The sequence below is a fragment of the Myodes glareolus genome, chromosome X (genome assembly GCF_982192425.1).
Source record: "Myodes glareolus chromosome X, mMyoGla1.1, whole genome shotgun sequence".
Lineage (NCBI taxonomy): Eukaryota > Metazoa > Chordata > Mammalia > Rodentia > Cricetidae > Myodes > Myodes glareolus.
The window spans coordinates 18,721,248-18,865,426 of NC_142053.1; the positions used below are offsets into that span (position 1 = coordinate 18,721,248).

Below are 144,179 nucleotides of genomic sequence, written 5' to 3' on the forward strand. Positions count from 1 at the left end.
TCCACCACCGCCCAGTCTATGGTATGCATTTTCAACACAGATGATTTAAGAAATAAGAAATGAAGAGGGGAGGGTGTTCAGAGAAAGGTGAGCTAAGCTTCTCCCAGTGTGAACGGTGCCTGATTGAGTGAGCATGAAGATTCCGTGTGTCTAACTCTGGCTTTCTCCCTTAGGAGAGGACCTGATAGAGGATAGTGACTTCCTCAAGTGCTCTCCGATTTCATCAATCACTTACAAGACCTGAGGTAAGAGACTTCTTCCCCTGAGAGTCTCTGGGAGCAACATCTGAGATATCTAATCCCTTTGAAGACATGAAGAAGACTTCTGTGGGTCGAAATGAGAACATCACTACCTCTAAGTCCCATCAAGGTCAGTATCACAGTGGACAATACCATCCTCTAGCAATCGCCAGGGACATACTCTTCAAAACACATATTCTTAGAACAGAAACCAGAAAGCTCCTCCAGCCACATGACTATTACACCATTGTGGCTGATATGTGGCTGACAGTAGCCTATAGAATGGCTATAGCTAAATCAGGGGCTGGAGAGAGGGCTTAGCAGTTAAGAACACTGGCTGCTCTTTGAAAAGGACATGGGTTTGGTTCCCGGCATCCACACTGGGTGGCTTACAACTGCCTAAAACTCCAGGTTCAGGGCATTCAACATCTTCTGGTCTCCACAGGCACTGGATATGCACACGGTACACATATATGCAAGCACTCACACATACATGGGCAATACAATTCTCTTGAAAAGTTTGGGCCGGGTGCCATGGCACCTGCCTTTTAATCCCAGAAGCTGAGAGGCAGACACAGGGTTCTGTAAGTTTGAAGTTAGTGTGGCCATATAAGAATTCCAGGCTAGCCAAGGTGGCATAGTAAGACCACTCTGAAAGAAAAGACTACCTAATAACTGTAGCTAAAGTAAAACCAAGTGATGGCAGGGCCTCACCTTTACAAGCGTTTGCATGTATCATGATTAATAAAAACTCAGAGACAGATATTGGGGTTCAGTCTGAAGACCAGAAAAGCAAAACAGCCAGCCACTAGCGTTTACCTCTACATCAGTCTGAAATGGTGATCCTGCCTCCAGGAATCTCAGAATGAGACTGAGACTGAGAGCTGTCTCCTCCTGTTTTATAATCCTCACTAGTTCTGGAATTAAGGGCATGCACCACTACCGCCTGCTTTCTATGGCAACTAGTGCAGCTACTGGGATTAAAGGTGTGAGTCATTGTGGCTGCTGGGATTAAAGGTGTGTGTGATTGCTGCCTGGTCTGTAAGACTGGCCAGTGTGGCTGTTTTACTTTGCTGATCCTCAGGCAAGCTTTATCTATTAAAATACAAATGAAATGCCACTACACTTACACATTTTTATGCAAGGTTTTATACTATGCAAGACCCTTTGGTAGTTTTTATCTCATTTGCTAGTTAACACTGTGGAGTCAGCACAATGACCTCTCAGTCACCATCAGTGGGGATAGTAGATGGGGCAGAAGAAGATTAAGAACAAAATAGACCTGGGGACGATGGCGACATGTCCGCAATCCCATCTCTCGGGAGGCTGACATAGGACAATCGTGCGAGCCCAAGGGTTTGGAGCCAGGCTGAGCAACACAGGAGTACTGTGTCTCAGAAACAAAACAAGATTCAAAAAGGGCAGGGAGACAAAGGCCCTAGAATTAGACAAATTTGATTTATATCATAGATCTGGCACAACTAATCTATGTGACTCTGGGCAAGTTAATTTCCTTCCTCTACCTTTTCATTTTTATTTTATTTAGTAGTATCACAGGTGTGGTGTGTGTGTGTGTGTGTGTGTGAGTGTGTGTTCACGTGTGCATGCCTACACGCAGGTGAGTAAATGTCACAACTTCAGCATGAAGGTCAGAGAACAACTTTTAGGAGGTCTGTTCTCGTCCTTCCCTGTGGCTTCTGGAGACTGTACTTATTGGCAGGCTAGTGTGGTAAGAAATTTTACCAATTAAGCTGGTCCAAGTTACATATCTTTCTAAGCCTCAGTTTCTACCTCCATAAAATAGACCAAAAACGTTCATCCCAAAAACCATGAGGAGGACCAAGAAGTCATGGACTAGACACTCAAACCTATTATTTGTTACTAAATGAATAATTTGTAAGTGATCAAAGAACTTACCCAAGTCCAAGTGCACATAGATCCAGTCAATCTTTTTTAAAAGTGGGGTGGGGACTAAGGGTGGGACAGTGCAGGGCATGGGCATGAGCACATGTCTGTAATCCCAGCACTGAGGCAGCTGAGGCAGGAGAATTGACATGAGTTTGAGCAAGTGCGGACTACTGAGTACCAAGCTATCCAGGGTTCTTAAAAGAACCAAACCCAAAAGGCTACTGAAGAGTGGGGGTAACTTTAATTGCCACCTGACATTTGGAACCCAAATCACCAGTTTCTACGGGTGAGTACAGAAATAAGTGTCAAGCATTTGGTTCAGCAAAGCACAGTAGATGCTCACTCGCATCCGTGTGTGCCTTTACCTTGTATTGGTGTACACACATCTGTCCTATTGTGCAAGCTTGTTTCTGCGCCACGATTCTACACAGAAAAGAGGAAGTCGCAAAAGGTCCAGAAAACTGTGTGGGAGGGTAGAGGACTGGGGAGCAGGAAGTGTCAGCCAAGAACTCTCAGTTCCTTTCTAGGCCTAAAGATCACCTTTGCCCCTTAGCCCCGCCCCAGTTATCTAATCTCCTCATCCCTGTTGATACTCAGGCACAACAAACGGAGGGAGGGCAATTTAGCTTGAAAGCTCTTTACATACATTCTCCACCCATCCACCCTCCTGTTCCCAAGAAAACATTCCAAAGAACAGATCTTAATAAAACAGAGGGTAGAGGGCTGGGAAATTGCCAGGTCAGTCCAAGGCCTACTATTTCTAATGATGGGAAAACTGGGGGAAAAAGCAATCCTGAAGTTCAACAACAGTAATCTAAAAACAGGTAAGACCACATGACACGCTATTTAGGCACTAAGTGGTTATGTATGCGGACTGTATTAAATGAAAAATATAATACTGCAACATAAGGTAGATTCAGACATTGCATCTATGTACGGCTAAAATATATGGACATTAATACGAAGAGAAAACTGTGTAGCGGTTAGAACATTTTCACACTGATTTTGGTTTAGCTACTGTGCACGCCACTGGAACTCCTTTATGACTCTTTGATAATTTCCACACACCCCCAAATCCTGCTTGATCTCTAATTTTTACTGCATAGTGTAACTGGAACATTTTGAAAATGCCAATTTCAAATGAATGGCTCTGCTTTTTACTAGCTGTCAGAGCTTGGACAAATCACTACATCGCAATTGCTTCTTTTTTAAAATGAGGGAGAAGTTGGTTGGATGTTAAGTCTTAGGGGCTTTGAGGTATCATGTGAACCATACTTAGTTTTTCTGCCTGGGAATTCAGCTCAGTCTACTGACCACAAAAGTGTCAATTAACGGACTTTGGAAAGGACAGTGAAGCCACTCTTAGTGATGTGCGCAGTGAGGAAGCAGAGGCAGGTGGATCTCTGTGAGTTCAAGGTCAGTCCGGCTTAGAGAGTGAATCCCAGGACAGCCACTTGTACGTAGAGAGACACTGTCTCAAAAAAAAGAAAGAAAAGAAAATTGCAAAGCGCCACTGGAGAACAGTGTGAGTGACCCTCCTACTATGAAGCAGCACACACATGAAGTCCGCTATGGCAACTGTTCATACTTCCATGACTTTGGAGACCATACCCATAGGTCTCCCTTTCTACCACATTCACAGAATTGGCAGTGACTGGGGTGGAGGGTGAGGAATGTAACTGGAAAGAATTGGGGTCGAGAGAGTTGAAGTGAACCGTTGACACTCTGTACTGTACTATCTCCAAGACTGAAGGAAAACTCGAGCGCGCGTTGTTTTCAGTTAGCATTCACGTAACCTAGCCTTCCAGGGGCCACAGACAAGCTATCCTGAGGGGGCTGGAGGAGTGTGTTCCCTTGCATGATTGGCCTTAACCTCTGTCTCATGACTCTGACCTTCAGTCCAGCCTGTTGCCTCCCTCTCTGCCAGCAACTGCCAAGGCTTTGGACCTCTGGCTCACATTCCGAACTGCACGCTCTCTCTAGAGAGAGCCTTTCTCCTCTTCCTGTAAGATCTAGTTTCCAGTAAGGCTGCCTCAGTGTGTGTAAGGCTGCTTCAGTGTGTAAGAAGTTAGGGGAAGAAGGTTCAAATGTCTTGGTGGCGGTGGTGCTGGCAGAGAGTCATCTGTTGAGAGTCTGTTTGCTCTGACTTCTGGCTTCTACACAAGAAGACAAGCCTGGGGCAGGGGCCGGCTGTGAGAAGGCCCACAGTGCTTTGCCACCGCCCCTTGTGAACAGACTCTACCTTGTCCTGTTTGTGAAGGCGGCTTTCTCTTTCCCAGTAGCTGAGGGAAGCGCTGGCTCTCTGGGAAGTTCCAGCAGTTTTTTCTTTAAGAAAGATTCCAGCAAGTGAATGACTCTTATTTGCAATTCTCTTCCCCCTCCCCCCCCCCCCGCTGAAAAACAAGCCTGTTTGTTAGAGAGTTACCCACAATTATTATTCTTTGCCTGAAAAACTTGACCTCCTGTCTCCAACTGCAAAAGCTCTCAGCCACTATTTGCATTATAAATGCTTGCTCTCTAAGCCTCTCGCTTTTCCTAGCAGATCACCAGGTGTAGCTCCCCTACTACTCGAGGTCCACAAGAATATTGTTAAGGCCCTGGGGGTGTGGGAGCCACAGAAGTCTTGTAGAAACTCCTATCAGGGCAGGGTCGGGAGGTAGAATTACTTATTTCAAAGCTATGTATTATTAGCATTAATAACAGTTGTTTTGGGCCCAGTGCCCCATGCCTCTCTGAATGCAAGACCATCCTGGTCGGCCTAGAGAATTCCAGGCTAGTTGGGGAGATATAATGAGACCCTGACTCAAATAATAAGTGTGATGGGGGTGTTTCTCCTGACTTCATACTATTATTGTCAAGAACGAGCGAAGCTATGCAAATGAAGTGTGTAATTCGGTGCCAGCCACACACTGCCTGCTAAAAGCTACTGTTTTATCACTATCAACCACTTCACATGGATTCTGATCTTTTAAATCAACCAATTAGAATTCCAGTGAAAAAGTTATAACCAACTGCCATTACTCTCGTATTACAAACGAAGAAACCGAGACTGAGGGCCACCTTGTCCTGGGGAGACTACACCGGGTCCTGGACCCAGAACTGTTAGGTTCTAAAGCCTACACTCTCCATCACCCCGCAATGGATAAATAACACATTTGGGGCCTTTATAAGCTAGGCAGTGTTACTCCCCTTGCTAGTCTGTTACTAAAATTTGAATGCTTATATAATGACAGCATTTCTCCCTGAACCAATTTCCTCCAAATGTCATTTCCTCCTTCTATAAACAGAACACATCCCTGACTCACATTTGAACAAAGCCATTTCACATTTCAGATTTTCTTTCCCCTGCAGTCAGCCCTGTGGCAATTCCACAGGTCCGGGGCCAAATTCCAGCTCGCAGTGGAGGATGTGTGAATACTGTAGGCTAAGCAAATGGCATGAGAGCAACTGAGAGATCCCCGAGCGCTGCCTTACTCGACCATTTCCCAGCAGGTCGAGGATGAAGACATAAATGAAACATATGGAGATGGGAAAACGCATATGTTAGGCACGCTGGGGCCCATGTTCCTATTAAATATACACGCTGGGTCATTTTAAAATCATGAGAACACCACGAAGCAGGCTACCTAAATATGTCCACAGAACCAGGATTGAAGTCAGTGCTTTGTTTCTCACCTCTTTCTTCTTGAAGGGACCCCCCATCAACAGGATGCTAGCACACACTTCTCCAGAAGAAATCAAAACTGGGGCTGCCTTTCCCCGCACCCACACCAGGCAAAGAAAAGAGAAATAACTGTTAGTTCCAAGGGCCTGAATGGTTTCCATTGACTTAATTATACTAGCAAATTTCATCATCATCCACAAAACTTTGCTGAACATAAACCACACAGAAAGCGCTGTACTGGCCACTAAGAAAAACTCAGACAAGAACTTGCCCTCCAGGCCTGCAAAACTCACAGAAGTCCTATTTCTTTCCTGAAGTCTCTCAGGTGGACTGGTGTTTGGCTATCCCCCCCCCTTCCCACCATGGATTATATAGATTTCGTGGTTCATTTAGCCTTTGGTTTAGGCTGTCAGGCACTGGTTTTAATGTCTCTCTTCCTCTGGTTCTTCAATCTGCTAGAAAAATCCAGGGTTTAGGAGTCAAATCATCCTGACTTTGAATACCGGCTGAGAGGTGGGGGAAGGGAAAAGATCAAGATGCCAAAGCTTTCAGAGCAAGGTGAAAGCCTGGGAGGAAGTCGGGAGAAATGAGTCTAGAATAGCAAGTAAGAGCCAAGCCCTAGGAACCCTTACAGGACAGGCAGAAGTAGGGCTTTGACAGCTTCGCAGCTTTTCCTTGCATTTTCCTCACAACTCCTTCTCAGTTTCATCAGGTGAGGATTCGTCAGATTCCAGCTGGGCTGCCTGATTGCCCCGTGCCAGTATTGGAGCAAGGGGCAACGCTCATTTTACATTTCTTTCAAAAGACTGTTTTGCCAGCCCTTCACAGATGAATAAAAGATACCCTTAGAAAGGGTGTCAGAAGAGCTGGGGTTCAACAATAGGAACTTGAGTCAAGTCCTGTCCCTGAGTCTCAAAGGAAAATGTGAAGGTAGCTTGTCATCCTAGCTATGACATTCTGAGATCTGTCTCTCCCAGTTACAGCTGAAACTAAAGCAACACCTTTCCTGAGAGCAGAAAAATACGTTTAATTTACCCACTAACTCGCGAGAACAGGAAAATACATTGTTTAACCACTAACTCAAAGATAACCTTTACTGTCCTTTTTTCCTTCCTCCTCTGCCTTCGGTCTTCTACAAACTCTCCTTGCAATCTTGGAAGGCTTGAAAGGGTTGGCTGTGAGGCCAGCTTGAGCCTTAGAAGCAGTGCTCCATTTTGTGTTTCGTCCCTCACCCCGTTTGCACACAGAAACCAAGGATACCTATCAGTGGAACACGCTTCTGATATTAGCTGCTCATGTGTGCATGACGACGGACCACGAAGTCCTGGGGAGTGTGGGCGCAAGTTGATTTATAGTCCTCAGCCTCTTTGTTGGCTCCCCAATTACACGGTCTCAAAATAGATCCTCCAACTGACCCTAGAAAAACAACTCGTTTTCCAGGGAAGTCTTTCAGTGGCAGAATTGGAACCGACCTTTGGCAATTCGAGTTTTGCAAATGGAAATTATCAAAAGCTGGACTGTTAACACTGAAATCAGTTTCGGCTTGTGTCTCAAAGTTTCTTAATGATGACTTTTTAGAACAATAGGATTTGATGATTCATGCAATTGGATATATAAATATGGATGGGATGCCTTTCATCCACATAGCTTCTAAACATCCAAAGCAATGCTTAAAGTAGTAAGTTATTCCCTTCGCTGTGAAGGCATCAGGCATCTTTGGAGTAGATAGCTTAGGAGCAGGGGGTGGCAATAAAGGGGGAGCTGAGTTCTGTGGGTGATGAGGTGTAATCTACTTTCAATCTGACCCAAGGCCTCCCTGGAAAACCTTCCCCTGGAATCTCAGGAGACAGTTTCTTCGGCTTTTTGACTTAGTAAGTGTGTAAGTGTGATATGAACATTTTCCCCCTTCCTATTGTTCATTTAGGTATCTCATCTGAAAATGTAGATAGCATGGGATGTCACATGTGATGGGCAAACATAAGGAAGCCTGTGTGTGTGTGCTGTACCAGACTCTTTCACAGTGATCCCGGGCATACAATGTACCTCTCATCTGCCTACTTTGTAATGTGCTTCTTTGCTGTATGATGCTCATGGTAGTGACGTCATGGTGATACCTTGGATTTGGATGTACCCCAGGGTGAAGCTTCTGCCAGCTATCAGGAAAAAAAAAACAGATGAAATATTCAGGATATATAAAGCACTAGATATGTGTTCGCTTCACGCTTTTAGTATTTCTCCATGCCAAAGTGTCATGGTAACAAGAACTATGATGTAACTGGCTTAACACTAAGCACTATTCAGTACCCTTCTCTAGGGATGCATGTTAAATAAATAATAGCATTTACAACACCAGCAGCTACGAGCATGGAGCCCAACAATGTGGATCTTACCAAAGCATCTTGATTCTTCATTTTCTTCCATCTGTATTTTACCTGGTTTTAACTCTATTAAAAATTCCAACATGCCTTAGGGCATTCCTTGATATTTTATGCTTCTTGGCATCCTATGAACCTTCCTTTATATTTCAGGACTGCTTTTAGAATAACGGTGTTTATTCTACTTTATTTAAAGTCAAGGGAAAAATGGGGGAGGGAGGGCCATCTTCTTGCCCCTTAATAATTTTAAGTCTAGACCTTTTCAACACCCCACGAGGCCATCACAAATATTTTCATTTCTTCCACTTTGGTATCCAAGGAGGTTTTTAGTACTTTCTTTCATTTATTCAGCAAATATTCCTTGAAGAATAAACAGTGTGATAAAGGTGCTAATTTTCCTTCATGCACATATTTTGAAACGAGGCCCAATATTAGAGCTAAGCCTTTCTAGAAGGGAGCGCCTTAAGAAGAGTCTAATCTATCCTCATTGCCAGATGGATGCTAAACTCTTGCTTTGAATAATTTCTTATTCAGTGGCTTGAGTTAATTCCATTGCAGGCTTATGGGACAGCTATGCTGATGACCTGTGTTTGGACAGGTGGTTGTAGAAGTGGCATCTTTAAAAATCTCAGAACACAGAGTTAGGACTGGATCAAGACACAAATGAAGGGCATGGGTTAGGAAGCAAGTGTGCCCTCAGATTTACCGACTGAGAAATCAGGAGGCTTAGTAAAAGGAATACTTGCCTCAGAAACAGATAAAGTTGAATCTTGACCTTAGCACTTCGTGCAAATTTGGGCAAATTAGTTATTCTTCTGTGCCTGCTTCCTCGTGTGTCAGGTAGGGATGGTGATGGAAGCTAGCGCCTAAGTTCTTGTATGAATTATGAGAAATACTCCCTGTCAGACCTGTAGCACTGTGCCGCCATTGAGTGCTCCACAAAGGGCAGCATTTGCTGTCTCCTAAGAAGTATGTAAGCCTTACCTACAGCTCAGGCAGATCTTCACCGCTGCCACACACCCTTCCTCTCTGAGCCTTTCATTTCTATTTGCCCTTGATGGTACTGATGACCACTTCTTCCCCTTCTCCTAACTCCACTTTTCCCGCCCCGATGAGCTCGGGTGATGAACATCAGCCCCTCATTTCAGGAACGATCAGGCACTTTCTAAATGCAATGGCTCAAGAGGAGAGCGGCTGAAATTAGAAACAAGGTCCCTCTGGTAAGAACAGAATCTGAAGGGTCAGTTGGAGTTAGGGTTACAGTTGCTGTTGTATTTCGGGGGCCCAGAAAACTGCTATCAACCAAGTGGAAAATATCCACATCCAGAGGTAAGTGTGTAACACAGGTGATAGATTTGGACAAAGGCAAAAGCGTGGGGGCAGGTGGGGCGAGAGACAAGGCCATAAGGAGATATCATTTCCTGTGCATCCAATTCAGGGCAAAAAAAATCAGAGATGACAGAGGAAAGAACGCAAAAGCAGAGCCTGGTCCCAACTGTAGATGTGACAGATGAAGCTAACAGGCAGTTAGGATGGCCAGAAAGTGCCACCATATCTCTGGTCATGGCACAGGACTGAGCTTGTGGCAGCTTCGACGCAAATGTGTCAGAGTCAATAAGTTCTTCTGGATGTTTAATCACTAGGAAGTCAATTTTTTAAAGCTTCACCTTTAATTGGGGAAAAACATAACAATTCTTAGGCGTATCACATGGCTGTGATTTTTCTGAATGTATTTCCTGCTAACACAAGATTAGAGGGAAAGACATTTTTGTAAGAGTCAAAAATGAGCAGGATTCCAGTTTTCCTCTGCTCACAAGGGAATATACACTTTCCAAATCCAGGGAATAAAGGAGAGGCCCTGCCAGGGTTCTTTGCCAGTTCTGAGTCTGTTTTGGCTCCCAAGTAAACTTTGCTCTCCTTAAGCTGGCAGCCTTCAGTTCCAATCTTTTTCTGAGAAATATACAGCATAGTTGGGGCTCTGTTGGGAACCGTTTCAGCCTCAAGGAATGAATCATTAGCTAGAGTCAGCTTGAGATTCATAGACCCTAGAGGGAAGGGCTTCCTTCCTTGTCTCTAGATATCCTTTATAGGCAGGGGAGGTGGTCAGTAAAAGTACAATTGAATGATTCACCTCACTGCATGAAAGTTGAATTTCACAGCAGTCTATCAAAGACGTTAGAGCAAAAGGTTAGATATAGATTAGAACATGCTTAAAAGGCATGTCAGTGCCAGGCATAGTAGCACACAACTATAATCCTAATAGTGAAGAGGCAGAAGCAGGAGGATCACAAGTTCAAGGCCAGCTTGGGCTGCAAAGTGAGCTCCTATGTCAAGAAATAAGAAAGGAGCATATCAATTAATGAAACATAAAGACCTTGTTTGGATTTCTAGTCAAATGTTAAATAATGAGATGACTGGAAATTCTGAACACTAGTTATAACATTAGATAACTTTATGTGCCCTGTAACGTTTTGAAAAATTGTAAATGTCATCATTTTAAAATAAGAGATTCTGAGCCTGAAGAGCACTGTTTGATTTTCCAGAGAACCCGAGTTCAATTCCCAGCATCCAAGTGTCTGTAACTCCAGTCCCAAGGACCCAATGTCTTCTTTCTGGCCTTTGCGAGCACTACACATAGACGGTACACAGACATACATGCAGGGTAAAATCTTCATGCACATAAAAATAAACAGATACTTAAAAATAGATAAGATTTGTTTACATTAAAATCAAGAGACCAGGTAGGACAATGGTAGCACATACCTTTAATCCCAGCACTTAGGAGCAGAAGCAAGTGGATGTCTGTGAGTTCGAGGCCAGCCTGGTCTATAGAGCCAGTTCCAGGACTGCCAGGGTTGTTATACAGAGAAACCCTGTCTCAAAAAACAAACAATAAAAACCAGATTCCCTAGATTAGTTTGAAAACTAGGGAGTTTGGGTCACAGATGAACCCATCTCTCACTCAGCTACCATGGGCTATAATGTAGGCATGTTTACTCTCCGTCTCAACCTCAGGACCAAAGTATCACACTTTTCTTAAAGCCTTCTTTGGTTAACCCAATCACTGCTGATTTCTCATCCATACATCCTCTTAGAATACATTTTAATTATCCAACTAGCTCTTCACACATTATCTGCTTTTGATTCTTTGCAAATGTCTTGTCTTACCTTCCTTTCAGCATCTTGGCTAGCCTAAGGCCTCAAGAGGCTATAAACACTATAGAATGATGCATTGTGTTGCCCTACAGGTAATTCCTAAATTCAAAGTGGTGATATGGAAAAACAAGCTGAAGACAATCTCTAGATTTAAGAGAAAAAAGCAAACCTGGACTGGAGAGATAGCTCAGCAGTTAGAACCTTTTGTTGCTCTTGCCGAGAAGCCAGGTGCAATTCTCAGCACCTACAAGGTGACTCAGCCATATGTAACTCCAGTGACCTCTTCTGATCTCTGTGTGCACCAAATATTCATGTGTTGCACATACATATATGCAGGCAAAACACCTAAACACATGAAATGATGAAATAAGAAAATCTAAAATAAATAAATAAATAAATAAGAAGCAAACCTATAGAGGATTTGAGAGAATAGGAAAATTAACTGCATAGATCTGTCTAGACTTTTTTAAAAAACATTGTAGTATTTGTCATGGTGGATTTTCCCCCCCTAAACACTTGACAGTATGTATCTGACATTGAATCGTCACCCCTAAATTCTTTAGCATTTCTTTTTAAAGAAAAGCGGTACTTTTCTATATGGCTACAACATTATTTTCACAACCAAGAAATTTGAGCTTCTTACAGTGTTCTTATTCAGTTTATATTTGAGTTTCCTGACTGTCTCGATTATAAATGCCCTTTTGTGCTCAGTGCTGAAGACTGAACATTCCTACATATTAGACAAGAGCTCTACCACAAAGCTGTGTCTCCAACTCCATAATGAGAACCTTGAACACTATTCTTAAATCCAGGTCCACAGCAATGTTCATATATTTGGTATGTTTAGCCTCTTGTGATCCAGAATAACTCCCTAATTTTGCAGTCTTTCATTATATTTTATATCAGCCTAGATTTGTATCAGTGTTCTATCATTGCTAGATTTGGGTTTGAACTTTTAAAATTAAGAAATGACAAAGATACTTTCATGTTTTGCCAGATTGATTGTGAAGTTTGTATTTGTGCATGCGTGTGCACAAATGTCCTTTACTAATGTCCTCAACATAGGTGTGTCATATTAATAATCATGGCTACCATCGTGTATCTAGTGCAGAACATTGTATTTGCTGAGAAGCAGATCTTTGGTGCTATAATTGATTTCATGCCCCACAATACTTATTATCTACTGTGTGTGTGTACGTGTTTGTACGCGTGTGTGTCAGATTTGGAGGGACAACAAGTTGTTTTGTGGCAACTGTCATTTGTGTTGACTGCTGAATGATTTGAATGTCTGTTTCATATGTTTAGTGGTCATTTGTGTTGTGTGCCATTTGAAGAGGCCTGTTTATGTCTTTTGACCACGTTTAGGGGGTCATAAATCTTTGTGCATTCTAAGTTATAACATTTTTTTCATTTTTTATTTCTTTCCAAAAGATTTATCTTTGTATTCAAATTATATGTATTTGTATTGTATGTATTGTATTATATGTATTGGTGGGGGAAGGCTGCATGAGTGTAAGTGCTCGTGAAGGCCGGAAGGGTTGGGTCACCTTGGAGCTGAAGTGGAGCTCAGGTCCTCTGTAGGAGCTATTTGTACTCCCATCTACTGAGTCATCCCTCCACATCACATTTCTCTTTCCTCTTTGAAAATTGTATTTCTCATTTCTTATCTTATTTTATCTATTTATTTTGAGACAGGGTTTCACTATGTAACAGCCTTGGCTGTCATGGAACTAGTTCTGTAGACCCAGCTGGCCTCGAACTCATAGACATCTGCCTGCCTCTGCCTCTGCCTCTGCCTCCGCCTTCCAAGTGCTGGGATTAAAGGCATGTACCATCGTTGATTGCCCTGTTCCCTCTCTCATTCTTCACTCTCATGAAACTAACTCATCTATGAATGATGGTAGCCATGACTATTAATATGACACACCTATGTTGAGGACACACATGGCTACTCCAGGGAAATGTTTAGGGTCCAAATTCCAATACTGTCACTTACTGTGTGACATTAGATGAATGATTCTCTTTAGTTTCTTTGTCGGTATGATGGGGACAGTAGTGGTACATGCTTCAGAGGATAGTGGGGGGACTAGTAATAAGTTTTACTACAAGTGGTAAGTGTCATGTTACAGAGTTAAACATGGGTGGCCACTATTAGTTTCTTCCGTTTATAGCTCCCGTATCATTTCAAGATTCAGTGAGCTCATCAAAGTGCTTATCCTAGAAAGAGGTTCTTGCACCTTACCTACTACCTCAACCCTAACCTGCCTTCCTAGGACCATGTGTCAGTATATACATTAGTTATCTATTACCCCCTCCCATCCTTTCCCCCGAAAACTGGGCTTTTCATGTAGTGTTCAAAGGTGGTAAACTCATAGTACAGGAAGATGATTGACAAATGAACTTAAGGATGCTGAAATACGGAATGTGACAATGTAGAGGTAGAGGTGACAAAAGGAAAGAACGTTCGTTGGCCAAGTAGGCAGCTGATTGGCTGGTGTCCAGAACGCATCACCATAGAGCCTCAAATATAAGAAACAAAGTTAGTCGCTGTCCAGCCGGTGTAGTGACTTGGCACGTGAAAGCTAATGCTACCTAGATTGAGGGTCGTCGGGCAGAACGGGGAGTCCCCGAGCCCCGCCCCGCCCCGCCCCCCGGGGTCCCAGCCAGAGCCCAGGCAGAGGCAGAGGCGGCGCCTGCGCCCTGCCGCCCAAGAACCACTAGAGGTTCTCAACTCAGCTCCGAAGATGGCCGACCACGCTTTTGCGGGTACCAGTGGCAACACATCTTTGCGGGGTCTACGAGAACGCTTGGGTGAGTGGGCTGGGAACCTCCCAGGGGGTTAGGAGCCCTCATTGAGCACTGGGGTTACTGTAGTCCCGGGACCAGCAGAGTAGCGTGGCTGGGCAACTTTTTAGTGGGGAGTACGCTCGTCCTATCTGGTCTGTGTCCCCTCATCTCTGAACACCCCGAGTTGGGACAACAAAGATTGGAGGACCGGGGCGTGGAGGCGAAACGGTTGGTCAGTGCTGTCAGTGGCCCAATGGCCACTGCTGGGCGGATGCCATCGAATCCGGCTTGAGCCCCGCCTGCCATCAGGCACCAGTGACACCCGCGCAACTGCAGGAACACGCAAGGATGAGTGGGCGCTGGCGCGTGCTGGACATAGCTGCAGTTGGGGTGGCCCTGCCAAGATAAGGAAGTTTGGGGTTTCCCTGCATCCTAAGATGTTGGTACTTTCCAGGTCAAGGTCAAGGGAGAAGAGAACTGGGACTTAGGGCTTAGAAAGTTGGGAAGAGACTTGTTTCTCTGCAAAGTTGCCCTGCACTAGCACGTGACTTTGTCTCTAGGCTAAACGGAATGAGAATCTGCAATGTTTTCTCCTCAACAGGTCCTATAATCAAAACTTTTTCCGTCGGGGGGAAAAAAAACCTGGCGGGGTATGTTAATCTTACCAATTTTAGCAGTACCTGCTTAATTCAGGAAATTGTGTGAGGAGGTAGTATCTCTTGTTGACTGCTTTTGGCTTGCTAACAGTCTAGTTCCCCAAGATATGCCTGTGAATAAGACGATTTTGATTGCTATTGAAAGCCTAAGGGAATTTTAAATTGTAATTAAAAGGTTAATTCAGGTTGGCTGAGATTCAAAGACCATATATTACTGAAGAACACTTTGAATCAAGTCTCCAAAAAGTGTCGGAAGCAAGTACACTTTTGCCATTCCATAGGAGTCAAATAATATTCCTTGAGCCTCTAGCTTATTTTAAACTCTAGAGAGTTTGCAATCAGCTGCTATATTGTTTATTGACTTTTATAACTCTCTGGTATTAGTTTAAAATAATTGAAATTAGCTAGCATGTATTCCAATATCTTGAAGGAACTGGGGTCTGATAACCCCTAACATTATTTATTAAATGTTGGAAAATAGTTAAAGTTATGGGGCAGTTGTTTACATTTACAGGACCTCAAACTCTAAAGAAAACTTTAAGCTATGCTAAAAGGGGGGGGGGAGAGATTTAATCCTGATCCGTTGTTTACATCCTAGCTGCCTCTTGTACATTCCGTTGAAAACACCACATGTTGAATTTGCACAGCTCACCAGCTTAACTGCCCTGCTGGTTGCAGTATTTTCTGTAGGAGTTAATTTCATCTCCTGCTGGAATCCTGACTGCATGAATTAAAAAGGTGTCCTGAATAAATAATCTCTGTGGGTGCACAGTACAATTTACATGCATGTATTTTACAAATGTGTGTGTGTATTAACACACATTAGATGAATATATATGAACTTAATGGGTTTTCTACACATCGTAGTATGCTTATGCTATATACTGAAGAACTATATTATTTTAACAACCCAATTCCTATTTTCTACACAATTGTTTTAAATTAAAACTGTTCAGCCAGATGAGCAAGAAAAACTTGTAACTAACTTGTCACTTTTCTCTTCTTGTTTTTTTTAAATTCACACTTGGGTTCTCAGTTGAGTATGGCTTACTCACAGACTGGGTCCCATAAATGCAGGCAAAGCTATGGAGGCTGCGAGCCAGATTAGCAGCATTTTAGAGCTGCAGAATCCTTCAAGTTAGTCTAGCAGTCGGAATCCCAGACTCAGAAACCCTGAGCAGCTCCCACAGCTTGGCTGTGTGCTGTACTGGACAACCCAATATTTGTGTTACTATTTAGAATGGTACAGTCGGCTTGGAAATGTGCTCGTAGCCAGTGTGGCTGCTGGGCAGGAAGATTGCAGCAGTTTCTCACCAGCCTTAATCTGTGTGCTTTGATTTGCCAGTTGTTCTCCTGGAATCAATTGCTGCAGACCAAAGAAAGTTTTTAAAATGTTTTCTTTTTTAGAGAACAGTTGAAAAGAATTTGTGTTAGTATGCTGTTCAGAAATAACGTGGCGGCAAAATGGCAGTAGTTTTAATTATGAGTAAGGCGAGAAGAATCTAATCTTTAAATTTAACTACGTCATAGTTTATCCGAACTGTTAGGTTCCCAGGGCTTACAAACAAATCCTTTCTCTTTTTTGAAATGATGATCCCTATGGTAGCAATCGCAGGGTCACTTTCAAGGTTACCCCCTAAAATGAATCCCAGGTAACTTTTCCCCAATGCAGCCAACATCACGGAACCCATTCATTCTGTGAGAGCTAAGGCAATCCCGTTAGCACCTTAATTATTTGAGCTGTCTGTTTTGAACTGTGATAAATCTCTTAAGAGTTAAGAATCAGACCTGTGAGGTGTGACCTGGAGCATATTTCCTGTGCTTTTGCACAAAGGTAAAAACACTTAACCAGGCAGTGGTGGTATATGCCTTGAATTCCAGAATGTGAGAGGGAGAGGCAGGCAGAGATCTACAGAGCAAGTTCCATGGCAACAAAGGTTACACAGAGAAACCCTTCCTTGAAGAAAAAAAAAAACAAGCAAAAAAACAAAAAGCAAAACAAACAAAAACAGTTTTTATTGTTCTCCAGGCTGTTGTCCAGGATTGTGGGGAATTTTAGACGCAGCCATCCTTTCAAGGTTCAGGAATTCTCTAGAATCCATCTTAATGCATATTATCTCTGCCCCTCAATTTAATATTACCTTATTGATGTTTACTTACCGCTTTTCTGCCTGTTGACATAAGGCTATATATTTGGTGCAGTTTATGTATTTGCCTTACGCGTTTTAAAACTAAACATTGGCTGTCCTTGCATCTTCATAATGCATTAGAATAGAGCCTTGGGGGTGCTGAGGGTATGGGGGTGTGGCTTCATGGGGGAAGGGTACATTGCTTAGCATATTAGAGCCCCTGAGTTCAATCCCAGTTACCACAGAGAAAAGAAAAAGAAAATGAGCTACTTTTTAAACAGTTCCAGGTGCTGGAGCGCCACTTCCATAGGGGAGGTTCAGGCTGTTTTGAAAGCCACTTAGGCAACTAGTATATCAACAGCCTAGAAAGTAGCTGATTTGGTCATTTATAAATGTTTTATGGTATTTGGCTCAATCTCTGGGTATCTACTTGTTAGTACATTGCTTCTAGATTTGTGTCTATAAATAATGTTTAGAAGATTTTGATTTTATCTATGTGAATGTTTTGCTTGGTGTATGTAAATACATCTCTGGCATGCAGTGCCTATGAAGGCCAGGAGAAGGCATCAGGGCCCCTGGAAATGTGAATTTAAGACAGATGTCAGATGCCTTGGGTATGTGCTGAAGACTGAGCCTGAGTCCTCTGCAAGAGCACCAGGGGCTCAAATCCACCAAGTCACCTCTCCAGCCCAAATTCTTCATTTCTTCTCTTGACAAATGGTTGAGGGCTGCTGTCCTTGTATTAACTGTTAACATATAAGGCCTTTTCCCTATCTTCCTGTCTTTTAGTTGCCGTCGCTCAAGAACTAGCCGAAGAACGGCGACGTAAACGTGGTATTAATTCTTCTGCAGTTACTTCTAAGAGATCGTCGTGTACACCTGGTATTCTTTCAATGTTTTGATATATCAGTGCTGTAGCTTTAAAAACCGGGTGGTGGTGCAAGCCTTTTATCCCAGCACTTGGGAGACAGAGGCAGGCAGATCTCTGTGTTTGAGGCCAACCTGATCTCAGAGTGAGTTCCAGGACAGCCAAGACTACACAGAGAAATCCTGTCTTAGAAAACATAAATATTTAATAGAATTAGTATCATACTAATGGTTACTTTTTTGGTAGTTTTAGATGGTTCCGTCCTTAAAAATGATATCAAACAACAATTAGCCAAAGAACGCAGAGAAGAGAGAAAACGCCAGCAAGAAGGTAAGCATGCTGGATATTTTCCTTTATGTATAGCTTATATATTTCTGAATTGGTTTTTTACTCACTTTGCTTAATCTGTATGTAAGCTAAATTGTAATTTTATTATGTAAAATATTAAATTACCTCCATTTACTGACCCACACCAAGAAGACCCATGAGGTACCTGTGACCAAATCATTTAATTTTTGAAGGAGTAGGAGGAAAACTGAGGCATGGAACTTTCTTCAACAGTTGTAGAAGCAAGCAGGATAGGATTTCAGTGGAAACGGGACTTAGTATAAATTAAGACTTTCTACAACTTGGGAGCATGCTTTCCAGCTATATGTATTTCTTCTTTGATTTAAATCAATTGACAAAATAAATGCTCAGGTTTATGTAAGTGGGATGCTATAGGTGATCTTTATTGTAATGGCAGAGATAGACAGTAATGTTAGAGAGAATGTTTTTAAAGCTTTATTTATTATGGATACAGTGTTCTGCCTGCATATCTGCCTGCATGCCAGAAGAGGGCACCAAATCCTACTATAGCTGGTTGTGAGCCACCATGTGGTTGCTGGGAATTGAACCCATGACCTTTGGAAGGGCAGCCAGTACTCTCAACCTCTGAGTCATCTCTCCAGCCCCTTGGGAGAATATTTTATAATTGCACAGACATGGATCCTCTGCTTGCAGTTGGAGAAGACCTGAGTATAGTAAAGCATGCCCTTCCATACTGGGTCGACTTCTAAGTCTAGTCATGTAACATCTTCATATCTAATAGCATCTGGAGAGTTGAAGACTTCGAAAGAGGTTTCAGAGTAGATTGAAGCAAAATATAGATTCAGCCCATGTGTCCTTTAACTTGTATTTTAAAACACAGCTTGTTTCTCTGATGCAGTTTGTTTTTAGCTCAAACTAGCAAACTAACCGCATAGAAGAAAATATTTCTTCCTACTTTGGAAGTTTAGTTTGCATAGGCCAAGAGTCATCTGGCTTAGAAATGCCAGCTCTTCACAGTTCAGTGACCACCTTGTAAAAAGTGGTTCTTTAGTGGCCACATGTGTTTACACACATGAATTGTACATGTTCTTTACTAGACCCGGTTATGTTGTCTTAAGAATGATAATGAGACAGATTAGCATTTTTTTTCCTTCTTTGCATTTAATGTGGAAAACTTTTCTTGGCTTTAACCCCATGAAAATGTACTTGTACTATTTCAGCCAACAAGGAAAAACAACTGCTTGAGAAACAACAAAAGGCTAAGCTACAGTATGAAAAGCAATTGGAAGAAAGACACCGCAAACTGAAAGAACAAAAGGAAAAGGACGAGCGACGCCGAGTATCTGCAGAAGAAAAAAGAAAACAGAAACAGGCGGAAGACAAAGTATGCAACTTCCCAGTCTGTCCATTTAGTGCTGGCATCGTGTGCATCTGAAATAGTGTTTAGCCCTTTTCTGTATTTACTGGCCTTGTAGAAAGGAAGGGAGCAACCTCATCTTTTCCTATTTGTTTTCCATTTTCCTTACCCTCAGTCCAAGCGCTTAAACATTAATTTCAAAGAGGAAAGAGGAGGCATGAAGGTCCAGAAACCGAATTCTGTTGGCCTTTAGAGTGCACTTCACAGCGTACCCTGGTTTGGGGTTAGCTCAAAACTACTCTCTACCACCTGCATAAGGACCCCAAACCTACCTCCCCACCTCTCTGACAGGTCCCATCTGGCGAGCTGATTTCTTCCAACTTACCCAGTCTTGTGACTTCCCAAGAGAAAATGAATCATTAGAGACAATTTTGAGAATCAACAAACAAAATAGGAAATAATACAGATTGTGTGTGTGTGTGTGGGGGGGGGGGTCCTTGGTGGACAGAGACAGTCCAAGACAGTGCCTTCTTAGTAAAAGAGGAAGTTGAGAGAGAAAAAACACAGACTGGAACAGAAGCAAATGTCAGGATAGACAGAAAGGGAACCAGAAACACGGCAGGAAAAAAGACGGCAAAAGGGCATCAACTCCAAAGAGCTAGTGGGTGTGAGCCCCAGCCCCAGCCTGGCACATGGACATTGTAAAGTGGGCTAACACGTTTCTCTTTGGCCTAAGAACAGGATAGGCACTGTAGAGAAGCTCTTGTTGTGTGACAGTTGCTGCTAGGGAATAAAAGAAAAACCTCTCTGGGCCTGACGTTAATTTGCTCGCTGGAACATAGTCGGGATATTATAGTACAGGAATGAGAAATCCCCGAGCAAAGAACTCATTTCTAAACTCATACTTATTCTGCCACATTGAGGCATGTGATTTGTGTGACTGTTATCCTGGCCAGTTCAGGCTGCAGCTGAAGTCAAGATAAATACACTGCTTGCCTTAAAAAAAATTCTTACTTAGCACCAGGATTTAAGCTCTTATAGATATGAACATAATAGACAAGAAAAAACTTTGGCATAGATTTAACATAGGCATGTCACCTTTTCCTATTTCTTTCCACAGAAACATAAGGTAATTACAAAATAGACTATAGCATGTGGCTAAAATAAATGACTAAGGGATCACGCAGAAGTGAAAATGGAGGTGGGCAAACATGGTGATGCATAAGTAAGATTAGCATGCATCAAAGTACACCACTCAGTCTCTGTCCATTTGCTGCAGAAGTTTCGCTCTAAGTTTCCTAATGATAGAAGTGAAAAGGGAAGCATGGTCAATTTCTTCTCCCTCCCCAACATGGTCAATTTCTTGATGTAGTATCCACAAAATAAAATACGAGTAATTCAGGGGCAGTACTGGTATTCACTGATGAAATTAAAAAAATGTCTCCCAATTCTTTTAAACTTTTACCTACTTGATAAAGAAATGCAGCGATGGGATTTGTTTTAGAAACAAATAAAATTGTGGTAATATAATAACCATATAAAATGGCTTGGCATTTCTTTTAAACAGGAAAAATTTAAGGCTGTCGTGTCTCGTACAATGGAGAGATGCAATCGTGCTGATCAGCGACAGAAAAGGTGGTCGTGGGAGGGCGGTGCGATCAACACTGACAAGTCTGGTAAATAACAGCTGTAATCTGGGTAGGGGCGGGGTTTCAAGACAGGGTCTCTCTATGTAGTCCTGGCTGTCCTAGGGCTTGCTCTGTAGATCTGGTGGCCTCAAACTCAAGAGATCTGCCTGTATCTGCCTCCCAAGTGCTAAGATTATAGACATGTGCCACCACCACCTGGCAATAGTTACTAAATTTAAGTTCATTGATATCCATTTTAACTGTCAGTTATTGTTAGAAGGCTGTAATCTGCAATAGGATCTACTCCCTATGTCCTATCACCTGACAAAGCAGAAGAGATCTGCTTTTAACTCAGAATACGCTAAACTTTATTTAAATTTGCAATCGGCACAAAAGTGATGAATACAAAGTTTAGCCAATGCTCGTTTTTTGTTATTTTTTTTTAATAAACTAAGTCCAAGGCTGGAGAAATAGGTCAGTCAGTAAAGCCACTTGCCTTGCGAGTTATAAGATCCGAGTTCGCTCCCCAACCCACTTAAGAATAATCCAGGTGGGAAAAAAAAGAATAATCCAGGTGTGGTAGGTATACATGCATATTTCCAGCACTGGAAAGGCAGGGGTTGATTCAGAATAGCTGTTGACATTACTTTCTTATTATTTCTTGAAGGATGTCAAAGAGAAAACTACATGACTTAGTCACATGACTTACAACTCTTGGGCTATGTTCATCACATTGTCAATGCAAGGAATTTTCACATGGCACAATAGTGCTACTTTAACAACAACAATGTATACTTTATGTTACAAGTCTTAAAGAAAAGGAATTCTTGTTTAACTATTCCTTAGTATCCTGAGCTAGAATATTTCAGATAAAATGGGAAGTATTTACACAAAGCCAATTGTTTTCTCTTATTGTTTTGTTGCCTTGTGACATCTATAGCAAATATAAATGGATTTTGCTGTAAAAATAGTTATAATTAAATGATCCATTCATTATTCTTAGACATCATGGATTGTGTTTAAAATTAAAGATTAAATATTCACAATTTAAGAAGATTGGTGGTGTCAATATTAGACATTTTTCCTATCAATTTTTTATTGGTGTTTTTTTGTTTGTTTGTTTGTTTTTTGAGAGAGGGTTTCTCTGTGTAATAGCCTTGCTTGTCCAGGAACTCACTCTGTAGACCAGGCTGGCCTCCAACTCACAGAGATCCACCTGCCTCTGCCTCCTAAGTGCTAGGATTAAAGGTGTGCGCCACCACGCCTGGCTAATGGTTTTCATCATTTTCTAAATAACTTATTTTCACCTCAAATAAGATAATGAGTAAATTTTTAAGTTTGGGGTTGTAAACTACATACTACTTGAAATTAAATAAATTCTTGAAAGTAAGAGTTGAAAGAACTTTAAACCGGTTAATAAGATGAGCGAGCCACCTCTGAAAAAATAAAAAGGAAAGTAAGATTCCTTTGTACTTGATGTTTAGGAAAAATGGAAAGTAAACGAAGCTCTTCTCTGAATAGAAAAGACATACACCCCAGTGTTGATGTGGAGCACGTGGACAGCACGCCTGGTGAGTAGTTAGTGCCAAGGATAGATCTTAAGTACTGGTTTAAAGAAATGTGTTGAGCTTAGTTTTATGTTGCTTAAAAAGCTGTTCAAGAAAACATCCATAAGAGTATCATTATACAAACTGAGCAGATTATATTTAGGAATATATGTGTATGTGCATGTTCCAACAATTAATGAAAAGAGAGATTATGGATCTGAAAGACAAGGAGCGGAGGGGGTATGGGGGAGGGTTTGGAGGGAGGAAAGGGACGGAGGGAATATAAGTATCCTATAGTCTCAAAATAAAAGAAAATTTTAAAAAGTCATTAAAGAAAGTGCAAGCCAAACGACCTCTTCTTGGTCTAAAAGAATGTGCTATGGTAAGAAAAAAAGAATCTTATCTTCCCATAGGTACATAATTCCTGGCCTATGACAGTCTAGAGTAAGCTGAGGAAATAAATTAATGTTAGTATAGATTTGTACTGAAAGACTACTTTTTGATTCATTTCAAATGTCATGAATTTTCATTTGGAAATTATAAAGATTGACACCAATTTAAACAAAACTTTACTCTGCTGCCTTTTTGGTTCTTACTACTGATTTTTACACAAAACTCATAATTACTATTGAAATATTCCTTTAAAGTAAGTTTTATTTTTATATTTACTTGTTGATTGATTGTATATATGAACATATACATGTGCACACAGGTCACAACGTGTGTGTGAAGGTCAGAGGACAATTTGTGGCACTTTAACATGTGGGGGTTCTAGAAACTGAACTCAAGTCCTTCGGCTTAGTGGCAAGTGTCTTTACCCACTAAGCCATCTCAAAGCCCCCTCCCACTCCCGGCTACTTCTTATTTTATAGATCTCACACTGCAGTCCTGGCATAGTCCAGGATGGCCTTGACTTTATAACAACCCTCCTGTCTCGGCCTCTTGAGAACTGACATACTGGCATCAGCTATCATGCCTAGCTTTAAAGTGATTTCTCTTTTTTTTCTTTTTATTTTTTTTTTAATTTTTGAGACAGGGTGGGTTTCTCTGTATAGCCCTGGCTGTCCTGGAACTTACTCTGTAGACCAGGCTGGCCTCAAACTCAGATCCACCTGCCTCTGCCTCTGCCTCCCGAGTGCACCACCACCACCTGGCTTTAAAGTGATTTCTCTCTGACAGCTTTTCTCCCTCTACCGTCTCCCTTTCCTCTTCCTCTTGCTTTTGCTTCATCCTGCCCTAGTTTGCTTCTCTGTTACCTTGATAAAACACCAGCGGACAGCATCTTAGGGAAGACAGGGTTGTTTGCAGCCCATCACTGGAGGAAGCTGATGCAGGAAGTCAGGCACGAGCTGGGAGCAGAAACCACAAAGGAACACTGTTACTGGTGCATTTCCTGCTCGCTTTCTCAGATATGCTTCTTAAGGAAATCAGACCCTGCATCAATCAGCAATCAAGAAAATGCCCCACAGGCATGCCCACAGGCATATGCTGGCGGCAACTACTCAACTGGCGTCCATCTTCCCAAGTGTCTCCAGTTCGTGTCAAGTGGACAGTAGAAACTAAGCAGTATACATAATGATCCATTCTACTACAGGAGGCTTCCCTTAATTGATTTGGGTGAAATTCAATGCAATTTGTGTTAGGGGTCTTTGTAAAGATTTAAACAAAATATTGACCCAAAAAACCACTTTTGACAAGACCATTTTGTTCAGTCCCAGGACCTGGGTTAGATTCTCAGCACCCACGTGGCAGCTCACCACTGTCTGCAAATCCAGTTCTAGAGGATCCAATTTCCTCTGAGGGTGTAACATGAGGGGGCCTGCTTGTTGGGGTTTCTGTCCCACCCTGTACTCCACAGCCGGCAAACCCCAAAGAAAATCACACAGAGAATCTGTATTACTTGTAAACTGATTGGCCCATTAGCTCAGGCTACTTATTAACTCTTGTAGCATATATTAACCCATTGTTCTTATCTATGCTAGCCACACGGCTCAGTACCTCAGCTAGGCAGGTTACATCTTGCTTCTAGGTGGTCTGGGCAGGAGTCTGGAGGCATGGGCTTCCTCCTTCCCAGTATTCTCCTGTTCTCATCACCCCACCTCTACTTCCTGTCTGGTTGACCCACCTATACTTCCTGCCCGGCCAATCAGCATTTATTTAAAACATGATTGACAGAATACAGACAATTCTCCCGCACCATGAGGGCACCAGGCATGCAAGTAAACACTCAGGCACATACAATAAAAATAAGTCTTTTAAAAATGTGGTTGAGATTTTGAAATACGGTGTAATTCAAATAGAAATCTTTTGCTACAAGTATGCACTTTACAGGGACAGCTGATTTGCATTTGTAGTGAACCAATGTGGTTACAGGAACTCTGTTGCTGACATTGCTTCTGTAATACTAAATTTCTGATGGTTCTACTTTCAATGATATATCTCACTGAACAGTTCCTATACTGTGTAAAATGCCTATAATTTCCTATTAAATAGCACTTCTCTATTGTCATACTGTGAACACAGAGTGTTTTTATCTAGTCAAATTACTACCTTTATGTGAACTTTTACTCTGTCCTCATTCACTTATAGGCATGACCAAATATGTTTTCCGCTATGTGACTGCACCAGTGTTTACTAGTGATGGGCTGAAGTCTTCTGCAATACTCTGTAAGTCATCAGTAAAAACGCCACTTCCGGCCAAATTAGAAATAACACCCACAAAGAAAATTGAAACATCTCTCAAGGAAAACATGGAAAGACCAGCAAAGGAGAATGCAGAAATGCCACCTAGGATGAACATGAAAGAACCCACACAGGCAAACATGGACAGACCATCTAAGGCTGATGTGGAAATGGCACTCCGAAACATAGAGGACTTCTCTGCTGCTAAGGTGGACATTTCCCCCAAGGTACTCGCTTGTGGGAGCTCAATGAGTCACCCTGAATCAAATGCGAAAGAATTCCCCCAAATGAATGTGGATGCCTCTTCAAGTGTTGAACCATCCCCCATTGTGAGCGAGGATTCATCCCCCATTCTGAGTACCAGATCATCCTCCTTTCTGAGTGTGGAAATATCGCCTGTTGTGAGCATGGATACCTCACCAGAATTAAGTACGGGCTCGGCAAGTGCTGTGCCCTCGGAAACACACATAGAAACATCTCAGACTTCTCTTAAGACCAGCAGGGAATTAAACCTTGAGGCCAGTATGGAAGCACAGCCTGAGACAAGTGTTGAAGGACCACCCCAGGTGAGTGTGTGAGCACAGCCTAGACAAGGTGAGTGTGAGCACAGCCTAGACAAGGTGAGTGTGAGCACAGCCTAGACAAGATGAGTGTGTGAGCACAGCCTAGACAAGGTGAGTGTGTGCACAGCCTAGACAAGGTAAGTGTGAGCACAGCCTAGACAAGGTGAGTGTGAGCACAGCCTAGACAAGGTGAGTGTGAGCACAGCCTAGAAAGGTGAGTGTGAGCACAGCCTAGACAAGGTGAGTGTGAGCACAGCCTAGACAAGGTGAGTGTGTGAGCACAGCCTAGACAAGGTGAGTGTGAGCACAGCCTAGACAAGGTGAGTGTGAGCACAGCCTAGACAAGATGAGTGTGTGAGCACAGCCTAGACAAGGTGAGTGTGAGCACAGCCTAGACAAGGTGAGTGTGTGAGCACAGCCTAGACAAGGTGAGTGTGTGCACAGCCTAGACAAGGTAAGTGTGAGCACAGCCTAGACAAGATGAGTGTGTGAGCACAGCCTAGACAAGATGAGTGTGTGAGCACAGCCTAGACAAGGTGAGTGTGAGCACAGCCTAGACAAGGTGAGTGTGTGAGCACAGCCTAGACAAGGTGAGTGTGAGCACAGCCTAGACAAGGTGAGTGTGTGAGCACAGCCTAGACAAGGTGAGTGTGAGCACAGCCTAGACAAGGTGAGTGTGAGCACAGCCTAGACAAGATGAGTGTGTGAGCACAGCCTAGACAAGGTGTGAGCACAGCCTAGACAAGATGAGTGTGTGAGCACAGCCTAGACAAGGTGAGTGTGAGCACAGCCTAGACAAGGTGAGTGTGAGCACAGCCTAGACAAGATGAGTGTGTGAGCACAGCCTAGACAAGGTGTGAGCACAGCCTAGACAAGGTGAGTGTGAGCACAGCCTAGACAAGGTGAGTGTGAGCACAGCCTAGACAAGGTGAGTGTGAGCACAGCCTAGACAAGGTGAGTGTGTGAGCACAGCCTAGACAAGGTGAGTGTGAGCACAGCCTAGACAAGGTGAGTGTGAGCACAGCCTAGACAAGATGAGTGTGTGAGCACAGCCTAGACAAGGTGAGTGTGAGCACAGCCTAGACAAGATGAGTGTGTGAGCACAGCCTAGACAAGGTGAGTGTGTGCACAGCCTAGACAAGGTAAGTGTGAGCACAGCCTAGACAAGATGAGTGTGTGCACAGCCTAGACAAGATGAGTGTGTGAGCACAGCCTAGACAAGGTGAGTGTGAGCACAGCCTAGACAAGGTGAGTGTGTGAGCACAGCCTAGACAAAGTGAGTGTGAGCACAGCCTAGACAAGGTGAGTGTGAGCACAGCCTAGACAAGGTGAGTGTGAGCACAGCCTAGACAAGGTGAGTGTGAGCACAGCCTAGACAAGGTGTGAGCACAGCCTAGACAAGGTGAGTGTGAGCACAGCCTAGACAAGGTGAGTGTGAGCACAGCCTAGACAAGGTGAGTGTGAGCACAGCCTAGACAAGGTGAGTGTGTGAGCACAGCCTAGACAAGGTGAGTGTGTGAGCACAGCCTAGACAAGGTGAGTGTGAGCACAGCCTAGACAAGATGAGTGTGTGAGCACAGCCTAGACAAGGTGAGTGTGAGCACAGCCTAGACAAGATGAGTGTGTGAGCACAGCCTAGACAAGGTGAGTGTGTGCACAGCCTAGACAAGGTAAGTGTGAGCACAGCCTAGACAAGATGAGTGTGTGCACAGCCTAGACAAGATGAGTGTGTGAGCACAGCCTAGACAAGGTGAGTGTGAGCACAGCCTAGACAAGGTGAGTGTGTGAGCACAGCCTAGACAAGGTGAGTGTGAGCACAGCCTAGACAAGGTGAGTGTGAGCACAGCCTAGACAAGATGAGTGTGTGAGCACAGCCTAGACAAGGTGTGAGCACAGCCTAGACAAGATGAGTGTGTGAGCACAGCCTAGACAAGGTGAGTGTGAGCACAGCCTAGACAAGGTGAGTGTGAGCACAGCCTAGACAAGATGAGTGTGTGAGCACAGCCTAGACAAGGTGTGAGCACAGCCTAGACAAGGTGAGTGTGAGCACAGCCTAGACAAGGTGAGTGTGAGCACAGCCTAGACAAGGTGAGTGTGAGCACTCCTTGAAGTGATGGTGGGAGTTTCTCAGGCAAGTGGAGGCATGCCTCTCATGACGTGAGAACAGTTCCCAAGGCTAAAGGGACAGACTTCAGAGATTTGTTTAGCAGTTAATGTGAAATACATTGAGGAAAAAGGCTTTTGAGGAATATTCTGGACTGTTCAGTGAGGTCTAGAAATGGAATTAGATTTTGAAATAGAAGATTTTAAAATGTATTTCTGTGATATACTTGCGTTGTGTAACTTCTTGGCCTAGAAAAAAGAAATATATAATGTTTCATGAATTAAAAGAAAATTGGAGGTTTCGGGGACTATGACTCTATAGTATAGTTTAATAATTGCTAGTAAGTTTCTTCTTATCTTATTGACTTGGCATATTCAGAATTCAGAAGTGGACAACGCAAGAAACATAAACCTTACCACCAAGAAACAGCCATCACAAATACCGTATTACAGATGGCCGTCATCTCCTGCACTTGGGTGGCGCTCACCTTTTCCCATGAAGGCTGTGTAAGTAACCCATTTGCAGTTACTTCTGATAGGCATTTTATTGGAACAAGTGTCATATCAGTGTTTCCTAAAGGAAATAATATAGCATGCAAAGTAAACAATTGCAAATGGGAAAAGCGAAGTAGCTTTACTTTCTCTGTTATAAAAATGTTCAGTTTGTAATTACCTTATAGTATCAGTGCATTGCATCGCTCATAATTAAATACTGAAAAGTATTGGGACACATTTGTTACTTTTTCTCAGCAGGCAGAATCAAAAGATCCGACCTCCATCCCCTCTACCAGTCTCATCAAAACTATCAACGAAGACTTCTCTATCGTATAAAATAACCCCAGTTCAGAATATCCTGTATGTGCCAAATGCATTAGGCACAATAACAAAGACAAAAAAACTCACTCAAAAGCGTATGATCAACAGAGGTAAATTCTTTCCATAAGTATTTTAGCAACACAAAAATCTTGACGTACTTGAGAATCATCATAATTTTATTCCCTAGTTGATGGGGCTTTGGGAGTGGTCTTTCTTTTAGATAAAGAGAATTAACCAAGCACTGGTTCATTGAAATGTTGCTTCTCTGCTTGCTTATCCGCCCCTCTGTTTGGAAACTTCGTTTTTTGGAGCCATTGCTAGAAGCTTAAGTTGGATGAGAGGGTTGAGCTTTGATCCTTGTGGGCCCTTCTAGCTCAGATATTGGCTTGTTCTTTGTAGTATGAGGGGGAGTGGGCTGTGTCCTGCTGCCCGGCTAGCTTAACCCCTGAAATAACCACACAGAAATTGTATTAATTTAATTACTGCCTGGTCCATTAGCTCTAGTCTCTTATTGGCTAACTCTCACCCATTTCTACTAATCTGTATGTCACCACGGGGTCATGGCTTACCGGGAAAGCTTCAGCATGTCTGACCTGGCAGCTTCATGGCAGCTCGGCTCTATCTGCTGCTTTTTTCCTCCCAGAATACAGTTCTGTCTTCTCTGCCTATCTAAGTTCTTCCCTATCAGGCCAAGCAGTTTCTTTATTGATTAACCAATGAAAGCAACACAAATACTGAAAGGCCTCCTACACCAGTTCTTAGAGAGTTTATCCAGCTACATGTGCTTGAATAACTTTTCATCAGATGTAGGCCAGGTTCCATGTACATACATGACTTGGGACATGTCCCATTTGTGCTGTACCCATGTTCACACTGTTACTTTGCCGGTAACGTGCATTTTTACACATGTCAGAATTACTTGGCCTCATATGTGCTGAGAATTCTGTTATTAAAAGAAATTCCAGTGAATTATCTGTATCAAATGATCTTTTGATGATGAATTAATCATTCTTAGTGTCGACAAATTTCATTTCTATATAGTTTATCTAAACAACAAAATTAGTTATATAAACTTAATATTATAATATTCCTCCATGTTGAGCCAGCACTCAGGAGGCAGAAGCAAATGGATCATTGTGAGTTCGAGGCCAGCCTGGTCTACAGAGTAAGTTCCAGGACAACAAATAGTGAGAAGGGAGAGACAGAGACAGAGAGATAGATAGATCCATGTAAAATATACCTTATTTTAATGATAGTATTGACTTCTTTTGTTACCTACAGCTATCACTGTATGGTAACCACATGTATATGGGGTTGTCAAAGTTTAGGTAAACAGCAATAGAAATGATGTACAAATTCCACACATATACCAAATATTATTTGATTTGTTGAGTATTTAAAAGTTTTTACTCTTCATTTGGATCAGGCATAAACTTGGCTTCAGCATATTTTAGTCTTTCATCATAGAGCCCCGGATTTACCTGTCTCTAACCAGTTAAGCAAAGTAGAAGTACATCATTGCATTTTGAATATTTCAATATGCATTTGTTTGAGAGACAACATGCTAATATTTTGTTAGGGATGAGCTGGCATTGTGAACAACTCCCCTGATTAGCTTGTGATTAATTTTGGTCTGTGCTCATATGTTTTTAATGTTTGGGAGGGTCTCATTTATTTATTTGTGGTCTTGATAGGAAATGGATTCCCTAATCAACTGTTTCACATGTTTCTTTAAACTAGAATCTGGTAATAAAAGTGTGCCAAGCAGTGAAACGGCCATGAAAGTTTCGATAGAGATACACCATGCTGCTTATGAACAAAAAGGCAAAAAGGAGAATGAAAGAAACCAGCAAGAGACAAACCAAAGGTCAGCACAGAATAACCCTTCTCTCCCTAATCCTTGGTGGGAGTCCGAACTTTTTTTGCCCTCAAATTCTAGGTTTCAAAATGGCAATTAACTGTTTTCTATGGTGAGAAGTCAATCATTGTTTTCTAGTTAAGTAAAGACAGGAAGAAAAGCCAGGCAGTGGTGGCGCACGTCTTTAATCCCAGCACTCAGGAGGCAGAGGCAGGCGGATCTCTGTGAGTTTGAGGTCAGCCTGGTCTATAAGAGCTAATTCTAGGACAGCCAGGGCTACATAGAGAAACCCCGTCTCAAACCTCTCCCCTTTCTAAAAATAGAAAACACTTAGAAAGGTGTTCTAATTGGCTCCGCGGAGTGGTAACATCTCAGCTCCTAGATATTTCTGTTTACCTTCACTGGAATGACAGAGGGGCAGGGGTTGGTGGGGAGACAGATACACTGAGATTCATCTCTATGTCGCCAACATCTCATATAGCCAATTGAATTAGTTCTAGAAGGTTGTTCCTGACAACAGACAAAGAACATCTGAACTTGAAATGTTCTTGCTTGGTCATCTTTAGACCCATTTTGTGTTATGTCTTGTAAACCCCTGTCCACTGCAGACAAAGGATACTGTAGGGCTGACTCTATTTCCAAGTACCAAGTGTTTAAAGCACAGTTGCTTGGGAAAAAGAGGAAGGAGATACTTTGAACAGGAAACAGTTTGAAACCTGGGCATTATTGTTCCTTGTCTTCTGCAAACAGCCGATTTAGCATTTGAAAGCACTGACTCCTGACACACCATTAGACCCTCCTCCAGATTACCTGTCATCATCCCTAGGTGAGATTAGGTGTGTTCACACTTAAGACCTTAAAGAATCTGTCTCTAACATGATTGAAGTGCTTGCTTATGTGCACATATGTAGTCAAGTACTTCTTAGAAATCAATTAGTACGCCCAAAGGTCTCATTTGTAAAGGGTGACTCTTGAATAGCAAGAAAGCTATCTTCCAGAAATGTAATTGTATTACTATATCCAAATAATTTCACCATAAATGCTTCCATAGTCCTGCAAACTATGTATGCTATCAGCTAAGAAAAATACTAACGTTATTTAAATACCCTCAGAATTTCTAGAAAATCAGAAGGTATGGTAGAGAGAGTGGATAAAGTCCCAGTAGAAGAATTCTCACCACAAAAAAATGAGCAGCAAAAAAAAGATCTGACAAGGAGACATTTTGAACCACCGGAAGAACAGAAAGAACAGCTACAGGTTTGTAGCCTTGCCATTGCCACTTCTGCTCAGAGAACCTGCTTAGAAAGTGCAGTTGTGAGCCGGGCGTGGTGACGCATGCCTTTAATCCCAGCACTCGGGAGGCAGAGGCAGGCGGATCTCTGTGAGTTCGGAGCCAGCCTGATCTACAATAGCTAGTTCCAGGACAGGCTCCAAAGCTACAGAGAAAATTTGTCTTGAAAAACCAAAATAAGAAATAAAAGAAAAAGGAAAGAAAGAAAGAGCAGTTGCAATGCAAAACCGCAATCACTTCTTTGCAGCCTCCAAAACCTACAGGGCCATAGCCGATTTCTGTTCCCAGCTTTAGTAGATCATTCCTCAGAACTGGTTACATCTAAATCTCCTTAAATCGCTGTGCATGTTTGTATTGCTTGGCAGGGAACCCTCACAAATGTTCCCATAGCTTTTGAGGAATGTAAGAAAGTTGACCCCTTGCTGTGTTAATACCTCAAAAACATGCGCTTTGAGAGCAGTGCTTCTCAACCTGTGGGTCACAGCCCCTTTGGCAGTCAAAGGGTCCTTTCACGGGGCTTTCATCAAAAAACACAGAGATTTACATTGCAATGCGTAACAGTAGCAAAGTTACAGTTAAGTAGCAATGAAAGTAATGTTCTGGTTGGGGTCACTGCGACATGAGGAACTGTGTTAAAGGGTCGCAGCAGTAGGAAGGTTGAGAACCCCTGATTTAAGGTAAGGCAGGCACATGTTCAGATGGCTGAAACATTTCAGACAACATCGGCCTCAATCTGTGTTTTTGAACAGTCTTTGAAAATAGATAATAAATGTGATAAATGGCCACCAGCCTTGCAACTATTTGATTTTTAAGCTAAAAAACTTGTCATTCAGATATTTTGAAATTAATGATGTTTTTGTACCAATTTTCTAGAAAGGGGACAAGACCGTGATGAAATCCCAGGACAGTACTGAAAGTAGACAGAATGAACAGGAAAGAATTATGTTACAAAATTTGCAAGAAAGATTAGAAAGGAAAAAGGTAATTCTCTGTTTCATGTGCTTTATGTTAATGGTGGGTGCAAGCTAGCAACATATTTCTCTGAAAATCTTCAACCAGGTATGTGTTAGTCCCTAGCTGTCTGCCCACTGTGGTTGTTTATCCTAAGGTGCTGACTTCTATACAGGAAGCTATCTTCTTACTGGTGGTATTTTGTACCTCATGGTTGGCATTGCAGCAATGCCTCAATATATCAAACCCGTAGAATCAACGTTCCTTTTAGCAGGATGACTCCAGACTGACAGAGGTTAGTAGAAGTTAGAGTTTCTTCTAAACTGGGCTGTAGCTGGCACTCCATGTGGTGGGAAGAAGTGGAGGCCTCTTAGAAAGGCCTGTGTTTGGATTGTTTATAAGGTAGGACCCGATTTTCTGCAACCCACATGGTTTATCTAGAAGTCCTTGTCTGCCCTGGATTACTGCCAGGTCTCTCTCACTCTGAGGCAGTCAACAGGCCACAGCTCTCCTCACCTTATGTCGTGGAGAGAATTCTTATCCCACCCTAGAGTACATCCTCCTTCTTCAGCCTTCTGTTGCCTTAGGAACAAGATCTCTTAGAGCCATAGCATCATTGAAGTGTATTACTTTCATTAATGTTTGCTGCAGCCATGGTCTTGGAGTTCTAATTAGTTTGCAGCGATATGTGTTGAGTCTCACTGAAAGTAGTCTGTGTAAAAAGCAGAACACGAAATTACCATTTGAGTATCTCTGTTATGATAGGAAGAGTAATTGCTGCCGTTCACAGTATATTATAGCTGAGACCAGCAACAGAAGAGAACCCCAGCTGCTGCCCCAAGACTTTCATTAAGTCTGGGGTTTGGGGACAATCCCAGGCATTGCCTGCTATATAGTGGGGGTAATCACTTTTTTTTTTTTTTGAAATCTCTTTTACGTTTTCATTTCCCTTTGACTAGAGAGTTGAGGAAATAATGAAGCGGACAAGGAAGACAGATGTGAATACCTCAAAGGTAGTCTCCACCCACCAGCCTGCATACGACTTCCTCTCGCTTCCTGCTCTTGGCATCCCTTCATTTTGACCAGTCTGGTGATAATAAAGTCTGGTTGCAACTTTGCAATTCCCTGGTCCTTAAAAGCCCAGAGCTTGTCTTTCTAGCTCTAGTTTGCTTTCATGTTCTCGTGTGAAATGCTTGCTTGGGTCTTCTTGCCTAAAACAGCGAGGCTGGCTTGTCTTTCTCCTAATTTTTTAGCCAGTTCCTGGAATGTTCTAGATTCTGCTTGTGTTGTTGTTTGAATTCGTAGCGCTCTCCTCTCCCAATCTGTGCCTCGTCATATTGTCATTTGCTGTTGGGGAGATGCTCCCAGTGCTAATGTTGAATTTATCAGCATCTTCAGCTAGCTTAAGCACTTTTTACACGCTTCCTGAACACTTGGACATCTGTCTCTTGTGTCACCTGCCTTCTCTTACTGATTTACAGGAGTTTTTACCTACTCTGAGCAGGAGTCCTTTGGAGGTATGTGTTCCTATCTTTTAATAGCTTTTTGTGAGCCAGTGCTCTTCATTTCAGCAAATGAATTTAGGCCACACCCCTTTCCAGTGACTGCTTTCCGCGTCTGTTTTCTAGTTGCCTCTCCCAACATGTCTTCCAACTATGGCACATGCACTCAAGGCTTGCTTTTCTCTACATTCGGAGCCACTGACATTTGGCTACAAACTGCTCTTTTTACTGGTCTGAGTTATCCCCACAATGTCTGATAGAAATGCCACTTATGAAAACTCTGTTGAGCCACAGCCACAAAGCTCCTTCAGCTCATTGGCCCAGGGCCTTTGACGTCAGCCGCTGCTCATGAGTTCATCTTGCTCTTTGCTGACTCTTCCCACTCTGGCTGCACTAGTATTCTGAGCAGAGGATGAATGGGAGCTGAGGGCTGTAGGCTCTGCACTCTTGGTCCAGGAAAGAGTTCATTCTTGAGTGTCGTCCTAGCTGAAAGACAGAACTAAGGCCACCAGCCCATCAAAGAGACTGATTTTTTTCTACCCTTTATTCAAAATGCCAAAAATTAGCCATTAGTCTAGTCTTTTTTTTTCTTTGAAATACTAAAATAGGATGGTTAAATACATATAATCATGATTTTCTGTGCTAACCATAGGTTTCAGAAATATCTGATAATTGCCCATCTGAAGAGGATGAAGCAGATGATGAAGGTGAAACAGAAAGTGATAAGGACTCCCTGGAGATGTTACCATCAGGTACACTTGTTCCTCATGCTTACACATAGACGCAAACACTGGTCCTATCAAAATGAGGACTGGGTTTAAGCAGTCTCATGAGAACCGAGTCAGACACAGTGACTAGAGCCACAAGCTGCTTCTGAGTCACAGGGGAGCTGCTGACAGTAAGGATATTTGAAGTAAAAGCAGATTCAAAGGCAACCAAGGGCAGGAAGCAAGGCATATGATCCTGACCTTTGACCCTTTACTAGCAAAGAAAATAGGATATTCTTTGAAGAATATCCCCTATGGCCACCTCTGAATTAAGAGTCAGGCAAATTAATGCGCATGCTGGATAACCCCTCAGCTGGCCTGCTCAGTCAGGCTTGACTGGGCCTGGTTCCCCAGAACATTGCCTGCTTGGCCCTTCTTGCCTTAGGCAGGGACATACACACACACACACACACACACACCCTATCACACTAGGATTAGAGGGTTTGATTTCTCTTGTCTTTGTTGTTGAAGTTCCAACTTGAATTCTCTTCTCCCCACTCCAGGAATGAATACGGCACTTAGCAAGCTCAAAAAGTTTCACAAAAATACCAAGAGGAAGCATCAAAAGCTAGTGTTTTTGCAAGCGGGATCTGGCGAGGTTGATTCGGAGAAGAAAGTCTATTTGAATGGGAACATGAAAGCTATCAAACAAAACGACCCAAAAGAATCTACAAGTCAAGCAAAGGGCACTAAGTGAGTCACTTAGCACCTTATTTATCCAGACGAATGTGGGAGACATATGAATGCCATCCTTAGAATCCTGAGCAATATTAATTACTGCTTCATCGCTTAGTTTGTATATACCAAACATTATGTCCAGCACCCTAATTAATCCTAATGGAAACAAAATGGAGCCCACAGCAGTCTTGCTGGGTCAGGATCTTCACCTCCATCTTTTGTTGGTTTGTTTTTCAAGTCAGAGTTTCTCTGTGTGGCCCTGGCTGTCCAGGAACTTACTCTGTAGACCAGGCTGATTTCGAACTCAAGAGAGCTCTGCCTGCCTCTGCCTTCTGAGTGCTGGAACTAAGCACCACCATCTTCTACAGACAAGACAAGCAGAGCACACGAGGCTTTCGGCTTTATTCGCCAAATTCAAACCGAGATTCACGACACCAAATTGCTTGTGTTTACATAGTGAATGAATGTGGTTTCATTTATTGAGGGAATACTCAATATTCAAAACAATGAGGATATGATCTCCTCGCTTTCACTGTTATGCAGAGATTGATAATCCTCTTCTCATTTCACATATGAGTAAGCAGGCTCCAAGGTTAAGTTGAGAGAGTAGGAACTGTTTGTTGAAAAGGAACACTGCCCAGATGATAGCCTAAAACACTCTAAAGCTCTGAGGCCCACTGGAGTCGTTGTCTGCTAAGAGACTTTAAGTTGGTTCTGGTTGAAAGGGGTACCACATTCAACTCTTTCGCCTGTTCTTTAGTTGCTCCTTATCGTCTGTGCCCTTAACTGACTTTAAGAAGGGCAACAGGGATCTGCAGAGATGGTTCAGTTGGGTAAGGACACTTGTGCAAGCATTAGGAACTGAGTTCAAATCCCAACATCATACCAAAAAAGCCAGGCGGTGGTGGCGCACACCTTTAATCCCAGCACTCCAGGAGGCAGAAGCAGGTGAGTTCAAGGCCAGCCTAGTCTACAGAGCGAGTTCTAGGACAGGCTCCAAAGCCACAAAGAAAACCTTTGTTTCAAGAAACAAAAAACAAAACAAAACAAACAAAAAAAGCCAGGTGTGACCATGCACTCACCTATAACCCTAGGGATGGGATTGGGGGCTAGAGACAGGAGGATCTCTAGGGCCTGCAGGCTGCCAGTTTTGCTCCAGGTTCAGGTAGGATACAATTTGAATGCCTGTGTGGTCTGTGATCTACACGGTCCCAGCCTTCTCATTCTAGGATGTGGAAAGTTAGTTTATTATATCCAAGGCACTTCTCAGAAGTTAAATGATAAAAAGCTCCTTTCATGGTTTTGGAAGAACCAGGATTCTAACTACAAAATTTCATTCCAGGACACCTACCAAAAAGCAACCTACCCGAACAGTGAGGAGCAGAAAAACAAGAGACGCCAACCCCACCATCCGATCTGCAGTGAGCGTCACTACCAACCAGGAGTGGGTCTGTGACAACATTATAGACCCTAGTCACACCGCCGAATCACCTGTCCCAAAGACCACCGCTGAGAGCAACAAACACGATTCAAAGGATTCTGTGGCAGCTCGCCAAGGTCCTCAGGTACCGCTGGACCCTAAGAAACAAGGCAAACCTGTGGCTGTTCCTTTGAAGAAGGTTTTCTCAAACCTCAACTTAGCTGGAAGAGCGACTGCCCTTGAAGACCCCTTTGCCTCTGGCTGTTCCTGGATGGCATTTGGAGGAGGCGAAGAAGACAGTGGTGAGTCTGTAGGAATGATCTAGAAGAATTTTCCATTAAGTTATATTTGAGAGAATATATAACTTGATAATTTCCACGCCCTACATCTCCTGCCACATAAAAAAATATTAGTTCTTTTCGAACTCTGGCTTCATCTGCTCCCCTGCTCCCCTGGCTGCTGGACAAATCCAGTGCAGGGCAGAGAGCGGATCTTTACAGTTTGTCGTTCATCCTGTGTTTCCCAAACCAGAGGGTATTGTTTTTCTCTTTAAGAAGTTATAGAGGCTGGGAAGATGGTTGTGGGGCAAGCTTTAGGATTTGACTTTGATTCCTGGCACCCATGTAAAAAGTCAGGTGTAATCTCAGTGCTGGGGAGGCAGAGACAGGGGAATCCCTGAGATCTGCTGGCCAGTCAGTGTAAGCTGAAGCGCTTCCACATTCAGTGAGGCCCTGTGTTTAAAAAAAAAAGATGATGATACTGGACAGCTAACAAGTGACCTCTACACTCAGTGGGACATAAGCATGCATACACACACACACACACACACACACACACACACACGCACACACACACACACACATGCGTGCGCACACCAAAAACTGCCAAAAGCAGAATGGGTTCTTCAGGTGTTGTTGGGGAGAGCATTTTGAGAAGAGCCCCAGAATGTTCAGGGCTTGGTCGAGGGGTCACTTGAAAGGGAGGCTGAGCTGAGTTGCCATGACACCGTAAGCACCTGCTCTACTAATTTTTCTTTTCTTTTCTCCCTGACTAGATACATGAACACCATGGAGCCTGGGTGGGGGGGTGATCTTCTTCCACTCCATATTAAAACTCCTAAGACCAAGACTCAAAAAGTGTCTTCTTCATACTTGAAACTGGCAATGGAATTTAAAATCAAAGAAAGGAAAACAAAGAATCCCATCCAATAGTCACCTCAACACCTACTTAAGAGAATGTTAATAACACCTTATTCTCTAGGGAAAATTTTGAGTAAAGAGGTTACTGTTTTCCTTGGAAAACAATCTTTATTGTCTCTTTCTTGGATTTTCTATCAGTGGGTATATGTCAAGGGATTCCTCACAGATTTTTTCATTAAATGATCATTTTCAGTCCTCCAAAAAATTCTATTAAAGGAATATCTCTATTCCAGGATCTATTTGAAACCCTAAAATAGTTGATTCTGGTTAATGGTGACACTACTTTGCCAGCTAGAAACAATCTGATCTCACAGAGACCATAACAGGAATTCAGAGTGCTCACTAGAGTTGGGTCAGAGTCTTCCTGATAGACATAACCCTGCTTCACTGCCTGTACATACGTACGTACGTACAAAAAATTCAGCTCTCATCTCTGTCCAGTGCTGATACTTCTAAATACCTGAACCAGAAGATGTAAGCTTGAAACCATCGATATCTTTCATGCTCTCATCAGTGCTTCGTCTTGAAGTACCTAGCGGGGTTCGTACAGCAAATGTGCATTGTTTTGTCACAACAGTACTTGGCTGTTGTCTCACTGAGTACAATTAATTCCTTTAAATACTGCATGTTTACAGCTTTTTCCGCCTTGCTTCCCAGGCCTGTCCTTCAGTATACACTGGGGCCTGGGACCTATCAACAATATGTACTTACCTCTTCCGGTGCCAGGCACATGGACATACACACATGTGCATTCACACATGTATGCAGAGGCATTTCAATTGTATTTTAATAAATAAAGACTGCCTGAAGATCTGAGAGTAAAACAGCCACACTGATCAGCCTTACAAACCAGCCAGCAATGACATATACCTTTAATCCCAGTAGCCACACTAGTTGCCATAGAAATTGGGGGGTGCATGCCTTTAATCCCAGAACTAGAGAGGATTATAAGACAGGGGGAGACAGCTCTCAGACAGTCTCCTTCTGAGATTCCAGGAGGCAGGATCACCATTTCAGACTGAGGTCGAGGTAAGAGCCAGTGGCTGGCTGTTTTGCTTTTTGGATCTTAAGGTTGAACCTCAGTTTTTATTAATCGTGCTTCATGTGTATGCACACATAAAGGTGATATGATTTCACATTCCTTGTCCTAACACCGAGTTTCAGTGTTTAATCACAAATTGTTTAAAACAGGTCAATGTTCCTTTGGTCACCAATCTTGAATTCTCAAAAGGAAATAATTATATTATCTGATGCTTGGGCCTTTGCTACCTTTGTTCTGTGTTAGGGCAGGATGCCTTAGGTTTCAAATCTAGTTTTAGATACTTGTTCTTACATGTAGACAGCAAAAGGCAATCATCCTAAAAGATGAGCTTTTGATATTTTTCTATACAAATGTCATGCGCTGCAATACTTTCTGTAAGTATGTGTCATATGAAATAAACGTCTTGAATAAAACCAGCTTTGTTTTTGTTATAGTAATAAAACCACACTGGTGGTGGTATAGAGGTGATATCAAATGTCAAGCAAGCTATGAGTACAGGCCACTGGCAAGTCTAACCAACAATCAGATCTTCATCTTTCCTAGTCATCTGCTTGGTGATGTAGCAGAGTTCCAGGTTTGGAACAGGAAAATCAATCTTCAAAGTCTGATCTTTTTGTTTGTTTTGGTTTTTTTCGAGACAGGGTTTCTCTGTGTAGACTCAACTGTCCTGGAACTTGCTCTGTAGCCTTGGCTGGTCTCGAACTCACAGAGATCTACCTGCCTCTGCCTCCTGAGTGCTGGGAATAAAGGCGTGCGCCGCCACCGCCCAGCAGAACGCTGGTCTTTTTTTCCTGTGTGAGCTGTTATAGCTGAAGCCCACTGGTAAAGTAGGTTTTTTGCTGTTATTTTTTATTGCAGTAAATAATGTAATAAACATGTGTCAATTATATTTTATTTATTTATTTATTTAGAGTCTGGATCTTGCTGTGTTGCCCAGTCTGGTCATGAACTTATGAATTCAAGCTGCCTTCTGGCTCAGCCTCCCATGTAGCTGCAGCTACGAGTCACTTCACCGAGTTAGAGACCACCACTTAACCCAAGTATGTATTTTTTAAAATATTTTTATGGTTTATTTAACTTTATCTTATGTGCATTGCTGTGAAGGCGTCAGATCTTCTGCAACTGAATCTTCAGACAGTTGTGAGCTGCCATGTGGGTGCTGGGAATTGAACCCGGGTCCTCTGGAAGAGCAGTCAGTGCTGTTCACCACTGAGCCATCTCTCCAGCCCTCCCAAGTATGTATTCACAATGTCGTGCAACCATCCCCCACTGTCTTGTTTCTAAGCATTCTCTAGAAAGAAACCCATTCCCTACACCCCTGGCCCTTTGAACCCTTAGATGTAGTATTTTCCTCTGATGAAAACATTTTTTACAACGGTTATGGGGAACATATGTGAGGTCATGTGGATGCACATGTGAGTGTGGACATGTGAGTGGGGGGATTGCACACATGTTTATCTACATGTGGAAGCCAGTGATGAGTTTCACGTGCCACTCCTCAGGAGCCCTTCCCTTTAGGTTTTGAGATAGGAGCTGTCATTGAGGCCCGACAGGCTTACTGATTAGGCTAGCGCACCACGCTCCAGAGATGTGCTGGCTCCACTTCCCTGGCACAGAAGTTACAAGGAGGAGTCTAGCCACATCCCACCGTTTTAGGTGGGAGCCGGGATCAAATTCAGGTCTTACACTTAAGAGACAAGCACTTTACCAACTGAAATACCCATCTTGTTACCCATCTTGTAACTGCCCCCCTTATTTTCTTTATACATCTGAGGCAGTTTTTATGCTCCTATCTATGTACACATTTCTTCATGGCATTACTGTGGCTGCTTATGTCCTGATATGCCTGCGTTTAATTTTTTGGCTTCCATCGTTGTCACCATCATCATCGTGAGTGTGGGAACATGCATGCTATAGTGTGTTCATCGAGATCAGAGAACAACTTTTGGGAGTCAGTTCTCTCCTTTCACCTTTACATGCGATCCAAGAACCAAACTCAGATTATCAGGTTCTCATACCAAGTGCTTTACTGGACCAAGATTCTAACCTTTTTTTTTGGAGACACAGTTTCTCTGTGTAGCCCTCTAGAGACCAGGCTGGCCTTGAATTCAGAGATTCACCTACATCTACCTCCCAAGTGGTGGGATTAAAGGCCTGTGCCATCACCACCTGGTTCCAAGGTCCCAGTGCTAAAATCTGGTTTGTGCAGGTGTTGTAGCACAATGCCTGTAATCCTAGCACTCTAGGACACTCAAGATGGAAGATGGAAATTTCCACTGAACAAATCAGTTAATTCAATCTGTTCGTCATGCTTTACCTAAATTTTGCTTTGCTTTTTTTTTTTTAAAGATCTATTTGTTATGTACACAGTGTTCTGTCTGTCTATATGCTTGCTGGACAGAAGATGGCACTAGATCTCATTACAGATGGCTGTGAGTCACCATGTGGTTGCTGGGAATTGAACTCAGGACCTCTGGAAGAGCAGTCAGTGCTCTTAACTTCTGAGCCATCTCTCAAGCCCAAGTTTTGCTTTTAATCCAGCTAGGCCCTTATTTATTCCCTAGTGTTTGTCATCTGGTGTTGATAAAGTGGCGGCAGCCATTCCCTGCTTATCATTCTAGAGCTTTTATTTTTTACCTTTCTTTCTTTCTTGCGGATGGGGTGGGGTGGGTCTCACAGCAGGCATGTAGGTCAGAGGACAAATCGCAGGACTGACTGCTTCTACCAGGTGGGGTCTGGGAATCCAAGTCAGGCCATCTGGTTTGGTAGCAAAGGCCTTTAGCCAACTGAGCTATCTTTTGGCAACGTTCTAGCATTTTCTATGTATATTTGAATCAGCATAATCTAAACAATCTCATTCCTGATGGCAGCAGGTCATATCAATCCATCTGCTCGAACCACTGTGTTCCGTTCACAGCTCCAAGGTGACAGACTTCCACAGATCACTCTCTGGGTTAGCCTCTTCACAGTCCTTCCTACTATTACGTCTTGTCCCCTAAGGGAAACAGATTCTTGACCACATCTAACAGACTCTTCAGGGCAGCACACTTCCTGTGCTCTTGTTACTATGGCCACATCATGCAGAACGATTCTTTTAACACATGGGTACTGTAAGGAATCCTACAAGGGACTCCAAAGACTGAACCCCCAGCTTAGGAGGCTGCCAGTTTGCAATCTGTGGCCCCATGTTGCCTCCACTCTGAACCTTTTTCCTTATCAATCAGGTGACAGGATTGTTACTGCAATCCTTGAGCATGTTCATTCCCAAACGCCACATACTCTATGGACTCTGTGGCCAAAGCTAGAGTATTAAGACATAAGCTTAGCTAGTACCGAAGGTCAGTGTTCTGTGTGTGGCACTTTCAGTGACTTCCCTAATTAGCCAAAGCAGTAGCCAGGTAGAGATGATTCTGGGCATTTTAGGCAACGTGGCTTTTCGTTAGCATAACTCAGGAGACCAGTTAAGGTTTTCTGGGTCAAGGCTTGGTGGAGCCAAGGCCAGGGAAGAGCAGGTGAAGTGACAGAAGCCGAGTTTAGTGCAGAATGGGAAGTAAAGTTAGGAAGGGACTGAGAACAATTAGAGAGGCCACTGGATTGGACGCCACATAACTCATGCTGGGGAGGGACTCTGGAACTCGGGGAAGGGAAGGAATGCTGGGCAGAACAGCAAGACAAGAGCTCGCAGAGGTGGATGGTGCCGGCATGGAGCAGAGGCAGGACCTTAGAAACCTAGATAGGCTCTCCTCAGTGGTTTCGGGGTATGTCCACAGGCACTCTCTCCGAACAGGGGCACACCCAAAGGGGATGCTCACATTCTTGATGTTCATAAGAGGCCTGGGTTCAATCTACACCAAAATGGAAAAAAAAGCTTGCGGTGAATTCTGACAGGCCTCATCCCTTCTCAGATGGCAAACGCTTCAGTTGATGAAGACCACGCTGACCCCAGTATCTCTCAAAATTCTGATACTCACAGAAGAGAAGGATTTTTTTTATTCTGATAGGGGGCTTGTGAAAGCCCCACTGCCACCCCTGCAACCCGCGGTTAGCGGCCATGTAGCATTAGAGCATCCTATGGGAGGAAGGACTGGGCACAGGAAGTGAGCACAGCTAGCACCCATAACCACTGCCATTGCTGGTGGCCCCTTGGGCCCTCTTAAAATAACCTCTAGGGTAGGGGAAGGGTGGATGGGTAAGAATATGAGCTTCAGGAGTTCCAACTCCAGAGGCACAGTATACCCAGCCAGCCTCTCCCTCTGCTCTCCCCTCTCTCAAGAGGAAACAATTGCCCAAAGCACGAGGCGGGTGCATGCAGGTAGGAAGGGCAGATGGGAAAGACACATGGATCTCAGGCTCTAGAGGGCCGAAGGGAAAGGAATGAAGGAAGTGAGGGGAAAACATGATTCCTTCTCAAATGGCCTCATCTGGGAGTCCCTTCCTGCCTGTGCTATCCTGCCCGTGCAAGCATCGTTGGTTCTTCACTTTTGTGGAATGCAGAAATCTGGGAAACACTTTGAAGCTGTTTTTTTGAAAAAAAAAAAAAAAAAAAAAACTGGACCACGGTGGTGCTACAGGTTTGTACACTGCACTGAACTGAGTATATCCTTGACGCCAGGAACAAGGTCCCCGAGTTTCTGAGGCAGCAGCATATTGCACATGTGAGCTTCCCTTGGGCAGAATAATAATAAAAAGACAGGAGACATATTCTTTCTATGCTGCTTTTATTTTTGTAAGGATACACTGAAACGTTAGATGGAAACAGCTAATGACAGTGTGGAAGTGAGCGGGCGGCATGTACAACCACTGCTACAGCAATATATGAGTATGTATTTTCATTACATGTCTACCTTGATAGCGTCTCTTTATATATGTAATATAATGGAGAATACAGTTAAGTAGGTATCCTGTGTTTCAGAGAAGCAGGAGGTGGAAAACCAGTCCTGCCTGGGGAGGATGATGACCACCCCCAACAGCCCCCGAGACCCAGCTAAACTCTTGAGGGAAAGTCCTAAGAATCACAAGAAAAGGGACTTTGTGGTTTTCTTGAACACAGACAAAGAGCAGACAACTATGTCACAAGGGATTCAACTTGTCACGGTTTTAACATGTCATATTCTTGTTGATGACAGCCCTGTCTGCCTGCTCAGCTGCCCCTCTAGAGTTTTTGTCTCTTCTATAGGATGAATCTCAAAACTGCAGGGACGCCTGAGGAGGCTCAAATATTGTCATGCAAGTTTCCAAACCCATAAACTATTTGTACTATTAATTAAAACAAAATTAAAAAAAAATGAACAAGGACAGGAGGGTTAGTTTTGTTAAGCTTCCAAAAGTAGTCACTGTGACGACGTTCTGAAACAGGCTCGTTTGCTCAGATCTGCTTACACTTTCCAAATCACCTGTGTGTTTCATGCTTTAAAGCAGGAATGCTCAGAAAACACGTCACGTGGGGGAGTCAAATGTTAGTATGGGGGGAAAGTCAGTTGAGAATTACAGCTAAGTTCAAAATGTTAATTCTCTGGAAATTTGTGTTAGTCATGTGACAGCACAAAAGAACAGAAGGAAAGTCAGAGTTTTGATGAAGTTAAACCATGCATTCTGGCTAGTTCTACTGCTCACAGAAGAAGGTGAGCAGGGAGTTGGAGCAGCCGCTACAACTCTTGCGCATCAGTCGTGTGACAGCATAGTGGGTCCCAGATGAGCCCTGGAAGGCATCTCCGTGGGAGTCTTATGGCCTATGCTTCTTGCTTATATCATCAAGTGGCTACATGGTTAGCACTTTTCTGCTCTATGAGAAACATGCAGAAGAGTCAATCTAAGTTTCTGGTTTTTTCCATTGCAGCAACACAGAAATTATTTTTGCTGCAAGGTTGCTCTTTGCTAAATCCTAATATGATCACTGTGTGTCCTTGGTTGAGTAATACTGTAAAATGGGAGAAAAGACAGAAGGAACAACTTTGAAGGTGGAAAGCCACTCTTCCCCTATGGATAGTAACAGAGCGAGTGAGCAAAGGACACAAAGCATGGTTCAAACACCATTTTACAGGACAGGAGCCCCTGTCAAGTTACAGCTTTTTGGCACAGTCGGGGCAATAGACCTGCTCATTATGAAACACAAAGCGCTTGTTGGCCAGATTCACGGAGCACTTTTTGCAGTGGAAGCAGTAGTCGTGCCAGGATTGTCCTTCATAGGCCACCACACTGGAGCCTTTACCAAACCCTGGGGGAAACACAAGAAAACAGAGAGAACAGCTGAATGAAGACAGATGAGGAACCCAGGAGTCAGAGATAAAATGACAACTTGCCCGATCATAGAGTCGACAGGCACACAGTCAGTGTCTGCCCGGCTCTCTGCTCCCCTCTACTCGACCGCGCATTGTCTCCCACCGCGCATTGTCCCCCGCGCCGCCACTGTCCCCCGCGCCGCCGCAACCCTTCTATGGCTGTCAAGGACCTGAAAAGATGCCAGAGCTCAGCCAATGGTTTCCCTGATTTAAAGAACCCCTGTTCCCATGCCACCACCACTATAGCTCTGTGACGCGCACCGACCTCCCAGCATAACCAGTGTCTTTTAAAGTCAGGGCCATGGCATCAAAGTGGCCACCAGGAGGCAAACTTGGGCTGTTTGTGGGGTGTGCACTTACCGGGCCTCGAGGAGCTGCTAAGCTTCGATTTTTTCTATAAAGAACCACCACCCACGAGGGACAAGTCCTCTCTCCACCCGGATGCCTGCCCCGGAGGTTGGCGCTGGGAAACAGGGTGAGAGGCAAGCGTTTCCCGTGGCACACTGGGGGCCTCCTAGCTTTAGAGACTGGGTGGCTCACTCTTGACACAGTCCTTTTCCCTGAGGATGGCAAAAGTCTTCTCAAATGTACATTTCAAGGCTCCCCGGGGAGATGGGAAAATTGGAGGCAAGGGAAAGGGCTCAGGGCACGTGGATCGCGGCCGCGCAAGATGAGGAATGAAGTGATTAGCTTTGCTTCTGATCACAGAAAGATTAAAAATAAATAAAAATGACCCTGCTAGCAGGTCCCTCTGCACTAGCCTTCCACTATGGGGTGGTATAATGCCAGCTTTTAGTTTTCCAGCCTCCCTAGCCCTCCCCATCCCCTCTTTTCACCCCCTCCCTCTCCCAGCTCTCCCACCACTAACCCCTCCCACCCCTTGTGCCTGCCCCACCCCCACCCAATTTCACCCCTGTGCAGTGCTTGCAAACTGGCATGGCTAGTTGGTCAATAGTAGTCAGGAAGTGTTCTGCATTGCAAGGGTTAATCTGGCCTGGGAGATAATCCACACTATTTGAGGGAGGCCTTTGGGGCCACCATTGTAGGGGCATTGTCTGGGGGCCTTTGTGGATGAAACCGACGCCAGGAAATGAGAGATGGTTACCATGCGCAAAAAACTAGCCTGGCAGACTTAGCAAGGACTCTTTAGCCTACCAGTGATGGGGTTCTTGCATCCAGCACACTTCTTGGCCACAAAGTTCTTGTAGCAATCCACGCAGTAATACTGGTCCTCCACAGCGGTGAAACGCTGCCCAGCCAGCTTCTTAGAGCAGGTAACACACACAAAGCACTCGGCATGCCAGGGCTGATCCTGGTAAGTGATTCCTCCAGATGTGATGGCCTAGACCAGGGAGTGTAGCACCGGGATTCAGATTCAACAACCAGGCAACTGTGCTGGGTGCTTTGGTATACAGTATCTCATTTTATCACCATTACAGCCATGGGAGGCAGGTGCTATTATTATTCCCAATTTACAGATGAAGACACCAAGGCCTAGAGAAGGTCAGGCTCTTCAGAAGCCAATGAAGTAGAGGAGGCAGGGCCTCCAGAGCCAGGGCTGCCCGGCTCAGTATGGAGGGGCACACACGCTGATGACCAGAATCAGCTGTGGCGCTGCTTTCTAACCCCAGGCTCCTCATCTGCAAAATGGGCACAATAATTCCAACGTCACAGGGCTATCATGAGGATGGAATGAGATAGTGTGTGTGCAAGTGCGCTGCAGATTGTCCAACACCAGGCAACAACGCTCAGTGCACAATTACCACAACATACCTTGTTGCACTTCACGCAGTGCTTGGCAAACTTGGTCTCATGGCAAGTCACACAGTAGAAGTCCTCCCCTTTAGGGAAGAAGCTTCCGGTCCCAATGACTTGCTTGCAGTTGCTGCAGGTGAAGCAGTCTTTATGCCAGATGGTGCCCTTGTACTCCACGTTCTGGTCTCCTGTAGAGGAAAGCAATCCGATAGCCACACTGACAGGCTCTGCAGGGGGCTGCATCCGCTCAGCTCCCCAGCCTGCCCCCAGAGGCGAGGGGATGCAGGCCCTGCAGTCAGTGGCCTCCCTCAACCTATCCCCGTGTGTTACTTGCAGTCATGCCAACGGAGGGTTCTGCTACAGGTGGGGATGAGGCACCTGAACCCCACCTCCCCCACCTCCACCCTTGCAATAACTTAAGAGTTTCGCTAGGGGGACTACCTAACCCAAAATGCCTGAGGGAGAAAGCATGCACCAGTCACTTAGTACATCCATAGGAGAAAAAGCTACATACTTTTCACTTCCTTCTCTTGCCACAGACTGTTCTTGCCCGTGTTCTTTAGTCTCCGAGTGTGTGCGTGTGTGCGAGCATATATATGTACGCATATATACGTGTATGTATATGAGTACATATATATGCTAAAATCTCAAAAGCAGCTCACAGCAATGTTAGCCCCACCAGAACAAGCAAGCACACACCATGTCTGCCCTCAGGGTAGGAGGGGGCCAGTACCTGCCACAATGGCCTTGAAGCACCCTTTGCACCTGGGGGAGTCCTCCCGAGTGGCGCACTTGTTGCACAGGATCTTGCCATCCTTGGACACAAAGGTCTCGCTGGCCAAGGGGTGAAGGCACTTGGCACAACGGAAGCAGGTGTCATGCCAGTAGCGATTCTTATAATGCACCTCCTGGACATCAAGCAGAGCAGGGTGGCCACGGTGAGGGGTACTGGGGGCAGTGGCAGTAGCCTTACCATCAGACACCAGGTTCTCCAGGGCCGGGGAACTACTCACTCAGATGTCAGCCCCTTCCATGTGGGGATGCCCTGTGCTTTTAGGAGTAACAGAATACTGAAGTGTAGATGAAAGCCTCATAGTTCCCAAAGGACATAAGAGGAGAGGTAGGAGAGCCCTCAGCACAAATCTGAAATCCAAAGCGCTCCAAAATCTGAAGCTTTTGGAGGGTTAATAGATCCCACAACAAGAAGAAGAAAAGCACATCTGGTCTCATGTGCTGGGTCACAGTCACAATGTCAAAGCGCAACATCCTGCATCCCTGGGGAAAACAAGACCCTTCCAGTACGTTTAGCTACAGCACATAAACGTCATTCCACACACAATTACTTTAAAAAAGTAACAATGATAAAAGAAAAGGAGGCCAGAGGCCATGAATTTGAGAGAAAGCATGCAGGAGCTGGGGAATGCCCAAAGGGGCTGGAATGAGAAAAGAGAAAGGGGGAAATGATAGGATTATATTTAATTAAAAAAATAAAAACATTGTATAAAATCACCCTCAAGCTATGAACACAGAAGATAAATAAAATGTGAACAAAATTTTGTGTTTATACTTGGGTATTGTTATCAAGTTCTTTCATTAAATATGTCGAAGAATTATCAAATAAGAAAATCCAAATTCAAACACTTCTCTTGCCAAGCATTTCAGATAAAAGCCATTCAACCTGTACAACTCAAGAGCTGGCAAAGGCCTTAGTGGGCCATCTAGTTCAAGGCCCATATTATTCTATTTTAAGCTAGGGGGCATGAAAAGTACCCTAGGCAGCAGAGAACTTGTCTCAATTACTTAAGGTTGCTGTGACGAAAACTCAAAACAGCGGGCGGCGTTGCTGGCAAGGCTGCAAGAAAACACATGAAGCCCAGCCCGCCCTGTTCCCCCTCAGGGACAATAGTTACCTTGGCATCCGCGCTTATGGGCTTGCGGCATTCCACACAGGTGTTGGCGCAGAACTTGTCGAAGCATTTCAGGCAGCAGTGGTGGCCATCCTTCTGCACATACTTCTTCCCCTGCAGGGGGTCCCTACAGTAGTGACAGTCGAACTTCTCAGACATGGTGCCCACCTTATAGCTGGAGGGACCTGGAGAGGCAAGCAGGGAGAACAAATGAGCGAGGGGAAATACAAGGGTGCCCTGTCACAGAAGGCCCCGGAGGTTCCTACGCACTTGCTGCCATGGAGCTAGGAAAACCCTCCAGTCCTAGCCTAGCTTCCTCTTGAGCTTGGCTAGTTACCAAGTGCCACGACAACTGATACTTCACTATGGCCCCCAGGAAGAAAATGCCTCTGATCTGAACACTAAATGTCGCATGTCAAGGACCAGCGACTCCCTGGGGACATGTCAGAAATCACCATGCTGACTCACAGAGGACACTAAGGAGGACAAGAGGACCAGTACTTATTCTAAGGTTACCACACGGGGATTCTGGGAGGTCCATCTGTTGTTGAACCAGGAATGGAAAGGCGAGCTGGGACAGCAAAAGAAGGAAGACTACTGGGCAAGGCAACCATGAAGTATCTGTCACAGTGAGGTGAAGCTTTGTGACGCAACAAAGTCATATCTTTCTCAGGTCAAGCCAGTAAGGGCTGGGCTGTTCACTGGCGTATTCCCTTCTGGCATGTTTGCTACTCTAAACAGCACAAGTTTCGAGTCGAATCTGGAAAACTGACTTCTGCAAAAGTTCAAACTACTTCCAAGGCCCTCCTCCCTCCATCTCCTTCTCATCAACAAACTCCCTCAGCTGTGACCCTAGATAACCATATAGAACAGGCCTGCCAAGTTCCAGAGCCCCGCTAAGGTCTTCCACAGCCCCTCTGCCAAGTCATTTACTAGAGAATCCTGCCACTAGGAAGGCACCAAATCTGGGGTTCTATTAGTTTCCAATTTCTATACACATGTGCTAATGTTTCCTATCACACTTAAAAAAGGGAATTGTTTACAGGAGTAAACAGATAGCAATTATTTGTGTTAGAAGTACAAGAACTGAAACTATCTGAACCCAAACTATTCATCCACTATGTAATTTTGAGAAAGAATGGAGGAAAGAAACGAGCAGTTCCGCTACTCACCACAGCTCTTCCACCAACTGAATGGCCCAAACTCCTGCTTTGGGTTCCATTCCCAGTTTTTTTTTTTTTTTTTTTAAACACAACCACATGTCCAAGTTGTTTGGATCCTGTTGCCATAGGCAACCAAATAGCAGAGAGTGAGCTAAGGAAACCACACCCTTTGTCTGGGAACCCGCCTGGGCTGCTTGGGCAGAGGCTGATGAACTCTCACTCAGACCTGTCAATCTCTGCAGCCTGTCACTCAACAAGGGAAAGCAGGCCACGGAACACACACAATGCCTGCTGCTTTCCACTGCCACCTCTCAGGCCCCTCATCTCAGATAGCTGACTCAGGAAGTAAATGAGTGACATTTCTGTACCACAACAGTTGCCTGGCACAGTTCTGTCATTGTCAAATCAATAGGGAAGAGTCCCTTGTGTGCCTCGGTTAGATACAAAGTGCATCCAACAAGGAAGCTGGGCCCATCTCCTGGAGTTACTGAGCTACTTTGCAGCATCTGTTCAACTTCCTAAAGCCGACAGGCACCAGCACCCATGGCCGTGACAGCCTGTGGGAAAATCACTCTCTGTTTGTTCTAGCTGGTCTCTCCCATCTCATAGAGACTCTTGTTTTCTTCTCCATGTGGCAATTGTATAACAAAGCTTTCTTGCTAAGAGCTGATTTGAGGAACCAAGTGATTCTTTAGTAAGGATACATGCCACATCAGCCTGGTGGAACAGACCTGCAATCCCTGTTATAACCTCAGAAGACTGATACAGAAAGACCACCGACTCAAGGCTTGTTTGCACTACAGAGTGAGTTCTAAGCTAGCCTATGCAATTTAGCGGAACTGTCATCTCACGATTTTTATTTTAAAAAGTTTTAAAAGGCCGAGGATACAGCTTAGGGGCAGGATCCTTGTCTAACACACACAAGTCCCTGCTTTTAATCCTTGGTACCACAAAATAAATAAAAAGGAAGAATAACTACAAGGACCTCAAATGATCAGTGTCTCCTTAGTACCAGTGGCAAGGAAATGGAATTTGTGCAGCACAACCACCCTGATGGGATTAGCCCTTCAGACCCTATCACCTAGGGCCACATTAGAAAAGCAATCATCCTCTCTTACTGAGTTGCCCTTTTCTTTTTACTATCACTCTTTTAATGTCTAGAAAAGCAGTAGTGAATTCTAAATATTTCTATATCCAAGAACTATATTGACCATGCCTAAAAAGGAACCGCTCTACCTTTTGATATTGCTGTGCTCTAATTTTATGGCTAAAATGTAGGTGCTGGGGCTAGAGAGGTGGCTCAGAGGTTAAGAGCACTGACTGCTGGCTGCTCTTCCTGAGGCCCAGGAGTTCAACCCTCAGTAGCCACATGGTGGCTAATAACCATCTGACGCCCTCTTCTGGAGAGTAGGCATACAAACACACATAACACTGTACACATAATAAATTAATCTTTTACAAAAAATAGGTGCTGATGTCACGCAAAAGGAAAAAATACTAGAAAAGACAGAAAATTCCCTTTCTAGCTATCTAGGAGTTTTGTTTTGGCTTTTCTTTGAGACAAAGTCTAATTTTGTAGCCCAGGGCTGGTCTTGAACTTGTGGTGAACCTTCAAAATTTGACCTCCTAAATGGTGAAATTTTTATAGGCACGAGCCACCATGGCTAGCTGGTGCCTAGAGGTTTTCCAGAGAAGGCCTACAAACACTTATGGTTTATAGTGCCAGAGATGTACCCGCCGAGCCTGCTTGCTTTACACCTTTGCCACTGCTCAGTCCCATAGCTCCAGAACAACCAGCTCAGCTTCTAGGCATGCAAATGACCAAAGAATCCATAGCTCACCAATGAACACAGAAGTATCCAGGAGCGGGGTTCCAACCTTTTGACACTGTGATATGATGTCATCTACAACTGTGTTGGGCCCCGTTTGTAGCTATCCTGAGATGCTGTGGGTAGCAGGCTGGACATGCCTGTACCAAAGTGTATTGAGAATGCCCATCAATGAACGCATGCACCCCCATATCATTCCTTCAACACGAGGTCCTAAAGCATACCACGGAGACACTAGACAACCCAACTCGAAGTCAATGGTACCAACAAGGAAGGCCTTGGGTCTCAGTGCTTTCATGTTTTTGCTTTCCGCTGTACGACTTTTTTGTTCTTTAAAACCAGGAGGAATCAGGATCACCTCAGATTCCCCAGCACAGTATACTTAAGGCCAGACTCTGCATACAGCTGGAGAAAACAGGTTTCAAAAGGACTATTTTAGGATTGATTTTTAACAGTTGGCTTAAGTCATTTCTATGGGTGGAAACACCTATTAATCAAGCTAAAATAGCATGTCTAGGAATGTTGGTTTTATTGCCTAATGCACAAACAAGCTGGAATACTTAAAAGTATGTTAGCAATGTCAAATTTGTGAACCTTAATAATTTTTTAATTTTATGTGCATTGGTGTTTTGCCACGGGTGTTGAGTCCCCTGGAACTGGAGTTACAAACAGTTGTGAGCTGCCATATGGGTGCTGGGAATTAAACCCTGGTCCTCTGGAAGAGCCATCAGTGCTCTTAACAACTGAGCCATCTCTCCAGACCTAGAATAGACAGATTGTTTTTACATATGAGAGCTCTGTCTACAGTTATGTCTGCATGCCAGAAGAGAGATCAGATCCCATTATAGAGAGTTGCTGGGGCTTGACCTCAGCGTTTATCTCTTAAGATGTCATTTTACCTCTTTAGCAATTCGCAAGTGCACACAATGTTCAACCTTTTATACTCTACAAGCTTCCAGACACATCTGCCTTGACCTAGGGTGGTTTTAACACATCATTAAATGAAAATTTTGCTGCATGTGATTACAATGCTGCCTCCCTTATTGCCTCTTCTGTGAAGGACACTGTGTTCCAGGGTAGCTCCTCTGATAAATTTTAATCTCACGTGGCCTTCATTTGTACATGGTAGTGAGGTTTCTGCCACAGAAACTTCTACCACTGTAATAGAAGCCCAAGGACCTAGTCTGGACCTTATGTATAGAAATCTTTCAGTGTGCCCTGCTGGCAGACACTACAGAAAGGTCGCCACTGTTAAGCTTCTAAACCTTCACTGTGTGGACAGGCATTCACAATGGACTCGGATCCAATGAGCTCAGCCTCTAAGCAATATTGATTTTCTTTCTGAGAATTTTTTTTCTTTCATGAACCAAATTCTCTTCTGCTTTCACAGATGAAGGAACCTAATACAATGCAAAATACTATGTCCTGATTTCAAATCTCACCTCCCATTATCCTAGGGTCTCCAAATCTAAATTATACCTCCCAGTCATGTGAATTGTGATCTGATTTTTCTAAGATAGCTTTCATATAAATGTTTTCAAGGGAAGCAACTCTGGATGCTTAGCTTAATCCAGTGAGAAATGTGACTGGGTGATCAAATGCTACCTATCTATCCTAGGTTGGCAGGCTGATTTTATTTCCATGCCTGCTTCAAAAGACACACCATTCTTCCCTTAATAAGGAAGCTTCCTATCAGAAAAAAAAATCTTGATTTATTTCCAGCGTGCCAAGAGGTGACTACAGAAACCTCAATGTCTCAACAACAAAGGATTGAAGGGGTTGGGGGGGGGGGAGCTCAATCAGGAAAATGCCGCTGTGAGAACATAAGGAGCTGACTTTGGATACCCAACGCCCAAATAAAAAGACAGGTACAGTGGCGTGTGCCTGGGGCAGAAGTGACAGGACAATCCCGAAAGCTACAATGACCAGCCAGTCCAGCTCAACTCATCAGCTCCAGGGTCAGTGACAGATCCTGTCTCCAAAACTAGGGTGGAGAGTGACGAAAACCCCAACACTGGCCATGCACGTGCACACACATCTAAGCACTCTCACACAGATGCATACACATAGAAAAGAAAAATGACCTAGCTTCAGATTTAATCATATACCCATCCAACTAACCAAGAAACAAAGTAGGAACTTCCATCTGTCCCTCAAACTAAGCAGTTCAAGTTAACATTTCAGGAGAAAGTGGGTGTCATATCGAGGCGACTTTCTTCTGTGTGCTTTGCTGAACTGCTCTAACAGGGTAAACACTGAACACCACCCAGATGGAAAACACAGCCCAGCTTCTCCCTACTGTTTACGGCTGAGTGCAGCACATCGATACCATAGCAATAAATGCTGGCTTCCAAAAAAAAAAAAAGGGACATATTGCACTCCTGAGGACATTCAACAAATATGGAAGGACGCCTCAGCTGATGAATAGGACACTCGGGTCACAGACATGCTAATACACCCGCAAGTGTCATCAGACATTGGAGAACACACACCTAAATGCCCTCAGGGAGACGGAGCTTATGAGTCATAGCTGAAAAGCAGTCTATCAAATATCATAGAAAAATCAGCAAGGGCTATTTATTTTTGGCTTAAAAATAGAACATGAACACAATGATTCAATGTTACTAGCAATTTCTGTAGAATGCCACATTTGGTAAGACCTCTTTTGGGTCACTGATGTGCAACTAACACCATTTTAGTTTACATCTGGTGTTGGAAAGGTTGGATATGGTATCGTTAAATGAAAATGTCTCTGCTTCTATTCTTTCACCAGACAAAGTCGTCCTACAACCACTCTGTCTGCATGTGGAATTTTATCTTAATGTTGTGCACGCCACATGCAGCATGTCATGCTCTGGCTCTCAGACGGGAAGAAAGTTCGTGACCAGTGGCCATGGAACATGTCTTTTTAATTTTTCCAGCTGGGGGAAAGTGGTAGGCAGTCACTTAGTGATCATTAAGAATACAAAATGTTCCCCTGGCTTCGCCCAGTGTTTGGCTGTGGGTCTCTGCATCTGCTCCCATCAGCTGCTGGATGAAGCCTCTCTGACAACTGGGCTAGGCACCAATCTATGAGTATAGCAGAATATCATTAGGAATAATTTCACTGACTTTTTTGCCAGTCATATTTGATGCTATGAAGCCAGGGGAACCCCACAAAAGATGGGGAGGAAGGAGTCTAGGAATCAGAGAGGTTAAGGACATCACAAGAACATGGCCCACAGAATCAACTAAGAGCTCAGAGGGCCTCACAGAGACTGAAGTGATAATCACGAACCCGGAATGGATCTGAGCTAGGTCCTCTGCATGGATGTGTACCTTATGGATGTGTAGCTTGGTGTATCTGTGGGAATCCTAACAGTGGGAGTGGGGGTATCTGACTCTCTTGAATGTTCTTGGGACCCCTTCCCTCTTAGTGGGCTGCCTCATGCAGCCTTGATATGAAGGCCTGTGCCTAGTCTTATCGTAATTTGTAATGGCGTATGCAGCTGATATCCCTGGAAGGCCCGCTCCCCCGCTTTTTGGAAGGGAAATGGAGGAGTGGATCTGGGACTGAGGGAGGTGGGGGAGGAGGGACCGCGAACAGTGGAGGGAGGGGAAACCGTGGTTGGAAGGCAATGTACGTAAAGAATAAAAATTAAAAATTAAAAAACAGAAGAAAACAGAAAGCCTGGTTTCACCCTCAGCCTAATGCTCTGACTCCCATTCCTCAGTGATTTAAGAAAGCAGTCCATTTCGAGTCCTCGCCTCTTCCCCCAACTCCCAATTCCCATTTCTGGCATCTAAAAAGGCCTGGAGTGTATGGGGGCTACTGGGCAGCGGGCTGGTGGAAAGGAACTAGTAACTACAGGATATATAAAAAAATGATCTGAACTCTCTCAAAACCCTCATCCTGGCCCTTGACTTGAAAGCAAAGGGGTAAAAGGAATTGAACGGATGTTTTAACAGATAAAAATGTTCCATGCTGAATGTACACATTTTTGTCCTTAAAATGTCTTCTGATTGTGAGGATGGACACTGAAAATGAATCCAAATCCAAACAGCTCAACCTTCATTTTGTTCAAATGAAGCCCATTTAAGAGCAACATTGATTTTCCTTCTGTGAGAGCTTCTTTCTTTTCTATGGAGCTAGTGATTCTCTGCTTCTATAGACCAATGACTAAACACAATGCACGCTGTTATTTCCTGATTTGAAAAATCATGTAACAGGTGTAACAATTGCTCTAACAATTGAGGCATTATTTATTTGCACTATTTATTATTTTATTACATTATTACTATTATTAACTAACAACTTAGGTAACATTTTTAGGTATGCCATAAATACCACCTATCAAGCCAATTGTTCTGACCGTTAATTAGTAAGGAAGTCTCCCAGCTGATGCCTAGTCAAGGTCCATCAGGACAACTGGTACAGCTGACTGCTTGGCAGATAATCGCAATCTCAGGCATGTGGCAACCATGTTTGCAAAACTGTCGCTGGGGGTTACAGAGAAATCATCAAACAGCTTTTAAGCACTTAGAAACGAAGCAGGAGCTGCACATCAATGAATTAAAGTGCAAATTCCACTGCTATATATGTGCTTTAAAACACCGAAAAGACCATTTCTTCAAAAAGTATTTCTGTTGTCAAAATATTAACAGGAAATCCCAGGTTTCAAAAAATAAAACTTCAAAAAATAAAAAAAAATAAATATAAAAGACTACTATTAGTAGTAACTTTGTCCCTTAACCTCCAAGTTGGGAGATGGGACCAAGGGTTTGGTTTCTGCCCATCTATCTTACTTCATCAGCTCCAAGAAAGGGAACTGTTATTTGGGCAGAGGGCAAGAGAGCAACAGCCACATTCCTGGCTTTGGGGAGTGATTCGGACAGCAGGCTAACTTCACAGAACAGGACTTTCATCCTCCAGCGCGTATTTCACAGGCGTCTTGTTTAGAGCCAAAAGGCTCCCTAATGGCGACTATAAAGCATGAGGAAAACCCTCGCTCTTGGTCCTTATCTAGGGGATAGGAAACTTTTCCGGTTATGAATAATGAATACCATATTTTCCATAACAAAGAGACCTATAACTGTTTCTTTAGAAAAATTAAGAATATTGTTCAGAAGAAAGAAAGATGTGTCAGGTCCTTCATGGATACTTTAAGTTATAAATAACCCTTCTCCCCTCTCCCTATTCAATTTGCCTTTCACAAACACCTGAAGTTAGACTTCAAGCACTGTAGAGCTGAAGAGCGCCCTTATAAATGACCCAAAATTCCTAAGACTGCCCCCACAAAACAAAGAAAATCAAACTTCCTTCCTCACATCATCTCTTAGTTTCATAAGATATCCTGAAAATGTAAAGCAAAGTTTAAAAAAGTCAAATGTCTAAACTTACTTGAGGAAGAAAACTTTCATCTCTGAAACAGCATGAGAACAAAATAGATATCACCTAGGATTTACTTTTACCATTTACACAACGCTAAAATCATTCAATCCAAAATTATCTTTAGACAAATGACAGATTCATTGCCTCAAACAACTGTCCTTAAGCGAAGAGAAAGAACAGGGAGCTTTTACCTGAGTGTCTTTGAGAAGCCATGGCTCAGAGGCCAAGTTCAGGAGCAGCACCTAGACCGGTCTTCTCTCAACCCCAGATGATAACGCTGTGCCTCATTTGTGAACATACATTTAAGGGGGAGCAGCTCACAAAAATAACCAAGAGCAGATGTCCCACCCCTCCCCTGAGATCACAACCTTAATCCCACTAGAAAATTCTTAACCATTTTAGGTGATCCAAGGGAGAAGAATAGGACCCAGTAAAAATACCACACGCTACATATAAATACCTGTGGGGCTACTCAGCATCCAAATTAGCTTCAGAGCCAGAGAGGCCACATAGAAAGTCATCCCTGTACCGGAATAAAATTTGGACTCAGCTCTGACATAGCTTAATGCTGAGCCAACCTTATTAATTCACTTTATATGCCACAGGAGCTTGCCTTTGGTCCGATAAATCACGCATTTCTGTCCTGCTAATGATGAAAGTAACTATAGGAGATGGACTTAGGCTACCAGTGTAATTTAAAAGAGGTTAGACACTACAATGAGAGAGATTTAGAGCTTTAAGGACATTTAATGTCTTCCTGGCTATGTACCAGCAAACAGGGAATCACTGAAATGAGGAGCGATTGTGGCCACTCTAACCCCAGCATCAGAGAGAATGGTATAGGTCCCGCACGTGCACAACCCTGCTACATCTACAGTGTAAGATGGCCTGTCTTACACTTTTGCTTCCAGGGACAATGATAACACATGAATACAGATATCAACTGTCATGCATTATAGTAGCTCCACAGACCATCATTGGCTGGATACTTGGCGATTGTGAATTGGTTCTAAGAAAAACCTCAAAGTCTGTCTAGGACCTTTCCTTTGCCCTGGCTCCCACTTTACTGGCTTCCTTGCTGTCCCCTGCACCCTCTCATCACAAAGTCTCTCCCAGCTGTTTCTTTTCCCATCTCAAGTCTTCACTCAAGCCACTCAGAGACTGAAGTCACTGACCACCTGCACAGTTCCAACCTGGTCCATCTTGCTCCCATCCTCTCCCGCTACTCTTCCCCAGTGTGATGCTCCTTCAGTTCTAAAGCCCCGCTAACAGCAGTCATCAAAGTAACTTGTCTGCTTATGTTTTGTTTCTCACTCTTCCCTCTGTTCTATGTTGGTGACGCGATCTAGAATACAACAGAGCTCCTGGGAAGCGTTCAAAAGCTATGCATTAGAGGAATATATTAAGACAAGCCAAATGTGTCAATTATTCCTCCAAAACACAGTCCCATCTGGAATCTAAAAGGTGGCTTTGGTGCTGGGTGGTGGCAGTGCATGCCTTTAATCCCAGCACTCACTTGGGAGGCAGAAGCAGTCGGATCTCTGAGTTCGAGACCAGCCTGGTCTACACAGTCAGTTCCAGGGCAGCCAGGGCTCCACAGAGAAATCTTGTTTCAAAAAGAGTGGCTTCGATGAGGGGTACATCCACCCACTGAGACAGTGGGACTGATCTAATGGGAGCTCACCAAGGCCAGCTGTACTGGGAGTGATGGAGCATGTAATGAAAATGGACACTCTGAACGTGGCTGGCAATGAGGGCTGACTGAGAAGCCAAGGACAATGGCACTGGGTTTTGATTCTACTGCATGGACTGGCTTTGTGGGAGCCTAGTCTGTGTGGATGCTCACCTTCCTAGACCTGTATGGAGGGGGGAGGATCTTGGACTTCCCACAGGGCAGGGAACCCTGACTGCTCTTAAGACTAGATAGGGAGGGGGAGGGGGAGATGGGGAGGGAAAAGGAGGCGGGGAAGAGGTGGAAATTTTTAATAAATAAATAAATAAATAAATAATATAAAAAAAGAGTGACTTTGGCTTTGCTATGAACTCTAAGAGAGGTAGCAGAATTTCACTCTGGGACTGACCCTAGGCAAGCTAAACTCAACAACCACTAGTGTGTCTGATTATGTATGCTCCAGGCTGGGGGCTAGGGCAGTGCTTGCTTTGCTTGTCCTCACGCTCCTGCAGCATAGAGCATGCGAATGTGACGTGGACAGATGGGTAAATGAGTTTCCCAGTTTTTTGAACTTTAAGCTTTCAAGGAAAAGTTACTCTCAAAGATAACTAAAATTTCTGCCTACTCTTGGTTATTTAGAGACTGGCATAAAAATAAAACTCAGAATGTTAATTTAAAAAAATAAGCCTAAGAGAATGGTACATGGCACTATGCTCTCTTCCACACCCTCCTAGACATTTCCTTGTTCAGGATGATTAAATTATAACAGACTGACCAGTTACAACAATACCACACCCCTAAAATCAACGTACATTTTTTACTTAGAGGAAATGCTCTTACTTTATTAGATGACTAACCTTTACAAGTCCTAAACTTCATATTTTAATGAGGCATTCCTTTCAGTAGGGTCAGTGTATTTTTAAATGTCCCTATTAACAGTGCTGTGAATAACAAACTTTGTGTATCTATCTAATGCTGCCTTAGAAGACACCAATTCTAGTTTCAAGCCTGACACTGGGACATAGATTTTATAGTGACTTGGCAGCTCATTTAGGTGTTGGTTCATTTTGAAAGGCAAATAGAAATTATGGACATATGGCTTCATGAAGTTGGCAAATATACTTGGGTCTATTTGCCTCAAATATAAGAGAATACACAAAGACAAGAAAACTACTTTGTGATCACTAGTTAGTCGATAATGACAAGTCTGTGTGATCTGGGTGCTCAACCTATTCCTGCACTTATTCCACTTGCAACATACATCAACCATGTAACTCAGCTTTCATAAGGCGCTTTGTAAGACATGACTACTGTCTGTTTGGACACTAGCCTCCAGTGTTAATGTCAACTCTCACAAAATTAGACTGTTTACCAAACTAAAATCATTATGGGCTATTTATTGTCAATGCTCCTGGTTAACTTACAGAACTTGATGGTAAGACCCTGTTGTAGAAGATGCCCAATACCTGAGTCAGAACATGGAGAAATCACACTAGTACTCACCCAGAAGTTTCGTCCCTACTGGCTAGCTTTCATAGTGCTGGAGGGTAGCATGCACACTACCAGAAAAGTAGTCATCAGTCTTGCCCAGCTATGAACTCTGCAAGCTACAGTGACAACTGGCTTGGTAATTAGCCCCACTGGGGCAACAGTGGTATGATGCTATGGGAGAACCCAACCACTTTAGGATTATATTTAAGTCCTACTGCACACGATGAAACCCAAATCTGGCACCATTATTGGGGCTAAGAACCTGTGGTCAGACAGTTCATAGACCACAGGAGAGAACATACTCTGCTATATGGCATAATATTAAGCTGACTTTTGATGGATTATCATTATACCTGCAAACGAGTGCATTTTTGTACCCTCATCAGAGAAGCATCTTTTTTTCCAGTAGATGATGATTATTATAGAAACCCTGCAACTGGTCAAAGTGCGGAGACTAAAACTGAACAATGATCAGCCCTAAATGAGACATCTCACACCGCATCCCCATTTCCCAAGGTTCATAGATCATTGTGAAAGATGGGGCAGAAAGATTCTAAGAGCCAGGGGTCATGGATGACCACCAGGAAACAGTGTTTTCTAGGTGCAGTAGGGCATTTTCACACATGAATTCACAGCAGTCAAGACAGTATGCACAAACCCTTCAGAGACTCTAGTCAGACAAATCCCAGCATAGAGGGAGGGGTGGACACCAAATCCAACCACTAACGGAAGAGCTATTGGCAACTGATAACTGCTGGGAGAGGAAGAGTCAGTTTTCCTTGAGGATGTGGCCCCTGGAAGGTTGACCACGCTTCAGTGGAAGGTCACGCACCTAAGCAGCACAAACTGTATTTAATGGGCTTAAAAAACAGAAAACCAAGAGTAAAGGGGGTTGAATTTGGGAGGAGCTCAGAGAGAGAGGTGAATATAATCAAGACACATTATATGAAATTCTCAAAGAATTAAAAATGAAGAAATAAAAACATCATTTTCCATGAGAAAAAAATAATTTCTCAGTAAGGACAGTTAATAAATTGTCACATCTTGGCTCAACTGTTCAGACACTTCAGTGGTTACTTAGCAGACACCCTAACACTCACTAATTTCACTGACTGATTTTATTATGCATTAACTGCATAATATTTAACAATCTCTTCAATAATCACTGTACTGTTTACAAAGCTGTACTGTTTGCACTGTTGGGAAAGCTGGCTGGCAGATAGTAAACAATTCTCTTTAGCACCTATCCTGTGCTAGCCAGATCAGGATGACTTTTTATTAAGTACTAGGCATCAAATCCCTTCAGTCCCCTCTAGAGAGTGATCGTCTCAAGACCACTGACATCAGAGTTTATCTACTCATCCTTGTCTTCCATCAATCCATGGGTGCATTCTATCTCCTCACTGGGATCTGTTCATCATTCTGTTGCCCCATTTCTCTTACATGACCAACAACTGGATAGCTGTCCTATTGCTATGACTACAAAGTGGTTTGCTAGACAGAAAAAATAGGGTCTTTACTGTGAACTGTTACCTGGATCAATATACAAATTATTTATATGCAAGGCAGAGCATGGTGCTACAGGAAAGACATACAATGTTTACACTACTTATCATTGACAGGAATCTTATCAAGATGGGGCCAGAAACCACTTGGTAAACATCACAGCATCTATGCCGGGACTGATTCCTAAATAGTGAGGACTGTCCTCTTCAGAGAATGGGAAGGGGTCGGTCAAGACAAAGGTAGAATGTTGGTCAAGTCGTGAGAGGAATGAGGCATGCTCCAGAAGCAGGATGAAGTCTGGCTGGCCCACGTTGGGCGCCAATTAAAGAGCGTGGTCAATCAGTAGTTAAAAATTAACCAGACTAGCTTAATATAAAATATTTATCTTTAACAAACAGAAGAAAGGAAAACTTACAAAACCAGGGTTCCAGTGATCCAAGAATGCAGGGTCAAAGAGGAGGCAGCAAGTGCATTTCGATCTTTTATTTGTTTTGTATGGCCCCAGGGGGACACACCCTAAGCAGAATATGATTGGCTGAGGTTCCCCATCATGGGAGAAGGCTGTTCAGAGCAGGATGACGAAGAAGCAGCGATGCAACCAAAGCGAGAAGCAGGAAAGTCAGAGAACACAGGGCTGCTTTTCAGTTGGTGCAAAGGAAGGGTAAGATCTGAGTGATGTGAGCAGTCATAAGGGGAGATCTCAAAGGAAGAATCTAAAGGCTGGGAAGTGGCCTTGAAGGGCACTGTATTTGACCAGGTAATATACATGGCAGGGCTAAATGAATATGGATAGTAGCAATGGGGACAGAAAGACAAGATTAGGTAGAAGGGATGTTAGAGGGCAGGAGAGAGGAGGTATTAGTTGCAGAGGAAGGGATGAAGTCAAAAGCTGACTGCCACTGAAATTCTGGGTGAGCAGGAAAATAGGGGAGACTGTGTGAGGTGGAGCCAGGAGCCAGTGTGAAAGACTGGCACTTCATGCAGCCCTTTACAGTTGAGGATCTTCTGAGATGGCAAGAGCAAACACACTTTAATGGTACCTAGCATTTCAAGTCAAGAAAGACAAAATGTAAGAATTCCCATGCTGCAATATAATCCTAGACTCTACCTCTCAACTACCACTAGGAAGATCACACTTCAAAGTTCAAATGGGTGAAAGCCAAGAGTCACACAGCAAATTCGGTGACCCACTTGGCCCATATATGTCTCAAGAGCTCCTCTTTCACAGCGTGACTTGTGGTCAGTCTTCTATCTTACTCCATTTTCTTTTTACTCAAGAAATTTTCCAAATTACTGAAAATTCATTAAAACAATTAAAACCACTAGTCATGGCCAAAAGCAAGAACCCGATTACAACCTGGAATGGAGTCTTGGTGGTTTCATCTTGAACTTTCATGTATTATTTTATTCTTTCCTACTACCAATAAATTAATCCATCCTAAGTTTCTCCCAGAATAATTCTGTCAGGCTACAAGTCCCTCCACCATTTTTCCTGAGTGAGTCTAAACACCAGATTAAAGCATCTCGTCATGTACTATGATATGATGGGATTCAATGGTGAACAGTCCAGAGTATTTTTTGCCCTGTGTACTCTTGCCAGAAATAAGTCCAGCAGCTTCAGCCATCTCGGGTTCCTGGCAATCTTTAAGGCTGAAGGAACCCTTTGCCAAATGGCATGTCCAATTTTGCAATGCCACTTTTTAAATGTCACAATTCCCAGCATACCCATGAGAGAGCAAACTGAAGGAACACTCCGGGATCACACAAGTGCTGCTTCATAACATAAGAGCCAAATGAAAACCCGGAACTCTGCTTGCCTAGAGGGCCTCGGAGTCGCAGAGAAAAGACAAGAGTGTCCACGGGAAGGGGAAGACCCATGACAAATGCCATACACAAAAAGAAGACTATAAAAACCAAGGCAACTTGAAAATGGCAAGCAAGTCTATTGAAGATAATTTATCTTGCAATTCACCATGGCCTAGGGTTTCTTTATAATACTCACTCACGGATTACGGATGGAAGCGTATGCCATGCTCTGTTTTATCTAACTTTTAGAAATGTCATATCATTATTAGTAATAGTTTATAAAGTTTCTTGTCCCCAGTCTGTCCTTTTCCATGTTTTTAAAGACCTTCACCAAGATACAGAAACTATCAGAACCACATCCGATGGATATTTTTTGTGAGACTCTCGCCAGAAGTCACCATTAGAATAACACTGAACAAATGACTATCAAAGGAAGACCCAATGATAATGATATCAGACTTCACAACAAAAATTAGCTAAGAATTTAGAGAGAAATAAAGAGAAAAGTGGAACAAAGAAATAAGAACCCATAAAAGTTTTAGAAGAAAATATATAATATAAATATAGATCAAGGGAAATAAATGTCTTTATGAATCTGAGACGCTACTGGTAGGGATAAATCTTTGTCATATTTTAGGTGTTAAAATTCTCTCCTAGTCTATTTCTACCAGCGACTTGTGATATATCTGTTTTATTTCCATGTTGCCATGTGCCATGATCAAAACACCCTTTCAATCATCCCAAGTCCTGGCAATCACTGAGTCCACCTGCTACGGGCCTTCCACGCTCCTGAGAGATGTGAGAGGACCAAGTGTCCTGTGGCCTTAGTCTACTGTTCACCCCGCTGATGAATATCCTAAACGGCAAGAAGAATGAGCCAAATAAAGTACCCATGCTTTAGTCTTTCCCTGGTAGTGGGGCTGGCATCAGGGCCTTGAACATGCTGGGGATGCACTCTGCCACTGAGCTACAACCCTATCCTTCATACCTTCATCCTTAGTGCTGACAACTATGATTGACTACTTTGCTTACAAAGAGCCTACAGTTCGTGAGTGTAAAGTATTTAGCCTAGTGACATAATGGATCTTCCTTTTATTAAAAGACTACGGTGAGTATTTTACAATATTCTGCACTCCTCTGTTCAAACTGTAAGTAGAGCACAGCTGTTGAACTGGATTTCAATGTTGAAGAAACTCATGTGTGGTTAAGAAGGTTTGCTCAGGGCTGGAGAGATGGCTCAGAGGTTAAGAGCATTGCCTGCTCTTCCAAAGGTCCTGAGTTCAATTCCCGGCAACCACATGGTGGCTCACAACCATCTGAAATGAGGTCTGGTGCCCTCTTCTGGCGTGCAGGCATACACACAGACAGAATGTTGTATACATACATGCATACATATACATATATATATATATATACACACACACACACATATATATGAAGGTTTGCTCAAAAGAGAATCTGAAGTTAATTCGGTGGAGTCTAAGGATGATGGGAAGAAAGACCAAGAAGTGACGGATGTCACTCGGGAAGACCCTCTTTTATTATGCTGGAGTTAAGTATTTTGATAATGGAGCCACTCTGGGTTTGCGGCAAACTGAAAAATTGCAGAGGGCTAAAGCTCACTTGGCTTTTTCTGTCTTGTTTGCCCTACAAGTGTCTCAATCTAGACTCCACCCAAGAGAGTGGCAGCCCACAGTGACTCATGTTGAGAGCAAACAAGAATAACTTTCTATAGGAAGAGCTTCAATGCCAGGCACTATTTTGTGACAACTAATCTACTGATCTACTGATCTTGGTGTGTGGTCTACCAACAGATTACTGCCCCAGTGGGTAGCTTGTCTGTCCCGACAGTCATATGATGAAAACAGAGATTTTGGAAGGACTGTTCCTCATACCCAGTCAAGATGATTCCAACAAGAGGTCTTACTCATTACAACACAAAGCCTATGAATTAAGTTTGTAGCAAGTGATGATCATGGTCCCTTATTTTTCCTAATTATCAATAGGGACTAATTAGGGTCACTAATCCTGAGCTAGGAAGGAAACATGGTGGATTCTCTCATGCAACAGCAAGAGTCTAGCTGACAAAATCATAAACTCTGGTTAATTCTGCAGTGGTAGTCGACACTGAGCTACGAGATAGAAAGACTAGGCTGAAGGAGGAACAGGGGTCTACCAGAACCGCAGACACTTAAGGACAAGAGTAGTTTCAAATCTCCCTGTGTTCTCTATGGCAGTTAGCAAGTACATTGAAGAGAAGGATGAGAACACAAGAGTCAGCAAATGGGCCTCACAGAAAGGAGGGCAGTAGAGCTGGAGACAGAACTCAGTAGAACACAGGCCTACACATAGGCAAGGCCCTGGGTACAGTTCATTAGGACATCCCAAAAAGGATCTTAGCTAGGTCTATCGTAGCAGAAGCTAGTAAAGGACATACGCTTGGGAAGACTGCCACATTAACCTTAATTTCAGCCCATTTTGTTTCCTAAACTTTTGTTTTACATATGTGAATACCTTTTCTGTATGGATGTTATGTCTATCATGTGCTAGTCTGGTACCTGTGAATGTCAGAATATGCCATCAGAACACAGTTTTGATGTTACAGACAGTTGAGAACCACCATGCGGATGCTTGGAATGAGCCCCAGGTCTTCTGCAAAAACAGAGAACACTCTCAACTCAAGGATTACCTCTCCAGACCCAGTTCATCTTTATTTTCAAGCAGTTTAACAATGAAGAAGAACAAATATGTGAAATGTGTACCTAATGCTCAAAAATCTGGGTTGCTTAACCTAGGAAAAATGAGACAATAATTAACAGTAATTAGTCTATCGCATTCATGAACTTCAAATAGTTGTGTGGACTGCACATAACTTCTCAAATCTCTCCATTCAGGGCTTAATTTTACATGAGATTGGTTCAACAGTTAACATTATCTTGAAGATAAATAATTGTGGTTGTCTCCAAATTTAGTATATGTATACTGATTTTATGAAGTTCAGGTGAGCATAGCACAGTGGCTCACAGAAAGGACTGTGGAGCCACAATGTCTGGAGAAGAGTTCTACCTTTATCACTTTCTGGTTGTATGACATGGGGAAATTTTTATCTAATTTCTCTGTAATTCAACTTGCTTATCTGCAAAATGGAAATAATAATAGTGTCTATAGGATAGGTCTTATGAAGACCTATGTGATATTATTATTATGAAAAATAGAGCACGTCTGTAACTCCGGAGAGTGACTGACACACGGCAATCACTATATATTATTTAGTTAATGACACTGCAAAAAGGTAGCTGTCCCCAAACATCAGTTTCCTGCAGTAGAATTTATTAAGTTCACCAGTTCACAGGAGGTATGTGGAAAGGAGATAAGAGCTCGGGATCTTGGCCAAGAGCCCAGTTTGAAAGACCATGGGCCTGCGAATAACTGGAGAACTTGGAGCAAAGTTGAAAGTCCTCAGGACTGAGAGGAATGGAGGTTGGAACATAACAGCCCAAAGGAGAGGGCTGCGAGCCCAAACATGAGCAAGAATGGTTTTTGAACAAATGAGAGAACACGTGAGAACAGAGCTCCTTGAATTCTCAAGGGAATGGCTAGGTAGATCAAGGGCACCTGCCTGGTCTAGGAGTGAGTAAGAGTTTTTCCTGTATCCTTCCTACAAAAAAAAGAAACCAGTTAACAAAGTGGGTGAGTGAGCCTTTCCCGCCTAGAGTTACCAGACTTCCCAAACACAGCTTCTGAGTATGAACGAATAAGGCAGACTTTGGGTCACACGCATCTCAGAACTTATGTTCATTTCTCAGGACCAACAACAAAAAGAGACTACTCCACAGCCAGGAGCCATCTCCAGTCTGCAAAACTACAATTGCATTCTGTAAGTTAATTTTCAATGAATGCCAGGGATGTAGATATGAAAGACCTATTTTATTAAACCAGGTATAGGACAGGCTCAGAAGATTAGGCGAAAGAGTTGCCTTGGATCACAACTTGGGCAAGGCCTAAGGTCTCAAGTGTTGGAAGTATTTGCCCTATACATGATCAAATATCCACTGAAGTCAATCCCGCGTATCTATGCCAAGACGAATTTTTGGTTCAAATGCAAGAATTTTCTAACCAACCTGTGGACAGGACAGATGAAATGGTAGCAATTGGCCTTCTAGACAGCAATCCACCATGAGCCAGTACTTAGAAAAGAAGGTGACTATGGGGGAAAAGGCTATATTCTCAGGCCTACAGAGATCACCCAAGACTCCTAAAGCTACCCCTTCCCTTCTTTAAACCTGATGACTCAGCTCATCCCAAGAGAACACAAGGAAAGGGACAGGAACAATGCACAGCCCCTGAGAAGTAGTACGATGGGGCAGGGGACAGCTGTGGGGTCAGCTTGGAGGAGAGGGCAGACTGCTCTCAGTGTCTTCCCGAGGCTCCTCTCCAAACTCCCATCACCGCTCTAGAGGCAGAGCTTGGGGAAGACCCACAGTCATAATGTCTCAACCCTTAATTCCCATTAAGAATGCCTTACCTATTTTACCTATACTTCTGCCAATCAGGGATTCATTTGTGTTAATAATATTCCTCTACAAAATAAAAAGATCATCGGTGAATGGTAGTAAAGGTAGTTAAAAGACAGCAAGTCCTCTGGAGTTATCAGTAATAGTATATAAAAATATTTCAGAATGAAAATATTTCTTGGGTGGAAACTCAAGAAGCTGTGCATGATTTTACAGGTCACTGTAATTGCTAAAGCTTCCAAGTTCCAGACTTCATCAAGTTGGTTTTTATCTACTCAAATACACTATACAAAGAACACAGCCTAAGAACCCACCCTGTTAGTGTACTCAATTCAACAGGTCTACGGCGTATCTACACAGCTATACAATCATCCACACTATCTGACTTCGGAGCACGTTCACCACTCCCAGAGTGATCTGGTCTTCTAAGCAGTCCTTCTTTCTCCCCACCACCAGCACCCTCCCCAACCTAGGCTAGCCCCTCACAATGACAAGCCTACTTCCTGCCTCTATGGAGTTGCTTATTTCAGACCATGCCTAGGCTGTATCTCTCCATAGGGAATGGGCTCCTCCAGTGTTTTCTTATGACAAATAGTGCTGTAAGAAAGATGGGGTGTACCAACTAAAGATGTAGTGAGCCAAGAAGAACTGGCTGCACTAAATGGATGGGAAGAGATGAGCCAGGCAGTGGTGCACGCTTCTAAACACAGCACTCAGGAGGCAGAGGCAGGTAGATCTCGTGAGTTTGAGGCCAGCAGGGTCTACAAAGTTCCAGGACAGCTAGGACTACATAGAAAAACCCTGTTTCAAAAAACCAAAAGAAAAAAAAGTAATAGAAAAAAAAAAAAACAAGACAAGCAAATGGAAATTTCAAATGGATCAAGTAGCTCCCAAAGTCTAGTGACATGGCAGATTATTTTGTACATACAGAGAAGATACCATCTAGAAATCTTATGCCAACTATGCTAAGATAACCTTTAGCTAGTAAGCCATCCAGAGAGTAAGTAGCTTTTGATCCCAAGTCTGCATTCTTTACAGTGAATCGAAGGGCCTTGCCTTTGATTCTAAATGAATTTAAAATATCCAACTTAGTAAAACACTTTACTAAGCATGTACACATCACATATCCATGCAGAGCCACACCAGGAGAGATTAGTGACAACTAAGATCTACTTCTCAATTATGAGGGTGCCTTGGTGTTCCTTAAGTCTTTAGGCTGAAAACATCTAAAGTACTTGGCTTCCAAATGTTCGTGTTGTTTTCTTTATCTATTAAAAAAAGGAAAGGAGGCCTCCCAACTGGGGATTAAAATGTGAGCAACCTGAGCTGGGCACAAGCCCTTCTGGGATGAGACTGGAGACATGTCACTGATGCATACTACCAAGAAAGTGCACAACTCTGAGTCACAGGTCTGACCTTAACCTGCATGCTGGGAAAACAGAGTAGCAGCCCTGTTCATTATGTAAGTCTGTCATGGGATCATCAACTATATCTACCTCAAAAACTTTTCAATTCAGCCTGCAATTGTTTCTGCTTCAAAGCCCAAGAGTACCTCGACTCCTAGAGCCTCAACATTCAATCCTTTCTGAAACAGGCACTTGCTTTTTAAAAGGTCACAGAAGAACTAAAAAAAAGATGGAAGGTCTGTGACTATCTGTGGCTGCTTAACCCATTTCTACAAGTGCGCAAGGGAAGGAAATGTCATCAGCCCCTTCACTCCAATTTCACAGCAAATACTACAAAAAATTAACTGTGGGTTCAAAAGAAGGATTGATGTTTATAAATCAGTGGAACCAAAATTGGGATGTTTTTGATCAAACACCTCTTCCTCAAGGCTCAGAGATCTATAAGAGGTAGAAAGGTTTTAAGAGTCAGAGATAGTGGGAGACTCTGAGGGAATTCTTTTAAAAGCACACACACTATTTTTTGCTAGACGCTGATGTGGAGCGTTGTAGCAAACCAGGACTATGAAAATACAGGAAAACCTAATTACTCTTATTTCCCTCCAAAGTAGCTCCCCATTTAATGCCAGAAATACATACTTAAGCTTATATAAATACATACTTACACTTATATAAATTACCATTTTGGATCAGGAACTGTACAGGGAAGACATGAATTCAGGAATGTAAAATAAGGTATTTAATTTCCAATCTCTTTGAACAAGTTCACAAGTCATATAAGCAAGGGCTGACGGTACACACCTATCATCGATGGTACACACCAATCGAGCACTTGGGAGCCAGAGGCAGGACTGTTACCACAATTTCAAGGACAGCTTAGTATATAGAGCAAGTAATAGGCAAGCTCAGACAACCTCCCAAGACTGTCTCAAAAACCAAACAAAAAAAGATCAGTTTAAATTTTAGTACAATTAGATTGAGATAACAAGATTAAACTTAAATTCATTTTAAGTTTTTATTTAATAAAATTAAGAGTAATGAACAATTTTTTTCTGGCTTTAGTGTGTTGTACCTAGAGGAGAGACTCCAGTCCTGAAATCAATTTCTCCGCAAATGTGATGGTCAAACTACCAAGTTATTTACCAGAAAACTAATTTTCTTTCATAGATGAAATGGTGATATTGATATCTGTCCTGCTTTCCCTGTATAATTATTTTAGCGAATGGTATGTGCTCAATATTGTGTATCTACTATCAATACATAAGTTAATTAGGCTTTGTTCTAAGTAGATATTCTCATTTTGCACATGACTCACGTGTATCACATGGCACAAACCCTTGAGGTAGATCATTATGAAAAGACCAAGATCTGAAGGCGTTTATGCTATCTCAGAATGCTGAACACGAGCTTCTCTTTGACCTCACTAGGGAAATGTTGGAGTATGATCCAACCAAGAGGATTACTCTCAGGGAAGCCTTAAAGCACCCTTTCTTTTACCCCCTTAGAAAACACACATAGTATCAGAGTGCTCTGAAAGAGACCTTACAGACTGCATCAGTCCAGTTTGAAATACTAAGTTATTGGGGGCTGGAGAGATGGCTCAGAGGTTAAGAGCATTGCCTGCTCTTCCAAAGGTCCTGAGTTCAGTTTCCAGCAACCACATGGTGGCTCACAACCATCTGTAATGGGGTCTGGTGCCCTCTTCTGGTCTGCAGGCATACACACAGACAGAACATAATAAATAAATAAATATTTTTTTTAAAAAAATACTAAGTTATTTTGTATAGCTTTGCACATTTTTTGGTTTTTTCATTGTTCATATGATTTATTAAATACATGGCCAAGCCAAATAACAAGCATCTTTCAGTAATTATAGAATGACTAATTTGGAACAAACTTTGTGCTTATGAATTTTTTTTTTTAAAAAAAAAGACCAAGAATCTCTGTGATAAGAATTCTCTCCCTCATGCTGGTCCGAACTTTCAAATCCATTGGATTTAGAAAATAGTAATCTAGGTTTTTTCAGTTTCACACAGAGTTGAACTACTTCACTCCTCTTGTACTTAGATAACATCTGAGTCTTTGCAAAAACCCAAGTAGCTGGGAACAAATGTACAGAGGCAAGCTCATGCAATTTTGGTTCTTGCTTTGATGTACAAATCAAAGCACTCTCCTCTACATACTTGCATAGGGTATTTTTAGCTGCTTTAAGTAATTGACATGCTCCAACCTTCATTCTTTACAAAGAATATAACTTGGAGAGACTTCAACAAGTGAAGAAGTGTAACTAAAGTTAGTTGTAAGACTTTTATTTGGGGGAAGAGGCAATAAAAAAAGGAACACTTTTGTTCTCTGTTGTTTAAAAGGACTAGAGCTTTAGCAACGACTTGAAGAAGTGATTAATCCCTCTGTAACACAGCCAGGACGGGGTTTATTTTCTACTGTTATGATGGTAACTTAGAACACACAGAACAACAATATCAAATATCAATTCCCTCCAGAGATGTAACTTTCTAAATGTAGTAATTAGTAATTTGTCAAGATTGTCATTAGGCACACAAACAGACACTCACTACCCAGCAATCTGAACTTCTGCGCCACCTTCTATGTTAAATCCTCAGATGCTAGCAAATGTAAACCAGATCCTCTTTTAATGGAACAGCATTACAGGTGTTACAGATGGCTGAACCAAGACATTAGATTAAGTACCTTGCCTTTGGAGAAGTGGGTGAGGTCAAACTAAGAATAGAAGCCCAAGTATTGTCACCTGTTGTAAACATAAATCCAGAACCCTTTCCATCTTCCTACAAGCCCAAATCACATAGTGTAATCAAGTTTTAAATACTTTAAACATGTCTTATAGTTCATATCATTAATCTTCTCCACTCATTTATAGAAATATCACTGAACTAAGGGCGGTACTGTACATATGAACTACAGAATATAAAATATTTCTATGCAAACTTTTATTGGTAAAAATAAATCTGATTTGAAAGCTTAACGTACATACCTAAATTCTAATGAAATCTTTCATACATTTGACCTATTACAGAAACTAGATATAGCTTAAAACTCAACTCTTACACTATATATAGTAAATCAGTTTTATTATGGGTGATTATGAAGCCATCACAGAACAAGTCAGTCACATTCTGAGATCAAAGGGCAAGTCAGTGGTAGATGAATCAAACATGCTGCAACCTAATAGTCTCTCTCAAGACTGAAGTACACATAATCCCACCATGCCAATGAGTTTTTACAGGCAGCAAAGGGTCATGTGTCTGTTTGAAGCAGTTGGTCAAGTTTATATAGATTTTTATGTATAATTCTTTTAAATTCATGCTCTCCCGACACAACAGAAGCCTATTTTTCAACCCAAGCAACAGCAGACGAAACCAAAGAGGAAAGCAGAGGATTAACCCATATAGGAGGTGGGGGAAAACTACTTAGAAATGCTTTTAAGGGTCTTCCTGCCAGTTCCCTCAAGAGCGCTAGTGAAGACTTCTAGAAGGAAGCATGCCCAGTCAGCCCCATGGGCCAGTTGGGGGACGGAATGAGGGACCTACACAGCTTTGGAAGAATAGAGGGAGAGCTCTCTGCATAAATAGGTATAGAACACCAAGCATCGAAACCTTTCATGTCCACCCTGCATGCTCTGCTCAAACTGTAGCGAGTGTTGCTTTAATAATTTGCACTTAACACTTTGACTTTAAGACCAGGGCTTGAGATTGAATCCAGCACACACCAATTAGCTGCTCTCCTGCCTTCCAAATGCAACAGAGTCGGTGGGAAGGACATCATCTGATGACAACAGCTCTTTTAAGGATGATCCCACCTCTCTACAAGAAGTTTTCTAGCTTCTAACTGGTGAAAATGAAACTTGAAAGCATATCCTGCTTCAATGAGAAGTCAGCAGAGTCCGGGTCACAAAATGAGTTTCAGTTTTAAAATGAGCAAGTGAGGTTTTTTTTTTTCAACTCTATGCCAGAATTCCAGAAAAACTATTATTTTTAAAAGTAAAGTTGAGAAATGTATTCTATTTCATGGCATGCTACGCCAGTTTAGGCACCTTAGTGCAGTGTTCAAAAAGCTAGACTTTGTGTGTATAAAATACCTGAAGTTAACTGCTGAAGAGATCCACTAGCTTTACATTAAACTATAGCCCCAAGTAAAACAGACTGGCCTATAGACACACACAATATAAACAAGCAGAACACACTGTTGTTACTGGCAGACTACGGATGACAAATGTACAAAATGTTCACAATCAAATGTTGGGAGAGGTTTATGGGTATATGGTTCTTGGGATGCAGTTAGTAGAGTGCTTGCCTCCCAGGCACAAGATCCTAGATCCAATGCCCAGCACAGCCTAAAAGAGCAAGTGTTGACACACACCTGTGGACCCAGAACTGGGCAGGGAAGGTAGGAAGACCAGAAGTTCAAGGTCATCCTTAACTCTTAACTGCATAGTAAAGTGAAAGCAAGACTGAGCTATGAGACCCTGGATGTGGGAAAACGGTGAAAACTTGAATGCAAGTCTGCACACGCAGACGGTGGCTTTCAAACGGTATATAAGACCATGGGCGAGTAATGCCATGTGGAATGGAAGGAAGTGAACTGAGTGCCACTGCCTCTAAAGGAAAGGACTCTGCCAAACTCATCTGAAGCTTCTACTGGCACAATTGGGAAATCCTTAAAAATCTCATATTGAACAGCAATGCTGCACATATGCACATTCAAACCTTCCTCCAACCTCTTAACTGTATATCCCTCTTTATGGCTGTTTCAAATTTAAAGCGTATACTCATCCTTTCCCAGATTCCTGACGGCACTAGAAAAGACTAAATATAACAGAAGGGTAAGTGCTCACTGTAACTGGAAACCCAAATGTAACATCAGCTCTCACAGCCAATACCTTAACACCAATGGCTTTAGTGTAATGGCCTTTCTGAAGACCTTTTGTCTTTCCTCTCCCAACAGAAACGCTACACTGACATTGATGGATGACTAATAAGTGCTAGACATTTTTTTTAGGCTGACATTAATAATCTTTACTTACTTTATTTTAAAGTCGATCAGTAAGTGTTCCTTCAGAATGCTAAAATGTAGTATAAAACAGTTGGATGTATCTGTTGTTTTAAGTTTTTTAAAATAATACAATGTTCAAAATATAAGTCAACTATCGGCCCAACCTCTTGGCCCAACACTTCTGTAAATTCCAAAGTTACTCTTAGTACTTATTAAACCCATGGAGTTTAGGTACCATAAACCCAACTACACTGTAGACTTCATAGAAAAAAATGATGCCACACTGGGAAAAAAACTTCCTCATTTGACTTCCTGCCTCAATATCTAACTCTAGCTCCCACCCCCCATACATTATGGTACCTAAGACTAACATTGTGTGCTACTCTCCTCAATACCAACCATCTGATTTCAAATGAAATCATTTACATGAAAAGAACCCTAATTGTATTTCCTAGGCTGGCCTTCTAAGACTCAATAGCACAAAAAACGAAATCATGAAACGTGGTGGGAAAGAGAAGAGTATCTGTGTCTGTATACTTGCTGGGAGAAGTAAAATCCCTAGAATTTGAAAATTGTGCATATGTCACACTCCAGTTAGTACCTCTTCTTAGTCACCACCAAAATAAATACCAAGATTTGAGCCAAGTCTGATAGCATCATTAAAATGTCAAAATTGAAGCCATGGAATAAAATCTGACAGTTTGTTTAGGGTTAAATCATTCAAAAATTTAAGTCAGATGATATGATAAGTCAAATGCAGTAAAAGGTTTAATTATAGCATCCAGGCGATATGAACCAGCGTTCATTGTTGGAATTCTCAACTTTCCTCTCTGAAGAACCTAATAAAATCGATGGTGCAGTGCTATGTTATAATGAGAAAGAAAAGACTGTTTCATGCAACAGAAAGCTACAATGGCGTCAATAATGTGGCTAGAGGAGGGAAAGGGAGTGAAACAAAGACCCTGAGACTTTTCTGTGTGCTACCAGGTAACGCCATCATTAGTAAGTGACATAAAGCCTTTCATTTATTTTATCACTAGACAATGTCTACCAAACCCCTAGCACTAGATAATAAATGATGAAGAGAAACTAAAGAATTACCAGGGTATTGTTCCCTGGGAAATTCCAGTTTCCTGTGAAAAAGATGAGTGCAATCTAAGATGGTAAATATCAATAAAATCCTTTACTCTTTATGATCTGAAGTTTCAGTGGGAGAAATGGGAAACAGGGAGGGGCCAATAGGTCAAGAATCTGTATAGTTTTATAAAGACGCAGTACAGAAGATAGGGCTGGGAACAAACTTTGCGTTTAAAAATACTGGAGCATTTTGTACTGTCTTCCAGTTCAACCTGTTGTGAGCCAATGCAAAGGGTGGAATACATCATCTCCACTTAGTCTGCAGTTGAAGCATTAAAAGGAGCTAAGGACACCATTGTACAGGTGGCTGGAGAGATGGCTCAGCAGTTAAGAGCACTGGTTGTTCTTCCAGAGGACCTGAGTTAAATTCCCAGCACCCACATGGCAGCTCACAACTATCTGTAACTCAGTCCCAGGGAATCTGATGCCCTCCTCTGGCCTTGGCAGGCACAAGATACACATACACACATGCAGGCAAAACAGCACAACCAAGAATAGCCATCACACACAAAAAATTTTAAAAAGGCAAAATGGGTTATAAATTTCCTAGGCAATATACATTAGTAATTGTGTATGTAAATGCTCACCATAGTTCACAAAATCTCTACTGGTTCTAGGAAAGAAACTCATGGAATACTTTCAGCAAATTATTTTTCCAAGTATAGAACTAGTTATATCACACATACAAAATTCATGATTTAAGAGATGCCCACAAAATTCAATGACGACCACAAATAAACACTAAACTACTAAGTTATGTACCATAGCTTTTCTCTTCGGGTAAAGAACAGTTTAAGAAACTATTTAGCCAAGAGTTGGATATCCTCAGTGAGAGATGGTCTATGCCTGGCAAACAGGACAAGAAAATGTAGCTACACTTCTAAATGAATTCTATACAGATCATCCATGTCTCCTTAAATTGGCTTCATTCTTAGTGCTGTTTTAAACAGAGCTGAAATATTACCAATGAAAGAAGTAATGACATAAGTTATAACAATTATCAGCATAGTACACTGGGCTTTCACCATGTGACATAAAGCTGACAGGATAATGATAATGAAGAATGCAGAAGTATCGCTCACTTTTAGTGTTACTGAGGGTTTCTGGCCTCAATCTGTGATTTCCCTAAAAGTTTTACCTCAGACACACTTCTCATATGGCCAGAATGACATTTATAAGATGTACCTACGAACTTGACCTAATACATTTACTGAGTTCATAGTTGATTCTAAGATGTGTGAGTCAAGGTTTCAAAATCAGAAACTAGGGAGTATCCAACATTCATCTCACAAGTGTGGATCTTTCCAAGCATGCATCTGCTGCTGCTTCTCAAGGCTTTGACCTATTAATAGAAGAGGTGATGACAGATAGACAAGGTCTTAAAACAACTTCCACATCTTTGGAGACTTTCTGATATCTTAGATGAAGTTTTTGTTTTTACCAATATGTGCTGGACCTGAGTTAAACTTGATAAATCTGAACTCTATTATTTTATGCTTGCAGAGCAAGGTCAGAAGAACACAGGCTGCTTCCCTTGCTACAGCCCTTGCTGCAAACCTTATTAATCATATTCTGACTCCTGTGTTTGGGTTTTAAGAAAAATTCACATGTGAGTTTGTTCTTAGAGAAGGTGAAAGGACCTAAAACAGACATTTTTTTGTGAGCAGAACACATTATACACTAGACATAAACACAGTAATATACTCTGGCTTTATTTTGGATAAATGATTGCATTTCCCCACACTGGAGTCCTCTGAGGTGCCCTGCAACCATACAAGAGAGACTGGAAAGCACTGTGTGATATCTAAAGCAACTGAGGTCCTACATAGTTTGACTCTAGCTTCCTCTGACAGACACTCTGCCTCTATTCACGTGAGTGAGGTACAGAAGAAATGATGGATTTGAATGTCAGTACCCAAAGATGACTTCTATGGGAATTCTGGTCAAACTAAACCTCTCTTGTGGCATCTATGGTGCAATTTAACACATTTAAACTCTGAGATACAGTCTAAGCATTTATGAACATATAAATTTATAATCCTATAATGAGTAGGAAATAATTTTAAAAATAAAGTATTTTCTGTATAATCAATGTTCCCTTTGACTTAGTATCTTTACAATAAGCTCTCTAATAATATGTTCACAAGAACAGTTCATTCACAATAACTAACAGATACTTTATTTCACCAAAAAGAAAATTACTCTTTGGACACCAGTAGTACTGAATACACATGTGTGCTGTTGAGTGTGATGTGTACTTTGACTAAAGATTGTAAAAATCAAATATTCTCAGGGCTGAAGAGATGGCCAGCAGTTAAAAGCACTGGTTGTTCTTGAGGACCTGCGTTCAATTCCCAGGATTCACATGGCAACTCAGACTGTAACTCTACTTCCAGAGGCTCTCATTCCCTCTTCTGGTTTCTGCGGATACCAAGCAAACACATGTACACGGGCGCGCGCGCACACACACACACAAACACATACCACAGAGGGGAAGCAAACACTCATCCACATAAAACATTCTTTTTAAAAAACACAATTTTTAAATTGAAAAAAAAATCAAGGACTCTAGAGAGACCACCTTTGAGAGTCTGGTTAAAAGTCCTTCTGTAAGTGAAGCGCATTTCTTTCCTCAAGTGAAAATGAATTCCTTTTCAGTAAAAGGCTGGGAAAAGTTAGGAGATGTTACAGAAGGTCAAAATTAAGTCCATTAAATCCCAGACTCAAATTTAGTCACCATAGAGACAGGGGAGATAAATAAACCAGTAACCTTAACAAACATGTTGCACCTTTGCCAGACGGATCAGACTTACCATTATTTGTACTGAAGTATCTTTTAGTCCAAACATAACCAACTGTGAAGACTCCAAAACCAAACAGAACTAGACCCAAAAGAAATATGAATTGCTCATGCAAGCAAAGGGCAAGCAAGAGAGTCAAGAGTTCCCCTCCCTAGCAATGTGCTCTCCATTCCCCTTGAAAACTGCCTGCAACATGAAGCTCCAGAGGCAATGACATGTGGGGAAAATATGTGGTGCCAAAGCCAGAGGAAACCATATCAAAAAAGAAAAACAGGCATGAAGTTACTGACCTAATTAAAAAGCAAACAAGTTCATGTGAAACACAGAGGATGGCAGAAGGGAAGGGGCACTGGCAAGGACCATTAACCGGAAAGTGAATTTTGCAGGCTTCTGCAAAGGAATGGAGATGATAGCCATCGCCCTCTGGTTAGAACATACTGAAGATTCTTCTCCAGGGTATACTGGACCCTTAGACATAAAGACTCACCCCCACCCCCGCCTGGTATGAAGCTCTAAAACACAATATGTGTTCTTGGTCATGGAGGTCACCAAGAACACAGAAGAAGAAAGAGATACAGGAATTTGAGCTAATGGGATAAAAATACACAAGGAAGACTTGTAACACTGGAACTCCGTGTTTAAGTTCTAGCCAGGGCCAAAAGGACATATTTCATGGTCATTTACTTACTGTATGGTAGCAGGAATAACTAATCTATGAGAGCTTGTTTCAATTAGTTACCTATTGTGTGATAAACAGGAATATTCCACGATTCTCAACCCTGAAGTACAAGCTTACATTAAAATAATCAAGCATAAAAAACGGCAATAAAATGGTACTTACATCCATCTACATGACCTTCAGTTCTTGTCCGTACATCCATATCACCTTGTAGTTATAACCATGATATGTGAACGTGTGCATGCACACATACACACATACATACAAACATACATACATACACACACAATTTGCAGCCTGTACCATAGCAAGCTTTTGTTAGCTATATTCTTTTGTATTAATAAGCAAACATCAAAACCTAAATTTTTTTAAGAAATTCATAGCATTCCTCTACAGATCCATCAAAATTTACTTAATCAGAAGTTTTTGTTGAGCCTTAGGCTTGCAATCCCAGTTACTTGAGAATAAGGCAGGCAGATTGCAAGTTCAAGGCCTGCCTGGGCTACAGAGTGAGTGCCAAGACCAGTGTGGGCAATTTGTTGAGACTGTCTCAAAATAAAGCAAAAGGAAGGCTGTAGAGTGCTTGCCTAGAATGCACAGAGCCCCAGGTTCAATGACTAATGTTGAAAAAAATGTACCTGTTGAATAAATGAGCCATCTGTCTAATGCTGGACAATTAAATTTGCTCTAATTATTTATTCTTAAAAGTAACGCTGTGATGGATACCTAAACATGGGTCATTTTTCTCCTTTTCTAGGGGTAATCTGCTTCTTAGGACACCTTTCCTCAAACAGGATTACAAGAGTCAAAGCTACTAATAGTTGACTCCTGCCATTTACAAGTTAGTTTGTGTCACTTCTTGTTTTAAGGGTGAACCTGAGCTTGGATAGTGTTTCGATTGTTTGTCTTTAAATTTCACTACTAGATGGGTTTTCATGTATCTCCTCTCTTTGTGATGTAATATGAATGAATGGCTTCATTCATTAGCCATCTACCTCCTGAAGAGTTTGTTCAGTCAGTAGTTCTGGAACATGGACCTCATGCCACGCCTATGAAGACCTTCTCACTACCTGCATGACTTCTGAACGTAATATAGAAATTATCTTTTCCTATGTGCAGCTAATTTTTCTGGGCATGATTTCCTTTTTGCTAAAATTATACCGTTTCACAGTAGAGGTGGAAATACATGAATCTGGTGGTCTATCTTCTTTGCTGACTTTTCTACCTCGCTACAGCTTACATGGTAATTTCACACCTACAGACTTGATAATTAGCCTATTTCCTGTGGTCTTTGTTCAAAGTATTCCAAAAGTCACATAAATATGTTCTCGGATAAATAAAGTTCCTATCCATAATTCTTACTTCTTCTGCTCTAACATAAGTAACATTTTTACTAGAAGCATATAATTTAGAATAAAACCTTACACAAGTTTTCTTTATCCTCTACATGTGATATGTGGTATTGAAACTAGTTGTGTTTTCAAACTACCTCGTTGCAATCAGAAGAGACCTTGGTGTAGCTGAGAAAGACTGACCGGAGGCCAGCCTTTGTAAGAGGATACTGCTCGCCCTCTCTTGAGCCAAAGGAACAACAATGGATCTGCATGAGGCTTTTCATCTCTGGGTCGCTTTAGAGTAAAACCCTTTTGTGATTGAGAGCAGTGGAGGCCCGGACAAGCAGCGCTGTGATAAGCAGGATCTCCAGTCCTATGTCACAATGTGCACTTTCAAGTTTGAGAAGCCCCGAGAGAGACCACAGGAATCTTCCAGAATAAGATTTAAAAAAAAAAGTACTCATGTGTTTTGATGCTCCTCTTAATCAGGTACCACCAGATTAGGGTTCACCTGCTACCCTTTTAAAGCACCTCCTTAAGATGAACATGGATGGCTCAGGCCAGAAAAATAAGTCAAATGATCTGCAAGAAAGGACAGTCTGAACTTTGCACCCACAATGTTATCTTGAAGTGAAGTTGAAAAGCCTATGTGAGCAAGGTGTTCTAGTGTGGCAACAGGCCCCCACCTTTTGTGTCCCGAAGACTGCAGAGAGAGCTGGAGGCTGTGGCAAGTCTCGCAGCCTGTGCTCTCCCGAAAGGAACAGCAGCAATTTGGCTGTAGCCTATTGTAGCCAAATGGGAACGTAGGCTTGGTGGTGCCAAAACTTCTGCTATTTCAAGAGACGGCAATGTGGATGTTTAAGAGTGTGAAAGCTCTCGATTTTTCAAGGCTGGCAACGCACTCGCATTTTCAAAGAACACCTCTGTGTGCCAGATCCAGCCTACCAGTGTGAGACTAGGGCTCTAGATGGAAGAGTTCTCAACACTTTAAGCCTGTGTAATCCATCTGTGCTGATTTGTACGTTGACTATGTGGGCTCCAAGAAGAGAAATGACATCAAAATCAATGGCACACATCAAATCACTATGACTACTGTCTTCGAATTTTTTGTTTGGTGAATATTTAAAAAAAAAACCTGCCAGATCAATAATGAAAATAACCATATGGCAGTTATACAAATATTTCCTAAATGTGAAATGTATCCAATTCATTAACAATATTATCATTTCCACAGTACAAATTAAAGTACTTTATTTAGCCCAGCTCATGTGTCTGCTACAAGTACATTGTGAGGGTTGGAGAAACGGCTCGGTGGCTAGGCTGCTTTTCTAAAGGACCCAAGTTTGATTAGCACCCACAAGCCATTGGAAATCAAGTTATAGGGAATCCAGCAACCCCTTCTGGTCTACTCAGGGACTGCATAGACACATATGCAGGCAAAACACCCACTGCACAAAATTATTGTCTTTAGAATTTTTCATAAAAGAATTATGTTGTGTTCAACTGTATTCCAAACAATTTTGTAAACTGAAGGCAGCCAAACGGAGTAATGTCAAGCCCTAGAGTTGCAAATTTTGTGGAAGATAAATGCTGTATAAATCTTAAAAACGAACACATCATTTTAAAATTTAACCATCCTTCTATGGAACTTGAAAACTCCATTTTCCTAAATGATTTAACTTCCTCCCCACAAAAAAAAAATGTTAAAAAAAGTAGGGTGTGAAATGCAGTTTCCATTGGTCCTAGACACAGCCAGTATCTCCCACTTTTTTGCTCATACCTGCTTACTATGGAGGTAGCAGAAATTGCAGTCTTCTGCAATTTCAAAATTTCAAAAGAAGACTGAATTTTCAGTCTTCTTGCGGTAAAGGGAAAATAATCTAGGTATGCCCTACACCTGAGGAATATTGTCTCTAAAATGCTTGACTTCTGTATAACACACCTGCCTTGGCACACAGTGGAGCTCAGCAGATTAAAGGAAGAACAAGATTCAGCAGTATAACCCTGCCCTGCATGCTTCTGTAATGTTAAAAAAGAATAAGGGAAAAAGGGACTTTAGCAGGTTTACCTATGTAGAAAAGGTGCCAGCACAGCGACCTTTTCATGTAGAAAATTGGAAATCTCAACAAGTACAGGGCTTGCAAATACCATGTCTGTCCTATAAATACAGAGACTGGGGGACAAAAGGAAGCACACATTTTTGCCTTGTACCTGGAGTAGAACTCTCTCATGTTCCTCGTGTTATTTTCAAAGACGGATGTCCCCTTCTCTCAAGGGAAGAAATAAGGAAGCCTGAATTACCACAGAGCATAAATCAGCCACCAGCTAAAGGAAGCAGAGGATATCTAGCCAATGTATGCCAACAGTAAAAAGTCCGGACCGTGTGGCTATAGGCACCACATTCATGGTACATGGCTGTCTCTGAACTTGAGGGCAAACTAGAAAAAGCATGTTGGCTCGCTCACATTACGGTGACCCAGCAGAAACACTCTTCGGCGGTGTTAGCGCCAGGTTCTTACAGTGACTTGCCTCCTTCCACCCAGGACAGAAAGCTTCCTGGGCTTGAAGCACTTGACTGGCACAAACATTTCCAGCCACCACCAGGAGTCCTCTTCCACTCATGCTAGGGTTTGCTCTCCGCAGCTTTCCTGCTCCCTACTGTTCACACTACGACACGGGCTGCTCTTTCTTTTCAAGTTCGGTGGTGCCTGCCACATTCACTTTCATGTTCTCAAATTCAAAGCAAATGAGGTTTTTGCTTGAAAAGGCATTCCCCAGAGAGCTAATATTTAGGGTAAGCAGTGATACTGGTTGGGCCAACTAAAATAAACCTTCTTAAACTTCTCAAACAAACAAAGCTCTTTGTATAATGCCACAAACTGGAAAGTTGGAGATCAGCATAAGAATCTGTAGCAATTAGTAGCTCTTACCTCACACAGGATGTGTTCCGGAAGGGCTGGACACAGCTACTGGTTGCCTAAATTGGAAAAAAAAAAAATTAGCAAAATTACCTTTTTAGAAGAAAAGTCAGAAATAAAGAAAAAATCATCTTCCTTTGAGAAGACTCATGGCAACACATTCCCCTTTGTATTTCTAACCCGAAGAGTCACCAGAAAACAGCCAAGATGGTCTGCATACTTCTCCAAATGTCTGTTTATCATATAACGTTAGCCCTGGCAGTCGGTCCGGCTCCCTCATTATCAAGCTGTATTAGCTCAAACTCTCAGCATTGTTAGGGGGGTGAGCTCATGGCCTATTTCAGTTTTAAATTAACATTTGGCAATCACCCGGGTAATCAAAACAAATGATTCAGTCATTTAGAATAGATTTATTAGTTGAGCCCTTTTTCCTTTCTCTTTTAACATCTTTAGAATATTTTGCCACAGGAGGGCTCTGATCCAGCCAGAGGATAGAGCACAAGTCACCAGAGGAATATTTAGGTGTTGTCATGGAGATGAAGTACCCTGTGACCACTGAAGTTATCTCCCACCAACAACAGGATTAGGATGCAGGCTAGATGGCAGGCTCTTCCCAATGAGAATGGGGCCGTGGTACTAGGAAACAGGTGGGCCCCGGCTGCTGCTACCCGTGATAGAAATGCACAACACGATGTCCTCCTGGCATACGGGCAGCTGCCCCACCATCCCATGTGCATCCCCACCTTGTTCCTTCCATCACTTGTAAAGGGAACCTGGTAAATGACAACTCTTCCTGAGCAGGAGCCTGTTTGGGTTTTGTTTATCTGAGAAAGGACCTCACTGTGCAATCCTTACTAGCCTCAAATTCAGGATCACTCTGCTTTCACCTCCCCCACTGTTGGCATCACAGGTATGTGCCACCACAATCGGCTGCCAACTGTTTTGTTCCCACACCCAGAACAGGCTCTCAGGAAGTTTCAATGGGACAAACATAAAGCAGGGATTGCAATCAGGCTTGAAATCCCTCCTGTGCTCCCACAACCATTTCCAGCTGATTATCAAACAAGCAGTAACTACACATGTCATTTTTTGTGTGTGCCAGACAAGAGCTGGTGCTGTTAGTTCTATATGCTAATATAGACATTTATAGATCTGTCTGTTTATGAGATCTTGATGATGACTGTCACCGTTAAGGACAACTATGAAGTCCAAATGGACACACTGTTAACTTAAAAGAACAGGGTTCTTGTTGACCAAGTCAAAAGCAAGGTCAATCTGTCTCAGTGGTAAAGAACTAACATTCGAAGAGAGTTGTTTACAAGTGAACTCAGGTCAGGCGGTGGGGCCGCACGCCGCCTTTAATCCCAGCACTCGGGAGGCAGAGGCAGGCAGATTCTGTGAGTTCGAGACCAGCCTGGTCTACAAAGTTGAGTTCCAGGAAATCACAGCTGTTACACAGAGAAACCCTGTCTCAAAAACAAAATAAAACAAAAAACAACTCAGGGGACTACCCTTTACTCCTCTTCTCACCTACACAAGAGAAAATATTGCATTATTTATTTTTGTTTGTGCTAACGGACTTTGATATTTCATAATGGCAGGCACAAAAACCGTTCTTTCCTATTTTCACCTAGGTTGTATGGCAGGCATATACAAAAAAAAATCATCCTTCACCCGCACTCATGAAACTTGCTGTTTCTAGAAGGTACCACACCCTTTCATACAGCTGTGAAAGAATACAGCATGTCACAGCTGTTTACAGACAGGCTGCCAGATTCAGACATGCTGAGGTGAAACACTGGCTCTACCTTCCATTAGTTGCCCAACCTCTCTGAACTTCCTAATAGTAAGCAACCTCCCAAAGGCAATCAAATGAGCATGACACACACAGCTCTTATTCACAGAACATGAGATACACAGCCGTCACTTCTTACATAGAGCAGACAAGCAGCTGGGGAAACAATTTATTATGCTCCCACAAATACTTGATACCAAATATATTCTTCTTTTAGATTCAGCCCAACTTTAACTTCAAACTTAAATTCCTCACTCTAGTTTCAATATCCTATTTTATCTTACCCTTCCAGAACCGATTATTCCTGAAGACAGATGCAACTGATACAGGGTTCTACTCAAAAGGAATCTGGTTCTTCACTTAAAAGAGTCAAGTAGCTTCCCTCCTAAGATCTTGGCCCTACAAATGCCTTCTCGCTACCTATACAATTTCTTGCTGCATAGGGAGGGGCTATGATGCTGAAGACCTTCTATTAAACAGACCAGGACACTGGCTATCCATTTCAGAAGTCCTTGCATCTCATGTTCCCTGACACCCTCCAGAGGGCAGAAGAGAGAAAGACTCAGCTTGAGGAAGCAAAAGCTCATACACTGGGGTTCCACTGAGCCCGATGGAGCTGTCTTCCATAGTTCAGTTTTTCCATCAGTAACAAAGAGAAAGATTACAGTGAGACTTGACCCACACTCGCATCTTCGCTTTCTTCTCTGTACTGGTTCCACTTAACATTAGCTGGGATCGTGAGGATAGATACATACAGTAGGCATTAGCAGTGTGCAGTTTTCAATATGTACAAGATAACCATGGCTTTGAACAGACATAAGGCAGACCGTGTCAACAATACTGTGCAAAACAAAAACTGAAAACGGAACGACAGTCAAGCCCTAGGAGCATCTGATGACAGCAAAGTAATCTTAAAACTGAAATGCTTTAGTTCAGTTACACCTTCAAGTAAATCATGCCAATCTTACCCTATTCTGACAAATTTGTAAGTCAAACTAAAAATGTCATTTTGTAATTCTGGAATAGGCCAGACATTTCATGTTTAATGAAAGTATTCTGGTCAGAGACACCGATGACCCTATCATTACTTTCAGCCAAGCTTAAAGGATCCCCAAGTTGCTAATCAATTGAGTGAATTAAGTGAAAAACTAAAATGCAGAGACAACAGCTGTTTAAATGAACTTAAATGACCAGTTGAATCAATCAAAATGGATGATCTCCATGGATTCATTGTTTCCTTTCAGTTGCTTTGGATGTGATTGTCATGGCAACCACCCCTTAATCATGTTCTTCAAAATACTCTCTTCCACCTAAAAAAATCAAGGACGGGATAAACTCTAAGTATTCCCTTAATTAGAAACATCTGTGACGGTAACCAATCAGCTCAGACTTCCCATTCGCCTTGTTACTATTCCCCTACTTGTATTAATGTGAGTCTGAAGCACCAGCATATGTACCATTCAAAACTTATTTTCAACGTTACCATGAAATGCAATAATAATTATAGCTGAAATGTCTGCTGACTCCTTTTCTCTAGAAGAACCGACAACAATTTACTCAGAATAAATGGCTCAGATAATAGATGCCTTATTTTAATAATTTCAGCATAAGACCTGCAACATAACTAGTTATTCAGTAAAATATTAAATAAGTAATTTAAAGTACACTTTCAGTCATATAAATGTAACACAATCTAAGTTTTGTTAACTAAATAAAGTTAGGTATAAAGTATATCTGATAATATACTCTTGTGCTCAGGAAAAATCATTAATTACATACAGGTTTCTACACTTATTTAGTTCTTTTAGAAATATGGAGCACGTCACAAATTTGCATACCATCATCATGGATGGACATGCTAATCTCTGTACAGTCTCAGTTTTACTGCACATGCCATCTAATCGAGCATGTGTTTTAGTTTGGGGGTGTGAGGAGGTGCGCTCACTTGTTAGTGTGCACATGAAAGTTACTACTTGTCTTCCTTAGTAACTCTCTGCTTTAATCTTTGAGACAGAGTTGCTCGCTGAACTCAGAGCTCACTAACTGGCTCGAGCAGCTAGCCTGCAAGACCCAAGTGTAGTAATAAGGAACAGCGGGCTGTGTTCCAGCCCGGATCCCGGCTAGCTTACCCCTGAAATAATTATATGGAAACTTTATTTACTTAAACATTGCTTGGCACATTGTCTGTAGCCTCTTATTGGCTAACTCTTACATATTGATCTAACCCATTTTTAATAATCTGTATAGCACCACGAGGGCGTGGCTTACCGGGAAGATTCTAATCTGTGGCTGTCTCGGAGAGGAGAGCCATGGTGACTGTCTACCTCTGCTTTCTTTCTCCCAGCTTTTTGTATTGTTTACTTCACCTACCTAATTTTCTCATATCAAAGGGCCAAGGCAGTTTCTTTATTAACCAATGAAAATAACACATAGACAGTTAACCCTCCTCCATCACCCAAGGATCCTCCTGTCTCCATTCTCCATAGCACTGGGACTACAGGCATGCAGCCTTACGCAGAGTGTGTTTACATGGGCTCTAGAGATCTGAACCTGGATCATCATACTAGTGTGGCAAGAACTTTATCCACTGAGCCATCTCCTCAATCCTTCTACACTTATTTTTCATAGGCTTCACAATTTGGAGATAAGTGTCATTATACGGTTTTGGGAAAGATCCGCTCTTTTTCTTTAAAGGCATCTGTTGTATGGGCTACACATTTAAAGTTGCAATCAGTCCAGATTTTTCTGCAGATTTCATTTCATTCAGAAACTAAAAAGTGCATAGACTTTCCACAGTTGGAGCAATGGGTCATTTGTAAGCTTTGGGAGGTTCTAAAGCCAGTTAAAAAGCTGCGCCTTTCCTCTAAAGCAAAGGTGGAAGAATGAGAAGCGCGCCTCGCCCTTCCTAACTCCGAGGCTAAAGACCGAGGCACTCTTGCCACGGCCACAGCTTCATACACGTTTCAGGGACCATTGGCCAACAGGGAGAAGAGGAAAATGTATTTCTCCACTCTTTACTGAAATGTTAAAATATTAATAATATTTACAAATTCCAAGAGCCACTTAAAAGAGATTGGAAACCAGACCTATTAGGCACTAGGGGAAAATGCATACAGAAGCACAAGCAAACAGTGAACCCAGCATGGGAAATGGAGCAACAAGTATTTGCTCCAGTCAAAGGTAAGCCCTTGACGTTCTTGTCCTTTGCCCTGGTGCTCAATGATATTTGTGTTGTCTTTTAAAAATAAGAAAAGAAGATTGCTGTTCTTTCAATGACCATTACAGTGGCTCCCAAATAAAACAAATGCTAAAGTAAAAATTCACTTAATTGACTGAAAGGCTTGAATTAGTCATTGCCAAGTTTACAACTTTCCCATAACTCTAAGCATTCTTTCATATCAAAAAACCCCAGCATTTTCCCCCTCTAATATGAGGAGTATGGGTAACTTTTCATGCAAATATAATTTCTATTTTCATATAACTCTCTGTAGACCACTCCCCAAACTAAAGCTAAATAAAAAGTGTGAAGGACAAGAAGACAGTATAGATCCCAGTGACAATTCTGACAGCTGTATTGGAGCATTGATTCTCTTCAAATTCAGAGACCAATTTCTGCACCAAAGTCACTCTAAGACTGCCCCGTGACCACCACTAAACCTGCCTGTTCTTCATCAACAAATGTTTGGATCTTTTTTTCTTTATTTCCACAGTCCTAGTTTTGTCTATTAACTGCAGCTTAATTACATTATCAGACTTTTAAGATTTTTAAAAATTTACTTTTTTTCCAGGCGGTGGGGGTGCACGCCTTTAATCCCAGCACTCGGGAGACAGAGGTAGGCGGGTCTCTGTGAGTTTAAGGCCAGCCTGGCCTACAGAACAAGTTCCAGGACAGCCAGGGCTACACAGAGAAATCCTATCTTGAAAAAACCCCCCAAATATTTTATGTATCTGGGTGTTTTGCCTGCATGTGTGCCTCTGAGCCACCTGTGCACCTAATTCCAGGCCAAAAAATGTCAGAGCCCCTGGCACTGGATTTACAGGTGGTTGTGAACCCCCATGTAGGTGCTGGGAATCTAACGCAGTTTCTTTAAGATTACCCAGTGCTCTGAACCACGGAACCATTTCTCCAGCTGCTGATCAGCCCAACGTGTGGACAACTGCATCCACAGAAAACCTGAGAGAGTTTGGGAAGGAATTCCAGACACCAAATAACAGTGTTAAGCATGGCTTCTTGGTAGCAACAATTTCTCAAGTTTGCTCTGTTTGCTAGAGGCAAGCACATCTCATTTAAGAGAGGCTTTCTGACTCAGCTTTAGCTGCAAAAACCTTGCTGCTCTTTTATGAGGCCCCACCACCAAACACTTAAATGGTGTTTATGAGTAGCTGATAGCATGCTTTTTGGTGGTGGCAGGGACCTTGAAATGCCTAGAGTTGTGGCAATAAACAGGGTTCTGGCCAGTACCTCTGCCATGACTCTCAGGAAGCTAAGGAATGGGGTGGATCCAGCCGTCAAAGTCCCAGCTTTAATCCTAGCCATATCAGTTAGCAAATTAAAGATTCATGTGGTCAGAAAAAGAGAGATAGATATACAGTAAAGACAGATTCAGACGGAAAAAAAACCTCTCGGTTTAAGGTGTGTTTAAAAATATATGTAGACTTGGGAGTGAGAAGAAAAAGGATAACATCCTTAAAATAAAAAAGAAAGAGAGTAGTTGGATGTGGTGGCACATACCTTTAATCCCAACACTCAGGAGGCCGAGGCAGATGGATCTCTGAGTTCGAGGCCAGCCTGATCTACAAAGCAAATTCCAGGACATCCTGGACTGTTGCACAGAGAACTATCTCAAAAAAGAGAGAAAGGGAGGGAAGGAGGGAGGGAGGGAGGGAAAGAAGGAAGGGAAGGAAGGGAGGGGAGGGAAGGAGGGAGGAAGGGGGAGATGGGGAGAGAGGGAGGGAGGGAGGGAGGGAGGGAAGGGAGGGAAGGGAAGGAGGGAGGAAGGGGGAGATGAGGAGAGGGAGAGGGAGAGGGAGGGAGGGAGGGAGGGAAGGGAGGGAAGGGGGGAGGAAGGGGGAGATGGGGAGAGGGAGAGGGTGAGGGAGGGAGGGGGAGAGAGAGGGAGAGAGAGGGAGAGAGAGGGAGAGAGAGAGAGAGAGAGAGAGAGAGAGAGAGAGAGAGAGAAAGAAAACCACTTTTTTTTTTTAGCTTAGAGCCCAGAGGCCCCTCCCCCCTGGAAGAAATGGAGGCCCTTAGGAAAGAGGTTCCACTGCAGTGTTAAGCCCTCTGGCATTTCTGCCCTTCTCCATATATAGTACCTTTTCCACTGAGCACACCTTTCCAGTGTTCCACATGTGCCGGACTATGTTTCCCGGTGGTGATTCCCATTTAGCAGCTGCAGAACAACGTTGCCAAAGCAGGACCACTACTGGGGGCTTGATGACTGCTTCAGACTGCACACTAGTCAAGGACAACACCCTGACCTCTTTCTTTCCTCTATCAAACTATTTCATAGCCTCTGAAATCCATTTTTAAGTGTAAGTAACAAGACAACATCAAGAGGTAAGGTCCTGAGGTGACTTAATCAAGGAAGGTGAAACCCTGGTGAGTCTGATTAGGTTCCCTTACAAAATGGCTGACAGAGCTCATCTCTAGGCATTTCACCTTCCTTCAGGTGAAGATACATACATACTCCGTCGTTCCAGAAAATGCAGCATCAAGGTGCCATGCGGTATTCGCCAGACCAAAATGTGCTGGCACCTTCGTTATGAACTACTCAGCCTCGATAACAGTGAGAAATCTGTTCTTTTTAAGTCACCTCCAGTCTTGGGTATTCTGTTATAGCAATACAGAATAATACAGTGCCCTACCTTCAACAAAGATTCCCTAGCCGAATCTTATATGGAGCCAAAGTTGAGAGTCACTGCCCCAAGTTCATATATCTCATTGCTGTCACACTTTTGGTGGATGGCAGAATTACCTGACAGGGACCCTTGTTCTAACATAGGTGGCAAGGCCCCATCCCCAGCTCTCCGATTCAGTTAGCTCATGAACCTGAATTTCTAGAATCTAGGTGATGCTCTGTACTCTGGGTCCAAGGATCCCACATGATGATTATATGATATACAAAAATGTACCATAAAACAATAAGTATATCCACAGATTGAACACCCATTCACTTAAATCTGTTTTTTTTTAAGTTTTTTGTTTTGTTATGTTTTTGAGGTAGGGTCTTGTCAATGGAGCTTTGGCTGCCCTGGAACTCACTATATAGACCAGAGGCAGATCTTCCAACCTCTGCCTGAGTGCTGGGATGAACAGGCATGCATGACCACACACAGTCTGTTCCTTGAAATCTTAAAACTACTGGTATTTAAGAGTTATGGTTTTTTTGCCAAGATTTTGGAATATTTGTGTAGACTTCACCACTCAAGAATCCCTAATCTGAAATATGAAATGTCCCAATACCAGGACATTTAGAGATGTTTAACCTTGTATATCTCATTTAGACAAAAGAAAATGGAACATCTTTTGAAATATCCACAAATATCTTAAGATGATCCAGTGAAACTGTCTTTTTATAAACTGGAGGAATTATTTTCTCAGAGAATCAAATGGTCCTCTGGGTAGGGTTCAAAATTCCTGACTCTTCACACTCCCTGCCCTGCCCTGCCCTGCCCAGTCCAATACTCTTTCTGGCACATCTTTGCTGCACTGCTAACAGCATCTCCAATTATAATGAACATTCCTTGCTTGGAGAGATTGATTTTACTAGTCTCCATAATATGGAGCACATCTATGTGTGTTCTAGAGTGAGCATTGAATAAGCATTTGTCGATTTCGCTTTATGATGTACTCAGCCCCATACTTGTCAGAGGGCAAGACGCAAGCGATTCAACATCAAGGGAACAAGAAGATGCTGTCACATACCTGCCCTGTAGTCACTGCCACTGTCCTCCCCAGTCCTTCCGGGTAAAACCAACCCTCCCTATCCACAGGTCGCACATACAGATTCAACCAAATCTGCATAGAAAATATGCAGAATAAAACATTACGTGCATGTGGAGTGTGTAGATTTTTCTCGTGTAATTATTCCAAACAACGTACAATAGGTACAGAGCACTCTATTACCTTAGGTATTGTGAAGAATATAAAGATGGTTTAAAATATATAGAAGCATATGCATAAGTCATATCTATCTATCTATATCTATATATACACTCCATTTTATATAAAGGATTGGGTATTGTAGATTCTTGCAATCGAGGGGTAGGTTCCTGGAACTGAACTTTCAACATCTACATTTGCCACACTGATGGGACAATATTAATATATTATTATGAACTAAAAGCTATCTTATTGACTATAATTTGCACTAGGGTTCATGCTTTGTGCCATACATTTTATAAGCTTTGACTAATGTTGGGACAGGGATATCTTTTCAGCACACTCTGACAAACAATACATCCCTATACTCACGAGCACTGACCCGGTTAAGCACTGTTAAAGGACGCACCACAGGAATACTAGAAATTCTTTTTAGTTTGATGGATTCATTGTTCCAAAACCGTTGTAACGCGACACAGGATGTACACTGTTTTGCTTTTCCGAATACCAGCCTTTCACAATCCTATGACCTCCAGTGTGACTTCAAACTTGAAAGGAGACTCAAAGTTTTACTGGATCCCAAAATGAAAAGTCGGAAACACAGCCAGCCCTAAAGATGCTACGATTCCTGTTTGGTGCCCACTCAGTCTGGAGACATTCATGAAAATGCAGTTTTTAAGAGATAGCAGAGGCAGTGCAGAAGAAATAGCACGAGGAAACAGGAAAGACATATAAAGAGAAAACCAGGAAGGAAGACAGAGAGGGCAGGCACAGGGCAAAGCAGGAGTGGCAAGGGAGTGGGCACAGACCAGGGTCACAGCAATCAATACAATGACAGCAAAAACACTTCCTGCCTTCTGAAGTGTTCTGACAGTAAGAAACGGACGGTTGCACCTGACTACAGCAGCCCCCAACTTCTTCCAATAGTTATTTCATTCAATAATACAGAGAAGAGAAAAAGCCTGTGCTAGACAGAAATGTGTAAACGGTATGGAGGCTATGCACAGAAGGCCCCGAATCAGCTCCAAATCTATTGTTATCCCTATTGTTAGTCCAAATTATAGGTTATTCCTATAAAATGACAGTACATCTGTATCTTCAGGTACACACAGATAGACACACACAGTCGTATGCCATAACATTTCAATGCCATTCTGTATGTATTCCAATCCTGATTATACCTGAGCTGGAAAAAAAAACCCAGGATTCTGATTTTTTCTGGTGTGTGTGTGTGTGTGTGTGTGTGTGCGCACAGCACGTGCGCGCACACACACACACGCACATTCATGCACACACATGGAGAGACCAGAGCACCCGCAGCTTACTTATTAACATAGAATGCATGGCCAGCAAGCCCTAGGGACCTGCCTGTATCACTGCCTCCCCTGGCCCTAGTGATGGAATTATAAGCATTTGCCACCACACACAACTCTTTTAATAAAAAAAAATAGGTGTTGGTGATCCAAACTCATACCTTCATGCTTACACAGCAAGCATGTTACCAATCTCCAGTCCCCTTTCTATACCTTTTCTATTTAGATAGACAAGTACCTATCACCCTATTTCAATTGCAGTATTTAGTCTAAGAAGCTCTATAGTTATCCACTATTACTAGTTATAAACACAAGGCTAGACCATACACAGTAGATATTTAGGAAGCTATGCCATCTAGGTTTCTTTAAGTAGATTCTGGTTTGTTTTGTTTTGTTTGTTTTTTGAAACAGGGTTTCTCTGTAGCTTTGGAGCCTGTCCTGGAACTAGCTCTTGTAGACCAGGCTGGCCTTGAACTCACAGAGATCTGCCTGCCTCTACCCCTCCCTCCCACAGAGTACTGGGATTAAAGAAAGGTATGCGCCTCCACCGCCCAGTTTATATTCTGATGTTTGTACAAGAATAAAATCTTCTGACAAGTTTCTCAGAAAATAGACCTATCATTTAGTAACTATATATAAATATATTTTATTCTTTTTCATTTTTTGTTTTATGAATAAATTTGAGGCAAAACTTCAATTGTTTAATTTACTGTCTGTTTTGTTTGTTTGGGATTGTTTGCTTCACAAACAGGGACAGTGCAGAAGACTAGGCCTGGCACAGTTCACTGAAAAGACAATCCTAAAAGTCTTCCAAGAAATCACACATTTCAAAGTGAACAGGGGCCAACAGTCTTAGCCGTACACTCTAAGGCTGAAGTGGAAGATAAGCTTTCCCAACTCTTCAAGCACAGAGTTGGTTTATTCTGCCTTATCAAAGCAATGCTCTCAAAGAGGTCTACATGAGTCTTCTGTGTACTTGTTATCTATACTGTCTCAGCAGCTTAAATTGGACGGAAAATCCACTCTCAGATGACAGTCACTGTACTTTTAAAACCTACTTGCTGGTGATGTACCACATTCACTACCAGGCACAGAGATGAACAAGAGCAAAGGCTATTTGAAAATACACGCCTAGTTAAAGGGACAGTTTTCTCCTTTGTTCCATTCATATCCCTCAGCAGGAAATATCCATATGCATCTTTACACACCCTTTGCCATGTGCTGGTAAAGAAAAATCTATGTGCTAGCTATAAAGAAAAATCACTTTGCACTCACAAGTTGACATGTATAGAGCCCATGCACTCTCACCATATTTGGTTTATTCTGTCGTTGATATTTCTGTATTGAGTTTCTCACCTCACCTCTACTCTGGAAAGCATGCACAGTGGAGAAACAGACCTAGCCCAGTCAAGCTAGTGTAACTACAACAGCGACAAATACAGATAAGAGAAAGGCGGATGGAGTGGCTGGAAAATGTGCTGCAAGGATGACCGGGAGGAAAAGGAAGTGGGTACAGTGACACGGGCTGACAAGTCATTCTGGTGCTTAAAAGACAAGCAGTGGGCACAGAGAGAGAGGGGAATCCAGCTACAGAAGGAAATGTCTTCATTCAGGCAAAATGGGAGGAACCCAAAAACTTAAAAATAAAAAGATTTCTTGAGAAGGGAGAAAGAGAGAGACAGACAGACAGACAGAGACAGAGAGAAAGAGAGAGACAGAAAGAGGAAGAAAGACGAGGAGGGGAGGGAGGGAAGGAGGGAGAGGGAGGGACAGAGAGAGGGAGAGGAAGGGAGGGAGGGGGAGAGAGAAGGAAAGAGGGAAAGAGAGAGGGAGAGAGAGAGGAAGAGAGAGAAGGAGGGAGGAAGAGGGAAAGAGGAGTGTGAGGAGTGGGGGGGGTGCATATGAGCTAGGCTGTAGGTCTCCACAGATGTCAGAAGGAGTGTGCTGGATCTCCTGGAGCTGGAGTTACAGTTGTCAGCCGGTCACCTGACATGGGTGCTGGGAATTGAACCCGGATCTACTGGAAGAACTGCAAGTGCTCTTAACTGCTAAATCATCTCTCCAAACCCAAGAACATATTTTCATTAAGACTTGTTTAATTTATGCATATGATTGATATATATGAACGATATCATACATTCATTCACCTGAACGTAAAAGTACTACATAAGTGCCTGGTACTTGAGGAGGCCACTAGAGGGCATCCAATCCCCTGGGACTTCAGTCACAGATGGTTATGAGCCACCATGATGTGGGTCCTTGGGACCAAACCCAGGTCCTCTACAAGAGTAGCAAATGTTCTTAACCATTTGGAACCCTCTTTCTAAGCCCACCCCCAGGAAGTTGTGTGTCAGATTAAAATAAAGGGTGTACACCTGTATCTGCATAATCTATTAATGGCTATACTATCAAAAATCTACTATAATTTAATTTTCTACTTAGATCTAAAACAGACAAAAAGTTTCAAATCTGTCACAATTTGAACAGATATCTCATTTTATAAAGGAAGACTACTTTTATGGAGAAGCCTTAATTATGGTCTTCTGGGCTACCACGTCCAAAGTGTCTTAAAGTTGCCTTTCATTTTTTACATTTAAAGCATACTTGGTAAGCCTTGATCTAGCTATGCAGGCTAGGCTGGCTGGCTGGCCCGTGAGCCCCTCAGGGTCCCCTGCATCCCCCTCCCCAGGGCAGAGACTCCAAGCCCCTCCCTGGAGCTGGGATTATAAGCATGTTCCACTAGAGGCTGAATTCAGGTCCTTGAGCTTGCAAAGCAAGCCCATTACTAACTAAGTTATCTCACTTGCCCCAAAACTTGATGTGTTGAATAGGCTACCAAAAAGTTAAACTCAAATTAGAAAAAATAAAAATAAAGAACTCAAGTCAGAATTCTTTCATTAACTGAGCCTCAGTTTCCTCATCCTTAAAATGAAGGGAAGGTTGAGTTTCTGCTATTGAAATCCTACTTCTTCAAGTGGAAGAAGAAAAACCTGTGGAAGTCATTCTCCCTTCTTTACAGAGCAGACTGAAGCAGCCAGTGGACAACCCCAACTCCCCACCGCCTGCAATATGATCGTGACTAGCTAGCTCTGCAGCAGTGACTCAGATAATCCTCGGAAGGCTTAGAAAACCTGACATTTTTAAGTTAGCAACTTTGCAATGGACTTGAGTCCACCATAAAAAAAAAGATTGCATTTTTAAAAGAGGCACAAAACGCTGTCACTAACTTAACATAGATTATATGTGCTTTTTGTTTTCTTCTCTAAGCCTTTCTGTGTTTTCTATATTTTCAACAGAGAAGTACTAAAGGATTTACAGAAAAGATTGTGCATTCTTACAAGTTTCCCCAGATCTCCCATCTAGCTGAAATTAGTGGGAAGAGTCTGGGGAATGCAGGCTACTGGCAGTTCACTAGCCTCGCATGCACAAGGCCTGTCTCCATACCCCACACAGCAAAGATTAAAATAAAGCACGGTCATTGAGGTGCGTAGCAAAACTGGGCAGTATCACCATGCATGCCTGCACACAGTGGGTGATTAGCACTTGGCTGATTGCTGTGCTCAGAATCAGGACATTATTATCATAATCACAATCTATGGCTGACAGTCCTACGTGGAAACCAAAACATGCATTTTATCTAAATAACAGTTCTTCTTGTCCAGTGTCCTGGCCCTGGAGAACCATGGTTAAAATTCCTTTCCAACTTAAAGTAAATGAAGTGAAACAGCAGGACCCTTTTCTGCTCACACGCGTGTGCGTATATACGTACACACACGCACACACACACACACACACACTTTCTAGACAAAATATGATTGCTAATGAACTTTAAAAAAATTCTCTTTTTCTGCTCTAAAACAAAAGACATCAAAAGTTAAGATAAATACTTAGCTGTCAAAACAAAAGTTGTCAAAAGCTGTCAAAACAAAGTTCCCTCAGATAAATCTGATGTTACAGAACAACTTCCATAGTAAGCGTCAATGTTCAAACTGTATAAAAAGAGAAAACCAGGGGCTGTCATTAGTGAGGTCTCTAACGAAGGGAAAGGCAAGTTGCTGGATGGATGCCAATGTAGATAATGTCCAGGTTTGTGGCTATCAAAAAAAAAAAAAAAAAAAAGCACTGTTTTGAAAGTTCAGGTACACCAGAAAATAAAGTTCTCCAAAATAAACGCTGCAGTCTTTTGGGATAGAGCTCTAAAACAAATTCCATTTTGAATTCAATTCCTATCAACTGAAGAGAGAGCGGATACTCACCCCTTATTGTCAACCACAGAACACCACGATCCATTGGCAACCATCATTGTCTCTAAAATTACTTTTTTTATCCAACACTCATATACTCTTCTCTCTCTCTACCAGGTACCTCAACTCACCAGCAGCCTCTACGACAGGAACAGTAGCTTAGCCACGGAACTTCAGCTCAAACCCCTACGCTTCCATTTATCACGTGTGCAGTCTTGAACTCTATTTTGTTGTTTTTTTGTTTTGGTTTGGTTTTTGAGACTGGGTTTCTCTGTGCAACAGCCCTAGCTGTCCTGGAACTGGCTCTGTAGATGAGGCTGACCTTGAACTCACAGAGATCCACCTGCCTCTGCCTCCCAAATGCTGGGATCAAAGGCGTGCACCACCACTGCCTGGCTCCAGTCTTAGATTCTTCATGAAATGCACGCCTTCAAGATTCTGTAGAACGAAGAGGGGCAAACCAGATTATGAGTGCCAATACAACTAGCAGAATTCCTGAAATGCAGGAAAAAGAATTAATGCTCATTACCTGTTCCCCTTTTCCTCTTCCCTTGCTACGTACTCCAAGCCTGGCCAAATTTATCATTCCTGGTTTTAATTAATCTCAAGCAAACTCAATGGTACTTAGGACATAGAGTAATTTTCAATTTTCAATACCATGCTCTATTTTTATTATAAAGAATTTGCAAATGAGGTCTATGTGTACTGATGAACTTATATAGCATTTAAAATTGTGTTAGCTAAGATTCTTGAATGATGCCCACCATCAGGGGAACCGTGAACTTCAGAAGATTTTCATCTCTACTTCCAAGGCTAACCAGCAGTGAGACCCAAGGCAACTTATTTTACCTCTCTGAACCTGGTCCCTCATTTACCAAGTAAGAGAAAAACATGTAATGTATGCAAGCACCTGGAACAGAGTGCCATAAACACAAGCTGGTATTCTAATTATTCAGTTTGGTGGGCAGGAACTAGCCACTTTGAAGTCTAATCAAATGAGCTCAGCCGAGTCCTCTACAGGGTCACATGAACACACTGCTATTGTCCTTTCCTCTCCTGAAGTTATGTGTTCCTGTGTTTGCAGAGGAAATTACATCAACCTCGGCATTACTGAGGCTTCAGGATGGACACATTTATGCTGGGGTTGCTGCCCTATGCGTTCTAGGATATTTAAGCAACACCCCTGGCCTCTAGTGACTAGATTCCAGGAAGTGCATCTGGAAAAAAAAATCTTCTGGGCATTGTCCAGTGACCCCCGTGTGGCAAATTCCCTGGGGATGAAAACCACTAGTCCAGCACATTCCACAAGCAGAATGATTCTCCAGGATCTCAGATGGGACCCTGCAGAAGATCAAAGGTTTATCAAGGCAATACGGAATACTATTCACTCTTCTGAGCCCCATCACCCATGACCAACCGTAATTCAAAATTGACCACAGAAAAATAAGTTGGTCTCAACTTGCCATTAGAAAATGTTTTAAATCACAGGAAGGGAGTCTGGCCATTCACCTCTCACTCCTCTACACCATATGGAAAGATAAATTTAGAGACACCTTTAATCCCAGCACTCAGAGGCAGAGGAAGGTGAATCTCTATGTACTCAAGACCATGCTGGTTTACATAGTGAGCTCTAGGACAGCCAGCTAAGAAAATAAGAAAGGTGACTTTAAATATCAGGAAATGTATGTTCCCTTTAATTTATAGAAAATATCTTTACACATTGTATCTATGAATCAGCCTATCACACTGTACCTCATAAATACATGCCATTATATTGACTCATTTAAAAAGGGAAACTTAGGCACGCTAGCACATGCCTGTATTCCCAGAAATCAGGGGGCAGAGGCAGGAGGATTGAGAGTTGAAGGTCAGCCTGAAGTACAGGAGACTATGCCTCAAAAATAATAACAACAAAAAATTTCAAAGAGAAAATCTCGAGCCTATAAGACACAGGCTCTCAGTATCCAAAGGTGGTTGGTTCCATAATCTATCTATAGATAGCAAAATCCACAGATGATCAAGTCTTTCATATAAAATTACATTGTATTTGCACATAATCTACATCATTTTCTCATATACTTTAAATCATCTCAAATTACTTACGCTATCCAAGACCATGTGAATGCTGTGCAGTTTTCATACAACAAATGAAAGTCTACAAATGTTTAATCAACATGTCCGTTTTCAACAATTGATTTGTAGCACCCAAAATGAAAAATATGTCTCAAACAAAGGCACTGGAAAGAAATGACTTCACTGTTTGCAGGACTAAAGAATGTTTAATATATTCACAACTACTATACGGATAGCCAAAGGACTCCAGGCATGTCTTAATTAATCAGAACAGATTAACTACCTATACTTTTCTAGAATCACACCAAAAAGGCAGGAGATATTTCTTATATACTTGGTATCTGGGCACCAGGTACAAGAGCCTCCATCAGAGGAGGAGATTCTATAAATGGCTGGTGGAGAAAGGAATGCTCATATATTCTGCTTAATTAGGCACTGTGCTGGCAGAGAGGAAGAGGGGGGGAGGGGGGAGGGAGGGAAACTTTTTTACTATGTTCGACAGGAGCTGAAAGAAAAAAATACCTTAAGAAAAAATAACTACAATATATTCCCATTTATCCCAAATCCAAACAACTGTGTAGTTCAGTTAACAACAGCAACAAAAAAATGTGCAGACAAAAGTTAAGGAGAGCAGCCAAGGAGATAAGGACTAAAGTTCAAGCAAGCAGGAACATTTGTTCAACTCCTACAAGGTTATAAAAGCCAATGTTGCTGGGGGGGGGGGGTGAAAAGAGGAGAACCAGGAGGAAGAGATTAGGAAAACAGGGCATCGCCTCAGGAGATTAGCTGCCATGCCTTCAACAAATTATTTGTTTTTAATGTCTAAACTTGGGCTAGGGATGGTGATCCAGGATAACAGTGCCTGCTCTGCATGTGTGAGGCCTGGGTTCCATCCCCAGTGCTGCAACAACTGAATGAATGAATAAATATCCAAAGGGAAGGCCTGATGCTGATTTTTTTCACACAAAGGCTTAATTTACATGTTACTTTTCCAAGAGAGAACTAGCCAAATCTTTAAGATTATTTAGAAGAACTATTTCATCAGACTGCTATCTTCTGAAAGTTCTTCATCTTTTACCCCCCATCTTACAACAGGTTCTCAAAAAGCCAAGTAAAAGATTCCCTTTGCTCCTTTTGTTCAGAGAGAAACGTAAGGCCCCTTTTCCCACCAACATACTGCTCCTCTTAAGAATTTTTTCTTTTCACCATTTTCAGCATTCTTCTTCCTCAGAGGAAAAAACACCAGATTTAAATTAGATTGTGAAAATGCGCTCTTTCTCACCACTGCCTTGCTGCAGAACACACACGAACACATCACATAAACATTAGAAAGGTACAAACAATAGCACAAGTAAATGTATGTTCGTTAATCACGTAGACCCATGCTCTATTTCCACTTCAACATTTCTAGTTTTAACATATGCAACAAAGTCAATATCTGATTCAAGCAATCCATTCATTTAATGTATATTAAATTATCTCCAAAGAACTCATACAAGAGGAATTTCTACCAATTTGCATGTTATACTCTTCGTTTCATCCCCAAATCTAGAATGCTTGAAAAAATATTTCCCTTCTCCAAAAAAATGAAATATTGGAATGGAAGCCTAGAATTTCAAAAGCCATGTGTGGTTACAGAATCTATATGGCACTATTAGAATGCGTACTTACTGTTTGGTGCTTTGTACGAATCATGGCCTAGCTAACGAATCTCCTGTTGCACACAGACTCTATTTGCCCTTAAAAATGTTAACTAGATGTTTTTAAAGACTGAAAGTAGGTTAGATGGGAACCTCATGTAACCAAAATGGGAAAGCATTATAGTCCTAGCACATTGAAGATCCACCGCTTTTTAATGCACATTCTTCCTAAGCAAATATGGGCATGAATTTCCAAAGCTAAACTACCAATCCCAAGCCCTTAATTTTTTAAAGCGTATGGAATGAGGAGCGGCCTGTTCCTGGGGATGGGTGAGGATGGGAACTCTTTACCCAATTCCACGTGACCCAGAATTTAAACCTGCACTCTTCTGTAAATGTTCTCATTTCCAATGATCATTACATTTATATTAAAACAGTCTTAATCAAGATAACAAAAATATTCCCAGTATTTTATAAACTTGAAATGCATTTGATAACAGGGAGAATTACAAGCAATTACAAAATGATAGCTCCAATTAGGAAAACTGGATCTGTTCCAAATTCAAATCAAAGGAGGCTCAGATAGTCCCGATGGCATAATTTAAATGCAGAGTATAGAGGATTTCCAGCAAAGACGTTTGTCCCACCCTTGCCCTTCAGGAAACTCAAAAACCAAATCCGAAATCACATTCATACACTCTCCTGCCTCCTGTTCCCAATGTGCCACCCTAGTTGTGGGGGTCGTTGTAATCAGAATGAGCCTGGGAAATTCTAAAGGCCCCAATACAGAAAATAATAGCGCATACGCCGAGTTTGTCTTAGCCTTTCTGATTCAAACCTCTACCTAGTTGTGGAAGGCTAAGCAATGGGAACTTCGGAAGCAGAAACCTCTTTCCCAGTGCCCAGGACAGCATGTAGTGGGAATTTCAAGCTTTTTGAACACAGAAAGGTCACACCCAGCAGTTTTCCTAACCCACCTTACCAAGACTCAACCTAAGTGCTAGAACCTTCCTCTTGCTTCCATGCTAGAGCAGAAATCCAGTCCCCTCTCCCCACCCCCACCCCCCACATCACTGCCCTTCCCCGTGGAGGGCAGAACCGCTCCACCAGCCCTCTCCCTCCCTCCCCTTTTCCTTGCACTCCCCTCCTTCCACCCCCAGCATCCCCAAAGGGAAAACCACCACGCAGCTCCCTCAACATCTCCGTGGAAGGAACCAAGGCAGGTTCCACCTTCCTCTCCAGCCCAACAGGCGCCATCCTTAATGGATAACCAACGAAGCACCCCCATCATCATCGTCATCATCCCCCTGCTACTCTCAACTGCTGCTAGCTAGCCTAAAAAAGAAAAAAAAATCCAAAGGTGTCCCCACCTCGCCCCACCCCCACTGCCCGCCATCCTGGGTGAGAAAACCAAAAGCCCCCTCTTTTTACCCCCACCCTCAATCCTTTCCGAGGAAAGACCCAGAGCCATCCCCTCTGAATTTCCCCCCCACACACACACACACACTCCAGGGAGCGAAGCCCTGGAGAGGAGGCCAAGGCACGCACCCTAAGGGACCTTAGAGCCCCGGGTTCCGCAGCCGCCAGCGTGGGCGAGGCCGCCGAGGCTGGAGGCCGCAGGTACCCAAACCCCGCAGGTCGGCGCAGCCCCGGAGTGTCGACAGCGGAGCAGAGATGCGGCTCCCCAGGGAGGCGCTCACACTCACATTCACACACACACACACACACACACACACACGCGGAGGGAACGCGGGCTTACTGTCTGGGGGATGCTCACCCACGCAGCTGTCTAGGCGGCACCGGTGGCCGCTACCAGCTCCAAGACCAAAGCGTGGCGGCGACAGTGACGACTGCGGACTGAGCCCCCTCGGCCGGGCGGTGGATGTAGGGCGCGCGGGGAGGGGCGCACGAGAGTGGGAGGGAAGAAGGGAGGGAGGGAGCACGCGCGGGGGCGGGGGCGGGCGCGGCCCACTCGGGGCGGGGCGGGGCAGGGCGGAGCGCGCGTCCGCCTGGGCTCTGCCGGTAGCGCGGGGGCTGCGGTGCGGGGAGACCGCAGGCGCGCGCGCGCGGGAGCCGGTCGGGCAAGCGCGGGAAGGGGGCGCGGTTGCGTGGGCCCCGCCTCGGGAGAGGCCCGGCTGCCTGCAAGGCGTGCGCGGGTGCGCGCGGGAGGTGGCCGCGAGCCCGCGGTGGCGCTGCTTCCCGGAGCACCCGCTAGCTTTGGAAGGGCACGCGGAGGGCGGGCTGGGGGCGCCCGCCCCCCTCCCCTTGCGGGCCGGCCTTCGCGGGCTGTCGGGGAGTCACGAGTCACTGCAGGCAGCCGCGGCCAGAGCCCGGGAGGTGGGAAGCAACAAAGAGAGACAGCCAAGGTGGCCTCTCGCCTCTCCAGGGGCCTGGCTGACCTGCACACCCCATTACTGCCCGCGATTGCGGATCTCTTGGTTTTCATCGTGCTAAGACACCCACCGACGACCTCTCCCCGTACTAACATGCAGGACAGAACGAAAAGAGCCTTTATCTAGGGGGCTTTTCCATCACTCCGAAAGCACATCGGACAGTGTGTGACTTGATCTTTCACTCCTTCAGTTCAGTGAGCCCTCACTATGTGCCAAGTACTGGGCCAAATGCCGGAGATAGAGTGCAGTTGTGCATGCATGCTACCTAACTGGTGGAGCAAAAGAGAATATAAGTAAGCGAGAAAATAATCACACTTGGATAAACTGCAGGATAAGATGGGGTTGCAAATAGTGTAAAAAGATGGCCTTTAATCTAAGCCTTGGATGGTATAAAAGCAGTACGATAAAAAGGAAAACTTTCCAGACAGAAGAAGTAGAGGCAAAAATATCCAGGAGAATCCGACCATGCCCGTGAACAGAAGTAGAAGAACTTGATAGAAGAGGATTGAGAGAACTGCAGGTGGACTAGAGAAAGCTGCTTTGAAATCTTCCCTTGTAAAGGGGAACAGAAAGGGAAAGAACTGGGGGGGGGGGATGAGTAGGGTCCAGGAAAACTTCCATTTTCTGTTGTGAATTTGGAAGGTTGGGGTAGCTAGAGTAGGGACTAACCCTGGTGAGGCAGGAGGAAGGTCCATTAACGGAGTTCAGAGTCTCGATACAAAATGAAGGCCAGATCGAAGGAGAGAATTGGTGCTTTATGCAGAAGCGGACGGGGCTGAGAGGTGGAGCAGCTGTGGGTTTAAGCCAAGCGAACAGTCTAAACATTGCTGTTTTCTCCAAGCTTCACAAACCAGGTGATGGCCTCTTTTACCAGGAGCTATTTTCAAATCACCCTTTCCTCCCTTGCTCCCCAGATCCTTCTTTCTTTCTTTCTTTCTTTCTTTCTTTCTTTCTTTCTTTCTTTCTTTCTTTCTTTCTTTCTTTCTTTTTTCTCCTCATTCTGAGCCCTTAGAATCACTGAGGTTTGGTATTTCTGGATTAGCAAACTAAGTCTTGCTGCCCATTACTTAGCACAGAAACTGATCTGCCCCAGGCCATCATGGGAAAGCACTGAACAATTAGCTCCTCTTCAAGCAGCTCCCCTACATACCAGCCCCCAGGCTCGACCAGAAAGAAATGGCCAAGAACGCTCCCAATGGAAAGCTCTGGATGGCTCTGGACAGAAAGCCTGTTACTGGAGATTTTAGGATCAAAGCCTGGGCTCTGGCAGTTCTAACAAGATCGGCTCTACCCCCTCTCTCTCTGCTTATTAAAGACGCAAGTAAGAGTGAAAAGCAGAGAAAGGAAGGAGCTTTCCTCTCTGCAGCCACATTGAGAAGAGGAACAAATAAAGAGGTCTAGTGACCCTCAAGTCCATCTCACATGAGGATTAGGACTGAATAGAGCGCAAGAAGTATGGGAAGCTAAGCAGTGCTGGTTAAGTTGTTTGTGATCTGGCCTATCTGTGACACATCACTAGGCTCCAATAAGTCTCACAAGGCGGTCTGATCACAAGTTGTCAAAACAGTGCAATCTTTTCTTGGAAAGCAGGTTCTCCTTTAACCTTTCCCTTCCCCCAGCACGATTCCTGGGAAGACTGCGATTGTTTCATTATTCTATTAGCCAAAAGGAGGGGCGCAAGTGTCTGTCTATAGAATATATCTTTGAACAGGAAGTCTCTCTCTCTCTCTCTCTCTCTCCCTCCCTCCCTCCCTCTCTCTCTCTCTCTCTCTCTCTCTCTCTCTCTCTCTCTCTCTCTCTCTTTCTCCCTCCTTTCCCCCCTCCCTCCCTTCCTTTATTTTTTGAGACAGGGTTTCTCTATATAGCAGCCCTGGCTGTCCTGGAACCAGCCTTGTAGAGACCATGCTGGCCTTGAATTAGCAGAGATCCTATAGACCCCTTTCTTAGGGAACCTTCCATTGCTCAATTGGTATTAATTATCCCTTCCCTTCCCTTTCATTCCTTTATCCTTTCTTCTTTCCTGCCCTCCTTCAACCCTCACCACTTCTCTGCTCCACACCTTCCTTCCTGCTTCTTCCTTCCCTCCTTTCCTCCGTTTTGTAGACGTTCATCAAGCTCCCTGTAGGCATAAGGCATCTGGCCCCACATCACCCCAGCTAAATCTACACCCAAAGCCAACCCTGCCTTCTTAACTCTTCATGTTCTTGCATTGGAATTCTGCTTCTGGAGACCACAGAAACACGCTGTTTCAATGAAAGCATGTAAAGAACTGTGGTCGTGTTGCTGAATAAGTAAGCTAGAAGGAAAGGGGTTGTTCAAATGGAGTGTTTGTGTTAGAACACTTTTGTAATGTTCCAGTGTGAAGATTAAAAAAATAATAGGCTAGATTCAGATAGCATAATCTCAGACCTGGGTTTGCTTGGTTTTTCTTGAGTAATATAATAGACATAGGGAAAGGGGGTATTCAATTTCAGTAGCACTTAAAACCTGTTGGAAGGAACTATGGAGCATTTAATATCCCAAAGCAATCAAGTCCTTTGTCTTGTCTTCAAAAAGTACTGATAGAGAGAGGCCTAAGAAAATAGCTCAGTGGTAGAGTACCTGCCTGGCATGAGGCATGCACTGAGAGGGAGGGGGTAGGGAGAGAGTGAGGGACAAGGAGAGAGAAGGAAGAGCTGGGGGGATTATAAGGACTGATAATTTTAGGTTCTCAGAAGTATCAGGAGTCTATAGTCACCATCTGATTACTCTCATATTAGATACTATGATTCCTACCTTGCAGAGGAGAAGAGTGTGGCTAAGGAATTTTGGAGTCAGGATTTCAAAAGAAAACATGAAGGCTCTAGAGTCTACATCCAAACCAATAAACTGTAATTCCAAAACAACAAAAGAAGAATGCTCATCACTTATTACCGATCCTGATTGGTTATTTATTTCAGGTAAGTTGTTTTCTGAAAGCGTCATTCCTGAGCATCAAGTTCCCCTTCCACAAGAGAGTTTAAGATTTAAATCACTTGGTCTGTTTCAGGTTTATCAAGCCCCATGACAATGATGGAGACCAACATGACCTCATCTACCTCTCCAGCCAGCCATACTCCCACTCAGAGCCTACGCTGCATCAACCTGGAGACTGAAGGGACTGTGAAATGTAGTCTGTGTATTTCCTTCACCATATCTTTTTTTTTTCACCTTATCTTTTATTACTGAAGTTTATTCTGCCTAGAACTATTTCGGTGAATTCATTACCATCTCTGCATTTGCAGAGTAGCTCAGCCTCTGAAGGTCTAGGGTTGAACTCTGTGCCAATCTCCATTCCGACCTATTTCTCCTCCTCTGTTTCCTCTCTCCATTGTGGACATGTCATCCCCGGCATTCAAGGTCAAAATTCCCGTTACTTTTGATTCCATATTCAATAAATTACAAAGTCTGGTAAATTCACCTTCTGAGATACTAAAACCTCACTCCCTCTTACAAACTGCCTTTAAGTATGTCAGACAGAACCCACTGGTCCATGGCACTTGGATCATGCCATTTGCACAGGAGACAATGGTGACATACCAGGTAATTTCATGTGTCTATTCCCACCGCAAAATGATGGACAATATAACATGTATTACCCGATTATATCTCCCTCCAGTTTCTTGGAACCTGGAAGTTCTTTTAAAGATATTTCTTGGAAGCAAAATAGAAAAAAATAGTATAATAAACTCCCATGCATCAAACAGTTATCTACATTTGATTCATTTTATTTTATTTAGACCCCTCCACCCATTCCCCCCAAACCACACACTCTGGACTACTTAGAATGAAATGCTAAGTATCACTCCATTAAAAAAATACTCCAGGGTACATTGCTAAAAGGCAAAGACTTCCTTCCTTTTTAACAAAAGCACAATATCATCATACCTAAGAGGAATTAACTTAAAAAAATCTTTACCATCAACAAAAAGCTAGATTTCAGAATTCCCTAATGTCTCACATGTTTTCATGCAGTTATTTCTTCCAAACATGGCATGTTTAAAGACCCATTTGATTACGCATATTACTCTGTTTTTAGCTAATGTTTCATTGATGAGTGAATGGATAGGTGTGTGAACAAATGGATTCTCATTGCCGTCTCCCTTTTCTCCAACAGTCCAGATTTACCCATTTTGCAAAGAACCCGCAGAAACTCTTCCACGATGACCCAGTGCAAAACGATACCTCCCTTTTCCCACAGACGTTGTCACCAGGACCTCTTGTCCTTGTTACACAAAATTTACGTTAAGATTATAAAGAAGTTTATGTCCCCTATAAAGTTTCATCTCCTAAAAAGTAAGTAACATATTTTACTCCTCTGTGTATACATCTTGGCACCAAGAACAAGGCCTTGCTAATACTGGACAACCAAATAATTTATTTTTAAACTGAATAGAATTAATAATCAAAATTAACATCCATAGATTTAGGTGTCCTTCAGGTATAGTAGAAAAACTATTGCGGACATGGACTCAAGTGTGAGTATGATCCCCTGTTGGTTATGTGGTCCAGGGAAATTTATAAACTCATGTATCTTCAAACATTTTTGCTGGCATGATTTATATAATGAATTCAACAACTGTATGCATCTTTCCCTATATATTATAAATTAATATATAGAAACCTTTCACTCCATTTTCAAACAGCAACAAACAAGAATTTATTTTTGATCTATTATAAGTATTTATATTCTATGGTAAAATGGCTACATCACTTTATTGTATTCATCCAGTTGAATTAAATACTACAACCTATACCCAGCAGTAGGCGCTTAAATATAGGCCATTAACAGCTGAACATTTTACATTATTCTCTTTATTTCTTCCTTAAAATCATAGCTGCATTCCCTTCTGCAACAGAGGTTAGTTCTAATGTAACATATTTTAAGCAAGTGAGTCTGGATTGGGTCATCTGACATAGACCTTTTTTTAATAGGGGAGAGTATGGACACAGTCTCCCACTATCATAAATGATTTAGTCAAGTTTTCCATATTCAAAAAAATTCACAGCAATCGGCACACCCACAGTGCAATGGGGGGCTTTGCCCTGGGAAACCATCTTCTTGTTCATGGTATCTTCCCTGCCATTTAATATGGCCTTTTTTTTTTTTTTGAGACAGGGTCTTATGTAGCTCAGGTGGGTTTCTAACTCACTAAGTAACTGAGGATAACCTTAAACTTCTGATCACTCTGCTTTCGCTTCCCACGTGCTGAGAAAATAAGTGTATGGCATTGTACCTGGTTTATTGATATATTTCTCTGTAAAAATATACATAAATTAAAATTAACCTTTTTCTTTTAGCATAAGGCTATATGTTTTTTGTGTTACTGGAGATTTTAGGGTTAAAGCTTGGAATTTATCATTGCCAATAAGCTAGGCTCAAACTTACCTTCCCATATGCAAGTTCAAGAGACAAGTAATAGTAAAAGTAGAAAAGTAAGATTGATTCAATATAGTCACAAATAAAGAGGTGCAGTGACCCCATATTTGTCTTTGGGGTACTACAATGAGATCATGGTTTAAACAGAAGACAAGAAATATACATAGCTGAGCAGTCCTTGCCAACATGTAGTCCTGGCCATTATTGGCACCCCATTTCCTAGGGCTTCAAGGTGGGCTCATACGTTGTTAGAACCACATGAAATCTCTTCCTCTGTCCAGCAGGAGGCTTCAGCATTTCCCTTCTCTCAACATGAGAATCCTGGGGCAAGCTGAATCTTTAGGGTCCTTTGTTCCAGTAGTCAGGTAGTTTAGTGTATCCTTTTAAACTATCTTCTTCATTACCAATATGATTACAGATAGAGTATCTTTAGTTAAAAAAGAACTTTGTTTTTAAAAATAGTTCAAATATGCTATTACAAAATTTTTGGCGATATACTCCTAGAGAATGAAGAGGTATTTTTATCTAGTTCATATATTTGTGGATCCATTTCTTTGTTATTAGGTAAGGCAAGTCTCGCATTTTTTTCTTTTTCCTAACTTTAGCAAATGTAGATGTTAAGCGCTGTCCCAATAACTGAATAGAAGGATTGAGATCATTCTCACAGCATTTTCTCACACAATCTCTTCTTTCTTTTTTGTTTTTTGTTGTTCTTGTTTTTAGATTTTTTGTCTATTTATTTTATATTTATTTTATTGATGTTTTGCCTTCATGTATGTCTGGGTGAGGATGTTGGACCCCTTGGAACTTGAGCTATGGACAGTTCTGAGCCGCCATGTGGGTTCTGGAAACTAAACCCAGGTCCTCTTTAAGAGCAGCCAGTGTTCTTAACCGCTGAGCCATCTCTCCAGCCCGCTCAGTTTCTTTTAGTTATATATTATGACAGTCTACCATCAAAAGTCATTATAATGGTCTATTGACTCACCATTCCATAAAATCCTTCAGCAACTTTGTTGAAAGCAAAGAATCTGTAACCGCCAGTGATGTAAAAGGTCCTGTTATGCAGCTGAGGATTCAGGCTCGAACATCAACACCGGGAAGTTCCTCTCCCCTGGGAGATGAACCAGAGTCCCAGTGGCTGGGGAAGAGGACTTTCTTCCTTTGTAAAGTGGGAGAAGGTTTGTGGAGGAAGCAGAAAAGGAATGTCACCGGCCTGAGCCAATGTTTTCAGGCCACTCAGTTGTGGGAAGTACAGTGGGAAGTCTTGTGTTCCTCGCTAGTGAATGCACCTGTCGCGTCCTGACACTCCTTTGTGGACACTAGTGTGATTTTCATTTATCCCAATTTCCATATGTGCAACGGAGGGTACTTATGTCACAAGATTATTTGTCTATGGCATTACTGATCATGCATAAGGCCTTCGATAATAACATTAGACAAATAGGTGCGTGGAAAATGTGAGCGTCCCTCCCCAACTTGCCATTTTCCCACTCGTGCTTTTACACAAGTGTAGTTATCTTTTGTCTTATTTGACTGGTATAGTGTAAACAGCATGCTTTTTTTCAAAAAAAGGTATGCAATTTGGATAAGATAACACATTAAAATCATTTAAAGTTAGTTGAAAATACAATCAGAATATTTCCACACACATTTTAAAACCTTCATTCCTCTAATACAAATAAAAATCTTATTTATATATACATATATGTTCAAATAATTTTATGTCAGACATCAATACTTCTCAAATTTATCAATAAGTCAACACAATTCCTATCAAAATCTCAGCTGTTTTTTTTTCTCCAGAAACTAATATATGACTCTTCAGTTGACCCAGAACAGTCAAAGCAACCTTGAAAATAAAGAACGAAACTGGAGGACTTATTCTTCTTAATTGCAAAAGTAAATGTAATGCTGTAGTAATCAAAACTGTGTGCTACTGGCATATGAATAATTATAAATCCATGCTGGGAATTAAAATGGACTTTTCAAAGCAACCCTTACACTGGGAAATTGCTTTTAAACAAGAGTGCCAAGACAGGGTAGGGTGGAAGGGGAGCTGAAGAGATAGATGGCTCAGAGGTTAAGAGCCCTGGTTGCTCGACAGAGGACCCAAGTTCAGTTCCTAGGACCCACCCAACAGCTCACAAGTCTAACATCTCTAACTCCAAAGGTTCAAAGCCCCCCTCTGGCTTCTGCAGGCACAAGGCACACATATAGTATAACGTATGCAGACAAACACACACACACACACACACACACACACTTTGTTTAGGATAGCTTTATATTATTTTATTTTTTCTTTTAAATTTATTTTAAATTTTATTATGAAAATGTTGCAAATAAAAACTTAACACACCAAAATTAAGCAGGCCCAACTCAGTGAACTTCTCTACAGTTAGAGTAGCCATCAAAATGGAAACTGTGAAGCTTCACATTGGATTTTATACTTTCACTATTGAATACACTTTTATGTACATATCTACAACCAGAAGCAATGTCTATGACAGAATTAAAGCTAGAAAAACAATTAACTTTATATCCTCTTCCTTCCTCATCCCCTAACATAAATCTTTAAGAGAGAAAATGATAACGCAGATCAATAGTTGTGGCAGGTAGGGTACAATTGGATATGCATAACCATAAAAATGAAACTGGACCCCTTCTTCTTAGCAAGCACATAAATTCATTCAAAAAGGATCAAGGGGCTGGAGAGATGGCTCAGTGGTTAGGAGTACCAGTTGCTCTTGCAAAGGACCTAGGGTCAGCTCACAGCACTCACATGGCAGTTCTCAACTGTTTGCAACTCCATTCCCAGGGACTCCAAGCCCCTCTCCTGGCCTCTGTGGACACAACCAGGCTCACATGTGGTGCACAGACAAACATACAGGTAAATCCCCCACATGCTAAAAAGCGAAAACAAAGCAAAGCAACCACAATAACAACAACAAAAAAACACAAAAGGGACCAAGGATATAACAAATCTAAGATGTGAAACATGAAATTCATAGACAACCATAAAAGCTAGGCGTGCACAGCAGTGTGCTTGTTGTTTCAGTACACAGGAAGACTGAAACATGAGGCTCTTGACTTTGAGGCTAACCTCAGATGGGCTACATAATAAGGCTCTGCCTCAAAGTGTTAAAAACAAACAAAAAGATACGAAATATCTTGCTGAATTCATTTATATGAAATATCAAGACTAGGCAAGCCCATAGAGACAAGACCCGGGGAGAAGATGGAATATGGAGAACGAGAGGAAGAGTGAGTAGCCACGGCATTCCTCTTAGGACAATGAAAATGTCCTGGAATTAGATGATGGTGTTGTCTGTACCACTTTGTCACCATACTAAACTTCTATTAACTATGCATTTTTACAGTGGGTGAAGTGTATTTCAGCTAAAAACAAAGTGGCAATTAACAAAAACGTGGGTGGAGAGAGAGACAAACTCCTTGTCTGACTCAGTTATTACTATGGTGCCTACGCAACAATTTCTACAATTTCTCCCACATTCAGTCATTGAGATTTTTCAATAAAGAACAAATTTTTGGAGTCTCTCCTCTCTCTCTCTTCCTCCGCCTCCTCCTCCTCGTCGTCCTCCCTCTATCTCTCTATATTTATTTATTGAGTTTTTTTTGAGACAAGTTTTCTCTGTTTGGCCCTGGCTGTCCTGAAACTCACTCTGTAGACCAGGCTGACCTCAAACTCAGAGATCCACCTGCTTCTACTTCCCAAATCCTGGGATTAAAGGCATGTGCCACCACTTCCCAGTTTCTCTGGAGCTTTTAAAAAATATCCCAACACATGAACTCTGTCTTATTTAATATGTTATAATTTGTTCCTGTACCTCCTAAATTTAATGTCAAATTTTCCCAAATTTAAACTGGGTATGGTGACATATGCCTATAATCCCAACACTCAAGAGGCTGAGGCAGGAGGTTCACAAGTTTGAAGCCAGCTCAAGCTACATATTAGCTGAAACCTGCCCTGTAAGCCTAAAGAAACCTTGCCTTCCTCAAAAGATTTGGCTAGGGACTGGAGCCCTTTTTTGTTGATTTCCATCGGGTGTTTTAATGAATCTACTAAATGTTTTTCACACTTTCTTACATTATAAGCTATTCCAGTCTAACGTCCCCCTTTTTAAAAAGATTTTTAAACTATGTATTGTATTGTGTATCTCTGTGTACATATGTGCACATAAGTGCAGGTACTCGTGGTGGTCAAAAGAGGGCATCAGATCAACTGGGGTAGAGTCTCAGGTAGTTGCACATTGCTTAATATGGGTGCTTGGAACTGAACTTGGGTCCTCTGGAAGAGTACTTTGTTTTTTTGAGACAGTGTCTCACTACATAGCCTTGGCTGTCCTATGTAGACTAGGCTGGCCTCAAATTCACAGAGAGACACCCGTTTCTACCTCCTGAGTGTTGGCATTAAAGGCGTATACTCTTAACCACTAAGTCTTCTCCCCAGTCCCTTAATTTTCTTCTTTCCTTGGATCCAATATTCCAGAGAAATCTAGTTCCTTTTATTGCAAAGCAGCATGGTGCACACATAGAGAGGTGCCATCTGAATCAACCATTAAGAAGGGACTTATTTCTTCACTGTGGAAAATGTGGTCACTTCCTTTTGAGTCCGCCTCAGCTGTAAACCCCTTCACCTAAGTGTATGCCCTTCTTAGGACCACACACATGTAGTAACTGAGTGAGACATGGTGTAAAGACCCCACAGCGTTGCTAATTCTCCTGAAACACCATATACAAGCCAGCAAGAAATCTTCCATGGCTCTTTAGGCTAGTTTTTTTCCCTTTAGAAAATAAGGATATTCAAAAACAAAATTGGGTGTAGTAGTACATGCCTCTAATTTCAGCCTTCATGATCAGGAAGCTAAGCCTGGCAGATCATAAGTTTGAGATTAGCTTAGGCTGCCTAGTGATATACAGTAAAACAAAACAAAATAACAACAAAAATAAAGACATGGGGTCTAGCTATGTCACCCATAATGGCTTCAAACACCGGGCATCAAAGGCTCCTCATGTCTCATCCTGCCAAATATTTGGGACTATAGCTTTGTACCACGACGATTGAGTCTTTTGTTTTGTTTTCTTTCTCATTCTTTGAGACAGGGTTTCTCAGTGTACCCCTTGGCTATCCTGAAACTGCCTCTGTAGACCAGGCTGGCCTCGAACTCACAGAGATCCGCCTGCCTCTGCCTCCCAAGTGCTGGGATTAAAGATGTGCGCCATTATTGCCCAACCCAATTGACTTCTTTTTAGTCTCTATATATGTATCACTGTATATTCTCAATGAAACCACTGTGTAATGAGTTATTGTGTTAGATTTTATTTTGATGCATAGTTGTATTTTTAGTGTGATATAATAAATAAATGTGTTTATGTGGGATTAACTTTTTATATTTAATTTTATATATAAATATTAATGTAATCATAAAACAAAATAAAGAGAATTATCCCTTGAATCCCATTAGCATCTACTACTTTTAGGCAAGCAATTTCCTTAATTCCTGATTCATTTTATCTATAAAACATATTCTGAAGATATTAGCAGTTACATAGCTATACACTTTTCCCTTTTTTCTTATCTAAATGTCAGTATATTTGCCCTGGTTGGATTTTTATGTTAACTTGACACAAGCTAGAGTCATCTGAGAGGAGGGAACCTCAACTGAGGAAACGCCTCCATAAGGTCAAGCTGTTGGGCCTTTTCTTAATTAGTGCTTGATGAGGGAGGTCCCAGATCATTCCTGTCCTGACTTCCTTCGGTGATGAACGGTGATGTGGAAGTGTAAGCCAAATAAACCATTTCCTCCTTCTTCCCCAACGTGCTTTGGTCATGGTGTCTCATCATAGAAGTCCCCTAACTAAGACAGTATTATAGATAGTGTTTTCCATCTTGCAAACACAAGACTTATGTTTTTATTCAAACCATACTTTAAAACTGAGAGAAAGTCGAGTACTCTTTAGGTCGTTCTGTTTGGTTCATTGACTCAGATACTGGGTTGTAGATTGCTCTTCATGGTAGCCACCATGCTTAGAAACTCTGTCATTTTGTTGAGAACCAGTTTTCTATGTCAATTTTCCTTTACATGACCATGCTCAGGAAAGTAGGTTTTCAATGGCCTCAGTTCTGGCCCGTCAATCTACCAATAGCTTAGATCATTGCTTCCCCCCAAAAGATTTAGCAGTTCTTGTGCCCATACATATGTGACACAAAACTAGGTGGAGATCTCACAACAGCTAGAGTCCGAGCCTGAAATTCTAGCCAGATCCTGGTGCGCAGGGAGAAGAGCGGGAAGTAGTTAGTGCTGGGTCCTGGCTTCTCACAGCAAGGGAAATTCTCGTGGGTTTTCAGCCCTACCCGAAGATGCTCCTCGCTTACTGCTTTCTCCCTTTGGATCCGTGAAAGCTTTCCTCTATCGTTAGACAATCAGGGACTTTAACATAATTCTGAAAGATCTTTTGGATCAATATTGGGAGAGTCATGCATCTGTTCACCTTACTGTGGTTTGACCATGAAACCGTTTGTTTATTTCTTCAGCATTTTTTTCTTTCTTTTGTACCAGAGGTGAAATCCAGAGCTGATTGCTAGGCAAGGGTTCTACCACTGAGCTATGTTCCCCACAATCAAGGAATACTTACTGAAGGCACACTTTGTACCAATCCAGGTTCTTGAGATGCTAAAATTTCAAAATCCATTATCATACCTGATCAAAGCTCAAGATTCTTTTTATGCTCTGTTTAAGAATGTGAAATTTGCCTTCATAATATAGTAGATGCCTTTCAAATATACTAGGATGGCCAGATTCAACGATATCTGCATCTAGCCCACCTCTTCCTCCCTTCTACCTGGCTGTACCTGGTTGTAGTCTCTTAAAACAAAAGACTCATGAAAGAAAAAGTTCACCTTGGAAAGAAATCTTCTCACTTCTCTCATCTTTCCCTTCCATTGTACTGATGAAGTCATTAAATGCTGAAATCACTTCTAGGAAAAGAATCCCTGCCACCTATTCAATATTCAGTATTATTCCCTAGGACCTGAAGCCTTGATTTTTTTTTAAGTTACTGTAAAGAATTCACTCATGATGATGAATTCCAACGTCTGGGCAGACCCCTTCTGTTGCCATCCTCTCAGCATTTCTTCCCTGACGAATGTCTACTTAGGCTGCGTGTGACATTTCTCCTGATTATTGTGTTTTGCATCTTTTATCCTGCTCTGGAAATGCTAAAATTAGATGCATTTTCAGTCTCTTGTTCAGTGAGGAGACAAAGGCGTCCCCCACTCTTTGCTATTTAACAGGCTGATGTGCTAACTCTGCAGCAGCTTTCGCTATTAGTTCGGTTGCTAAATATAGCTTTTGACATGGAGTCTGATAAAAGCTCGTTAATTAAACAGTATTTTTCATCCATTAATATTTCCATTGTTGACTGTTTAAACACAAACATATCACTGTGGTAAAAGCAACTCAAAACAAGGGCTACGCATATTAGTGTTATTTTCAGTCATTTTTTTTTTTGTTACTTCAGAAATGAAAGCAATTGAGAAATGTCAGCAATGGTTTTTTGTTTTTTCAAAATAAGGTCACAGACAGTACAGGCTGATATTACCTTTATGGAATTATGGGAGTGGAGAGAAGCCACGAGAGATCTACTGAGGCAGAGCCAACTAGGGATTTAGAGGTTTTTGCCTTGTGGGGTTAAAACCTATGTCATATCCAGACTGCTGCATGAAGACCTCTGCCCTACAAGCTTATGGTAAAATATGCCTAGCTCTTCTCAGCCTGGGGTGAAATTACACTTAGAGGTGGCTGGATGCTAACAGCCTTTGAATTCTCAAGCTTTAGAGAATTTATGGCTCAGTCCATATAAACAGAAATGGATAAAAATTAATTCTTGCCTTGTTTTCTAGGGTAGAAAGATTTAGGAGTGTGAATCATTTTTTGGTCAAGATTCGGTCTATATTTGGGAATTGCTCAAGAGGTACTTCCCCATTCAGTCATGATGTGAAATGGCCATCAGCTGAAGGAGTCTAGTTTTTTCCTTTTGTCGCTTCTCCATAAAACTCAACTCGTATTCTGTACTGTTAATTGCTGTAAGTGCAATGAAAATCTAAACTAGCTTATTTCTGCGGTTTTTGAAAAACAAACCAGGAATGAAGATACAAACAACAGATATTCTTTGTTGATGCCTCCGATAGTATTTAAAATGCTAGAGGTAAATAATCTCATTTACTCCTTACAGTGACTTCATGAAAGACATAGTCTACTTGAAGAAACTGAAGGTGCAGTAGGGTAAAGCTTGGGATGAGGTCACAGGGCGTTGGTTACTGGTATTTAGGCCCAATCTTATTCCACTACACTTGAACGAGCAGACCTTACATAGGTGTTCTTGTCCATGACACTGAAGTTTTTGTAGAGGTGTTGAATTGTGCTTTACTATTGGCTTACATGATCATTTGAGGGGTGGGACTTTTTAGTTACAGACAGACCTGGTTCCCTTTTCTCTGTCACTTTAGAAAAATCAGTAATTGGAGATGTGACTCTCATTGACTGCTTTCACCTCTGTTGTAAAGTTTCTGCATTAACTGGTGTGCTATCTCAAAGCTTTGGGCAGACTCTGAAAATTAACACATACTCCTGTGTCCCCATCTCCACTCACCCCCTGCAACCACCCGTCACCCACAGTCCTTTCTGAGTCAGGCACAAATCTTGCCCAGAGTCAGAAGTTGGTATCCCATCTGATCCCAGTCCTCTTCCTTCTATCTTGTCTGCTCTAGAGAAGAGAGACTAATGATAATGGTGCCATCGTTTTCTTGTCTTTATTTTCTGTAGAGTGTCACATGGCCCCACAGATAGGTATTGACTGAAGAAGTTCCTCTACGGTATAGAAACCGCCACTTGCAAATGGGGCTTTCCTAAACCCTGCCAACCTAGGGCTTTCCAGTAACAGCCTGTTTCCAGAGGACTGTCCAGGGTCTCGGAACTTGAAGAGTACAGATTTGGACTCACTACTGCATGCCTGGGAACACTGTGGAAGACTCGAGAAAGATAAGATATGGGCCGTATAATAGAATCCTGGGACTGCAGTGGTTTCTAAAGCAGAATAAAACCATGGGCTATGGCCTACAGGCCTTGTATGCTTTTCTGTGAGACCCTCCTTCCTATTTCAACTCCTACCTGCTCCACTCTCTCCCTTGCCCCACTACACTGGTCCACCTCCAAGCTTTGGCATTTATTTTGCTAGTCACCTAGATCAATGTTTGGCCCACACCCTCACATGGTTCCTCTATTGTCATTGTGCTATCAAAATAACTCTCCCAAACCTAGGTCACACTCACAGTAACTTGTGCTTGCATCTTAACTCTGACTTCGACTTTCAGAACCAATCTGTTTGTCTTCTCCTCTCTCTCCCCAGCATGTTGCCCCTTAAGGGATTGTTGTCTCTTTGGAGTGCTGTGCTATCCCAAGTACCTAGAACAGCCCCTGCTATCTAATAAGTGCTCAGACATATACTTCTTTTGATGGAGTGGTTGCAGTTCTGGGTATGGGACCCAGGGTCTCCTCCCTGCTAGATACACGTTCTACCACCTAACTGCAGCCATAGCCCCATCCCATAAATATTGACTAGACCAAGGATTACTTACAAGCTTGTTTGTAACCTGGATATACAAAGAAAGCATTGGTGTTTGAAAGAGGAGAGATTTAAAGAAAGGAAAATTTGGAGAGGCCAGATTAAAGCTGGGAATCCAGGTTAAAATAATGACTCATTGTGTATAGATGTGATCAGTCTTGATTACCTGTGGCTTCTTTAGAACTTCTGTCAATGAATTACATAAAAACCTAAATACATCTATAAGAATTCCATCCAAGCAAGAAAATCCTTTGAAAATGTAGAATAATTAGCCAGTCCTTCCTTAAAATGATCTGTTAAATAAATAGCATTCTTGGCATCAGTGTTCAAACAAATATTGCGAAACTGATAAGTAATTAGCTATTGACTAACTCTGAGCTGTAATGATGTCTCTGAACTTCAGAAGGGGACTAATGAATCAGCTCAGAAATCAGAGTCTCAGTGGCCTCCTGCAGCCACCATTTCAAGCTCTGGAATGTAATGGGGCAGAGGGGGACCTCAGCAAAATGCAGCCTGGGACCTCAGAATGCCACATGTTGAAATGAATGGGGGCTAGAGATCGTAAGAAAAATCACAAGTTCCAATTTTCATGCGAAACAACCTGATTTTAAAAAAATGTTGGCAACAAGTCTGACTATTTTTAAAAACACCAGAATGGCCAAATAAAACATGTCTACAGACTGAACTTGGCTCACAGACCCTTGCCCTGGCTTCTAAGGTCCCTTACAACTTCTCAAATGCCTCCAGCCTGTCAGATTTCTTTTTATAAGTTGGCACAAAATGTGCATAAACATTTTAAATCCTGATTAGCATAGAAACTTTTTTTAAGAACAAAAGAAAATACTGCTTCAAGTAAAAGAAAATGTATTTCCCACATACTTGAATTTTGATCAGTATACGAGATGTTTCAATAAAATTGTTTATCCTCTAATTAGTAAAATAAGGGAGCTGGAAATTTGAAGAAAAGAATGCTAACTGGAATGTTTTAAGGCCAGGATGAAGAAAAATGAAGGAGTAAACTTCTCGAGTTAAGAGGTTGGTATGAATTCATGTCTACTCCTGAAACCCAAATTCACCCAGAACAGTAACAGCTGAGTCCTGATCTTGGCCCTTATGAACATTTTCATCTCATTGGATTCAATTTTTCAGTCCATTAAAAAGAAGGAGAGGTTAATACTAGTACGCAGGAATTTTCCATGTCCTTTAAAAAAGGATTGGAATTCCAGCAAAACCCACTCACCCAAGGAACATATTAAATATTTAAAGTACAAGCAGACAAGTTCTAGAGACAACTAAAGTTTTCCATCCACCTTCCTCTAATAGGATGGGACTGGTTTGGAATCTTTATGATAATGTTAAGTTCATTAGTGAAGTTGATTGTTTACACATTACCAAACATACTAAATGGAATAATTTTATTTTTTAAGTTTCATTACTGTGTGGGCCATTGGAAAAGATTGGAATCTCTGAAAACGACAACCTGAAAAGAGTTACAACTTTTGATTATAAATTCAGAGGCTGATCACAGTGGTTTCTTTTTAAAAACTACTTATTCCAAAGGTTACAGTAGCAATACAAAAATCACATAAAGATAATGAAATCATTATCCTTTTGCCGTATTCTGAGGAACGGATTTACCAGGAAAGATGCAAAGCTTGTGCTCTAAAAGTTCATTATGTTCTAAAGAGATTAAAGACCTAAACCGATGCAAAGGCATCTGAGTTCAAAGAGCAAAAGATTTACTAGTGTTAAGATGGGAGCAACTTCGGAACTGATCTACAATTCAATGCAACCTCCGGCAAAATTTCAATACCCTTCTTCTGCAGGCGTGCAAAGCTGGTCCTCAAATACAGACAGAATTGCAGCTGCTGTGTGCGGTACCAAGAGCAGCTGTATTCATAAAGAGCGGAGAATGACGGTTGGCAGGGGTGGAGGAGGGAGAGTTACTTACTGAGTGCAGTGTCGGTAGGGGTGGAGGAGGGAGAGTTACTTACTGAGTACAGTGTCGGTCTGGCATGATGAAAGGAGTCCTGGGGATGAGCTCTGATTGCTGCACAGGGATGTGAACGTCGCACTAGACTGCACCCTTGGGACGCTTGGGGTGATAACCTCTAGTTCTGTATATTTTACTCTGGAAATAGTTTTGATCGGCAAAGGAACAGGATAGATAATTCTCCAAAGATGATAAGCAGAAGACCAGTAAGCACACGAGATGTTCGATATGACCAGTCACCGAGGAAACATATTAAAAACAGGAGTCTCTTTCACATCTACTAAGATAACACAAGATGCAATAACACTTGGGGACAATGTAGAAACTGGGACACATGCTGTACTGATGAAATTGCAACATGGTACTGCTGCTGTGGAAAACTCTTTGGTGGTCCCTCAAAATGTTGATCATGGGCCAGAAGTGGGGACTTATCCCTGTAACTTCAACTATATATCGAAACCCTGTCTCAAAACAAAATGTTGCCCATGGAGTTACTATATGAAGAATCAATTTATGTCTAACTACATAGATACAAGAAAAGTGAAAAATATATCTGATGAAGTAATGATGAGAACAACATTGTTCATAATTGTTCCAAAGTGAAAACACCAACAGTATCTTTCAACGGATTAATATGTAAAGTATGAAATACTTATACGATCAGAGCAGTGTTTATTAGCACTGCCCATGGTGGTGCATGCTTATAATCCCAACACTAGGAAGTTATAAGCAGAAGGATAAAGAGTGTACAGTTATCGTCGACCACAAGGCCAGCCTAGGTTACATGAATGACAAGTAGGTAGGCTGGAGAAGGTCTCGGGCCACAGATGTTTTTTTTATACTTTCTTAGCTGTGGATGCGTATGCACGTTGGTATACCCATGCAACAGGGTACATGTGGAGGTCAAAGGGCAACTTGTTACAGGAATCACTTCTCTCCTTCCACCATGTAGGTCCCAGGGATTGATGGAAGATGCCAGGCTTGGTGGCAGGTGTCTTTACCCCCCCCCTCCTTATCTCATCAGCCCTTTTTACCATTTTATTCAGGACAAATAATATGAGAGTTAGCACATTAGTGGGGAGTGGGGAAGAAGATGAATACAGAAACAAATACAATAAGTCATTTTTGGCCATCACCAGTGGGTTCTACATGCCACTGAAATGAATGGCAAAAACACATTTTGGGGTAGGGATGAAAACATGGTGCTTCCTGAAAGGCAGCATTGGCTTCACTGTGGGACTGGGGACCTTTTAGTAACACAACCACCTACTGTTCATAAATTCATTTGGGCAAACCATAATTTCACTGTGAGTGGCACATCGCACCTTATTGCACCACTAGAAAGAACATTTAAGAATGGGTCCCACCTTCAGCACTTTAAGAGTAAAGATAGTGATGACCTGTTTCAACCTGTAAAATCCAGGACTTTGCATGGAATTACACTTTAACTGTTGACTATGTACTTGATTAAAATTATTTGACCAAGCAAAACATATTAAAAAGGAATGACAGACTGATATATATTGCCTCATGGATGGAATTTCTTTCCCATTATGCTAAGTGACAGAAATCATGGAAAAGGTCACATACTAGGTAGTCTACTGAAATAAGGTATCTAGGAGAAGCAAATCTATAAAAATGGAGTACACATTAGTGTTTTCCAGGGAAAAAAGAAAGGGAGAAATGGGAAGTGTCTACTAATGACTTCAGGGCTTCTTTTAGGAGAGTGGATTTCAAAAATGTTTTCCAATTGAGCATAGCAATGAATGCACAACTTGAATATACTAAAACAAGTGAATGATACGTTTCAAACGAGATCATTGTCTGGTGTATAAATATCTCTAGGAAGCGGTTCAAATGTGATGGGATTTTGAGGATTTCTCTACTTCACAGACATTGAAAAACACATACATGTTGTGTACTGTGCACAGTGGTAGAAGCAAAACCTGAATTTTGCAAGTCTACCGTATTAAGTTTTTAGTAAGGTCAGTTATGTGTTTCTAGATGGTTACTGTACATGGAGGAAGATAAGAACAAGTCAATGAAGCATCAGAAGAGGAAGGAGAAAACCAGCTTCCACACGTTGTCCTCTGACTTCCATTCATAAACCATGACATGTGCATTCACATGCACACACATACACAACATGTACAATAACCACCCAAATGTGACGGAGGGCTGGAAAATGGGTCAGCAAGGAAAAGCGCTCAGCACACAAGCCTGAGGACACAAATTCAGTTTCCAGATAACTCTTAAAGGTAGAAGACGAGAACCAACTCCATGAAGCTGTCCTTTGCTCTCCACACATGTGCAATGACATGTGTGAATGCACACATATATCATATACTCATGTGATGAATAAAAATAAATAAATCTTTAAAAATGGGGGAAAAGAGTAGCAAATCCAGAACTCTATTTCCAGTTACAATCCTAACCAAATATGAGGCTAGATAGCATTTTAGAAATACAAGGGACGCGATGACTTTTGAAATTTTTTATTACTAAACCAACCTACTTATATGGAGTACAGAAACAAAGAGAAAAATCATTTTCCCAACAAAATCAGTCTGACTATCCAAACAGTAGCCACATCCTCTGTTTGGTAAGCTAAGATGCTCGTGGCCTTGCTACAGTATAAATCTATGTAGCATCCTGTAAACAATTCCTGATAGCCCCATTGTTCTTCTCAGAGTTGTACCCAATGTCCTTACAAATTTTCACTGAAATCTACTCGAATATGGGTTAGTTTGGGGTTTGTTGCTTGGCTTGGAATTTCTTAATACTTAAAGTCTTACGAGAAGTCATGGCGAGAAATGGAAGGCATGCAAGCGATAACCATGAGAAAAGGGAAGGGGACTCAGGTCCCCTTCTTAGAGGCTGCTGGAGGATATGTGCTGCGAAACAAGGACTAACCCAAGGACAGGGAAGACACGTGACTCAAGCAAATAGATCCAATATAGTTACTGGAGCATGGTCTACTCCCAGTGGCTAGCCCCGTAAAGAAAACGGAACCTTTCCCCAGACTCACCTGGGAGGACTGAGCAGCGAGCATGATCTGGGTGCATTATGCAAAATTCCTAGATAATCAATAAAATAGTACGTTTGATAAAACAGAAAGACACTGGATCCCATTTGAGTGTCATGGGGAAGGTTCAGAGTCGCGGTTGCACAGCTGGCTTGGAGAACAAGCAGGCAAGATTTGCATAAAAAGCTGGCCGGTCCTAGAAAGGTGATGCTTGAGAAAAAGAGGGGGCCTTGTGAGCATATCTAATAGTATAGAGAAATCATTATATGACTTCACTCCATGATGCATAATGTCCCCACAGTTCTAACTGGGCAAATGCTTGTGTTCTTTCAAAACACAGTCAAAATGACAGTGCAACTAACGAGAATACGATTCTTAGATTTCCATCTAGCTAATGCTTCTCTAGCTTAATAGGAAACTGATAGATGATATCTGAAATGGATGAGTGTAGCAATACCAAGAAAACTCCACTGTAAAGGAATGTGGGCTTAACTAGAAGAAACAGCTAAGGTATTTCAGTGGCTGCTTCTATGGGGCTTCTAGGGTGTGGTAATGATGGGCAGAAGGACTGAGGATTTTCATTATATAAATGAATTATATATAATTCTGAATTATATATAATTATATATAATGAATTATATATATAAATTATATATAATTTATATATATTATATATATAATATAAATGTTAATTCTGAATCACTTTTGTCCTGTTAAATCCTACTGATAGATGGTTTTAGTTTTTAAAAATGAACTCTGGACATACTGAAGACTGTGACTTGTTTTTTTGTTTGTTTGTTTTTGTTTTTCCATTCAATTATTTACACTTCCTTCCCTCCTCCCAATCCCCTCCCACTCCCTCACACCCCCTCCTCCCTCTCCCACCCTGCTTGAGAGAGGGCAGGGAACCCTGTCCTGTAAGAAATCCAAGGCCCTCCTCCCTACACAGCCCAGGGAGCTGTGCATCCATATAGACTAGGGTCCCAAAAAGTCAGAGCATGTCCTAAAAACGAGTCCCAGTGCCTTTATCAATGGCTTTTCAGTCAGCCCCCATTGTCAGCCACAATCAGAGAGTTCTGTTTGATCACATGCTCATTCAGACCCGGTCCAGCTGGATTTGGTGAGCTCCCATTAGATCAGGCACACTGTCTCAGTGAGTGAACCAACCCCTTGCGGCCCTGACTTCCTTGCTCATTTTCTTCCTCCTTCTGCCTTTCAACTGGACCTTGGGAGCCTAGTCTGTTGCTCTGATGAGGGTTTCTGTCTCTATCTCCATCCGTCGCCGGACGAGGATTCTATGGTGATATTCGAGATATTCATCAGCGTGATAGTGGGGCAAGGCCAGTTCAGGCACCCTCTCCTCGGCTGTCCAAGGACCTAACTGGGGACATCCCCGTGGACACCTGGGATCCCCTCTAGATCCAAGCCTCTTGCCAACCCTAAAATGGCTCCCTTAATGTAGATATCTTCTTCTCTGTTCCTATATCCACCCTTCCTCCATCTCCACCCTTCCACTCCCCCAAGCTGTTGCCAGTCCTTCCCTTCTCCCTTCCGTCTCCCCCTCTCCCCTTTACCCTAACTTCACCCTCACCCCTGCCCCCACTCCCACCCCCATGCTCACAACTTTTGCCCTGCAATCTTGTTTGCTTCCAATTTCCAGGAGGATCTATATATGTTTTACTTTGGGTTCACCTTGTTAGACTATGAACTTGTAAACTAAAGAGGGTCAAGATTTAATTGAAGGATGGTGTCATAATCCTGACCAGAAATATGAGGGGCTGCCTCAGTTTAACAAGGAAATTCAATAAAATTTATTCAACTCATTTTCAGTTAAAAAAATTTCCTATTCATGAAAACCTTTTCCCATTAGGAGTATCCTTAGAATGTAATGACAGAATAGGGACTTTGTTTTGTTTGCTGCTCTATCACGAGCATCTATCTGGGTATCTGTTGAGTGAATAAAGCAATATATCTTAACCCATGTCCACAAACCAAACTGCATTCTTTCTGGTTCCTAAGGTTATACATATACATATATATATACATACATATATATACATAGACACATACACACACATATATGTATATGTATATGTATATATATATATATATATATATATATATATATATATATATATAAAACCACTGCTTTCTTTGATGGCAAAAGAGTAATAGTCACATCACTGTTGTCTCTCCTTCTGTCTTCATGAAGAAAAGACAGAATGGGGAGACCTCAGTATTCGTATGGAAAATAGGCTGCATATGCCTCTAAGGCACAGATAAGATCTATAGCACTGCTGTGCCAAGCCCTCAGAGGGGCAGTGGCTAGAGCTCAGTTTGCTTTGACCTAAGAGTTCAGTATCTCCTATTCCATTTTATCTTCAGCAAAGAGACCAAATCAAATTCATAATTGCAAAAGCTGGATCTGAATATTTTCCATACAAGATGTTTTACTAGAATTTGGTGCAGAATCACAATTCTTAGTTGGAATTTGAGAAAGTAATAATTCAAGAGGCAAAGTGTCCACAAAGTAAACTATTACATTAGACAATCATCTATCAGAGGTGCTAGAGGAATTCTGTATCAATATACTAGGAGAAAATAACTAAAACTTGATTTCTTTCTAGCTGAAAACCAGTGACCATATAATTTAGTCTGCATACTCCCTGCCTGATTTTTCTTGGAAATCTGCAGGTCAAATTTCCTACACATGTTCAAGTGGTAAAAGACATGAGCCAGGCTAAGTTTAGGTTTTTGTTTTGTTCTTGCAATGCTGAGAATAGAACCCAGGGCCTTGCACACCTAGACAAATCACATGTTGTACCATTGAGCTACATCCCATCCCATGGCTAAGCTTTTAAATAAACCCAACTATTGCAATTGTTGGCAGAGGTCTTGCCTAGCATGCACAAAGCTCTGGGTTTGATTCCCAGCATGGCACAGAAAAGGTGAAGTGATACGTGCCTGCTATCATAGTACCCAGAATGCGGAAGCAGGAGGATCAAGAGTTCAAGGTCATGCTCAGCTATAAAAGGATTTCAAGGCAAGCGTGGGTTGTATGAGATCTTCTTTCCCCCACACCCTCAATTAAGCAGTGTCCACTCAGGAAGAGTTGCAGGTGGCAAGCATTTAGTCCTAAATGTAAATTCTAAGCCAGTGTCAAGACCTTTGCTGAGTACTGGGAATATGGAAATGATCCAGACAGACCTATTCCTTGTACTCATAGAGCTTGCAGTCTGGTAGGGAGAGCCAGACCATAGCCAAGAATACAAAGACCATTTGGAACAGTGATTAGAGCTATGGGGATACAAACAGTGGCATATAAGAGTCACTTGTGGGGAGATTGATATAGGGTAACTGTATATTTTTTATTGAAATAGCAACCCAGGCCTAAGGCATTTGCCATCTAATGACACAATAAACACAAACAGACAAATAGAAAACTTCTATTGGAGGATAATATTTTTTTTTAAAAAAAAAAGAAAGAAAAGAAAAGAAAAGAAAAGAAACAATGGGATGGGAGAGATGTAGCAGACGTTTCAGTAGGAACACTGGTTGCTATTGTAGATGACCTGGGCTCAATTCCCAGTACACACACAGAAGCTCATAACTGCCTATAACTCTAATCCCAAGAAAAGTGATGTCTTCTGACCTCCATGGGTGATGCATGCATTTGGTACAGATACATACATTCAGGCAAAACATTCATACATACAAAACACATTTAAAAAAGATACAAATGAAGATACATAGTATGACCAGAAAAGGTCGTTTCTTTTGGGGTTGTGGACTATAGGCTGGTTTTTCTTAATTTTATGTCTAAACGCCACTTATGAGTGAGTACTTATGATATATGTCTTTCTGGGTTTGGATTACCTCACTCAATATGATGTTTTCTAAATTCATCCATTTGCCCACAAATTTCAAGATGTCATTGTTTTCTGCTGTGTAGTACTCCATTGTGTAAATGTACCACATTTTCCTTATCAATTCCTCGGTCTAGGGGCATTTAGGATGTTTCCAGGTTCTGGCAATGACAAACAAAGCTGCTATGAACGTAGTTGAGCACAGGTCTTTGTGGTATGATTGAGCATCCTTTGGGTGTATACCCAAAAGTGGTATTACTGAGTCTTGAGGTAGGTTGTTTCCCAATTTTCAGAGAAATCACCACACAGACATCCAAAGGGGTTGTACCAGCTTGCATTCCTACCAGCAGTGCGGAAGTGTTCCCTTTTCCCCACAACCTCTCCAGCATAAGTTGTCATCAGTGTTTTTGATCTTGGTCATTCTTACAGGTATAAGATGGAATCTCATAGTTGTTTTGATTTGCATGTCTCTGATGACTAAGGATGTTGAATATTTCCTTAAGTGTCTTTCAGCCATTTTAGATTTCTCTGTTGAGAGTTCTCTGTTTAGGTCTGTACTCGATTTTTTTTTATTGGATTATGTGTTCTTTTGGTGTCCAATTTCTTGAGTTCTTTGTATATTTTGGAGATCAGACTTCTGTCTGATGTGGAGTTGGCTAAGATCTTTTCCCATTCTGTAGGCTGTCATTTTGTCTTGTTGGCCGTGTCCTTTGCTTTACAGAAGCTTTTCAGTTTCAGGAGGTCCCATTTATTAATTGTTTCTCTCAGTGTCTGTGCTGTTGGGGTTATACTTAGGAAGTGGTTCCCTGTGCCAATGCGTTCAAGTGTACTTCCCACTTTCTCTTCTATAAGGTTCAGTGCGGCTGGCTTTATGATGAGGTCTTTGATCCACTTGGACTTGAGTTTTGTGCATGGTGATAGATATGGGTCTGTTTTCATTCTTCTACATGTTGATATCCAGTTATGCTAGCACCACTTGTTAAATATGCTTTCTTTTTTCCATTTGATATTTTTTGCTTCTTTATCAAAGATCAGGTGTTCAAAGATGTGTGGATTGATATCCGGGTCTTCTATTTGATTCCATTGGTTCCCCTGTCTGTTTCTATGCCAATACCAGGCTGTTTTCAGTACTGTAGCTCTGTAGTAGAGTTTGAAGTCAGGGATTGTGATGCCTCCAGATGTTCTTTTATTGTACAGGATTGTTTTGGCTATCCTTGGTTTTTTGTTTTTCCATTTGAAGTTGAGTACCATTCTTTCAAGGTCTTTGAAGAATTTTGCTGGGATGTTGATGGGCATTGCATTGAATCTGTCTATGATTTTGTTAAATTTATTTTCTCTGATTTTGGGTTGGACTTCTTCTTCTTCTATACCTATTATTTTTAGGTTTGGTCTTTTCAATGGTGTCCCATATTTCCTGAATGTTTTGTGGTAAGTTTTTGTGGGTTTAGTGTTTTCTTTGACCGATGAGTCTATTTCTTCTATTGTATCTTCAGAGCTTGATATTCTCTCTTCTATCTCTTGTATTCTGCTGTTTATGTTTGCATTTGTGGTTCCTGATCATTTGCTCAAAATTTCTGTTTCTATGATTCCCTCAGCTTGTGTTTTCTTTACTGTCTCTATTTCTGATTTCAAGTCTTGACTTTTTTTCATATATTTGATTGCTTTTTCTTGGTTTCCTTATGGGATTTGTTGATTTCTTCCAATTTTTTGTTTGTCTTTTTCTCCATTTCTTTGAGGGAAATTTTCATTTTCTCTTTAAGGGCCTCACACATTCTGCTAATGTTATTTTTTAGGTCATTTTCTTCTGCTTCATCTATATTTGGGTGTTCAAGTCTTGCTGTTGTAGGGTCACTAGTTTTTGTTGGTATCGTGGTGCTCTTTGTGGTGTTGAGTGTGTTCTTACCTTGTTTACCCCTCTGATTGGTGTGGTTGGGGCTGTGTCTCTGGTGATCAGTCTTCCAGGTGCCAGTGGATCCAAGGCTCAGATGGCTGCTCCTCGTAGTGTAGTCAGGGCCACAGTTCCATTCACCCTGGCAGTCACTCAGTGTTCCCAGAGGTTGCTCAGCACTCTCAGGGGTTTCTGTGCATGGGAGGTTGCTTGCTTGGGGCTGTTCCTGCTGAGGTCACTTCCTTGGGCCTACTCTGGTAGAGGTCCCTGGCTTGGGCCTGCTTTGGTGGAGGTCATTGCCTTGGGCCTGCTCTGGCAGAGGTCACTGGCTCAAGCCTGCTCTTGTGGAGGTCACTGCCTAGGGCCCGCTCTGGCGGAAGTCGCTGGTTCAGGCCTTTTCCCACAGATGTCTGGGACTTGGGTCAGGTCCTGCGGAGGTCTCTTGACTCAGGCCTGCTTTCTTGAAGGTCCCTGACTTGTACCTGGTTGCAGCATCTCTGATGTGGGCCTGCTCCCTCAGAGGTCACTCCCTTGTACTTCCTCCTATGGAGGTCCCTGGCTCAGGCCTGCTTTTGTGGAGTTCATTGCCTCAGGCCTGCTCTGGCTGATGCCACTGGCTCAGGCCTTGAAAAAGGTCTTTTCTAGAAGGTGCTATTTCACATGAGGTTTCATGAATGAAAAGGGACTCTGCCTGACCAGTGCAGAGCAAAGAATCTTCCAAGCAGTAAGAAGAAAAAGTTCTGAAGTCTCTGAGATGGGAAAAGATAAGGTGTAAGGAGGCCAATGTGGCCTATAGAGCAAGAGAGCCAGTGGAAAGAAATGGGCTTGAAGAAACAAAGACCAACCTTTTCAGCCATAGTGAGAAGTTCAAGTCCTTTTCCAAGGGCATAAATCTTTTGTTCTTTCACCTTGGCTCCTCAACACTCATTTCTGTCAACTTTCAATAGGCATAGGGTGACAGGGAGAAATGAAAAATGGCTGAAAGATATGTGAATCTGGTGGCTAAATGCAGACCTCTTCTTGTAGAGCCTTATGGCCAAGTTACATAGTGTTCTAGTTTCATTTCTGTTGCTGTGATAAAACACTCAGACCAAAAGCAACTTGGGGGAAGAAAGGGTTTACTTTCTCTTACATTGAGAGAAGTCAGGGCAGGAACTCAAGTGGGACCTTAAAACCAAAATGGAGGAGGAACAGTGGCTCACTCAAAGCTTAACTAGCTCTCTTATACATGCCAGGACCACCTGCCCAGGGAATGGTGCTGCCAACAGTGGGTCGGGCCCTCCTACACCAATTGATAGTCAAGACAATTCCCCACAGACATGTCCATAGGCTAGTCTGACTTTGGGTAATCCCTCAATTGAGACATCCTTCCCAGATCACTCTAAATTGTTTCAAGTTGACAGTTAAAATTGACTAGGACAGCCACCTAGTAGGCCAAGAGGAAACTAAGTCCATTTCCTTTTTAGTCTCTTTTTTACTGGGAGAAAGAGTACTTCTATCTCTTGGGTTTGTACTGTTTTCTTTTTAGTTAATGAGTAACTGAGGTAGTGGCTCAATCAGTTATATCCTGCCTTTGTTCAAATAAAATGTGAGGTAAGTTACATGAAGCCAGGTAATATCATCGAATAAAAAGCCATGAATAGATTGGCTATGGCCAAGCGAAAATATGGATAGGAAAATAAACGGAACTGAAAATAAAGTTAAAACAGTATACAAAAATGCCAGCACAGAGGATCACAAATCTGTCTAGAGGCTTCCTGGTGAACCTTGAGAAGAAGGAAGCAAGATTAAGTTTACCTTGGTAATAAGATAAACCATAGCTTCTCCAGGCATAGGAACCTACAAGAAAGTTGTTTAGTGGTTTCTACTAGATTAAGGATATTGCATTTAATTTAAATAATTTTTTAGAATGCATCTTGGTTAAGAAAGATCACATCTGATCCTTTTGCCTGCTTTGGGACACTTTTCCTCCTATTGGGTTGCCTCATCCAGTCTTAATATGAGGGAGGTGCCTAGTCTTAATGCAGTTTGATATGCTATGTTTGGTTGATATTTCTGGAAGGCCAGCCCTTTCATGAAGGGAAAGGAGGAGGAGTTGTTGGGGAGGGAGGGTTATTGGGAGAGGGTGAGGGAGGAGAAACTGCAATCCAGAAATAATATATGAAAAAATAATTTTTAAAACAGATGATATTTATATACTATAAGATTCATGTGTTCTAAATGTTCAATTTCATTTATCTTCTTAAAACATTTTACATAAAACCACCTGAGGAGGCTTTGTAACTGGAAGACAAAATTTTCTTTGCTTCAAATAAAGTGATTCATGTGCTGAAATGTTGCTCAGTGGAGACACACGTGAGGTGTTAAATTCAGTCTCCAGGATCAAAGTGAGGAGGGAACAGATAGTGATTCATGCGAGCCTCTTATTGGAAAACTAAGAGTATTTCATCTAATTGATAATCTTAAAGATAATATTGATTCCATTTTATAAGATGGAGTACCCAAGAATCAGGGAGGTTGACTAATTTAGCTGGAGTCAGAAATTTAACTAGAACTAGAGGTCAAAACCAGGATGTTACCCAACCCATATTCTACAATTGCTTAATATGGGTTGATTGTGCATGTTTACAGATTGCTGCTTTGGTAATGCGTTCATCTCACTCAGTTGAAGTCTGAAATGTGAGGGAAGCCCAGGAATGCAAACACTCTTATGACTCTATTTCAGATTGCTAAACACAGATTAAGTGTAAGTAATACACTCCAGTGCTATAAATAAAGAAATGAAATGTTTGCTTTTTTGTTTTTAGAATAACATATGAAAAATTTTCTTCTCAGATCTTAAAAATGTCATCGCATTGGTCCAGAGATCAGTTTCTCAGAACTTTGCTGATTATTGGTTAATGATACATGGGCAAACAGGAATATGCAGATAATATCTCACTGGGAAAATGTGAACTATGCAGATACTATTGTAAAATATTGCTATTTCCTCTAAAGCATATTAGCAGAAGGATAAGAAGTCCAAAAGATTTGTAAACGCATCCTCTTTGTTTATTCAATAATTGTGAGCTCCTTATAAGTATCCTGCAGAGTCAGGCAAAAGGCTGAACATTCTGGAGTCTGTGGTCCTAGAGCAGGACACTTTATGGTCCCTCCAGACTATATATAGCATAGCGTGAGAACTGGAGAGGCTCTGGAGTGCAAAAGCTATCTATGTGAACAGTCCACGAACCTAGCACAGGGCTGAGAACATAGTCGGGACTCAGTAATTGGATTCTTAACCTGAATGCAATGGAGTGGGGGAACACGTAATCTGGGTGTGGAGGCACACACCTTTTATCCCAGCGCTCAGGGACAGGCAGATCTCTGAGTTCTAGACCAGCTTGGTCTACAAATCAAGTTCCAGGAGAGCCAGAGCTACACAACAAAGCCTTGTTTTTGAAAAACCAAAAAGGAAAAAAAAATATGTAGGTAACTATCTTCTTACCTAAGGATAAACAAATCAACAAATTTCTTAGAGAAGATACAGGAAGTATTGACCATAAAATGAAGATATAGGAAGTACTGACCATGAAACAATAAAAATTAAAAAAAAAATAGGCTGCATATGGTGGCACATACCTTCTTTCATCCCAGCATCAGGAGGCAGTCAGAACTCTGTGAGTTCAATGCCAGCCAGAGCAACAGACTGAATCCCTGTCTCAATGTTTTTAAAGTTCTCCTCATCAAATCACACCATTAAGAAAATGAACACTGAAGACAAAGACTGCTAAAAATTAGTCACAGTACATAATTAACAAAAGACCGAAAGACAAACCTCAGAAAGAATGGACAAAAGAATTGAATGGCCACTGCACAAGATAATTGCAGGAAATTAGAGCCACGAAACACACAAAAGGATGGTCCACATTAATAATCACCAGGGAAACACAAGCTAAAACTGAAATGAAATGACATTTCACAAGCTGTAGAATGGCTGGACTCAAAAAAGACTGTTAGCAAAAAAGAATAGCAAAAATAAAGATTAGCAAAACACCTCATGCAGTGTTGGTGGGAAGATAAAATGCTTAACAGCTTGGGGAAGCTGTTCAATATAGCCTTAAAAAGCTAAGCATTTATCCACCTAACAATTCCATTCCTAGATGTTTATCCAAGATAAATCTTCAGTACATTTGTATATGCAAAAACCTCATAGAAGATTACTAATTAGTCTTAGTCATATACTCAAGAGTAAGATGTGAGGGAGCGAAATGTACACACATCAACAGGAGAAAGGGGAAGCTGTGGTAAATTACTATGATGTGTTACTACTCATCAGGCAAAGGAACCAACTGCTGATACATGCAACAACCTGGATAGATCTCTGTAGCCCAGACAGGCCTCTGAGTTGTGATCCTCCTGCCTCAGTCTCCCATGTACTGAGTAAGAGCATGTGTCACCAGGTGAAAAGTCATTGATGAATATCGAAAGCAGTGTTGCACAGAGAAAAGCAGCCAGTGTAATATATGATTCTATTTATATGAAATTCAAGAATGGATAAAACTAACCTGTAGGATAGAAAAATCAATGCCTTATTAGAAAGAGGGGTGATTGCCTGATACAAAATATGAAAGAACTTTTTGGAGTACTAGAAATGCACTGGGGCTTGAATGGGGTGTCGTTTACACAAGGCTATATATGTGCCTAAACTCATTGAGCTGAACAAACTATTGGTTTTATTATGCATAAAATTACATTTAATTAACTAAAGATAAGTTCTTTTTGTGGTGCTGGAACTTGAACCCTGTACTTTGCACATGCCAGATAACTGTTTTACATGCCGGATTTCTGAACTCGCAATTTAATTTTAGAAAGGTCCCAAAGCCTGAAACAATAACAGAAAGACCACTGGCTGTTAGTCAGGAAAGCCCTAGAAACTCCCCAAACAACAAAGGCTGTTATTGCTCTTGGTTGCACCACACTAGACCCTGTTGTTGAAGGCATCACATACTTTGGTGGTAGGACATAAAAAAATCAGTAAGGAATTGACCAGAAAATGTCTTCCTGCTGGCAAGCTTTCATAGTGCTAGAAGGGGCTATACAGACCACTGGGGGAGAAAACTCACCATGATCTTACCCAGTGCTGGATCCTGCATACTACAAAACTGACTAGCCAGGATGTAGCTACTAGTGCAACACTGGCATTAACTGTTATGGGGATAACCAATAACTACTTGATTGACTTCGAGGTCTGTTCCACTAGAAGAACATAATGCCCAAGCTATGCCCACTATGGCATACGGTTTCCTTCTGCTGCCTGTGAATCAAGATATAGAACTCTCAACTCCTTCTCTAGCACCATGTCTGCCTGCACACTGCCATATCCCACCATGATGATAATGAACTAAACCTCTGAAACTATAAGCCAGCTCCAATTAAATGTTTTCCTTAATAACAGTTGCCATAGTCATGGTCTCTTCACCAAGATCTCTAGCAATTTGTATGAGTGCTGCTACTTGAATGATTAATGAGTTGCAAGCCAAGTTGTAAGCTGTAGGAAGACTACTCCACACAAGGAGAGTGAAGGCAAAGACCAAGACTGGCATGAGCTTGGCTCACACAGGACAGTATAGAGAGCAAGGGAAAAGTGGCGGGGGAGATGGAATAAAAGCTCATAGTAAGGAGCTTTGACTTTGAGGATAAAAAGATGCTATTGGAGGTGAACCCTTCCGTTACACAGGATGATCTGATTTACGTTATGAAAGGACACTGATTGCTGTGTGGAGAAGAGATTGGGGGAGTGGAGGAGAAAGGAAAGATAGGAAGGCGCAGCACGGCCAGTGAGAAGGGCTTGGCTTATTCCCTTTAACTGCTCTCCCTCTTCTATTGTAACGTTCTCAGGCCTTCTCTGACCCCGAAGACTGACTGCTGCAGACGGCATCTCCACAGCTCCTTTGCTGGCTGGATTCTGGTCAAACCCAGCACAGGAAGTGCAAGGAGATTCCAAGGCTGGGGAAGAAATGGGAGGGACCTCATGACCACCACTCCTGAGTCGGCATCCTTCCCTCATCAACCAGGTCCTGGCTAGGCTTGTGTTGCTTCAGTTCCTGCTCCTGCTGTGTCCTTGTCTTCTGGTTGTTTGGCTATCCCTGTCAGCACATTGGTTAATAGCTGAACCGTTTAGTACTCTTTGGTTTATCTCTTTCCAATGTGCTGCTTTCTGACAATACACTAAATGACACAGGTGCTTGTCACAGGCCAAAAAATAATGATGCTTTAGACTACAGTGGGGGCATTGGAGGTAGCGAAAAGAGGGGATATTTGAAATACATTATATTTTGGAGGTAGAAATCACAGGAAACCCTTCTGCTTTGGGGGTGGAGGATGAAGGGAAAAGGAATGGAGGCCATTCCCTGAGATTTGGTTAGAAGTGATCAGTGGAACACTCACCTAGACAGGAGAGCAATGGAGATGTGGGCTTGTAGGGGTGATACGAGAGGAAACAGAAACTTTGTGTTGTTGATTAGACAGTTAAGATGTCATATAGACATGCGACATGGCAGTCTGGAAAGCAGTAGAGAAGTGTGGCTGGAGATGGAAACTTGAAAGCCATCATTGAACCCTGCAACTTAGAGCCATGGGGCAGGGTGAGATGCCGTAGGCAAAAAGCATAACCGTCCTGGAATGAAGATATTCTACCGAGAAACACTTGTGCACCTCCTATTAAAGTGGACTGTGAGAAATTCAATTTCTGCAGGAATCTTCTGCTGAGGCCCTGGGATCGGCCAAAGGAGGAACACATCTCCCAGGAAGAGATTTTACACCGTTCTGTCACCTTGTAAGCCAGACTGCAAGCCAGGTGCCATGACCCTGACAATGACGGGTCAGCTGAGGACAGAACCACACCCTGCCCAGGATCACCTAGCTGTACATACCTCTTACCCTCTCTTTAAGCTGAAACCTAACGGCAGTACTTTGAAGATGGACTTTGGGTGTGATCAAACCTCTTTATTTGTTCCTCTTCCCAATGTGGTTATACTGGATAAATCCAGTCTTTCTCTGCTTTTCACTAGTATACAGCCCTGTAATTGGCTCTTTGGGGATAGTGGGCCGGGCCAAGCTTGTTAGGGATGCCAGGATTCATGCTTATAAAACCTAAAACTCTGCTAACTAAAGAATGTCAGAGGACAACAGACATGCCAAAGAGGATGGGAGAGAGCCCAAGAGGCTTCAGTCCTGCATTGATATCTATAGGTAACTAAGGAATGCTTCCAAAGAGAAGTAGTCTTCTCCAGAGAAGAGCATACCAATTGGTTATCCAATACTGAATGGTCAGCTCTGAAAACAGACATACAAGTAACATTATACAGGCTGAACAGGTTATATTTAGAAATATATGCATATGTGTATATATATGCATATGACAATTAATGAAAAACATGTCTTTGAAAGAGCAAGAAGTATATAGGAGGGTTTGGATGGAGGGAAAGGAGGAGAGAAATGATGTAAATTATAATCTCAAAATACCCACTAGGTGAGAGACAGGACCTACCTCCCACTGAGGAGACTGAAATGGTCAGAGAGTCAATGTTCTTCACCTGCAGAGGCCAGACAAGGGCACGTGCTCTAAGCTCGGGCAACCAAGGACTTCTGTTCCGGACTTGAGATCAGGATGCAGTGTTGCAAAGAAGCAAGAGCCAGTTCTGAATTCCTCCTTGCCTTAGTTAGATTTCTATCGCTGTGAAGAGACACTATGATCATGGCAACTCTTAAAAGAAAACATTTAATTGGGGTGGCTCACTTACAGTTTCAGGGGTTTAGTCCATTGTCATCATGACAGGGAGTACGGTGGCATGTGGGCAGATGTAGTTCTGTAGCTGAGAGTGCTACATGTTACAGGCAGCAGGAAGTCGACTGACTGTCATACTGAGGGAAGCTTGAGCAAAAGAGATCGCAAAGCCCGCCCCCAAAGTGGCATACTTCCTCCAAAAAGGCCACACCTTCTCACAATGCCACTCCCATTGGGGGCCATTTTCTTTCAAACCACCACAGTCCTGATGACGTAGAACCTAGCAGTCACTGGCAGCAGCAACTGCCATGGTCTCCCACCCAGCATCCAAGCTAGTGTCCCACAGTGGCAACAGAAAGATCCAAACAATCTTTTCCTGGGGTGTGAACTTGCCTGGGATTCTGGCCCCTGAACTTTCCCTTAGTCACAGGGCATTTTTCAAGCCTTATTCACTGACATTCCTGGAAACTCTATTTGCACTCGAACTTCCTGCCTGTGAGTTTGTTTTTTTTCCATAGATTCCATAGATTTATCCTAATTGGCTTCTGCTGATTGAAAAGAATGAGTCCATTAACATAAGCCCTTCACCTTGGTAGCCAAGCAACAAACACCTGCTGAATCAGTGGTCTGTCTGTTCCCAACTTGAAATTGCTCAGAACAAAATCCCACGCATTTCTACCACGACTGTCATGGCCTCATAACAAGAGCTTTCTTTCCTTAATTGGCAGCTTTTCTGAGAATGTTGGGAGGGCGAGAAACAAGAGGTCAGCAGCTGAAGTAACTGTCATTTCAAATAGAACAGGAATGAACACATTGACTCAAGGATGAAGTCAGCTCCCTCCTAAAAAGGCATATGGGAGCGATTACTCACGGGGAGCGGCTCTTCCTTAGCACCTCTGGTATTTAATGATGCTTACTATATCAACTCACCCAGCAGTTCTCCTATTTTGAAGACACGTTGTGGAAACCCATGATCCACTGGCGTTAAGATGTGTCTGCGCAATAAAGCAAGGTCACCTTCTAAGCCATGCAAGTAGGATAAAAGAGCTCACGTTCCACTCGGCAATGTCCCCACCCTCCACCCCTGCTTTCAAGCGAAAGTGAACTGGTGTCTTTGACGAGATTTAAAGAAATTATTGAACAGCTGGAATCTCATTTGACTTTGGTGGGGGCGGAGGGGGGAGACTGATCCTCCACTGTTTTAGTTTACATTTTATTGACTTTTGAGCTGGCTAAGGGGCCATCTGCTGGGGGCCCTGAAAAATGAATCAACTTGCTGTCTATACATGGGCCCAGATCCAAAGAGAAGGCCCGCCATCTCGGCTGTGATGGAAACCTAGCCCAGGAGGGCGTGGGGTCAGCTGGAGCCCTAGCTGACAAAAACCAGAGAAGACAGCAAAGGGAAAAATAAAATAATTTTAAAAGAATCAGTGTGGTGATGGTTTGAGTAAGAATGACCCTCATACGCTCATATGCTTGAATGCTTGCTTCCCACTTAGGGGACTGTTGGGAAGGATTAGGAGTGGCCTTATTGGAGGGGGTGTGTCATTGAGGGTGGGTTTTGAGGTTTCAGTAACCCTTGCCAAGTCCAGTCTCTCTCTCTCTCTCTCTCTCTCTCTCTCTCTCTCTCTCTCTCTCTCTCTCTTTCTCTCTCTCTCTCTCTCTGCCTATTGATCAGCATGTAGTTTTCATTACTGCTCCATCACCGTGCACACTGCCATGCTCCCTACCCCGATAATGACTAAACTTCTGAAGCCATAAGCAACAGACTCATACAGTCAATATAGGGTTGGAAATGTAGCTGAGTTGGTAGAGTGCTTATCTAACGTCGTTATCCTTGGCTATAGAGAGCCTATATCCTTGGCTACACCACCCTGGGATACGTGAGACTTTATTTCAAAGGGTGGGGATCAATAGTTCTCAAGCTAAATCCTATCAGTTCCTCGTAACAATTCTCCATATCTATACCCCTCCCCTGACTCCCACTTATTGTCGGCCAGGTCTTATCCAACTCGCACATGCATATTCTTACCGAGGGATCTTGTTTAAACTGCATGTCAGTGCCTGATATCCAGGACGCTACACAAACTCCTGAGTACTCAGTGGGTTTCTGGTATCGGCCTAAACTTTGGATAATGGGACATAGGCTGCCATAATATCTCTTGCTTCAGTATTTCCAGCAGATTTCTGACGGATCTTTCTGCCTCCATGCCTTGTTCCGTTTACAGTTGGTTCTTCCTGAGGAAGATAAAATGGTTGCGCTACAAGCTAATCTTGAATCTCTAACATTCCCCCTCAACACCCTCTCTACTTCACGTTCTTCATGACTCCTGACATTCTTCTACTGTGGTTTTAAAGGCCTCTGTGGCCAGGAACCTCTTGGCCACTCTGTTCCTTACCTCCTGCTCACTGTCCTGTACACTGCTGCTTTCTCGAAACTCAGCCTTTGCCCAGCTCAGTCCCGCTTCCCCTTGGGCCGGTTTCTCCCCTCTGTGCACCTAAACAAATCAGGCCTTTGGTGCTCTCAGTCAGCCTTTTCCTTCCTCCCACAGCTTCTGCCTTTTGCATAGAGGGAGTGACTCTTCCTCCTGCATTCCCAGTGGGGCCTGAAAACAGTCCTACCACCACCGTGTTGTTTCCGTAATCATTCCATAGTGCTCTGTGAGCTTTGGGTGCGTACTGCCTTCCCTCCCTCCCTCTCTCCCTCCCTCCCTCCCTCCCTCTCTCCCTCCCTCCCTCCCTCCCTCCCTTCTCTCTTCCTCTCTCTTCCTTCCCCTTCTCTTTCTCTTTCTCTCTCTTTTCCTTCCTTCCTTCGTTCGTTCGTTCCTTCCTTCCTCTAGCCCTTCCTCTCCCAAACTACTCTTGTCCTCTGTTTTGTTTTGTGTTTTCAAGACAAGGTTTCTCTGTGTAACAGCCCTGGCTGTCCTGGAACTCATTCTGTCGATCAGACTGGCCTCGAACTCACAGAGATCCTCCTGCCTCTGTGTAGTGGGGGGTGCAGGCAGGCCTGCTTTTCGCCTCACCCAGCTCCCGCACGGCTAGCTTAGTCCCAGAAATAACAACACACAAATTGTATTCATTTAAGCACATTATCTCTAGAGAGTTAGTTACTGACTAACTCTCATATCTTGATATTAACCCATTTCTAATAATCTGTAGCACTATGAGGTGGTGGCTTACCGGGAAAGATTCAGCATGTCTGACCTGGTGGCTGGCTCCATGGCTTCTGCCTCATAGCCCTCTTCCCAGTATTCTGTTCTGTTTTTTCCGCCTACCTAATTTTCTGTCCTATCAAGGGGCCAAGGCAGTCTCTTTATTGACCAATGAAAATAACACAATAGACAGATAACCCTCCTCCATCACCTCTGCCTCCTGGATGCTGGGATTAAAGGTGTGCACCACACCCAGCTACTCTTGCCCTCTTTCTCTTTCTATAAAGTTCCTACATTCCCCTTTATTATTTGTGCATCCATCCTGTCTCTTCTCTCTCTTCTCCTTTTACCTGCCTCTCTCCATCTTTCCTTCCATCCTGCCATACCAAGCTGTTGAAAATGTATTAATTCTCCTGTCTATAGAACTTTACAACACTCTATTTGATCTTCCCAGAATATCTAATATATTTTATTTCCTTTCCTCCCTCCGTCTCTTCTTCCCTTTTACTTTCTTCCTTTCAACTTTGCTTGCTCGCTTGATTTCTTTTCTTCTTCCTCCATTTCTTTTGTTTTTCTAAGCTAAAGAATTATTTTGCTTTTAATTATGTATATCTGTGTGTGGTTATGTACATGTGAGTGTTGGTGCCAGATTCCCCGTTGAGGTGGTTGTGAGTCACTTGCTGTGGATACTGGGAACTATAGTGGTCTTCTGCAAAACCAGTCTGTTTTCTTAACCACTAAGTCATCCCTCTATCCCCTTGGCCTCTTGTGTTGTTTAGACACTTTCATTACAGAATTTCAGTAGGGCTATCAAACCAGGCTTGCTTTTATAACCTCCTAAGCCTGGAAGCTCCTACTCATTTTCAAGGATTTCCATTTAGCTGTTACTTGCTCTAGAAAGTTTTCATTAATAATTCTTACCTCCATTTCACCACCCCCACCCAACACAGATTAAGGTTCCCTAGCACAGCCTGTACAAGCTCATCATAGTACTATGCCACTATATTGTGACTCCTCAGCTAGGCTGTGCACACATCCATCCATTCATTCGCTTCAGAAATATTTATTGAGCACTTTGTTCTGAGCAGAGGTAGAGCAGATCATGAACACGACAAAAATCCCATCTTGAGCTTGAATTCTAATGGAGGCGACACGTCTGATACAAACACAGGGTCTGCGCAGAAATATAACGTAGAGCAAGGCAGTAAAGGGTAGGAAAGGTTGTGCTGCTCCACGTGGTGAGGGCCCCCTCTTGGGGAACATGGATCTGAGGGAACTGAGGTGACAAGCCATGCAGGTACTACAAGTGTTCCACACAGAGGGAGCGCGGATCTGGGCCATGAAAACGTTGCCTGCAGTGAGTGTCTGCAAGGAACAACCAGGAGGTTAGGAAGGCTGCACTGGAGAGTGAGGAACGGAGCAGTGGAAGGTGTCACTGAGCTTTGGAGGATGACAATCACTGTCACACATGAAGACCCAGGTCGAGGGAAGGCAGGAGCTTTTGTGTACATGTGTTCAACACATCTCATACAATGAAGCCCAGTACATATCAAAAGCTGGCATTCGCTGCACCCTGCCAAGAGCCCATTATCTGTAATGTTCACAATAACCACAACAGGGGGAGTGTTGTGAACCCGAGAGCGCACATAAAGGAAGGTGAGACTGAATGGCTTGCCTAAGGTCAGTCAGGTAGTGAGCCCTGCAGAGACAGCAAGAACTCTTTCTGATTGAAAAAGTGGAGCCAGGCAGCAGAAATGGCAGTTCAAAGACGGTCTCGAGAAATGCCAAAGCTTTGAGGGGCAGGAAATAAGATATTCACTTATTTCAGTAATAAAATAAAAAGGGCACAACACACAGCTTAAAAGCTAGAGATACAAAAATTACAAAAGACCTACGGCTCAGGCCAGCTCACATGGACTGTCAGAAACACAGCGTAGGAACGAGAAGCGGGACTTGCTGCTATGATCAGCTGGGTGGCTTAAAACAACAGGCCTTTATCCTGCTCTTCCCGGGGGCCAGTGATTTCACAGAATGAAACCGTTAGGGGAAAGTCCTTCCTTACCTGCTTCAGCTTCTGGAACCTCTGGAAGTTCTTCAGCTTGTGACTGCATAACTCTAGTTTCTACCTCCATCGTCATGTGGCTTTTATCTCCGCACGTGGCTTGTTTTTATCTCTGAGTCTGCATCTTCTCCTCTGTCCCATGCAGGGATATTTATCATTACCCATGGAGCTCACCCAGGACGATACAGAATAAATTCACCTTGAGACCCTTACCTTCATTCCCTTTTGGCTGCTTTGTTTGAGCATATTTCCTACCCTCCCATTCTCACCGCTTCCCCTGCCACCAGTCACCTCTGTTGCCCTGGGAAGCTTTTTGTCTCTTTTGATGCCATATAGACATATACAATTTTATGTACCTGTATAAAATCTAGGCTCCACAAATGAAAGCATGTAATATTTTCTTTTCTGAGATGAGCCTGATTCACTTCATATAATGATGTCCAGTTGTATCTATCTTCCTGCAAATGACATGACATTTTTTATTAGCGTTGAGAAAAAAATCCATTTTTAATATATACTAAATTTTCCTCTGTTGCTGCATACAGAGGTTCGTTCCATTAGACCTTTCCCCTAATTCTGTCTGCAAAACTACTTCTGTGGTTTGCATTAAATGTGTGTCTTGATTGGGACACGGGGCATCCATATTAAACACCGCGTCTAGATATGCCTATGGATGGTGTTTCTAGGTGAGATCAGCCTTTCAGTCCGTGGAGCCAGTAAAGCAGATTGCCTTACCTG

At 42.4% G+C, this 144,179-nt stretch overlaps 2 protein-coding genes and 1 non-coding gene across 12 annotated transcripts; 1 reads left to right on the forward strand and 2 right to left on the reverse strand.

The window, feature by feature from the left end:
* The first annotated feature begins 13,927 nt into the window (after nucleotides 1–13,927).
* Map7d3 (MAP7 domain containing 3) lies at nucleotides 13,928–39,908 on the forward strand. Of its 4 annotated transcripts, none has more exons than XM_048457641.3 (18): nucleotides 13,928–14,153; nucleotides 17,704–17,796; nucleotides 18,029–18,112; nucleotides 19,312–19,475; nucleotides 21,016–21,124; nucleotides 22,561–22,647; nucleotides 25,213–25,871; nucleotides 28,351–28,478; nucleotides 28,722–28,897; nucleotides 30,528–30,654; nucleotides 31,758–31,902; nucleotides 32,810–32,917; nucleotides 33,847–33,900; nucleotides 34,369–34,404; nucleotides 35,042–35,141; nucleotides 35,660–35,849; nucleotides 37,177–37,556; nucleotides 38,309–39,908. In XM_048457641.3, the coding sequence occupies exons 1-18, from the start codon at nucleotides 13,928–13,930 to the stop codon at nucleotides 38,314–38,316; spliced, it is 2,874 nt and encodes a 957-aa protein (XP_048313598.3). In that variant the 3' UTR covers nucleotides 38,317–39,908. The 4 variants fall into 4 exon arrangements, with proteins under 4 accessions (XP_048313598.3, XP_048313599.3, XP_048313600.3 ...); XM_048457642.3 differs by having other exon boundaries at nucleotides 28,725–28,897; XM_048457643.3 differs by lacking the exons at nucleotides 33,847–33,900; nucleotides 34,369–34,404.
* Nucleotides 39,909–44,196: 4,288 nt separating this feature from the next.
* Fhl1 (four and a half LIM domains 1) lies at nucleotides 44,197–104,183 on the reverse strand. 7 transcript variants are annotated; one of them, XM_048457588.3, is made up of 8 exons: nucleotides 104,032–104,183; nucleotides 84,100–84,146; nucleotides 49,439–49,620; nucleotides 48,262–48,436; nucleotides 47,547–47,716; nucleotides 46,929–47,115; nucleotides 46,134–46,333; nucleotides 44,197–45,709 (listed from the first exon to the last, which is right to left on the reverse strand). In XM_048457588.3, the coding sequence occupies exons 3-8, from the start codon at nucleotides 49,592–49,594 to the stop codon at nucleotides 45,626–45,628; spliced, it is 972 nt and encodes a 323-aa protein (XP_048313545.1). In that variant the 5' UTR covers nucleotides 49,595–49,620; nucleotides 84,100–84,146; nucleotides 104,032–104,183; the 3' UTR covers nucleotides 44,197–45,625. The 7 variants fall into 7 exon arrangements, with proteins under 7 accessions (XP_048313545.1, XP_048313546.1, XP_048313547.1 ...); XM_048457589.3 differs by having other exon boundaries at nucleotides 104,014–104,144; XM_048457590.2 differs by lacking the exon at nucleotides 104,032–104,183 and adding an exon at nucleotides 103,803–103,824.
* Nucleotides 87,689–87,791, reverse strand: LOC146889242 (U6 spliceosomal RNA). Its single transcript, XR_015000498.1, has one exon. It is a non-coding gene; the product is annotated as a U6 spliceosomal RNA (small nuclear RNA).
* Nucleotides 104,184–144,179: the final 39,996 nt, after the last annotated feature.

Bases quoted from the DNA above. Each gene is read 5' to 3' on its own strand.
- Fhl1 (XM_048457587.2), bottom strand. From the start codon at position 58,011: ATGGCTTCTCAAAGACACTCAG. The intron at 47,116-47,546 runs GTATGTTGTGGT...TCCCTGGTCTAG, and splicing joins ACTGCGTGAAGTGCAACAAG to GCCATCACATCTGGAGGAAT. The intron at 46,334-46,928 runs GTAGGCTAAAGA...TGCCATCCTCAG, and splicing joins ATGCAAGAACCCCATCACTG to GGAAAAGGACTGTGTCAAGA.
- Map7d3 (XM_048457641.3), top strand. From the start codon at position 13,928: ATGCTACCTAGATTGAGGGTCGTCGGGCAGAACGGGGAGTCCCCGAGC. The intron at 21,125-22,560 runs GTAAATAACAGC...CTTGATGTTTAG, and splicing joins GATCAACACTGACAAGTCTG to GAAAAATGGAAAGTAAACGA. The intron at 32,918-33,846 runs GTAATTCTCTGT...CCCTTTGACTAG, and splicing joins AAAGATTAGAAAGGAAAAAG to AGAGTTGAGGAAATAATGAA.